Here is a 144,179-nt window from a genome sequence, read left to right as displayed (position 1 = left end):
GGAATTGTTGATGTGCGATTTTTGCTGCACAGAGGAGGGGGAGAATCTTGGCTTCAACAAGATAGTGGTCCGAGTCGATGTTAATACGTCGGAGCGTACGCACGTCTAAAACCTTTTGGATGTGTCTTCCATCAACATGATCGAACTGGTTGGTGGGTTTTCGATCCAAAGACAGACAGATAGCTTGATGAATTTTTCTGTGCTGAAATCGAATACTACAGATAACCATATTTCGGGCCACGGCGAAGTCGATCAGTCTCAGCACATTTGTAGATGTTTCATTGTGTAGGTTGAATTTACCGACCGTTTTGCCAAAAATACATTCTTTGCTCACTCTGTTGTTAAGGCGTGAGTGCAAATCAGTGATATGTTGAATAAATTCACATTGGTGATAATTGTGGCTAGACGTTCATCCACCGGGGTGAATGCCAGTACTCGACGACGAAGTCTTTCTCCCGCTACGAATCCCACCCCGAATTTACGCTCGTTTATATGGTCACTTTAGCAAATGCCACAATGACCTTCTTGCTTCAGTCGGTGACGTCAGTTTTTACTCTAACAAGGTCATCAAACAGCTGGGCAGGGGCACCTTACCAATTAAGTGACTCTTTCCTTACTTGCGTGAACTTTTACATATGGCTCCATCTTCCTGGAACTGTCTTTAATTCGCTAAGCCTTGGAGAATACGAAATTCGAACAAACTATACAAAATGTTTAAATAAATGTTTAATAGTAAAACAAATTGACAGTGAACCACAGTGAAGTTTTAGAATGTTAGCTGCGGATTTCAAGGAACGCAATCTTGTACAAGTGGGTCATGAAAGCGTGCGAAGAGTTCTTTTAAAACACAAATATTATTCAAGTAGTATAAGAAATTTGCTATCGCAAATTATCGTTAAGAAACGACTTTTTTTGCTCTAACTTACATTTTACATTCTCAAAGAATTTAGAGAAAGCCTCTAAGAGTCCTACAAAACAATAAATTTGGAAAGCTGACTGTAACGGTATAGCGTTGTGTCTTTAGCAGAGGTGTTGGTGAAATCAGCATTAATAGAGATAATATGAATAAGAAAGTATATTTAAAAACTTTACGTAACAAGAGTGCAAAAAATTAAGCTTGTGGATCCAAAAAATCCCAATAATTTGAGTTTCAAAATATATAAAGACAATGATCCCAAGCACATGTCTTACTAATGCAGGACATGGCTGCTATATAATTGCTCAAAAGTGTAAGATACTCCTGCGCAAAGCCCAGACATCAACCCCGTAGAAAATTTATGGACATTGGCTAAATGAGCTTCTGACCCCCTCACACTATAACACTGCCACACCACACACATCATACCCACCTCCTCTTCATCACTTACCACATCTTCATACACATCATTTCTTAACATTCCACGTCAATACCACCACGTCACTAATACAACCAACATGAGGACACCATGCCAAATTAACAAATGAGACCGACGGACGGAACACAGCCCCTTTGTTCTCCATTCGTGCGCATACACGGACGAAACGTTAAACAGCCGCCTTTCCAGCTTGAACCTTTTTCGCTTTTCTTTTCATATTTTGTCAAATTCGTCACCGAATTGAAGGGTGAGTAGCAGAAGTTTTATATATTTTTACGGACATATTTGAAAACAAGAAAAAACGATAACATCGGTTGCACCGAAGCCAATACATTTCTTTTATTAACTACTTATGTGTTCAGTTTGTATGGAAGCTATTTGCTATAGTAATCCGATGTGAATAATTTTTTCGGAGATTATGTTATTACCTAAAGCAGTAACTCATGTAAAATTTCGTATATATATTTCTGGGCTAATAATGAAAATAGGCATATTTATCAACGAAAATGCTTCTTTTTTTTTCGTTGGATTGGGCTCGTCTTGGAAGACCCACACGGTCGATTGCTGTTTTGTTTCGGGCTCATACGCATAGATCCATGATTCGTCACCTATGATGTCTTATAATAAAAGCTCTCGCCGCCAGAGGCAGCGATGCCAGACATTCTTCGACCAACCTTGAACGCACTGTGAATTGCCGCTCTGCTATCTGAGTGAATGGTCACTTCTCTGAAGGTAGACACTCTTTTGAGCAGCATGTCTGCTGCTACCTTGATGGCTGCAACCTCAGCCTGGAAAACGCTGCAATAGTCGGGAAGTCTGAAGCTGGATTTTATGGAGAGCTCCCGACAGTAGACAGTTCAGGATTGCATTAAGTGCGATAGTTGGGGTGGACCTTAATGCAGCGCACTTGCTGATGAGCGCAGCTCGTTGAACGCTCTCAAGTTTCTTTGCAAGTGTGGTCTTCTGCAAAGCCCTCCACCACATGAAGACTCCATAGAACATTATGGGCTTGACTATGGTGTCATAGAGCCAGAGTACCACCGTCGGTGAGAGCCCCCACCTCTTGCCAATAGCTCCTCTACAGCAATATAAGGCAATCGATGCCTTTTTGGCTCTCTCCTCGATATTCGGCTTCCATGAAAGCTTCTTATCCAGGATGAGCTCTAAATACTTCACTGTATCCGCCGGTTGCAAGCGGATACCTCCCAATAGGGGTAACGGCGCCTCCAGGATCTTGTATCTTCTACTAAATAAAACCATTTCTGTTTTATTTGGATTGATGGCAAGTCCACTTTCGACCAGATATTCCCGGTGTCGCACTCTAGTTTTGCTGTAACTACGTCAGCGTTGCTGAAATTAGGTAAAAGGAATACCGTTAGTTCGTTTCTGACCAGCATACAGGCTCCCTTTTGCGGCCTTTGCGTGATGGAGGTTAATCTGGAGGAATCTCATCCTTCAGACTATCCTCTAGAAGCGCCAGTTCAGTGCTTAGGTCATGGTCGACCCTCACTTCCTCAAACAATTGTTCGAGGTTGAAAACGGAGTCGCTGATCGACGATCCGCCTCCAGTGCTCGCCACGTCCGAGAGGTTTGGGTCGTTTTCCCTGGTCGCTTGACCATCGCTAACCCCTTCTCCCCAGCTTGAGCGCCATCAGCCCTGGCCTCCGTTGGGAGCACCTTCAGTACCACCATTTCGAACCCATAGCTGATGGCTCCCTTGGTTTTGCTGAGAGGACCGATGGACTCCGCGTTAAGCATTATCAGCGCTTGCCGATATGGTTCATCGGTTCTCTCCAGCCTTATTACCCTCCAGTCATGCGCGGGGAGTGTGGGGTTGCAGTACCTGAGGATTTCCTCTATCTCCTTCGCGGTAGACGGTTCGGCCGGCAGCCAGACGCGAGCCCTAGGGCGAAGAGGAAGATCCTCTTTGTCCACGGCCTCCAGTCTGGCCCCCTTCCAAACCTCCCCCACCAGAGAGACTGCCTTCTTGTATAAGATGGCCGATCTTTCATCGGAGCATCGAGTCAGCTTGTGCAGCCCATGGTGCCAACCGCCACTAACGCATTTTGGGGGTGTCCCAGGGTTTTCCTTGACAACCCTGAGGAAGCGGTCGAGCACGTCAAGTATTCTTGCACCAGCACCTTTAGTAATCTCGCTGAAGGTTGGCGCCGCCCCGTTCTCGGTTTTTTTTTGCCAAGGGAGGTTTCTCCCTCGTGCGACCTTTGCCGCTTAACCGCTGGTTCATGTCTGTTTGCTTCGAGTCGTGACCCATCGGTCTCGCTCTCCCTTAGCACCTTCTTGGCCCACTCCAGCGTGTTAACATGCTGCTCAGATACCTGACCTTTTCTACTTGGCGACGATTTCCTCGTCCCGGGAGCAGCAGCCCCCCCTGGGAAAGAGCTGGGTGTCGATTTCGACGCCCCTTCACCTCCTTTCGTCACCTTCTCGTCCGTGTTTGTTGGTGTTGTGTCCATGCTATAAGGGTCCTCACTCAGAGCCGCTTTCCGACCCCCGGAGAGGTAGTTGCCTTTAATGATCCGAAGGTTGTCTCAGTGATGAGGCCAAGGCGAGAGTTGACGTACGCCCTTATGAGGCAATACATTCAGAGCTGACCAGCGTAAAGAAGAGTCCTCTCAACTTACACCTACCACGCCAACTTAATGACGACGAGGGGGGACGTACTCTGAGGCCTGCCAAGGTTTTAACGGGACGGAGGCAGTTTCGACATTAGCCCGACAGCCATTTCTGATGGGTGTCACCCCATCATACTCAGGTGCCTGAATGCCGCCACCACCAGCCCAGGGTTCTTACAGATCCAGATAAGTTTCCTATTCTAAAAACCAGTTCGATGCCAGAAAAAGTCGTCAAGGGAGTTGTAAGGCCGTGAAGGCCGCAGGCCATTTGGCGTTACCCAGGATGCACCAGCGTGGAGGCGACCTGCACTACATATATACTACATAAAATTAAATAATTATATCTTTATTGTTTACAAAATGTGATAGAGCTTTTCTTAGGTCGTCGTGTTCATAAATTTCTTGTGGGTAGTCTGTTTCTTCTTGGCTTTCTAAACTAGAATTTTCGTTTAAGTTAAATTGTGGCAACATGTTGTTAAGGATACAACGTGCCAAAATCCATCTACAACAATTTTTATAATTAGTTTCGTTCGTTAATCTGAACCGTAGTTCTTTTAAACTGCAAAATTTTTCTTTTAATTTCCCAAAACAATTTTCTACACGTACTCTATATTTAGAGAAATATTGATTGAATGTATCTCTCATTTCTTTTGACTGCTCAGTACTGTTTTGTCGAAAAGGTGTAATAAGATGTTGGCTTAGCGGATATGCCGAATCGCCATCAATCCATTCCCAATGACAAAAATAATTTTCTGGGTTCTTAGCTGTTGCAGATTCGAAAAAAATTTAGCATCATGTACGCTTCCTCGGTATCCTATTGTCGCTTGTCTAATTCTTAGTGAATAGTCACATACTACTTGCATTTTTATGACATATTGTTTTTTGCGAGAGAAGTATCTCTCCACGTGATCCCAGACAAAAAAGTGCTATCTTTAGTTGAAGATCGATTGGTAATTGTGGAACACAATTTTTGTTTTGGAAAACAGGGTCTTGCTTGATTAAGGATAATATATAGTTGAACTCAAAGATTTCTATGCGCAAATTTTGTCGCATGCGGCCACTATCAAATCGGGGAAGTACATTATTGACCCATTGCGAATATTTTAGTATACCCAAATGGGTACTTCTTCGATTAGCTATAATAAGCGCTGCATCAATGGCAAAATTTATTAGGAGATCGTCACCCTCTTCGTCACTGCCTTTAACAAAGTTGTAAAAAATAACTTCGGTAGGTAATTTTTTGTAATAAGTATGTATATATACATACTAGAATCATTAGCGATTATGTCCAGTATACATTTGTAGCTGAGTGCGATCAATATATATTGCTTTCCATTTAAATGAGACATTTTTATTCAAGAATTAAAAATTAATTCGCTATAAAACTAACTTTGTGCGTTCACAGTTTAAATGTCAAATATCGGGCAAAGTTGCCACTTATGAAATTTCTCATAAACTGTGAATACAATAACTGAAATATAAAAATTTAGTTAAAATTGAATTAATAGTTCGGAAGATGTGTGATGTTAATTATTGATTTATCTTACTTTTAATGGTTTAAACAAAAAACGCAAAAGCTTTTGAAAGAATTTGTCATGTGCAAATTTTAGTGAAATACCCTTAATGTGCATTAAACCTATTAAGGGGCATTAATTATTTTTAAAAATTTTCAAGCCTCAGGTGCCACTTATTATTACGTAATTGCATTGTGTCAAATTTTGTACCTTAATTTGCGGCTTAGTTATGGTCATTTATAGGTTTTCGGTTAACGGCGCCTTGTGAGCGTGGAAGTGGTCCAATGAAATCAACGAGCGTGTACGTTTCATAACGATATCGGAATTTTTACTCAAGTTATATATAGCTTGCACAGACGGATAAACCTAAATCTATCTCGATTATTTTAGATGTACAAAGGATCATAAATCGTCAGCAGAGCTTTCCTCTCGAAAACTCGTAACATCGGCTCATAAGATGTTGTCATCGTCCATGTCTCTACTTCATATAGCAGGACGGGAATAATGAGTGACTTATAGAATTTGGTTTTTATTCGTCGAGAGGACTCTACTTTTCAATTGGCCACTCAGTCAGCATTGTATTAGGCTGACATTGTTGTTCCTGTCAATATTGATTCCAAGATAGACGAAATTATTTACGACTTCGAAATTATGACTGTCAACAGTGACGTGAGAGCCAAGTCGCGAGTGCGAAGACTGTTTGTTTGATGACAGGAGATATTTCGTCACTACCATACCCATTTGCTTCACTTCCTTATCCAATCTGGAGTAAGCAGAACTAATGGCGCGGATGTTGAGACCAATGATATCAATATCATCAGCATACGCGAGCAGCTGTACACTTTTATATAAGAAGGTACATTCTCTATTTAGTTCTGCAGCTCAAATTATTTTCTCTAAGAGTAGATTGAAGAAGTCGGACGATAGGGAGTGCCTTGTCTTAAACCTCATTTGATATCGAATGGCTCGGACAGGCCATTCCTGATCCTAACGGAGCTTTTGGTATTGCTCAACATCAGTTTTCACTACCGTATAAGTTTTGCTCGGATACCAAATTCATATGTTGCGGTATTTTCCTTTTCGTGCTGTCAAAAGCAGGTGGTGTGTGTCGTTTCTCTTTTTAAGTCATTTCGAATGGTGAATATCTGGTCAGTTGTTAATTTTCCAGGTCAAAGCCACACTGATAAGTTCCGATCAGTTGGTTGTCGATGGGCTTTTATAATTCACACAACACGCTCGATATAACTTATAAGCGATGTTGAGGAGGCTTATCCCACGGTTGTTGGCGCAGATTGTGGAGTCGTCCTTTTTGTGGATTGGGTTCGTCCAAACATATTTAATAAAAAATCTGATGCATGCTTCTTTGTTTTTCAGTTCCTAACCGGCGTATTTGAATACCTCGGCTGGCAATCTATTGGCCCCCGACGCTTTATTGTTCTTCAGACGAGTAATTGCCAATGGTTTCGTTTGCAGATGTACGTAAGGGGTTTTAAATACCGTCTCCCAATTTCCATATACCGAGTTGCTAATGAGTGCTCTCAGAGAGCTGCACCCCTGCTCAAGTAGAAAATTGTTTGGTTGTCTGTTGTGAATGCAACTTTTCGACGTCGAACCATCCTTGGAATTGTTGATGTGCGATTTTTGCTGCACAGAGGAGGGGGAGAATCTTGGCTTCAACAAGATAGTGGTCCGAGTCGATGTTAATACGTCGGAGCGTACGCACGTCTAAAACCTTTTGGATGTGTCTTCCATCAACATGATCGAACTGGTTGGTGGGTTTTCGATCCAAAGACAGACAGATAGCTTGATGAATTTTTCTGTGCTGAAATCGAATACTACAGATAACCATATTTCGGGCCACGGCGAAGTCGATCAGCCTCAGCACATTTGTAGATGTTTCATTGTGTAGGTTGAATTTACCGACCGTTTTGCCAAAAATACATTCTTTGCTCACTCTGTTGTTAAGGCGTGAGTGCAAATCAGTGATATGTTGAATAAATTCACATTGGTGATAATTGTGGCTAGACGTTCATCCACCGGGGTGAATGCCAGTACTCGACGACGAAGTCTTTCTCCCGCTACGAATCCCACCCCGAATTTACGCTCGTTTATATGGTCACTTTAGCAAATGCCACAATGACCTTCTTGCTTCAGTCGGTGACGTCAGTTTTTACTCTAACAAGGTCATCAAACAGCTGGGCAGGGGCACCTTACCAATTAAGTGACTCTTTCCTTACTTGCGTGAACTTTTACATATGGCTCCATCTTCCTGGAACTGTCTTTAATTCGCTAAGCCTTGGAGAATACGAAATTCGAACAAACTATACAAAATGTTTAAATAAATGTTTAATAGTAAAACAAATTGACAGTGAACCACAGTGAAGTTTTAGAATGTTAGCTGCGGATTTCAAGGAACGCAATCTTGTACAAGTGGGTCATGAAAGCGTGCGAAGAGTTCTTTTAAAACACAAATATTATTCAAGTAGTGTAAGAAATTTGCTATCGCAAATTATCGTTAAGAAACGACTTTTTTTGCTCTAACTTACATTTTACATTCTCAAAGAATTTAGAGAAAGCCTCTAAGAGTCCTACAAAACAATAAATTTGGAAAGCTGACTGTAACGGTATAGCGTTGTGTCTTTAGCAGAGGTGTTGGTGAAATCAGCATTAATAGAGATAATATGAATAAGAAAGTATATTTAAAAACTTTACGTAACAAGAGTGCAAAAAATTAAGCTTGCGGATCCAAAAAATCCCAATAATTTGAGTTTCAAAATATATAAAGACAATGATCCCAAGCACATGTCTTACTAATGCAGGACATGGCTGCTATATAATTGCTCAAAAGTGTAAGATACTCCTGCACAAGCCCAGACATCAACCCCGTAGAAAATTTATGGACATTGGCTAAATGAGCTTCTGACCCCCTCACACTATAACACTGCCACACCACACACATCATACCCACCTCCTCTTCATCACTTACCACATCTTCATACACATCATTTCTTAACATTCCACGTCAATACCACCACGTCACTAATACAACCAACATGAGGACACCATGCCAAATTAACAAATGAGACCGACGGACGGAACACAGCCCCTTTGTTCTCCATACGTGCGCATACACGGACGAAACGTTAAACAGCCGCCTTTCCAGCTTGAACCTTTTTCGCTTTTCTTTTCATATTTTGTCAAATTCGTCACCGAATTGAAGGGTGAGTAGCAGAAGTTTTATATATTTTTACGGACATATTTGAAAACAAGAAAAAACGATAACATCGGTTGCACCGAAGCCAATACATTTCTTTTATTAACTACTTATGTGTTCAGTTTGTATGGAAGCTATTTGCTATAGTAATCCGATGTGAATAATTTTTTCGGAGATTATGTTATTACCTTAAGCAGTAACTCATGTAAAATTTCGTATATATATTTCTGGCCTAATAATGAAAATAGGCATATTTATCAACGAAAATGCTTCTTTTTTTTGATTCGTCACCTATGACGATCTTATAAACGTCTTTTGAAGCGTAGTGATCGTATTTTTTCAGCATTTCTTTACACCAATCCACACGAGCCTTTTTTTGAGCAATTGTCAAATTGGCCGGGATCCAAAGAGAACAAACTTTTTTTACGGCCAGGTGTTCATGCAATATCGAATGTATGCTGGTGAAGGTATGTTACATGACGGTCTTGCATTATCAGTTCACGTACGGCATCGATGCTTTCTGGCACAACGGCTGTTTTTGGACGACCTTCACGCAATTCGTCTTTGAGCGAGCGTCGCCCACGATTGAATTCGTTGTAACAGTTTTTCACAATGCTATAGGATGGTGCTTCATAGCCATACAAAGATTTTAGTTCATCGATGCACTCTTGTCCACGTCGAAAGTTGTGAAAAATGATCGCACGAAAATGTTCACGAGTTAATTCCATTTTTTGGCCGAGATGAATTTTTTAATTCCCTGTAAATAAAACAATTCACGATTAAATGACAAAATGTTCTGAGTGATGTTATGCTAAAAAATCTCAAACTTTCCAATGGAAATGTCAGATTGTACCTGGCAACACTTAGTGTTGCCTAGTCCAGAAATATATATATCAGCCTATGTACCACGTCAAATGCAAACGTATTCCATACAAGCCCTTGATTCTGATCGTTCGGTTTGTATCGCAGCTACATATATACTATAGTGAGCCGATCTGAACAATTTCTTCCGATGTTACATCATTTCTGAACAATAACTTATACCAAATTTCGTGAAGATATGTCGTCAAATGGGGAAGTTTTTCATGCAAGCATTAGGAGTCCGTTCTTTCAGTTCGTATGGCTGCTATATGCTATAGCTAACCGATCTGAATAATTTCTTCGGAGATTATATTGTTGCCTTAGAATAATCTATACCAAATTTCGTTAATACATCTTGCCAAATGCAAAAGTTTTCCATACCAGCACTAGATTCCGATCGTTTTGTATAGCAGCTATATATTATAGTAAGCCGATCTGAATAATTTCTTCGTGTATTACTTTATTATCTTAGAAAATAACCTGTGCCAACTTTTGTGAAGATAACTTGTTTTCGAACGTTCAGTGTGAACCTTTTTTATATAAACCTTTATTGTTCCTACCACCATCGTGTCAAAATTTTTGTTTTTAATATTTAAAAAAAATTCAGGAATTTAAAAAAAAAGCGTAAAAAATTATTTTTATTTTCAGGCAGTCGCCATTTTTTTCGTGTTCCCTGAGGTAGGGACTATAACAGCATCCTTACTGATTACGAATTTCTTTTGATTTTTTTTCAGACCACCAGGAGAGTCAGGATCAATGTCACCAGGATGCGCCATTTTTTTACACCTGTCTCTCCCCCTCTAATTATTTTAATTTTTAATATTTTATAAATTATATTTTGTAAATTAAAGTTGTATTACATGAATCTCTTAACTTGATTATTTTTATGACGTGAGTGAGTGCAAAGCAGGATGGATTAGCTTACGGGCGAGCTATCGCTATCACGCCAAAGTGGCCCGCAAGCACAAAAGTGGTAGCGCTGGTAGAGAAACGTTGGAAGAGCCTTTTTTCAGACACGATTGATTGGGAGTTTGCTGAAGAAATGGTATTTTTGCCAAATACATACATATATCACACAAAAGAAACATTTAGGCTGTTCACGATAAGGTGATTATCGGGTTATGTGGTTATGCGATTAAGTAAACAACAACAAAATGCGGTATGACAAAATAACCAAAGTTGACCAACCTAGATCCTTGTTTACAGATTATGTGGTTGTGTGCTTATTTCCAGTGTTAGAAAGTCGTTGGAATTTTACTAAATAGCAGCACAAAAAGTAAATAAAACTAAGCGAATGGCATTTCCATTTAGATTTTCTTATTGGAAAATCTGCTATTAACAGCTGTTTTTTGTTTACAATCAGTAATTTAAAACCGAAATAAAAAGCATCCAAAAGCATCAAAAAGTATCAAAAATTATCAGAAGTCATCAAAGTAAGTAAAAATCACAAAGTACAAAATAAATATACACTTTTTGCCAGTTATTTATACTCTAATTTTAGTGTCTACAGAAATACGAAAGCGAGAAAAGGAGGTGAAGAAATGGACGGAAGCCGTAATCAAAACCGTGCTGTCCTATATGCAGGATCACCGAAACGTCGAGGTTAGTTTTCGACACATTAGTTATTTATTTTGATTTAATTACATCTCCTTTAATTTCAGAAACCAACAGCGAAAATCTACCACAGTAAGTTGCTTGAAGTGACAAAAATTGAAGCAACGTGGAACATCTTAAAATGTAAGATTCGCTATTTAAAAAGCCAAATGAAATCGGCAGAACACTGGCTAAATTCCACGGGCGCTGGAGAGAGGAAGGCGATGTGGAGCTGACTGTGATGGGTAGATTTTATATATATTTTAATATCAACTTTGGAATTAAATTGATTTGCTTTATTACAGATAAAGTGCTTAAAAGTTGTCCGCATTACAAACAATTAGCGGACATTTTTGCTACGGAGAGGGAAGCTGAGGTGGTGGTAATGAGCTCCTCTGCAATGGAACTCGACTCTGTAGAAAATGTTGTGGATGATTTGGAAGACCCCGAACCCGAAGTGCAGGAAGAAAATGACATATCTGAATTGGCATCTGGCTTATCTGCGGCCAGCCCGTTTGTAAAAAAAATTAGGGCCAAACACCAAAACACTGCCATTGATAAACTGGCAACATTAGAAGCTGAAAGAATGAGTTTTCGGGAAAAACAGCTTCAATTTGAAATAGAAAAATTCAATTGGATGAAGCAAGTTGAAGCAAACAAACATGAAAATGAAAAGAAGAAGATCGAAAACGATTTCCAACTCAAAAAAATGGAGTTGGAGCAGAATGAGAGAATAAGAAAATTATAAATTGAAATGAAGTATAAAAATTATAATATAAATAACCAATAAACAAATAAATAATTTTCTTACTTGTTATTAAAACAAAAAATATGATTTTTTATTGAAAAATTAAATTGTATAGTGCTTGTCTTTTTAGTTCGGGGTAGGTACAACAATAGCATCTCCATCATATTGGCATCCATGGGCTTCGACACTTTGCCTTTCAAAGTGTGAAGAATCGCGCCCTTCCAAGAGTATGTTGTGCAGCACACAGCAGACTAGTACCCATTTATTAAAAAATGTTTGACTCTCTCGGTCTTTTATTTTTATCCGCATTTGTTTCAAACTACAAAACTTTTCTTTTAGAATCCCGAAACAATTTTCGACTCTAACACGATACTGGCTGTGTACTTTGTTGAATTTAGCTTGTCTTTCAGAGCCTGATAAAGAAGAATTGCTTCGGTATGGTGTTATTAAATGTTTTGTCAACTTATACGCAGAATCACCTCCAGTCCACTCTTCTCCACTAAATAAGCTAGTTGTGTTTCTTCCAATATGAGATTTCCTAAACACTTTAGAATCGTGGTAGCTTCCGGGATTGCCCACTTCTGCATGTAATATGCGTAACTTATGGTCACATACGACTTCCAATTTGATAGAGTATATTCGTTGCCGAGAAAAATACACCTCATGATTTTTATTTGGCTTTTCGGCCAGTTTAATCTCGCTAACGTCAATGTAACCAATGCAATATGGTAATTCGAAGAATGTTTGGGAAACAAGTTCCCGGCGCTCTGCCAGTCCAGGCCAATGAATGAATTGAGGTAGTTTATTCAAAATTGCCGAAAAAACTCTTTTGGTGAGATAGCGATTTTACGTACAGAAGCACTTTCACCCGATGAACCTAATCGGAGCAATACGATTGCGAGTTGCAAATCTAAAGGTATTTGTAAACTTGAATTAGTAAAGTTCATATCATTAGAAAATATTACTAGGAGATGAGTGAATTTTCATTTGCTGACGCGCAGCATTTGTAAAAATCTTCCATCGTCAAAGCAAAACAGAACATTTTCTCGCCAATGAATAGATTTTGGAACATGTAGTTCATCTCCCCGTCTACTACAGATGCATAAAGTTATATCCTCTAGCAGTTCATCTAGTACTTCATTCATTGCATTATGACACTGTTCAGGGCGCAAGATGTCTGCAAATTTTATACAAAGACTTTTTTGAACCATTAAAATTCGGATTATTTAATAAGCTCATATTTTCAATAAAGTCCATTTCCTGAATAGCAGAACTTATTTTAAATTCGATTATTTTGCTTTTTAAACTTTGTTTAGGCATTTTATAAGTTGGAATTTCACTGAACTAAAATTGTAAACAATAAACAGCCGTTTGTGTAAAAATAAGCAAATAACCATACAACGTAGGGTGCTCACGGAGCATAGAGGTTATTTTTAATCTAATAATCACATAACCCGATAACCACCTTACCGTGAACAGTAGGGTGGGTCGATTCCGGACTTTTTCGATTCGGTATTTCTAATAGTGCGGAAAAGTTGCCTTAGTACTTCCTGATTCCAATGCAACTTTTTGTTTTGAGATCGGATTGCATCTTCAACCCGAACCTCGGCCTTGAAATTTCGGAAATTCGCCTAAAATCGTGAAATTATCTACCTAGCACCTGAAATACGCATCTCATGGCAAAATGTATAAAACAAAAGTTATTTGTCACGTCATTTGCTACCGAAATGGTATATGTGATCATGGCCGTAGGACGAACCGTTCCCGAGATACGAGCGAAAAGGCGGCGCGCCACAGCGCAAGGTGAAAATCGGCTTGCGGCCGCACTTCTTGACGTTGATTTCGCCGAGTGCTATCACTCACATTCATTCACCTACGCCAAAGGACACGTTCGGATAGGTCTCCACACAAATATTTTTTCATCGAGTTCCTTCACTCTTGTCGGTGATTTCGCCAGGTGCTATCACTTATATTCTCTCAACAAAACACAGAACTCAAAATGTCTGTATCTAAATTTAAATTTAGACAGAAATGTCCTGTGTTTGGCATATATCCGTACAATCTCTCTGAGTCCCAGTTACCTACTTACCAGGATGTTCTTTTGTGTTATCAGTTTGAAAGATTTGGTATAGGGCGACTCCGAGGCGACAACTATGAATCTAGGAGTAAAGAGGTTACAGAAATAGTTGCAAAAAAGGTTGAAAATACTTTCAAAAAGTCATCTATTCCGATAGTTTCACACACCAGAGTTGTACAAATGCTCACCACATACCATAAGAAATTTCTGACTTGGTTGAGCTCTAAAAGAGACGACTTTGTCTCTTCTGCCGGAAAATTATTTGACATCGCTGCTTGTAAATGCATTTATTTTTCTTCTTGCACTTGTCCAAAGGAAAGGAAAGTTCCTATCAATGAACAACCATTTCTCTTGGACCAGAGAACCACAAGAATTGGTCGCATTGGAAGTGTTGATCTACCTGAAACAAAAAAGATTACAAAGAAAAATGAACGTAAAGAAAAGCTTTCAAAACGTCATTCAACATCAACACTTACCAGAAAAGTATCAGCTAGAACACGTGACCATTCAGATCAGCCAGACTCTCATACAGACGACAACAATGTAGGCGCGTCGCACATTGATTCTTCGAAAAACGATGGTGATGATGAATTTTCTCTTCCATCCTCTAAAACCAAACAAAACACACTAGTATTACAACACACTGCTTTAGCTGCCCAAAGATTTGGAGTAAGTGATAGAGCAGCGGCCTTGATTGTTTCATCGGCTTTTCTGGATGCCAAAAAAGCAGGTTTGATAACAGAGGATCAGGCTAGCTTTGTCACTGACAAATGCAAGATTAGTCGGGCAAAAAAAAGTGTTGGTGTTAAGCTCCAGAACACCGAAAGTATTGACTCCGTATATGGGCTGTATTTTGACGGCCGCAAAGACAATACACTTACACAAGTCAGCGAAGGTGAAAAGTACTACCGCGACACTGTCAAAGAGGAACATATTTCTCTTATAGCGGAACCTGGTTGTCATTACTTTGGCCACGTCACTTCTCCTTCCGGGTCAGCTGAGGATGAGACGCAAGCTATATGGCAACATTTACAAGACAATTCAGTTGATGTGGAACATCTAGAAGTTGTCGGTGCTGATGGCACCAACACGAACACAGGTTGGAAAGGTGGAATCATTCGGAAACTAGAAGAAAGAATAGGTAGGCCATTACAGTGGGTTATTTGTCTTCTACATTTCAACGAACTTCCATTCCGTGCTCTTTTCGAACACACAGATGGTGTCTCAAAGAGTCCAAATACATTCTCTGGCGACATAGGTAAACTGCTCCCTTATTGTGAGAAGTTGCCTGTTGTCAAATTTGAAAGTTTTCCATCCTGCCAATTACCCTCTGAGGTTATTAATCCGACCCAACTTAGCACAGACCAAGCTTATCTCTATAAAATATCAGAAGCTGTTATTTCCGGTCAATGTTCCTCAGATTTAGCGTCGATGCATCCAGGTAACATGTGCAAATCTCGCTGGCTCACCTGTGCGAATAGAATTCTGAGATTATACATTTCTACTGACAAACCAACAAAGGAAATAAAGATTTTGGTCAAGTACATACTTACAGTTTACTCACCTTTGTGGTTCTCAATAAGATTCAACAGTTCAATCAAAGATGGCTCGCGCCATCTCTATGCTGCAATTCAAAGGTCGAGATACTTACCCGCTAAACTGCGCAAGGTTGTCGATTCATCCATTCAACAGAATGCTTTCTTTGCTCTTCCAGAAAACATTCTCCTTAGTATGATGACTGACGAACGGATAGAAGTCAGAAAGTTGGCCCTTGACCGTCTTCTGGCAGCCAGAGAAGCAGAGTCTGACACCATAAATGGAAGAGTTAGATGTAATAAAGTGCCAAAGCTGAATTTCAAAGCTAATACTTATTACGATATGATTAACTGGAAGACTATTATCTTGACTGTTCCACCAGTTCTTTGTTCAGTTTCTAACGAAGAACTCATAAAAGGGCTGTCGGGAGACACTGCAGAGGTATGGAAATTTAGTGAATTCCCCTTTCACACCGTGGCAGTCGAGAGAATCGTCAAACTGGTGACAGAGGCATCTTCTAAAGTTATTGGGCCCCAATCTCGTGATCTTTTTATACGCTCTACACTGAAATCTAGGCAACAAGTGCCAAAGTTTAGTACAAAATCTGATTTTATCAATAAATTTGACACAGATTCAGACTAAAACAAGCCTGACATATGGTTGGTTGGTTGGGTTGGGCTTGGGAGGAACCCGAAGAGCAGCTACCTCCACGCGGTGGGTTCTGGGTGACCAATACAGGTTAGCTGAGAGCTGCAACAATTTTGACCTTGCGCTGTGGCGCGCCGCCTTTTCGCTCGTATCTCGGGAACGGTTCGTCCTACGGCCATGATCACATATACCATTTCGGTAGCAAATGACGTGACAAATAACTTTTATTTTATACATTTTGCCATGAGATGCGTATTTCAGGTGCTAGGTAGACAATTTCACGATTTTAGGCGAATTTCCGAAATTTCAAGGCCGAGGTTCGGGTTGAAGATGCAATCCGATCTCAAAATAAAAAGTTGCATTGGAATCAGGAAGTACTAAGGCAACTTTTCCGCACTATTAGAAATACCGAATCGAAAAAATTCCGGAATCGACCCACCCTAGTGAACAGCCTAATTATTTTAAAATTGCATGAATTTTTGTTGTGCTTTCGGAGAACTTTCACAAGTCCAACATTTGAAGGATTGATTCATCTTCCCCCATAAATAGAGCGAATGTGGAGGTGTTAAGTGTTCCGGAATATGATTTTGATGTGCATGTAAGTGGATGTATATAATGTGCATGTTTTATTTTTTGTTTGTGTATTTTGCAGAATCCAACACCCACCACAAGTGGTCGGACGTTTAGCGGAAGCCAAAATGACGAGGCATGGAATCGATTCAACAACATTTTAAAGAAGCAAGAAGATTTGGCAGCAGCAAAAAACAACTCACCATATGCACAAGTCCTTGTTGGTTTTGACTGGTTGTTGAATAAGCTTCCACAGCCAGTTGGTGATGATATGTGTATAGAATTTTACAGTATGCTGTTACAGAAAGTTAATGAACTTAAACCAAAAAATTAAAACAAATATCTTTTTATACTCACTTATCTTCTGATTAGTTATGAAATAAATAAACACGAAATCTGAAGACATTAAAATTCTTTTTATAAAAAACATATATACGTGGTATACATTAAATAAATAGTAATTATTGTTTTCATAAATAAACATAAATATTGAAAAATTTGCTGCATTATTTTGCAACGGAACAGAACCAGCGTAAAAAGGCTTTAGAATACGTTTACACATTCGAAATGCGTCGTCTTCTACAATGAAGTATGTAAAATTCAGCCTTTGTGTTCTTGCTTCTTAGTTTAAGTAAATCTTCATATTAAGTGGATATGTATTAAACGTCTTTTTCAGGAAGATTTGTGGAATATACAAAGCTGATAAAGCTGTTTGCGTTGATCGACAAGGTATATTTGCATTTAAGCGCGTTGCAGTCGATTAGAGCAATAGATCAAATAGTGAACTGAACAATCTTGCTCAGAAGTTAGACATAATATCTCATGTACAAGGTGGGCCAAAAGAAACCAAGGGGTGTAAAAGTTTAATAACTTTTTCGTTAATTAATTTTTTTTTTTAATTTTTTTTTTCAGATTATATAGACAACAATTGGAGAATTTATAGTAGAGAGGTACACAACTGAACAGAGAACCAGAACAATAGAATTTTATTATTTAAACCAGAGATCAATTATTTTAACGCATATCGTCGACATTTTAACGTCAGAATTTCGCGCTCTGAAGCAATGATTCGTTGCTTAGTTGATCACCAACATCACCAACATGGCAGCGTAACAGATTTGCTTCGAACCGATAGACCACGTTTAAGTCGCACTGCGGAAAATATTGAACGAGTACAGCAAAGTGTTAACGAAGCACCAGAAACATCTGCCAGAAGGCGTTCTACTCAGCTAAAAATATCTCGTACGTCACTACGGCGCATTTTAAAACAAGATTTACAGTTATACCCATATAAGGTGCAAATGGTGCAAGAATTAAAACCCGCAGATCATCGGCAACGTCTAAATTTTGCACTTAAATTTCAAGAGTTGGCCAGAAATGAAATCAACTTTATTAAAAATTTGATTATGAGTGATGAAGCTCATTTTCATTTGATTGGCTTTGTTAATAAGCAGAACTGTAGGTTCTGGGTTCTCAAAATCCTAGAGCCATTCATCAATGCCAATTACACCCCATCAGGTGTATAGTATGGTGTGGGATCACATCTGAAAATGTCACTTCTTCGAGAATGAAGATGGAAGTGCTGCAACCGTAAATGGAGAGCGGTATCGGTTTATGATAGAACATTTTTTACGTCCTGCTCTTGAAAACAGACCTGGTATGTGGCTTCAGCAGGACGGAGCTACTGCCCATACTGCCCGAGACACAATGGCACTTTTAAGTCAAATTTTTGGAGGGCGAATGATTTCCAGAAATTCGGAAATTATTTGGCAAGCGCGATCGCCAGATTTGACAGCACCCGACTATTTCCTTTGGGGTTACTTGAAGGAGCGAGTGTATGAACAAGCCAGAGACAATCCTTGAACTCAGAGACAATCCTTGAACTCAAGGCAAACATTGGTGCAGAAATTCGAATGCTACAGCCACAAGTTTTGAAAGATGTTATGGAAAATGCTCTAAAAGGAGCCCATCAGTGCGAAGCTGAAAACGGCGGAAATTTAAGAGACATAATTTTTCATACTTAGTGTAAAAAAATTTCCCTTTTGTATATTATATAATCTGAAAGCAAAATTAAAATATTAATTATTAAACGAAAAAGTTATTAAACTTTTACACCCCTTGGTTTCTTTTGGCCCACCCTATATAATGGGAAGAAACCTTTCTATTAAATTACATTCACCGTGAAAATCAATGATTTCATTTTAAAAACAGCAGTGTCAGACACTCGAAAACGTGGAGCAAAACAAAAAACAGGAAATAAAACAATTTTTTGCCGTTAATGCCGTACTGGGAGATTGTGTATTTTACAAATACGTTGAGCGTATCTAAGCATACACTTGGACAGACAGCACACGTAGAGAAAACACATATCAAGTAAATAAATACAATTATCAAGTAAGTAAATATGAAAATAAGAAAATAGGAGCAGAAAATGTAAACTGGGTTTAAAATAAAAATTCTAAACTTAGCATTGACACCTTCCTTGGTCCAACTTCGCCATATACTGCCAAACTTTTTCAAAACTGTAAACTGCTTTATTTTAAATGGAGGCCGACCTTTCATATAACATACCTGAGTAGTTTGTATATTCCATAGTTTAAACCCGCACTACCACACCTACGAGGAAGCTCGAAGTTTCCCTAGCGCTCTCGTTAGTTGCTTATTGAAGAGGGCAAATTTCCTTTCTTGCGACCTTTAGTTCTTAACTGATGGTTGAGTATCCATTTAGCCCACTTAAGTGAACTCGAAATATGATTGAAATTTTCTTAAACCAACTTAAAATCAGAGTCGAATGTATTTTTTTTAAATATAATGGAGTGTTAAAAAAGTCTAGCGGTATTTTCGCTAGTTGGCGCTGAAAGCGCGTAGTTCTAGTTTTATTCGTCGCATCGGGTCACGCTATACTTTTTTGGAAAGCTCATTTCACGCGCTAACACGTGATTGATTGTCGTTTCTTTTAAGTCGTTCGTGAGTTATAGCGTAGCAAACATGGAGCAAAATAAAGAGAAAATACGGCATATTTTACAGTACTACTACGATAAAGGCAAAAATGCATCTCAAGCCGCCAATAAAATTTGTGCAGTTTATGGATCCGACACAGTTTCCATTTCCACCGCACAATGATGGTTTCAACGTTTTCGTTCTGGTGTAGAGGTGGTCGAAGATGCGCCACGCTCCGGAAGGCCTGCCGTCGAAAATTGCGATAAAATCGCTGAATTGGTCGAAAGAGACCGGCATAGTAGCAGCCGTAGCATCGGTCAAGAGCTGGGCATGAATCATCAAACCGTTATAAACCATTTGAAGAAGCTTGGAGTCGCTAAGAAGCTCGATGTATGGGTGCCACACGAATTGACGCAAAAAACATCAAGTATGGTACTTTATTGCCATCAATAATGCCGTCGGTCAGAAATTGGCAGCTGTCGTTAAGTATGCTGAGTCTCCTACGCTTCCGTAATCACCAACATCCACGTATGTGAATTTATAATTGGCATCATATGTGGCTATCACCACAATAGAATGGAATCCCTATAATGAAAGCATATTAATAAAAATTATTAACTGTATACCCGAGCGTACGAGGATATTATAATCTATATGTACAGTGTATATTGTACACGTATTCACTTACTTTGTAATTATAAAATGCTTCCAGATTTTGGTGGGGCTTTGATGGATACTAACCAAGATCACCTGAAAATTAAATAATGATAATTAATCATGATATTTTTAAATACATTTAAATATACATAATGGGAAACTTACTAATTGTTTTGCTCAAATATCTTTTACGTTTGATTACTTTTTACACTCCTCTTCTGCTACTTTTTAACATTCACGCTGCGATATGAAATGTCAAAATTTCTTGCTAACTATTTCACACAAAAGAAATAATATCAATAATTTCTTCAGCACTTACTTTACAGCTGGAACCTAACCTTAAAACAGAAAATAATAAATAAGGTTATACACGTGGTGTATTGAGGTTATATACATATGTATATATAATCCGTGATCAGTATAAAATAAAAAATTATATTTATTGTTAGGAAAAACATTGAAATATTACTTTATACTTAAAGCAGGATTAAAAACTATTTACACTTACCATTTATTGCATCAGTCACATTAACACTTACATATATGTATTTGAGCATCTGTTTTGATTGTTCAATAATTGTTTTTTACGTGCACGAAACTCGCGACTACGTTCTGTTGAACTTTTTCCTAGATTTTTTTTTTCATTTTCATTTTTTTGCGTCGATATTGACGACACATTTCGGCATTAGTTTTCGGCATCTTATAAAATTTATTATTTAGCACAAGATATAAAAATACTCACAAACACACACTTAAATAATAACACACCACGCTGACATCTTACTAAAAAGCTGTAATACACAGCCGCATACGTAGTTTTCACATACTATACACTAACCAGAGAAAACTTAAAGCATAGAGAAGGTGCAGGTTCGACAGCGAACATTTGTTAGATTTATAGTGAGGAATTCACCTCACAACGCTTTGAAATGTTAACGTTTTTAACAGTTCTCCACATACTCAACAGAGAAAATGAAGAGAAATAAATATATATGTGACCTGGTCTACGGAAAGGGGGCTTAGGTGTCGAAAAATCAATTTTCACTTTTTAGTTGATTCGGATGGAAGATGAGATGCTTTTTCACGTGATAGAATCCAAACAGTCATAACTTGTTTGAAAGTTCCCTAAAAATGTAGAGAAAGAAGAGTAAAAATACGAAAAAATATAATTTTTTTGTAATGAGCAAAATACATTGAATTATAAGCTATAAAGACATGATTATACACTAGAAAAACGTATTATGGGCCAAAAATAATAATGCTTAGTACTTTTTGTATTTATGGATGTGTACTCGGTTTATTTTCCAGACCGTGTTGGCGCACTGTTACACCCTGTGCGGCAAAATGACGTACTAAATGTTCGTAACGCTTCTTCCCACACGCATGTACAAAAAGGGAAAAATTTACGACAAACAGGTACTCTGTAGAAGGTAAATGTAATTTTATGCCTTATAACTTCTGTATCCTGTCTCTGTCCATATTTCTTCCGCCCAGCAATCTTTGCGTATACACTTTCTAGCTTTTCGTTACTCATAATTACAGGTTCGATGTGACTTAGTATCACTAAATCAAGTTCATTTTTCGACATCTCTAAACCATTGTTCCGCGTACTCTCGATCATTTCCCGTGGTATCAGTGTATGACATTTATTATTACAACAATCTTTTGACAGAAATTTTGTTACCAGCTCCTCCTCCTTTACTTCAACAGCAGACAGGTCAATCTTAACAAAAGTTTGTTCGGTATCATCGTCTGCCTGAGATACACATAATTCGTCTTCATCATAATCGCTCTCTTCATTGTTTTCATCATCCTTTTCATGGAAATATTGTTCGTATACGGCACTGAACACCTCATCAACACTCATGTTTCATTTCATGCGAAATGCGAAGACGATAATCAACAGAAACACTTACACAAATGTGATAACAGAACATCCGGAAAGAGAGACGAATGAAAACAAGACAACAGCAGCTGCGCGGTATTAGAGTAAACGTCATTTCTTCAGTGTTACTTTTTTAAATGTTCCACACTAGCAACTTACACGATGAACTATAATAATATTCCGACCAAAAACAACACTTACTGGACGTCCTTGAAGCCTCTGGAAAGGAGAACAATTAATGAGATAACGAGAAACTGACAAAACGAGTTGTTTATTTTTTAACAGCTGTTTCCCAGAAAACTAGTTTTCGCACGTTAGCTCCTTTTTCGTAGACCAGGTCACATATATTTTCGGCGTATGATGACATGGCATGTATGCCCAAGCAGAGAATATGAAGAGACATACATAAATACATGTATGCATGCTCCTTATGATACTCCCAACAACAGTATTGTGATATTTTCAAGCTTCAATTTTTGCTTTAAACAAGGAAATATCATAATCTTATTATCTGCTCATATAAATGTACATATGTATACGCATGAGCGCATTCAGAAATTCAAAATTTGATTTAAATTGAAATGAACTATCACTACAACAAACAATCCTAAACAAACAAGTATCAACAACAACATTGAGTTTGAATACCACAACAACCTCATCTTAAAACAAAACAAATGTATCTAAGCAAACAATATATATGTAAACAAACCTAAACAAAAATATAATCTGTATCTAAACAAACTATCAACTAGTAATAAGTAAACATACTAGTTAGTATAAATAGAAGTAAAAACAATGTAATAAGTTAGTCTTAAGATTTACTTGAATAAAGGAAGAAGTAGCAGCTTATAACTATTCACTGGGGGCAGTGAACGCATAGCACCAGGAGAAGGCGAACCCGATTCCCCAATCGATGACGATGGAGCAGACGTTCCATTACCCGGCCATGAAGAAGGTCGAATAGCAATTGCCCGCCTGAAGAACAACAAAGCGGCAGAGGCCGACGGATTGCCGGCCGAGCTATTCAAACACGGCGGCGAAGAGCTGATAAGGTGCATGCATCAGCTTCTTTGCAAAATATGGTCAGACGAAAGTATGCCCAACGATTGGAATTTAAGAGTGCTATGCCCAATCCATAAAAAAGGAGACCCTACAATCTGCGCCAACTACCGTGGGATTAGCCTCCTCAACATCGCATATAAGGTTCTGTCGAGCGTATTGTGTGAAAGGTTAAAGCCCACCGTCAACAATCTGATTGGACCTTATCAGTGTGGCTTTACACCTGGTAAATCAACAACCGACCAGATATTTACCATGCGCCAAATCTTGGAAAAGACCCGTGAAAGGAGAATCGACACTCACCACCTATTCGTCGATTTCAAAGCTGCTTTCGACAGCACGAAAAGGAGCTGCCTGTATGCCGCGATGTCTGAATTTGGTATCTCCGCAAAGCTAATACGGCTGTATAAGCTGATGTTGAGCAACAAGAAAGGCTCCGTCAGAATCGGGAAGGACCTCTCCGAGCCGTTCGATACCAAACGAGGTTTCAGACAAGGCGATTCCCTATCGTGCGACTTTTTCAACCTGCTTCTGGAGAAAATAGTTCGAGCTGCAGAGCTCAACAGTGAAGGTACCATCTTCTATAAGAGTGTACAACTGCTGGCGTATGCCGATGATATTGATATCATCGGTCTCAACACCCACGCCGTTAGTTCTGCTTTCTCCAGACTGGACAAGGAAGCAAAACAAATGGGTCTGGCAGTGAACGAGGGCAAGACGAAATATCTCCTGTCATCAAACAAACAGTCGTCGCACTCGCGACTTGGCACTCACGCCACTGTTGACAGTCATAACTTTGAAGTTGTAGATAATTTCGTCTATCTTGGAACCAGCGTAAACACCACCAACAATGTCAGCCTAGAAATCCAACGCAGGATAACTCTTGCCAACAGGTGCTACTTCGGACTAAGTAGGCAATGGAGAAGCAAAGTCCTCTCTTGACAAACGAAAACCAAACTTAATAAGTCACTCATAATGCCCGTCCTACTATATGGTGTAGAGGCTTGGACGATGTCAGCAACGGATGAGTCGACGTTGCGAGTTTTCGAGAGAAAAGTTCTGCGAAAGATTTATGGTCCTTTGTGCGTTGGCCACGGCGAATATCGCATTCGATCGAACGATGAGCTGTACGAGATATACGACGACATTGACATAGTTCAGCGAATTAAAAGACAGCGGCTACGCTGGCTAGGTCATGTTGTCCGGATGGATGAAAACACTCCAGCTCTGAAAGTATTCGACGCAGTACCCGCCGCGGGAAGCAGAGGAAGAGGAAGACCTCCACTCCGGTGGAAGGACCAAGTGGAGAAGGACCTGGCTTCGCTTGGAATATCCAATTAGCGCCACTTAGCGAAAAGAAGAAACGACTGGCGCGCGGTTGTTAACTCGGCTATAATCGCGTAAGCGGTGTGTACTCCAATTAAGAAGAAGAAGAAGCAGCTTAAGCTTGTTTTTAATTCAACCTTATTTCATAAAATTCGCGCATTGGTTTACATGTTCATTTACATTCATATATACTTATATGTACATATATTTGCATACATTGCCGAACAAATAATGCACAAGCATACAAACATACATATGTGTACACATATGAATATGTCACTTACAAAAAATTGATCTTCACAAGTCAATATGGCAGCCAAATTGGCGAAGAACAAGTGTAGTAAATTTTACAACAAAAACAGGCGCAAATTCCACAAGCGCAGGCGCTTCATTCATAAAAACAGAGGCCGTAACATCTCCCTGAGCATGCCTTTGCCAGAAAGCGTCTTTTCGCGACGATGACAATTGCTAAAAATCATAAATTGAACATCTTTCTGATGTTTGTTCTACGAACGAAGTGAGAAAAGTGGCAATAAAGCTGTTACCGATTTACAATATTTGTCAATTCTAAAGGTTGGTACGCAGCGCTCAAGTAATTGCTCAAGGAAAAAATACGGTATTTCTCAAGTAATTTTGACAGCTGGTTACGCATTGTGAATGATCCACATTAGAAGAGCAAGAGAAAATAAACAAAGAAAATAAACAAAGAGAGTAAACTTAGGAGTGTAAGCACATAAATATTTGTATTGCGATCTAAGGAATATGGATGAAGATTGGTAAGTTTTATATCAAATTTCAAAATGAACTATATTTCATAATAATGATTTTAATTAATTGTAGGATAAATTTAATGAATACGTTGAATTGTGGTGCCATGATGAATGCCATGGAGATGGATGCTGAATTCGAAAAAAGGAGCATAAGAAGGCGAGATATTGGGTGAGTCCATACCTTAAGGAACGAAACGACAAGGGAAGATTCATGTCCGATTTCGAAGCCTTGCGCAACTCACCAAATTTATTCGTTGAAAACTTTCGCATGCCACCTCTAGTTTTTGATGAACTTTGGGAGATGGTGCAGCCGCACCTACTTCCGAAACGCAACAGCAGGCCAAAAGATTTTATTCCAATTAAAGCCAAATTGGCAGTGGTACTGGAATATGTTTTAAACATTTTTGCCAAAGTGTCTTTTATAACCGTGTTATGTTTTTTTGAAAATTATTCTTACAGATACCTAGCTTCGGGGGATTTGCAACGCCACTTAGCTTCTTGCTATCGCATCAGCAAACAACATTTTGGACAGATCGCAAACGACGTTTGTGAAGCATTATGTGCCGTACTGAAAAATGAAGTGCCCGATTGGACGGAACAAAATTTGCTAGAAATAGCTAATGGTTTTGAAAAGCAATGGAATTTTCCCAATTGTGTTGGCACCATTGACGGAAAACATATTAATATAAAAGCACCTCCAAAAAGTGGAAGTATATTTACATACAAAGTAAGATCACATTATATGCTTCGGTTGTACTAAAAAGTAATACAAATTTTAAACTTTTTGAAGTTATACTTCTTATACGACGACGGAAAAGGTTGCGATAGATTCTGGTTGCGCAACCTTCCATATAAAAGTAACGCAAAGTTGCGCAACCTCGCTCCATCCATATGAATGTAACGCAACCTTGTCTGCGAAGATGTGCGAGCAGTAAGCGAAGCGGTGACAATCGGCGATCGTTTGTTCGTTTCTTTCGGCACAGCTCGGCCGACACAACAACACAACACAATGTCCCGTGCTTATGCTGTTGTTGTTTTTGTAGAACAATGTTTCAATTTTTGGTTGGTGACATATTCACATGTGTGCGCATATGTCTGTTTGTATGCTTGTGCATTATTGAAGTTATAGTTCTTTTTCTTTCGTTTGCCTTTCTGCGAATTCTCAACTATTTTGTGTGACTTTTAATTGAAATACTCTGCGTTGGCCTTTCAGAATCACACAGAATCATTTCTGTGGTTTTTGAAATTGACCCACGAGGACGAGGTATATCGTTTTATCTGGGAGCGTGAGATTTAAGAAAATCGCTCGCTTACAAGGGATAAAATGACTTCTGAGTGGCGATTTTAATGAATAAATTCACAGAATCATTTCTGTGCTTTTGGAAATTTATACTAATAAATATTTTTTTCTTACTAATAGAAAATAAATTTATCACAGCAGTATACATAAACATATACATAATAGTGCTGTGATAAATTTAATTTCTATTAGTAAGCAAAAAATTAAAAATAAATTTATTAAGACTATACTTCTCAGGGCATCACAGCAATGTTATGTATATGTATATACATATTATGCATATGTATTGCTGTGATAAATTTATTGCGAAAGCAAATGTTCTACAAAGTATGTATATTTCTATACTTAAACAAAATTATTAGAACCATCGTATGTTTCTTGCATTCATAACCACATCATACTTAAGTCAGCGCAACCTAATTGTCAATGGTGGTGTTGGTGGTAAGCGCTTGGAAGGTCAAGATGCTAACGCAGGTCCTAGGTTCGAATCCCGACAGAATAAATTTTTAATTTTTTGCTTTTAACATCGTATACTATAAAAATAAATATTTTTCTTTATTTTAATTTCTATTAGTAAGAAAAATATTTATTTGTATAGTATACGATGTTAAAAGGCATACATCTTCTATCCTATCTTGTGTATCTGCACATGCTCATATGAGTGTATGTATACGCATGTGCGCGCATTGACTTGCATGTTCATACATTCATATATACTTATATGTACATATATTTGCATACATTGCCGAACAAATAAATCACAAGCATACAAACATACATATGCGTACACATATGAATATGTCACCAACAAAAAATTGATCTTCACAAGTCAATCCGGCAGCCAAATTGGCGAAAAACAAAAGAGAGATGTTACGCTGCATATTCTCTTCCGCAACGAAGAGACGGAACTACTTTCTGAGTCAAAATTCATTCATTTAGACTTTGCTTTATTCTTCATTTTATGTGCATAATCTATATATATAAAAGAAAGTTGTGTTAGTTACACCATTTATAACTCAAGAACGGCTGAACCGATTTGGCTGAAAATTGGTGGGGAGGTAGCTTAGAGCCAGAGTAAGGACATAGGATACCTTTTATCTCTTTATGTTAGAATCCAATACAACTCATAAATACAAAAATTATATTTTAAATCATTAGCATTTGTTCAAAATTCATGTTTGTAAGAATCAATTGAATATATGCGTACAATTTTAAGCAGATTCGTCCTCAAAACTGATACAATTGCTAAGTATTAGGAATAGAAGGAAAGAACTGCAACCAAATATGCAGTGTAATAGATTATAACTGGCTCAATAAACAGGCGCTGAGTACGTGCATCTCCAGCGTGCATTTTCCAGCCGCCCTTTTCGTCTTTCCACGCCTGAGAACCGCTTCATCATGTGCAGTATACTGGACTGACTGTCGATTGGACTCCAGTGGGAAATGATGGAGCTATGTTTCTATCACCGACGCAAAAATTCGGCTTTATTCCGATTAGAGAGCACTTAAACACTTCTCAGAATCAGATGTTCGTTGTTTTGGTTGTTTTTGTTGGAGGCACCTACTTTACTCATTTCGCCTGCTTTCAGCATAGCAAATATCTTTTCAACGGTGGATTTCCCTATCTATATCTCATTAACTAATAATTATAATCCAACTAATAGAAATCATATAGATGGTAGTAGTAGTAGTATTATCTATGTATCAGCCACAGTGAAGCGTGGACGGGTACTCTAGTAAATTTATAAAATGTGAATTTAAGTTTTCTAGTTTTCTTTCATACAAAATGATATGCATTTCTGAATATCACTAGGAAGTATAACTTCATCCGCGCGTAGGGACTCCACGCACCTTTTTTTAATTTATAGGGGTTTAATTCAATTGTGTTGCTGGCTACATGTGATGCGAACTATAAATTTACTTATTTGGATATAGGCGCTTATGGAAGCGAAGGCGACTCTCATATTATGAGAAATTCTAAGTTTGGGACCAGAATTCTGAACGACACCCGTCCATTTCCTCCTGACAGAGTAATTAATCAAAAAATTTGCCGCATTTCATTGTGGGAGACGACGCCTTTCCTTTGTGTAAGCGCTTAATTAAACCTTAAAGCGCCACACAACTCTCGGTAGACCAAAGGATTTTTAACTACAGGATAAGTAGAGCTAGGCGCTGCATTGAAAATGCTTTCGGCATTTTAACTGCAAGATGGCTTTGCGTTAGAAAAATTTTATATTGCAAGCCCGAACGAGCGCAAGTTATTGTTTCGGCATGTTGCCTATTGCTTAATTTCCTTACTAATAAGTGTCGCCGAACGCATACTTCGAATGCGTTTTCTGGTTTTGAAGATAGCACTGGAAATTGGATAGCAGGAGAATGGGAAGTGTTGCTACAACAAGAACACACTCGAAATGAATCCATCGTAACCACTTACCGCGGAAGAACTTCAGATTACGGCAAATATATTCGGAAAATATTAACAGACTATGTTAATTCTCCTAATATATCTGTTCCTTGGAAAAACAATGCAACTTTTGTTTAAATTTGAATTACATTATTATTCTTATATAAATAAAAAAACATCAAGACTACAGGGTTTTAGTTTTCATTTCATTACAAAGTTTTTATTATTAATATAAATAGTTATTTTCTTTTTAGTACAAAATTTTTGTTATTAATATAAATGGTTACAAAAAAATGTTATTCATCGTTGCTTCTGTTTTTATTTTTATGCTTTTCAACCTTTTTCAGTAGCATTAGATTTATGGAAAGACACATGTCGTCGCCAACAGATCGAGGCAGTTGATTTAACAACCAATCAAAACTAGAAAGAGCTTGTGCGTAAGGGGAGCTGCGTGTGGTATTTGAGCGACTTTCCAACATATCCTCTTGCTTCTTGAGTATGTTATCAAAACGACTCCACGCTTGATTTTTGCTGGGAGACGTTAATCGCCGTCTTCGTTTCGTGGGTGTTGGGTTCTGGAATATAAAACAACACAATTGTAAAAAAAAAATAATCTCAATAAAAATATAAATATCTTTAAAATATAAAACAAATTACAAATAAATAAAATTCCTATAATTAGGTCTATATTCAAAATTTCTCCATATACAAGTATAATATGTATATGTATTAGGGCGGGTCGATTTAAAAATCGCTCATTGCTCTGTGAAAATCGTATTCTAGGGATCAAAATAAGAAACTTTGCCGAAGGAACCATACCTCTAAAACGAATTTTGATGTCCCCCAATTTGGGTAAGGGCAAATTTTGAAAAATCCCACTTTGACCCATTTAGAGTGCTCCAATCGAGTCCAAATGTATGACCGACCCCCACTAACTTTAGACGGCCGATCCACCCATGCCAGTGGCACACCCCCTGGGAGGTTCCCCATACAATCATTTTAAAAAATCACCATTTTTGGCCTTTACATGAAAAAATCAGCTAAATGGCTATGTTTTTTCTTTATTTTTATTTATTTATCTCTAATAATATCTATTTTTTCTCTTAAGAAATTAATTTAGTCAGAACATATGTAAATGAAAAAATTAATTTAAGTGAGTTATAGAAAAGAAACTAAAAAGAATTATTGTTAGAAGTCTTTTTTACTTTCAAGTCTGGGCAATTTCGCACGGCTCTCTAATGTCGTCACCATAACAGCCTCTACATTTTCCGGTATAACCCGTTTGGAAACGCTAGCTAGCAATTAAACATGTCGTTCCGTTCCTTGTATGTGTGATGGAATTTTTGGATCATTAAACGGTGGATCATCTTGATTTAAATAATCTTTCAATGTATCGTACGGAATGCTTCGCGTGAATGGTGGTTCAAATACGATATTTATGTCATTCAAATTGATCATTTCCGTATAACTTGTGCAATTAAAGTTTATATCTGGTTTTTATAAACTCTAAGTTCCATTGGCTCGTCAACATCGGTTCGATAGCGTAGAATTTTCTTGATGGCACAGTCGCGCTTTTCTTTCCTGTCATCAAACAACATTGATAACAAGATATTTTCCGAATGCGCATAATATGAATTATCTTTAATTACTTGATTGACAATTTTGCGTAAACGAGGTTCTAGAAATCGTGACCAACCAATGAATTTGAAAAATAAAGCACTGCCGTACACGACAGAGCTGTAATACTTGATATTGAAGTACATTGGCACATAACATTTAATTATAAATTCAACCAGAATTCTTAAATTTGCATCTGGATTTTCCGTTGTCACATATAATCGCAATAATCTAGCGGCCTTGGTGAGCCACCGAGAATGTACAATTTTCCCACCGGAACCACGCCGCTAGAAATTGCATGGGCCATGTCGTATAAGTACTTCGAATCGGTGGAAAATTCTTTTTTTCTGGAGCAGGGGGCATATTTTGCAACTCAATTTTCTGGAAGCCGTCCACCACCTAAAAATATATAATAATAAAATAATTAAAAATGGTTGACAATTATAATAACTGAGTGATAGCAATAACTTACCGGAAGAGTTTCACAAGTTTCGATTTGACGGCTCAGTTTTCCGGTTGCCGATCTTGGTCCAGTGCTGGTTGATTTATCCAAAGCTTCAAACAAATGCCGAAACGGAAGTTCGTTGAAGTGTAGAAGGCAAACAAACCAATGCAATGGTCTTTTTAACAGCAATTCGAATCGTCGTATAATTCCACCGTGTGGGCCAGTGTTTGTTGGCTCACCGTCAGTGCATATTCCAATTAATGTATCCAGTGATATATTTTTATCGTTGAAAAAACCATTTAATTTGGTTGTTTTGTATTCAGCGGTTTCATGTTCCAGTCTTACGTAACCAATCAATTCAGAATTGGGTTCTCTCAAAATAACAAGATGAGGTTCTTTTACCATCCTAGTATGATACTTCTCATCAATTTTATCTATCGTTAAAGTATCATCTTTTCTGCCATCGAATGAAAACGCTAACAAATTGGTATCATCTAACCGTTTGCGAAGCACTTCTTGTCTGCATTTCTCTTTTTCTCTGCGAACTTTCGATTTATCCGTGATGAGAGGTTTCCCATGCTTATCTTTAATTTTAAAATCTTGCAATAGAGCGGTTCCCAATGCTGATGCTACTCTGTCAGGCACACCAAATCTGTCACATACCAAGGTAAAGTTAAAACAATCGTATATCTCTGTGTATTGTGAACTTGTGCTTCTATCCATATCTTCTTGAACCGGTGGCGTTGCGTATGTTGAATCATCGGGATCTTGGTATGTTGGCATTGATAACATAGACGTTGCTCCTTGCTCTTCAGTTTCCATCATAAATGCATTCATTGCTAGTCTCCTCTGATTATGTTGATCGTGCATGAACTCTTTGAGGCGTTCGGGAACCCAGCCGCATGCACATGGAGCTGCCTTCAAATCGCATTTCCATGTTCCAATGTAAAAAATTGTTTCCAGAGATTTTACATACTCTGTAAATTGTTGGGTGTTGTTTCTTCTCTTGATTTGCTCTTGATATTTGTCAAGCAATTTATTCAATTTATTACATACACTTTTTCCAGCATTATTTCCATACCAAGTTTTTCCCAAATTCCAATCAACTTATCTTGTACTTGAATAGTGAATGATTTATGGGAAAACTTTTTTTGTTCTGTTTTAGCACGTTCGCTTAAGTAAAAATAATTTCTCAAGACATCCAGATGGGTTGGTAAATTAAGATCAGTCAAATCAGTAGACACACCAAAAACAGTAACATCATGCTTGGGTATATGACTCATTGGGTTTTCGATAGTTGTTGATGTAGTTGCTTCATCTTGCGGTGTAGAAGATGGTGGATTCATTGTAAATTTTTTGATTTGGAATGGTCACTTCACTTATTATTTTTTTTGAAATACCATAGTGGTTATTGGTTTAGTTCTCCTCACTTTCAGAGGTAATAAGAATGAAATGGTAATTTCAATTCTATTTCTAAATTTTCCCCTACCCAAAAGTTCGACCCAAGTTGGGGGACATTAGAATTCGTTTCAGAGGTATGGTTCCTTCGCAAAGTTTCTTATTTTGATCCCTAGAATATGATTTTCATAGAGCAATGGGCGATTTTTTTTGCCTCCCCACAGATCGACCCGGCCTAATATACATACATACCTAAACATATATTGACGTGAAAGAAAAAGGGATAGAGGGATTCGTGATAGCGTCTATGATCGCATCACTTGAACATTAAGGTGCATTTTTTTCTAATAATTGGCAAAAAAACAAACGTGTATATACATACATACGTCATACTTATATATATCGACATTAAAAAAAGGGGACCAAACGATTTGCGGTAGCGTTTATAGTATATCTTGTACATTAAACATTAAGGTGCGATTTTTTAATAATTTGCAAAAGCAAAAAATTACAATTCGGTCAGTGTATTTTCACACAGTTTTCAACTTCTCGTTTGCAAAAAACATTGTGCTCATTACGAATATTATCGGTTAGGCTTTCGTATAATTGGAAATCGATATTTTTATTTCGTTTTCGTAATCGATTCCTATTGTATTTGTTGCCAACCTTTATCGTTCTTTTTCGAAATTTTAATTTCAACAAACAAAAATGAGCAAGCCAAAGCCAACTATCGCCAACCTCTCTCCAAGTAAGAAGTTGATCGACTTAAAATCATTAAAGCGTCAAAGGACGGTGGCGAAAAGTAGCATTTTGCGTATAAAGACGGGCCTTCTGGAAAAAACGATGTCATTAGATCTAATTGAGTTGGAATGTCGTCTCGACATATTAAACTCACACAGTGAAAAGTTGATGAAGTGCCAATCTAAAATTGAAGAGATTGATGAAGACGACATGGCCCGAGGGGAGTTAGAGGACATAATTGTAGAAACAAAATCTATAATTAAAACAATTTTAGCAAAAAGTAGAACGTCTATTGCGGACACATCTTTCGTAACATCTCATCTCTAGGCTCCCAAAAATGAATTTGCCGAAATTCAAGGGAGAGTATTCCAAATTTAAAAATTTTATGAGTTTGTTTGAGAGTCTGGTTCACAATGATCCAAATATCCCAGATATAGAAAAATTTAACCATCTGGTTAATTGTCTATCTGGAGAGGCTCTGGGTACGGTAAAAGCGTTTCAAATGTCGGATGAAAATTATCCGAAGGCGTTGGCAAGCCTAAAAAAAGTTTACGATAATAGATGTTTGATTTTTTTTAATACAATTTCGAAACTTTTTTAGTTGCCAACTATCCAAAAGCCATCGGCACCCTCATTGCGAGCGATGATCGATGAAGTGTCGGCTGTGTATGACTCATTGCTATCGCTGGGCGATGAGAAACAAATTACAAATGCAATTATCATACACATGGTCATGTCAAAAGTAGACTCTGCCACCCGATCAAAGTGGGAAGAACAGCTGGATTACGACAAGCTACCATTATGGAAGGACTGTGAAGCCACCCTGAATAAAAGATTTCAGCAGTTATCAGCAGAAGGAGCCTCATGCTCGAGAACGAAGCCCGGAACTGCAATCAGCACGAGTCACATGAATGGAACCAAATCGGACAGGACCAAATCGTCGTTAGTAGCTGCAAATACAAAGCAGTCTCTTTGCCAGCAGTGTAAATCAAATCAACAGAGATTTGAGTATGTCAAATCGGTACCCTTATGCATAAATTGTTTGCGTAAGGGACATACGGTTTCCAAGTGCAGAGCGGATCGCTGTCGTGTATGCAATCGATCCCATCAAACGTTACTTCACCAGTATCCCGTTTCCTTTGCTGCTGAATCTCATCCGCAACCAACAACAACTACACATGCAATGCATACATCGAGTACGCCGGATCGGGTAATGTTGGCAACAGCAGTTATCCTGGTGAGGACCAGCTGTGGAGAGTACCTACCTGCAAGAGCCTTACTGGACTCAGGATCACAAGTCAATTTTATGACAGAGGATTTGGCCCAAAAGCTGCGGATTCGTCGCCAAAACAGGACCTTAAATATTATAGGAATTGGAAATTCCAGTATGAAAGTCGGGGCCAAATTAAGCGCGTTTATTAAGTCCAGGTTAATAATTATGAATTTTCGGCGGAATTCTGGATTATGCGATGCATTTCGGCTAATCATCCAGACCATACCATTAATGTTAATGGTTGGAAAATTCCGCGCAATATTGAATTGGCGGATCCAGAATTCCACACATCCCAAAAGATTGACATCTTATTGGGTGCAGAAACCTTTTTCGATCTGTTAGCGGTTGGCCAAATTAAAATTGGCCCTAATCAACGCTACAGAAAACTCTTTTGGGATAGATTGTGTCTGGCAAATATGTCAGCAATCTCAGTTCTCCTCCCGAAGCAACTAACATTATGCCAAACTGAAGACGACTTAACGTCCATAGATTCAGTAGTCAAAAAATTCTGGGCTCTGGAGGAACTTCCTTCAGAAACAAATGGCAACAAGTTCACACCAGAACAAAAGGAGTGTGAACATTTTTTCATTAACACAACTGAAGCATTGCCTTCAGGAAGGCTTCAAGTCAGAATGCCCTTTAAATCTGACCGTAAATTATTCGGTCACTCCTATGAAACCGCAGTTCGGCGGTTTCAGGCCCTGGAGAGGAAAACATTGAAAAATCCAGAACTTCGTAGAATGTATCTGGACTTCATGAATGAATATAAAGCACTGGGTCACATGAGCCCAACAAACAATAAGATCCGAGTGAGCCACACTACTTCATTCCGCATCAATGCGTATTAAGGCCCGAGAGCACAACAACCAAATTACGTTGTCTTTGATGCTTCGAGTCGATCTTCAACTCAAATAGCATTGAAGGAACTTTTGATGGTAGGTCCAACCATCCAAGAAGAGTTATACTCCACGCTCCTTCGTTTTCGCTTACATAAGTATGCACTGAAAGCGGACATTACTAAAATGTATCGCCAAATAATTATGCATGAAGAAGACAGAAATTGTCATCTTATTGTGTGGAGAGAGCATCCTTCAGAGCAAATACAAATTTTTCGTCTTAACACCGTAACTTACTGCACTGCGCCTGCTCCATTTCTCGCAACACGGTGTTTGCAAATGCTCAGCGATGCCAATACAATCAAATATCCACTCGGTTCATTGGCCATTAAAAGAGACTTTTATGTCGATGACTTATTGACAGGATCTGAAAATTTTGAGTCTCTAGATCTTATAAGAAGAAGATCGGCAGGATTCACCTTAACGAAATGGTTTTCGAACCACTCTAAATTTGTCGACAGTAATTGCACTGAAAAGACGTTAAGCTTCAATGACAAAAATTCTACTAAAACGTTGGGAATCCATTGGTTGCCGAAAAAGGATTTGTTTCGATTTGTCCTAGATGACAATTTTAATGATTTGCGAGCCACTAAACGACACATATTATCAGTTTCTGCTCGCCTTTTCGATCCTCTTGGATTATTAGCCCCACTAGTTAGCAAGGCAAAAATCCTATTGCAAGAGCTTTGGATTCAGAAACTAGATAGGGATGAGCCGATTCCATTGCGCCTCGGCACTAGCTGGCAGAATTTCAAAGCCAACCTAATGCAGCTTTCAACAATTAGCATTCCTCGTTATGTGAACGTAGAGTCGAGTGCCATCTGCCAAATACATGGCTTCTCCGACGCTTCAGTAAGAGCGTACGGATGCTGCATATATATACGAAGCCAAACTGCTAGTGGTATTAAATGTATGCTGCTTACTGCAAAGTCTAGAGTGGCTCCGCTGAAGACCAAATCTCTTCCGCGTCTTGAGCTCTCGGCAGCACATCTTCTTTCAAAATTATGGTCAAGAGTTGCGCCTATGTTGAATCGACATTTCGAAAAAATTACATTTTGGACAGACTCTGAAATTGTTTTACATTGGATAAAAACACATCATTCCTCATTACAAACCTTCGTCGCAAATAGAGTGTCCAAAATTCAAGAGTTTACTGACAAAGTGCATTGGCGGCATGTGCCAACAAAACAAAATCCTGCGGTAAAGTGTCTCAGGGTTGTAACGTAGACGAATTAAATAATTCGATATGATTTGGCGGTCCACAGTTCCTCCTAGAAGACCCTGTATTATGACCAATTAACACCCACTTCCAGCTCACGCCAGAAGACGAAGCATTAGAGAAGAAGAAAAATGCATTTACATTAATTTCGACCACTGAGAAAAATCCAATATTGGACCTCATTGAAAATTTCTCTTCTCACAGAAAATTGCTTCGTGTTGTCGCATATTTACTACGATGGATCCGACGACCAAAAATGCCTACGGAGGGTAGGGATCTGACATCTAACGAATTACACTTAAGTTTTTTGAAAATTGTTCAAGTTATTCAACATTCGGAATTTGCGAATGAAATCCAAAAACTGACTAAGGACACCACGCTACCGGCAAACTTGCAAAAACTAAATCCGTTCATGCATGAGTACTCGGATATGTCGCTGTCATTCAAATTAATCCGAGTAGGAGGTCGCCTTTTAAATGCACCTCTCCCATACGATGCCAAATTTCCACTATTGCTACACAAAAATTCGCACTTCGTTACGACTTACTTACGGTTCCTGCACTTTCGAAGTCACCATGCTGGAGCAAAAGCGCTGGTTGCGCTTCTTCGAGAACCCATATGGCTGATTACTGCAAGAGAAGCAAGCAGTAGAACCGTAAGAAACTGCACACACTGCTTTCATTACAAGCCGAAGCTGCAAACCCAAATAATGGGAAACTTGCCATCAGAAAGACTTCGAGCGCTACGACCCTTCCTTATATGTGGCGTAGATTTTTGTGGTCCAATATACACAACATTGAAAATACGTGGTCGACCCCCGTGAAAACTTATATTGCAGTTTTTGTGTGCTTTACTTTGAAAGCAGTACACTTAGAATTAGTTTCTGACTTATCGACTAATACATTTATTATCGCCCTAAAAAGGTTCATTGGTCGCCGAGGGATTCCGCAGAAAATATACAGCGACAACGCAACCAATTTGGTCGGCGCCGACCGCAAGCTGCGCGAGCTGAAAGAGGCATTTCTGGCTCAGTCAACGGAAATGAAGGGATTCGCCGCAGAAGAGCGATTCAGCTTCATCTTTATACCACCTAGGGCGCCGCACTTCGGCGGATTATGGGAGGCCGCGGTGAAATCCGCCAAACACCTGGTAGTTCGCGCACTAGGCAACGCTCTTCTCACCGCAGAAGAGCTGTCAACAGTACTAGCCGAAGTAGAAGCCAACTCGCGTCCATAGCACCATTGAGCTGGATGGAGAAGCTCTAACGCCAGCACACCTGCTGATCGGTTGCTCTCTACGAGCACTGCCACCAGCACAAATGCCAGCGGACATAATTCGTTGCTGTGAGAGATGGCAACTTGTTTGCTGTCTCTGGCAACAGGCGACCTCGTCCTCGTACACGAAGACAACACACCACCGCAGCAGTGGGTACTAGGACGAGTCGCCGCAACCGTAGAAGGGCAAGACGGCAAGGTGCGAGTGGCAGACGTGGCAACGAAAGCAGGCACAATCAAGCGGCCCATTCATAAGCTCGCCCTGCTACCAATCAACGTTGAAGGATCATGATCCTGTCGAGGCGGCCGGTGTTGCGCCAAGTGACACCCTTTAAACATAAATACTATTTATTCATAATACTAAACTAATGTATATGAACTAATTTTAAATTAAATATTTGAATTAAAATGTTAAAGTTTATTTTATATAAAGTACTCACCCTAATAATACTGTTTTATATACTCACCATAATTTTCTACCATAATGTAATGTAATGAATTCTACTTACGCGTCCCGTTAGGTTAGCCGTTAGGTTAAGGTTTAGGCTAAGTCATAAAATTCCTGCAATAAAGAATTAAATTGTGTAAGAAGAACATTCGCGAGCGGTCATAATTCTATTCAATCGGCACAGGCAATTTATTTAGTTCACGCATTCCCAAATAATTAACTTGTCTCAAAAAAGTTTGAGATTTTTCAAATGTAAACAAAAAACATTGTTGAAGTTCTATTTATTCTTATATTTATTGAATAGTCAAGAAATAATAGATACTTATTATGCTAAATAAAAATACAAAACTAAATCATCTTGAGTCCATGGACTTTTGACCCACTCCTTTATATCATTTATTACTGGTAAATCAGGCACTTCATTTTCGTTCTGAATTTGGATGACAGGAACATCTTTCGTACCAACATCGTCTTCTTCCATCCATAAAGCATCGTCATCATTCAATAAACAGAGAATCTCTCGGGCACGTCCAGCCGCAATTCTTTGAGAACGATTTTTCGCGATAGGTAACAGCTTTGGTTTTTTATGTAATGTTTGTGTTGATTGGTGGCTTAATATGAAGAAAAATATAGGCCAAATATGCTACACCATCCTTTAAATAAGTATGACTTGACACTAGGGCAATAACTATAATGGAACTTGTTTCAGATGGGATGATGCTTGGAGATTTAATAATATCTGTAGTAATAATGGAGCAAACTTAGCGTTGTTGTCATCACTCTCAGTGACTCCATAACCTTCTGATGTATATTTAATTAACACAGGTGGTGGTAAAAATCCTTCTTTTAACAATTTCCAAACACTACAACGTCTTACACCGCAACATGCAATAGTTTCACATTTAACTACAGTAGATTCCGGTTATAACGACTTTCATGGGACCGACGATTTTACGTCGTTATATCCGGAGGACGCAATAACCAGAAGGAGCAAAAAAATTTTTTTTTGTTTATTTTATGGTTGCCATGTTCGTAATAGGCTTTTAAAATAAAACAAATTAATTTTGAAATCAAAACAAAAAATTTAATTCAATAACCTTGGTTTTTCAAAATAGGTCGTATACATATAACGGATATTCATAAACTTAATATAACTAGATTAATCAGTAATTTTTGATTGTTTTGCAGTCGTTTTTGACATGTAAAAACAGTCGCGCACCGCATTATTTAAACGAGAGATGCTGTGCGTTAAACTCTCGTCATTAAAATTCGAATGGAAAAATCTGTTTAGTAGTTCTGCAGCTTTCAGTGCCTCCAAAACGCTAGGTGCTGACTCATCTTCATTTTGATCTTTCACGTTGTCGTCGCTATCCTGTCCATCATCTAATATGTTTTCAACAATTCTGTCTTCGGAAGGTTCCTCACAAGTCGCCACACCATTGTCAATAAGAACATATTCATCCAGTTCTTCCTTTGAAATCGGTAGCTGATTTTTTAGAGCTCTTGCCTAAACCGATACAGGAATGTCATCTTCGATTTCAATATCATTTGAGCATGAGTTGCTGGAACCATCTAAATTTTCTTCTGCAAGCCCAGAATGCTTAAAACAATTCGCAATTGTCAATGGTGAAAGTTGTTGCCATGCATCATTTATCATTAAAATGGCATCAAGATTGGTTATTTTCGGGTAATTTTTATCTTTGTTTTCATCCATTTTGCTGATTATTTTAAGTACAAGATTTTTCCGAAAAGTTTATTTAATCTCTCGAATTACGAGTATACCTTGATCCATTGGTTGTAATACAGATGTTGTATTTGGTGGAAGGAAAACTAATGTGATATTCGTTAGGTCACTAATTTGAGGGTGGGCTGGACAATTATCAACTAATAGCAATATCTTCTTTGTCTGCTTTTTAAGCTCAGTATCCCAATCCAGTACCCAATTAATAAAAATTGTAGATGTCATCCATGCCCGGCGATTACTATAGTAGTCAACAGGCAAATACTGAACATTTTTAAAGCATCTGGGTCGCTTTGATTTTCCAATAACCAATAAATGCTTTTTAATACTACCGCTCATATTGGCTGCAACAAGCACAGTTATCCTTTCCTTGGACAGCTTCCCTCCAGTGCATTTTTCGCCTATAAATTAAAATTTCAATAAACAGATTTCTTCAAAATAATTTTCCTTCTCACTTTTAAGTTTTAATGTTTTGTCTGGAGTTAATTTGTAGAATAGTCCAGTTTCGTCGGCATTAAAAATTTCCTCATCAGTGAAATCTTTTCGTAGTATAGGCCAAACCTTTGTAAGTCACTTGCTAACATCGATTTTGTGTACAGACAAAGATTCTCCACTGACTGTACCGCCGACAATATTATGCCTGACCTTAAAACGGCATATCCAACTGACGGTACAATTAAAATTTTCAATTTTAAATCGCTTAGCGTAAAAATCAGCTTTTTCTTGAAGCAGTGGACCACTTAATGGGATTCCTCGACTGCGTTGCAATATGAACCACTGTAACAATGCTTTGTCCACTTGATCTTGAGTTGAAGCTCTGACACGTTTCGGCTTTAAGATATTACTATTAAATAATGTTTTAATTTTTTCTTTATTTTTTTTGATTGTGGCAATTGTTGTGTGGCCCACGCAGAATTCTTTTGCCAGAGAAACGTTGCGATCACCGGCTTCCAGGCGCCGTATAATTTGCATTTTTTCTTCAACAGAGAAGCACTTTCGTTTTTGAGACATTTTGCGGGTGTAATGCACAAGTGTCGAGCTTAAACTGAATAACTTCCTTATTGCGCATTTTGCATTCAAAAAAATGGAAACTTGTAAAAAAGCAGAAACAACTAGAAATATAACGGGACATTCTATCGAATAGGCTATGTGGTCTGCACACGCACGCTGTAAACATTTGTGTGACGTCAGCATTGCACTTCGACTATCTCTCTCTAGCAGCAGCGTTGCTAAGGCGACGGCTAAAACTGACAGAGAGTAGTGAGAGTGTAATGGAAGCCATACACGCACCAATTAGTTGGTTGATTGAGTTGGGCTAGAAATTGCCCTTGTCGCTACAAACGACACAACTTTTAATACAATTTTGAGGCCAACTTCATTTTGAATATTCACTTCGTAGCTTAAACATGAGTTCGAAAGTTGTTGCTGTACTTATTATATATGATGTGCTCTCTTCGACTGCCGAAATAAAATGGCGAAATCGTTTGAAATCGCACGACCAACCCAAACACGATCCAACTAACACAACCAAATTTTTTTTTTTATTGAAACGTAACAAGGATGTGGTTTTACATTTCATTCAAATTGCAACTAGTGACTAACTTAAACTAACAAGCAATATTTTTCATAATTTATAAGGTACAACATAAAAGCTCTATTAAAAACTTTATTCAAAAACTAAACTTTGTGTTAAAAACTAAATATTATAATATCTGTTATTTGTTACTTGCTTAAAAGGTCACGAAACGTTGTCCGTTTCAGTCTGCGCCTGCTATTTCGAGTTTCTCCCAGTTGTCGGGCTTCAGCGTTTATGTGATTTTGTAACCTTGTAGCATGTTTCGATGCCGTTTCGTGAATGACTTCCCGAACCATTTTTATGCGGAGATCTCGATGTAGATCTGAATTGCGTATGTACCACGGGGCATTTACAATTTTTCGCAGGACTTTGTTTTGGAATCTTTGCACCGCTTCGATGTATAACGGTGCAGCGCATCCCCATAGTTGGATACCGTATGTCCAAATGGGCTTTAACGTTTGGTTGTAGACTAGGATTTTATTTGAGGTAGTTAATGGTGATTTCCTGCCGATTAACCAGTTTATTTTGTTATATTTTAGTTTTAGTTCCGCAACTTTCCTTTGTATATGCTCCCTCTACTTTAATTTTGCATCCAACGTCAAACCAAGATATTTCGCTGAGGTGGAGTACGGTATTACCTCATTACCAATATGTAGGGGGATATACGTAGCACTTTTGTTAGTGAAGTTTATATGTACAGACTTCAACTCGTTTAGAGTAATGTTCCATTTCTGTGTCCATTCTACAATCTCGTTGATTGAAGACTGCATTCTGTTCGACGACTCGGATTGATTTTTGCCGGTAGTAATTATGCAGGTATCGTCTGCAAATGTGGCGATTGTGCAGTTTGGCGGCGTAGGCATATCGCTGGTAAATAGAATGTATAGAAGGGGTCCCAAGACACTTCCTTGGGGTACACCCGTTTTTATTGGCTGTAACGTAGTATACGATTGTCCCTGTTTGATTCGGAAGTAGCGGTTGCTCAGGTAGGAGGCAAGTAGCTCAGTTAGTTGCTGTGGAAAAAGACGTCTTAATTTATAAAGTAAGCCCTGATGCCATACTCTATCGAACGCCTGCGATACATCAAGAAAAACAGCTGTGCAATTTTCTTTTTTTTCCATCGCATTTTCTATTACATCTGTTACTCGATGAACTTGATCGATTGTGGAATGTTGCGATCTAAATCCAAATTGATGAGTTGGTATAAGGCCATTCTCTTCAATTATGTTCTGAAGTCTTCCTACAATTACGGCCTCAAGTATTTTGGACAAAATAGGCAACAGTGAGATTGGACGATATGACGAGGCCTCTTGGGCGCTTTTTCCGGGTTTTTGTACCATAATGATTTCAGATACCTTCCATGACAATGGGACGTATCTGAGATCTAAGCAAGTGTTTATTATCGATGTAAGTTTTTTTAATGCTTTTCGCGTTAGATTTTTTATTACATCAGCAGTCAACAAGTCGAAGCCGGGAGCTTTTTTTGGCCTAAATCTAGTTTTAATGATATTTTCCACTTCTTTAATTGATGCTCGTTGGATTTCTCCTACGTATTGTGATCGTACCAGCTGCGGTAAAGTTCCATGGGTCACAGAGGGACTAAAAGTTTTCGTTAGTTTCTCTGAAAAAACTTCCGCTTTTTCTTCGTCAGTTTTGGCCCAGGATCCGTTTGGCTTTCTGAGGGGTGTATTAGACAATATTGGTTTTCTTGCATTTTTTACTGCTTTCCAAAGGGAATAATCGGAACTTTTATTTGGCGTTAATTTCTCAATATAATTAGAAATATTTTGATTCGCGAGTAGCTTTAACAACCAAATTGACAAAATATCATAAAAAATTTGATGTTCATCCAATCAGTTGGTACAACTCATACAACTGCCCCATATACGTAACAATCAGTTGTACAATTCGATGAAATTGGTACAATAATTGGTGCGTGTATGCCTTTCATAAGAGCCTTGTGTCGCTGCTACGCACACAAGCAAGGGTGCCGATCACTGATAAATACATACATTTCTAATTACGTCGTTTGATGCTTAAATATGTTGACATTATTTCGCTGAATTTCTTTTTTTTTTCGTCGCTATATCCCGTTGAATTCTGTAAAATTTCGTCGGTATAAGCGGTTAAGCTTAGTACGCAGCTCTCAAGAAACGTAAAAACTTCATATAAAAAAACGCTTAAGAAACGGTCCAGAAACGTTCCTGCGATAAACTTACTTGTGCTAGTACGCAGCTGTCAAGAAATCTAGTACTAATTTTTAATACTTTTTTTCAATAAAATGTGAATATGGCAAACCTGGTTTTGCGAAGAAACATCAAATCAACAATTGTTTCTTGAAGGAAATTCGAAGTAATTGTCAAATTCATCCTAAATTAGTTGAAATCATTATTATAAAGTATATCCCATTTTGAAATGTTGTATAAAACCAACCAATCATCAACAACATTCCTTAAATCTCAATGAAAATATTTGTGTTACCATACACATACATACATACATACATACGCACAAAGTTTGTTTACTTTGTTTATTCTCTCTTGCTCTTCTAATGTGGATCATTCACAATGCGTAACCAGCTGTCAAAATTACTTGAGAAATAATGTATTTTTGTTCTTGAGCAATTACTTGAGAGCTGCGTACCAACATTTAGACGCTAAAAGCGGAGACGTACTAAGCGGAGGCCCTTTCATATAAGTTTGTATTGGGACCAACCAAGACATCGAGTTTTCGTCGCAATAACCGGACGGACACTATAAGCGGAGTCGTTATAACCGGATTCTACTGTATTTGTAAAAAATATTCTGACTCACGTACATGATTAGCTTACCAAGTAGCATTATTTTTCAACATCATATGTAGTCTGTTCAATATCCAGTCCAGTAAAAGTTGATGCAACACATTCAGCAACGACTGGAAAATTATCAATGACTAACTTGCTCCAAATGGCAGCCAACACATTGCCCGCACTTTCGAAGTTTCGTTTTTCTAGATCTAAGTCAGTAGTTCGATTACTTGAATCAAGATGTGACCCAAAATCATCATAAATGTAAAATTACACCAGTAAGTTCGCGACTGAGAGGTGCCATACGTCGTTCAACTCTGTTAAATGCACTCCTTCCTGGGATATTTGTAGCTATATAAATTGCATCTAAATTAAAATATTTAAAATGTTGTAAAGCTGAAACTATACTACGGGGGACAATTTTGTAACTTTGATTAAAATTATAATATTGTATAAAATAAAATAAAGTACGATTCGCAGAAGAGCCCCAATGTTTACAAATTTATTGTAATGAACCCTGGACACGACGAGTATACCTCAGCAAGTTATATATACATTAGGGTGCCCGTTATTTACCAAATTGATTATTGAAGTTATACTTCTTATACGACGCCGGAAAAGGTTGCGATAGATTCTGGTTGCGCAACCTTCCATATAAAAGTGACGCAAAGTTGCGCAACTCGCTCCTTCCATATGAATGTAACGCAACCTTGTCTGCGAAGATGTGCGAGCAGTAAGCGAAGCGGTGACAATCGGCGATCGTTTGTTCGTTTCTTTCGGCACAGCTCGGTCGACACAACAACACAACACAATGTCCCATGCTTATGCTGTTGTTGTTTTTGTAGAACAATGTTTCAATTTTTGGTTGGTGACATATTCACATGTGTGCGCATATGTCTGTTTGTATGCTTGTGCATTATTGAAGTTATAGTTCTTTTTCTTTCGTTTGCCTTTCTGCGAATTCTCAACTATTTTGTGTGACTTTTAATTGAAATACTCTGCGTTGGCCTTTCAGAATCACACAGAATCATTTCTGTGGTTTTTGAAATTGACCCACGAGGACGAGGAATATCGTTTTATCTGGGAGCGTGAGATTTAAGAAAATCGCTCGCTTACAAGGGATAAAATGACTTCTGAGTGGCGATTTTAATGAATAAATTCACAGAATCATTTCTGTGCTTTTGGAAATCTATACTAATAAATATTTTTTTCTTACTAATAGAAAATAAATTTATCACAGCAATATACATAAACATATACACAATAGTGCTGTGATAAATTTAATTTCTATTAGTAAGCAAAAAATTAAAAATAAATTTATTAAGACTATACTTCTCAGGGCATCACAGCAATGTTATGTATATGTATATACATATTATGCATATGTATTGCTGTGATAAATTTATTGCGAAAGCAAATGTTCTACAAAGTATGTATATTTCTATACTTAAACAAAATTATTAGAACCATCGTATGTTTCTTGCATTCATAACCACATCATACTTAAGTCAGCGCAACCTAATTGTCAATGGTGGTGTTGGTGGTAAGCGCTTGGAAGGTCAAGATGCTAACGCAGGTCCTAGGTTCGAATCCCGACAGAATAAATTTTTAATTTTTTGCTTTTAACATCGTATACTATAAAAATAAATATTTTTCTTTATTTTAATTTCTATTAGTAAGAAAAATATTTATTTGTATAGTATACGATGTTAAAAGGCATACATCTTCTATCCTATCTTGTGTATCTGCACATGCTCATATGAGTGTATGTATACGCATGTGCGCGCATTGACTTGCATGTTCATACATTCATATATACTTATATGTACATATATTTGCATACATTGCCGAACAAATAAATCACAAGCATACAAACATACATATGCGTACACATATGAATATGTCACCAACAAAAAATTGATCTTCACAAGTCAATCCGGCAGCCAAATTGGCGAAAAACAAAAGAGAGATGTTACGCTGCATATTCTCTTCCGCAACGAAGAGACGGAACTACTTTCTGAGTCAAAATTCATTCATTTAGACTTTGCTTTATTCTTCATTTTATGTGCATAATCTATATATATAAAAGAAAGTTGTGTTAGTTACACCATTTCTAACTCAAGAACGGCTGAACCGATTTGGCTGAAAATTGGTGGGGAGGTAGCTTAGAGCCAGAGTAAGGACATAGGATACCTTTTATCTCTTAATGTTAGAATCCAATACAACTCATAAATACAAAAATTATATTTTAAATCATTAGCATTTGTTCAAAATTCATGTTTGTAAGAATCAATTGAATATATGCGTACAATTTTAAGCAGATTCGTCCTCAAAACTGATACAATTGCTAAGTATTAGGAATAGAAGGAAAGAACTGCAACCAAATATGCAGTGTAATAGATTATAACTGGTTCAATAAACAGGCGCTGAGTACGTGCATCTCCAGCGTGCATTTTCCAGCCGCCCTTTTCGTCTTTCCACGCCTGAGAACCGCTTCATCATGTGCAGTATACTGGACTGACTGTCGATTGGACTCCAGTGGGAAATGATGGAGCTATGTTTCTATCACCGACGCAAAAATTCGGCTTTATTCCGATTAGAGAGCACTTAAACACTTCTCAGAATCAGATGTTCGTTGTTTTGGTTGTTTTTGTTGGAGGCACCTACTTTACTCATTTCGCCTGCTTTCAGCATAGCAAATATCTTTTCAACGGTGGATTTCCCTATCTATATCTCATTAACTAATAATTATAATCCAACTAATAGAAATCATATAGATGGTAGTAGTAGTAGTATTATCTATGTATCAGCCACAGTGAAGCGTGGACGGGTACTCTAGTAAATTTATAAAATGTGAATTTAAGTTTTCTAGTTTTCTTTCATACAAAATGATATGCATTTCTGAATATCACTAAGAAGTATAACTTCATCCGCGCGTAGGGACTCCACGCACCTTTTTTTTTTGACGAGACGCCCCCTAAACTTTAAGTTTTCCATCTAAAAAAAAAATATCAGACCATAAAAAGCCCTTAATTTTCATAATAAACCTTGCCCCAAACACGATACATTTCCCCTTGAAATTACACGGGATTTTGCCACTTTTTACAAATATTTTTTTTTCTCTGGAACTTCCTCGTTTGTAGGAATAAGAAAGTCATATTCTTATACAGAATTGAATGTTCTACAAAAAATGTCTGGACAATTTTTCGATATACCCACCCCTTTAAAAGTTATTCAAGCTTAAACTTCTGGGTAATTTCTGGAATTTTCGAACTTTTACGGCAAATTGATTTTTTTTTGTAAAATTCAATTGTCTTGTTCGACTTCAAAATGATGAAATGTAATAATATTGTTGTAATGTATTAAGTTTTCAGGGTATTATGATAGTATCGCATATACATATATAGTATACATATTGTTACGAATTTACTGCTTGCTAGTTTACTTTGTTAGGTTCGTATCTCTGGATTGACAAATAAAATCAACACTGTTTAATTTATTTCAACAACTCTTTATTTCACAACTCGTCTACACTATATATATATTACTCTTGGTACTGATTGATTACGTTGGCGCTGCCACGGCTTATATAGCCACGCACTTCTCACTGAAAATTAGCAGAACATGCTATACGGCGCCAGACGCAAGCAGACAGCCGCGGCGCCAGACTCAGCAATTGTTTAAGTAGACAAGCAGACAGTGCGGCGCTAGGTGTCTATTGTTTTGACGAGCAGACAGCCGCGGCGCCAGATGTCTACAACAAGACAAATGCTATTCCATATACCTACAGCTATTGTTCATAATAAGGGATTCATATAGCAATACAAATACAACTTAATACTACTTTTGTAACACTGCCCTCCACTAAAGCCTAATCGTCCCGATTAGGCACAAATCCTCTTGAACCAAATGGGGCGAGCCTCTCCAAATGTACTACTTTCATTTTACATCGTGCTTTTCCATTTCTTTGTATGCGGTAACCACGTCATTAAGTCGTTTCATCACCATATAGGGTCCTTCCCAGGCTGTCTGCAGTTTCGGGACAAGCCTTTCTTTCGAAGTGGATTGTATAACAGGACCAGATCACCTTCTTCAAAACCCTTTGAATTTGCCGCTTGATCGAACCGGTCCTTCATCTTATTGCTCATCAGATGCGTATGCTGTCTTACCATTAGATGCAATTCATTCATTTCTTCCTTTAAGGCAGAACAATAATCTCCATCATTTCTTACAGCTGTAGGATTCATTCCAAACTTAAGATCGGCAGGGAGTCGCAGATCAGATCTGAAAATAATCTTTGCTGGCGTGTAACCAGTTGTCTCGTGCTTCGCTGAACGATACGCCAGCAGGAACATCTGGATGCACTTGTCCCAATTCCGTTGATCTTTATCAACGATTTTCCGCAGATGTTCTTCGAGCGTTCGGTTGAATCTCTCCACCATTCCATCTGATTGTGGATGTAACGCTGTTGTCCGTGTCTTGTGGATGCCCAGTAATGTACAGACTTCTTGGAAAATGGAAGATTCGAAATTCCTGCCTTGATCTGAGTGTAATTCGACGGGCACTCCGAACCTTGTTATCCAATTTTCTACAAACGCTTCGGCTACTGTCCTCGCTTCTTGGTTTGGTAAGGCATATACTTCTGGCCATTTACTGAAATAGTCCATGACAACCAGTAGATATTTGTTTCCAGCCGTACTGGTTGGGAACGGACCTGCAACATCCATTGCGACTCGTTCAAATGGTGATCCCACGTTGTACTGTTGTAGCCTACTGCGACTTTTGGCTTTAGGACCTTTAGCTGCCATGCACTCTACGCAATTACTTATCCATTCTGCTATGGAATCTCGACAACCGATCCAGTAGAACCGTTGTTTAATCTTCTCTATAGTTTTTGTAATTCCAAGGTGCCCTCCACTAGGTCCATTGTGATATTCTTTCAATACTTTCGGGATCATGGACTTCGGTACTATGATCAGCAGACGAGACTGTTTGCCATCTTCGCTTTCCCAGATACGATGAAGGTATCCATTAACGAGGTTTATGCTGTTCCATTGGGCCCAATATGCTTTTGCCGTTGGACTCTCGTTACTTATTTGTTCCTTTGGCGGTCGTACCCCATTTTCTTTGGCTATTATCAGCTTTGCAAGATCAGGGTCCTCCAGCTGATTGATTCTGATGCGGTGAGGAGTCCAATCATCTTCAGGTTCTATATTCAGTAATCCCACGTCGATTATACCTTCTTTTCCCTCTGATTTGGAGCAATGTTTAGATTCCAGTGGACAATGGCGACGTGATAATGCATCCGCATTTTTGTGGTGAATCCCCTTTCGGTGTTCTGTTTCGAAGTCGTAATTCTGTAATCTTTCGATCCATCGTGCAATTTGGCCTTCCGGATTCTTAAACTGTAATAACCATTTTAATGCTGCATGATCAGTCCTCAGCAAGAATCGTTGTCCATACAAATACTTGTGGAAATGTTTTACACATTCCACCACAGCTAGTAGTTCTTTTCGCGTCACACAGTAGTTTTTCTCTGGTTTCCCGAGCACTCTGCTGTAATACTCTTTCTTGTCCGTCGATGAGCTGAGACAGGACACCTCCAATTCCATAAGTGCTCGCATCTGTATCCAGGATGAATTTCTTTCCAGGTATTGGATAAGCTAACATCGGCGCCGTACAAAGTAGTTCTTTAAGCTGCTCAAACGCTTTTTCTTGTTCCAACTGCCATACAAACGGGCGATTCTTCTTTGTTAAATCATGTAAACTTCTAGCCACGTTCGCAAATCCAGGTACAAAACGGCGGTAATACGTGCATAAGCCGAGGAAGCTGCGGAGTTCATGTATGTTGGTGGGTTGAGGCCAATCTTTAACTGCTTTTATTTTTCCCTCCTCGGTGTGAATTCCCTCAGTTGACACTTTATGTCCGAGATATGTGACCTGCTTCTTCCATAATGAACACTTTTTGGGATTCAAGCGTAATCCGGCTGATGCTATTCGCTGAAAGACTTCCTCTAGATTTTTCAAATGATCATCAAAACTTTTTCCCATGATGATAATGTCATCAAGATACACCAAACATGTCTTCCAGTTGAGTCCTTTTAACACATGTTCCATCAGTCGCTCGAACGTTGCAGGCGCATTACATAACCCAAATGGCATCACAGAGAATTCCCATAACCCGTCGCCCATACTGAAAGCGGTCTTTTCACGGTCACGTTCATCAATCTCGACTTGCCAATATCCACTTTGTAGATCTAATGTGGAAAACCATTTCGCTCCAGACAAGGTGTCTAATGTATCGTCGATTCTTGGTAGAGGATAACTGTCTTTCTTTGTGACATCATTCAACTTCCTATAATCTACGCAGAAACGGGTGCTACCATCTTTCTTTTTAACTAAGACGATAGGTGAGCTCCATGGACTTATTGAAGGTTCGATTACACCGTTTTTGTGCATGTCTTCAATAATTTTGTTAGCATCCTCACGTTTTGCTAGTGGAACCCTACGCGGAGCTTGTCGGATTGGTTTAGCGTCTCCAGTATTTATGCGATGTTTGACAATGCCGATTCTTCCTGTGTTTCCTTCGTTTGCAAATATGGATGCGTATTTTTCTAATAGTTTTTCTGCTTTTAATTTTTCATTTCCATGCAGTTCGTTCAGCAAATTATTTAGGAGTGTAGGACTTATCTGCTGTGGCACAATAGTAGGCTTCTGTTGTGACCGTTCGCATCGTGCTATTGCACTTATATTCTGGCACTGTCCAATTACTGCTCCTTTCTTCAGACTTATAGGCGTGTTGAATTCATTCACTACTCTGACCGGAATGGTGGCGTCTTCTCTAGTTTTCACAAGCGTTCTTCCTACCAATATGGGTGTATCTATTTTTGTTGGTTCCACAATCCACAACTCTTCAGTCCCACCTCCTCCATTCACTTTAGCCCATAAAATCGCCTCAGATTTTGGTGGAATACTCTGATTATCATCAACAATCACCTTCTTATTTTCAACGTTGGTCACATATCCGGTGTTTATAGGCATCTCCATGTTCTGGCAAAACAGCATTTGGTTGTTTAAATCCAAAGTAACCCCGTGATCAATCATGAAATCTACTCCCATTATAATTTCATCCGTGATTTCTGCTACGATGAAGGTGTGATTAACTTCCAGGGTACCAATCATCACTTCGCAAAACACTTTTCCCGCGACAGCTGCTTCCTCCCCGGTGGCCGTTCGAAGCTTGCAACCGACTAATGGTTCAACCGTTCCTCTTACCATATCCGGTCCGATAATTGAATGTGTGGCACCAGTTTCCAAAGTAAGCGTTGACAGTCGTCCATTTACGATGCCGTTGATAGTAAGATTGTTGTCATGGCGACCTATTTGTGATATCGAGATGGCGGGGCAAATAGTTGTGGGAACCAGCTCACGCCCCTTTGAACGGTTCCGTTTTAGTTTAACGACTTGTGAGATGTGGATGCTCCGTCCTCGTTATCTGTTGGTTGTTTCCGTTTTGATGGATTTACTTTTATATTGCAATTTCGGGCAAAGTGACCCGCTTTTCCACAGTTGAAACATCTTCCTGTTATATTTACTCGCGGTGCAGCAATTGTCTTCAGAGTCTTCAATAATTCTTCCATCAGCGCCGGTTGTTCCATTTCAACCCTTTGTACTTTGTGTGCTGGTTTACTTAGTAGGGAAGCTATTTCCTGTGTGAGGGCGTGCGAAACCGTTTCAGCAAACGTTCTTTTTGGCAATGCATATGTGGCGCGTTTGGTGTCCACATCACGAATTCCATTTATGAAGCTTTGAATTTTTACCCTCTCAATGTAATCCACAAGTGCATCTGCATTTGCCAAATGAGCCAGTCGTTCTATTTCAGTTGCGAACTCTTGCAATGACTCGTTCATTTTCTGACCCCTATTTTGCAGTTCGATCTGGTATATTTGTTTCCGGTGCTCACTACCATATCGTCTTTCTATCGCACTCATCAGTGCCTCATAGTTGTCCCGTTCACAGTCTGGAATAGTCTGAAGGATTTCTGCCGCAGGTCCTTTCAATGATACAAACAAGGACGCTACTTTGTCCGCTGCATTCCAGTTATTGGCCATTGTTGTCTTTTCAAACTGAAGTTTAAAAATTTGAAATGGAATACTTCCATCGAATGTGGGTGCCTTCAATCTTGGATTATTTGTTGATGGTGCAGGGCCATGTAGTTGCAGTTCTCGCATCCGATTACTCAAATGAAGAACTTCTGATTTCAATTGTTACGAATTTACTGCTTGCTAGTTTACTTTGTTAGGTTCGTATCTCTGGATTGACAAATAAAATCAACACTGTTTAATTTAATTCAACAACTCTTTATTTCACAACTCGTCTACACTATAGCAGTTTACTCTTAGCACTGATTGATTACGTTGGCGCTGCCTCGGCTTATATAGCCACGCACTTCTCACTGATGCCGACGTGCGCCAGACGCAAGCAGACAGCCGCGGCGCCAGACTCAGCAATTGATTAAGTAGACAAGCAGACAGTGCGGCGCCAGGTGTCTATTGTTTCGACGAGCAGACAGCCGCGGCGCCAGATGTCTACAACAAGACAAATGCTATTCCATATACCTACAGCTATTGTTCATAATAAGGGATGCATATAGCAATACAAATACAACTTAATACTACTTTTGTAACAATATATTCAAACAGACACGATTCTGATTACTTAGGCGGTCGGGTAAAAAACACGTATGTATTTCGGTATATAATAATATAATAAGTAATCAATGGGGTAGGGGAGCTTCACCAGAGGCAAAAATAACGTTGCTAACAATTAATTTTTTTTCAATATTCCCAATTATAAATTCAAAATTTATATCAATAACACGTAGTATTTCTCATTTTCACTTTGTATATTTAAATATACACTCTAAACATTAAAATACACATTTCACTTTTATTTTGTTATTTTATAGTTAAAGTAATTAATTTAAAAATCACTTAGAACACTGATCGTTGAAAAAGTTAGAGTGTGATTATGAGGAAAACCAGCGTTGACACATCTTAAACAACAAATATAAAGGATTGTTTAACCCCTTGACGTATTTCCATGATTCTGACTCGTGGTACAATTTTTGTGCCTAACATGATTATCACGAGTCTGGCTCGTGGTACAATTTCTGTGCCTAACATGTCACAAGTCTGACTCGTGGTGCGTAGAAGTGTACATTTGATGAAAAGAGAATTGAAATTTTCCCGTTATTTTCAGCTAATAATATAAACAAAAAACTTTGTTGCAGTTGAGCGCATTATCTACTGTGTAATTTTCCATGTTTTTTGTTACGCATTGAAATTAAATCGTAGCATTTTGTTTTTTGTAAATTTGTAAAACAAGCGTGCGACAGTTCGTAAGCATCAAAACTGGTTTGTTTAGTGTATGTTGTGTGCGAACAGTTGGAAGCGAATTTCGTTGCGTTAATTGATACGTCAAGGGGTTAACGTCTATAAAAAATTTATTTCCAACATTTTTCTTCGGCCGTGCTCTAAAAAATAATATCACGTCGAGCCAATATCCGAAGTGACTGAAGCACTTTCGCGTAGTGCTTAGTTCTGTGTTGGCGGCTTCCGACCGCGCTCTAATCATTGAAGTACCTTTGCGTAGTACTCCTTAAAAAAAATCGATTTAATACCCGGGGTAACCTTAGTATTTTATTATTTTATTACGTAATATTATTATACAATATTACTATATGTTTATTAAATAAAAAGAAAATATTCATACGCATAGATATATTATTTATACTCCTTTTAATTTGAAATATAATTGATAGGCACACTTGTTTTTATTAGAACTAAGATTGCTAAATAAAAAAAAGAGGAATTATTGTGAAAAAGAGAAATTTCAGCGAATTGCTCAAATTTGCTTATTGTTACCACATAAATGATGGTCAGTGTAAAAAGTTATTTTTAAAATAGAGATTTCTTACTTATAAAACCTGCAAAAAGTGTAAATTGTGAATTTGTTTAAATGTTTACAGAGATAATTTAATTTAAGCGTTTTTTGGGAATTTTTTAACTTTAAAGTCGATATTTTTTAATCAGGGGGACTTCCTCTCTCCAACGGTACCTACAGAACGCGGCAAATAAATCGGAATTGTACCTACAAACATAAGAAATACTCCTTTTTAAAAACTAACACTTTTCGCACATTAACTACAAATATTGTTTTGAAAATAATTTAATTAGAATGTTATCAGCTTTGCGTGTTGTCATAAAAAATACACAAAATACATGTAAACGTATAAAAATATAAGCAAAATGCCGACATAGTATTTATGGTACTCCGTAATAACAATATATATTTCTGAGCATAATTTTCATTGAATACTAAACTCGGTTCACGGGCCACTGTTAAACTGTCTCCTTCTAAGGCTTAGAATCTAAGCTAACTGTGGTGAAACACGCTCATCGCATATTGAAAATGACACGGAACTCTCGCATTGGCTCTCATTTTTCTCTCAAACCCGTTCCCTGATTATTTGACAGCGATAGAGATCAGAGAATTTTAATTAGTGTTTAATTTAGTGTTTTGTTAAATTTATCAAAAATGCCAAAAATAAAGAAGTGTGTGGTCAGAATATATATCTAATATATATGTATGTAAATATTATTTCTGGTGGCGCCATCTATATATCGACTGGTACGTTAGAATTTGCTATTTTAATCGATTGTCTAGTGAGAATTTCATCACATTTCATCAATTGGAAGTGAAGTCATTGCGTTTTAAGTGTCAGTATGTTTGAGTTATCGGTGCAAAAATGAGCTTCGATTAAAGAGCCAACATTACATTTTGTTTTAAAATTGGTAAAACTTCTACCGAAACGTGTCAATTGATGAAACAAGTTTAGTTATCCCGTAGGAAAGTCATCATTAACGAGGTTTTTTGACCAAAAATCACATTTTAACCATTATGCACCCCCGTATTCACCTGATGTGGCACCTTGCGACTTCTTCCTTCTCGGAAAAATGCATTTGTTCATGGCTTGCACCGGCATACTGGCGGCCATATCGGCCAACGAGCTGAAACACTCGTTCGAAATGCTTTTGGATCGTGCAAAAAGCTGTATTGAACCAGAAGGAGACTATTTTGGATGAAATAAATTGATTTTACCGAAAAAACCATTTGTTCTTTTTTTTAAGTCCTGTTTACTTTGGAACGCACCTTGTATAGTAGTGTGAAAATTGCAAAATACTCAAAAGTTGTTTATAAAATACACAATCAAATATTTTTCAGCAGTGGCATAATTGGCAAATGTTATAAAAAATGAGAATTTTGACAGCTCCCTCTCTCGAATCAAAAAGTTTCGTATCATTTTATCCATGTGATATCCGTTCTCTGCCTCTAATATACAATATTCATAAACTCTATCCATTAATATATGTATTCATGAACGCATTACAACCACTTTTTCTTTGCATGAGTTTTGTTTTGCATGCATTGCATTGGAAATAGAAGATTCCGATGAAGTAAGTAAATTATATTAAAATTTTATTATGTAATTTATTAAATTTAAATTGTTATTTCGTATTATTTATTTATGTAATTAGTGGGATTATTCATAAAACTTTGGCAGTTTTCGTAAACTCTATATGCAAAGCATTTTTTAAATCATATACCGATGCAATGCAACGAATTCATGCAATACGACCCTGCTTTGACAAAATATAAAATGCTTTTATTTGACGTTTATGAATGGTCCCGTAAATTGTTCTTATAATAATATAAATTACTGATAATGAATAAAATGAAAATGAAATAACAATTAAACTTTATAAAAAAAAAAATAGATTTTAACATAAATTATGTACCACACTTGAAGACAGCAGTTTCCTCACACACCACATATCCATTAGAATCAGCAGAATACACCACACACACAGACCAATACTCGCAGTTACTAACTCACCACCGTCCAACGAGCAAAAACCTTCGTCCTGGAAGCGGACGTTCTCTTTCGACCGCGAATTGTGATCAGTAAACATCGGCGGACGTTCTTTTCTCGTATCTTCGGCGCACAGCTCAACCATCTTCCCACATTTGTCGATTTTGCGAGCAATCCACAATCCTTTTTTATAATTTCATAAATATATCTGTACAACCTCCACTGGTGTCCGACCAATTTCATACATTTATATACATTAAAAGTAAAAGAAAACATTGCGTTCTAAACGTTTTCTTCCCGGAGTGGGTGCGAAAAGTAAGAGGTAAAGTGTATACACAGTAATGCACGCCAAATAAAACCCATGCAAATTTGTACAGCTAATGCGCATGAAATATGGCTGTCATGCATTCATGAATTTAATATTTTCCCCAAATTAACGCAATAGCGCTTACGAATACAATGGAAAGCGTTGCATACTTAGGCAAAACAGGACAGTAATGCATGCGTCGCATGGCATGGGATTATGTTTAATTTTTGAGGGCCCTTCAATAGTTCTATCATTTATAATACCGAACTTATTACAGTGTCAAGGAACATCTGTAACAAGTTTTATCAAGATATCTTCATTTCTTGTTAAGTTACAGCCTGAACGGACAGTCGGACAAATTTCAACTAATCTAGTCATTCTTATTATTTATATACTATGTATAATACTGTGATCAAATTGAGGTGAATTTTTAATTTATACTTAGCGTGTTTTTAGAATCACTAAATTTTTTTTCTGTAAGTTGGTAGTACCAACCTTTTCACGTCAAAATATTTATTAGTATTTGAGATACGCGTCGTTTTGTGAGGCTCTAAAAGTGAATTCTTCGATTTTTACTGTCTGAATTTATTGAACAAAGAAGTGCGATAATGCATCATCTCATACTCGATTGGATTAAGGATATAAAAGCTATATCGAAGAAGGCTCTGATGGTCAACAAGACGGAGGATTTATCCAAGACGACTGGAAAATTCGTTGGCATAAGTGTATTACAGCGGGAGGTGTGATGCAAACAACCATTAGGTGAACAAAACTACTTTGTACAAACATGTGGTGAGACTATCAAAATTTATTGTTTACGCTTCAAACGAACGATTTTAACTGAAAAAGACCCATAAGGGTGGTAGCTTTCCAACGCATGTTTGGAATATTTGAACAATAATCCAGTATGGGGACACCTCTTTGCAAATTTCACAAATTTAGTTACTCAATATTATAATACAAAATGCTGTTTTTTTTATAAAATTTCGGTTTTCTGGTTTATTCTAACAATGGAGCGTTATGGCTTAAACAGTATACATAAATTTTAAACGCTATTGTAGAGACTTTGATGCCCCCTTATTAGTCTTTATTACATATTATAACATGTACATACATATGTACGTATCTGCTTTTGTTTTTATAAACAAACATGTATGTACATATTATATCTGAGTATGTGAATACATATATATTTATGAGTTAACGTACATGTAGATGTCAGCAACGTAGTCCATGATATACATATGTATACTATATGGAATAACAATATACAACGGTAGCCTAATATTCGATAAAATCTCTAGGTGATGGTGTTTCCAAAAATAATTTAGCACTGAGAGTGCATATTGTGACTGAATTTTCGCAGTAAAAACATTCTGTAAAAATATTCAAATTCATGTACATTAAATATTGCTGAAATCAGAAGAAGTCGAACGGGCGCTAAGTGAACACATACGACACCGAGACGAAACGAATGAAACTGGGAATATAATAAGTTTAGTGCAAACAATAATACATCTTGTAAAAATATTCAAATATTAAGTAAATTTCTACCGAACAAAAATGGTTTACGAAAGCGGATTTACTACCCGTAGGACCTATACTAGCAGGCCTATCATTAGCTCATATGCTGTATCGGTAAGTTTTCTCCAATTATTAATACAGTTATACATAAATTGTGAAGTTATATACTGTCTATATTCCTTAACTGCTTCCAATTCTTGAGTTAAAATGTAGTAAGGTCGTTTAAAATACATATGTATGTATGTATGTGTATTCAAATATTTGTGCTAATCCATTCAAAAGTTATTTAAATAAAGCATGGGAACGTATGCAAAGCTACACAACACGAATATTAATGATTACCATGTTTCTCACTAATTAAAATATAGTAAATCCGCGATTTTGCAAATATTTGGAAGCACATTTTTATTTCGAATATAAAACTTTAATTATAGATCCCTTTATAACAAGTATGAGTATTACCAAAAGATCCACTAATAAAAAGACTTTAATTGTAGGCCATTCAAAAAAGTATAAATATGACTATTATATATATATTGAAACCAAATGTATTCATTTGATTTAATTTTCAATGATGAAAAACAAAAGGAGAATTGAAACAAGTTTGAAGAAAGTTACATTTCGCTAGTTTCGTAAATCCCAGGGTTACTAATACCAAAAATATTGTGAATTAATATAAAAGGTGATTTATGAATATCGCATCAATAAATTATATTTCATTATCCATGTACTTATGTTTGATTTCGGTTTATTGTAAGAAAGAACATCACAAACTTAAAACAAGATTTCTGAATTAGGACATCATTACATTCGAAAGCTTTCCGAACGAATTTTTTAATCAGATACTCGTATTCACATACTTCCACACGACAACACATAGTATATGTATAGCATTTCATACATTGTACATTCTGAAAATTATAGTATAATAACGTTTTGACTTTAAATGTAATAAATATATTGAAATAATTCTTATTATATATTATACAAACATGACAATCGAGAAATTTTCTCAAACATCTGATCAACACTCTATTATTGCATTGTAGTATATTATATATCAACATACACATATGAACTAATATACATATGTATATTGTAAAGGCTGATTTTATGTATAAACAATTCGGTAAGTTTTTATCTGTATTAGTATTACTAAACCAATTATATTATATGACCACACATTTACACTTATGTTAGTATGTAAGTATATAATAATTATATATACTATGTTCGTTTAGGGGTTACATAAACTTTTTTACATGAAGTAAAATAACCTGTTACTAAGCTATATGTACATACAAAGACCTATGTATTAGTAAGTATTCTTTAGCGTAAGTCACTAGAAAAAAGCAAGAACAATGCAATCGTTTAAATTTTCATATCTGCAAAAGTGTTTTGCTGGATGCAGAGTTCCTATCGATTATTAAAAATAGATGCGCGCGCATATAAATTTACAATTTAAAAATATCTTACAAATTCCATAGAAATATAAACAAACAGCTTCACTGTTTCTTACTCATATGGCGTAAATTTTCAACAAGACTATTTATACTTACTCACTCATGCCAATATATGTACGTAGGTTTGTTTTGTTTAGCTTTAAGGAAATGGAAGATCATTTATACACACATGTTTTTGTATTATCAAAATAATTAGGCAATTCACAAGCTTTGTTGTATGTCTTATGTCATATTTTAATATTCTTAAAAAATACGACACTTGTGAGCACCCTTAACTGTTGTATGTCATATTTTGTCATATTTGTACACTTAATCAGTTGATTGCATATTGCATACTTTTGGGCGCACCACTTTTCATCCTACCGTCAGCTGCGTGTCTTCGATGAAACGACTACAAAAGCTTGGAGCCGTTGGTTTCTTTTAAAAACAAATTATTTGACTTTGTTTTGTTTTTTTTTAATTTTTAAATAAAATCATTTGTAACCACATAAACTTCAAAATATTTTCATATTTCACTTATATTCAACTTAATTTACCTGAATATCGTGGTTTCCTTCCATATTAATAACGAAATTTAATAAGTTTATTAATTTCAAACACTTAAACGCCAATAATAGAAAGTAAACAAATACAGCTGATAGTATAGCGAACTCAAGAAACATACCACGCAGTGTTGTATCAGTCATATTTTAATTTTGCATGTGAAACAACAACAGTGTTGTTATGACAGTCATAAAAAATATGACAATATGACGATATGACACGCTACGGCACCTTGTGAATACCCTAAATATGTTAGTATGTAGTTATACCGTGCGATTCTGTAACTTGAGACAGTCTCAAGTCTCTAAATTTGAGATTTTAAGTTAGAGACAATTTTTGAGACTTGAGACGATATTGCTATTCTGTAAGTGACAGTCACAAAATCTATTACATTTCATTATTCAGTGATGTTTTTACACTTGAATGAAAATAAATATGTCGATAACAAATATTAAATTTCCTATAACATAGTCAAAAAACATAATTATCAATAAAAATAAAAATATATGTTGACTTTGTTTCATAATATTTACGAAATTTAAGTAAAATTGATTTATTTTTCATCTTTTCGTGTTTGAGTTGCTTACAAAATATAAAGAAACGACAATCGATTAATATTTATGATGATCTCTATTCAGTATATTCAAAATGGCAGACAAGAGCTCGTTTTAGTTTTGTGACCTGCTAACTACCAGGTCTCAATTTTTTGAGACTAACGCTAGAGACTGTTTAGTGAATAGTAACTAGTCTCAAATTGAGACTTTGCCTCAAAATGTCTCAAATAGAGACTAGAGACTGGTTACAGAATCCCGCTAATAGTGTAACCACAACGAAAGGCCAGCCAGATACAATTTACCACCCGAGACAAATGTCAAGTTCTGCGACCCTTGTAAGGAAAAACGTTATTTTAATAAATATACACACTCGACATACATACATATATGTATATTCTTACTAAGGTTTTCAACTACAGTAAGTTGAATTGATGTTGAAGCAATACAACTTCAGATCAGTCCTCTTTTACGAACGTTTTACGAACTTCAATTATTTTCTCTCGAAGTTTTATTGATTTTATATGAAGATTTGATAGATATGTAATTAAACAGCAGAAAATTTTAAAACGAAAACAAAAACAACTCAATTCAATTATTGCTCACTCAAAGGTGAATTATTGTTATTTTATTCATATTTTGATAACAAAAGCTTTCGTGATCGGTGAAATGCAAATGAAGAAGATTTTTAAATATTATGAACATATTTGAACGTAGTGGATAAAACACAAATGACTGAAGAGCAGCAAAACGTTTCGAAGACTTAATTTTACTCAAAAGTATATTCCTGGGAATTGTATATTGTACCATTTCTTTATGTTCGAAATACTTTTATTAATATTACATTTGCTGTCTCCAAATTGTAGCTTGCATCGTGTACCTTCGGGATATTTCTACAGAAATAACTCAATGAACTTTTCATCTTTATACAAAGTAACTATGTATATATATAACGCCTTCAGATAAACCAAACTCTTTTTTAGAATTAAGAAGTCGAAATTTCATTGATTTTGTCAATCTTAAAAATGAAAATTTTACCGATAATTCATCGTCTGAAATTTTTTTTTTATGATAAATAAAAACAATTCAATTCACTTATTACTCAAGTAAAGGTAAATAGTTATTAAAATGGACGTTAGTTTTGATTTATATTTCCATGACAAAAATGTTGGGTTTGGGTTGGCACAACCTACGATATTTTAGGTTGTTATGAAGATTTTAAATATTATGATCATATTTGTCCATAGTGGATAAAACTTCGGTATTTTTGTCCATAAGCTCAAAACAAATTTCCATATTTCTAAATATTTGTACAAATTCATATTTCTAAATATTTGTACAAATTAACTGTTGAAAAAATTTGTAAATGACAAGTTTATTACATTTTTCATTGACAAATTTTTGTATGAGTCAGTTTCAAAATTAAACCTCTAGTACAATCCCTTGGATTCTTAGATTTTCGCCATTATTCGTAAATAATATTTTCACTGTGGCATATTGGTTATCAATATTGTGCTCACTCAAAACAGTATTATCCACTTTAGACCACACATTTGCGGCGACACACTCTTTCAATTGCACTTTAATCTGATGAATATAACTGACTTTACCAGAACTTTATTCAATTAAATATATATATCATTTCGAGGTCACATTTCATTCGGAATGTTTATCGTCATTCGAAAGAACTTGCTTTGCTATTTTTTGTCGAAGATTATAGTTTTTCAAATGTTGCCCGCGGCTACGTCCCAGATGGTTCATTCGTTGAGTTAAATTTTCGATGAGTCGTTCGAATATTTCGACTGGTAACTGGCAAATGACACGCATGATGTTTAACTACCAGGCCTGAATCACTGTGACAAACCACACCAAACCATTTTTTTTTTCTGGATCAATTGGCGGCTCTTGAATCTCTTCAGATTGCGCTTCATCCCAAATGAGGCAATTTTGCTTGTTTATATACGCATTGAGCCAAAAATGGGCCTCATTGCTGAACAAAATTTGATTCGAAAACGTCGGATAATCATCAGTCCGATTTGCCGCAAACGACGTCGAGCCGACTCTTCAAGGTCGAAAAAAGTAACCTACCCTGATCACGTATTATTTATAATTTTGTAGCATGTTGCTACATAGTGCAATAGTTTGGTTCACTTCTGCTTGCATCATCGAAAACTAATCGAGATAAGTATGTATGGAGTTATATGTATATACATATATATAAATGATCACTATGACATAACGAGTTGAATACTGACTGTCCGTCCTCCGTCCGTCTGTATGTCCGTCCGCGCATGCGATAACCTGAGTAAAAATTGAGGTATTTTAATGAATCTTGGTACACGCGTTCCTTTGCAAATGAGGACGAGTACGTAGATGGACATAATCGGACACGGGGACGCCTACAAAATGACATTAATCGAAAACGTATAAAACGCCATAACTGAGCAATAAGCTAAGATACAAAACTGTCATTTGGTACAGAGAATTGGTGTAGCCAGAAACATCTGTTGACAAGAGGTTTAAAAAATATGGGCTTGGCTCTGCCCGTCTAAGTGGTTGTACGTATTATGTATGCCATGTAAGCACTTTAACCGACACTGTAAAATTGAAATCGGGGATAACACTAAACGTGTTAAAAGTGTCATAAATCAACAAAAAATACGCTGGAGATAGTAATATTTGCATTTGAAACTACAAGAGTACTTTATTGGAGCCGGGATCAAAAATGGACATGGCATAATGTCTTCAACTGCCCCCAAAATCGTTTCCACGGTGCAGTTGTTTGTGTTTGCTGAATAGCCAGAAGACGCACGGAGCTAAATCAGGTGAATATGGTGAATGCGGCACGATATTCATAGAAAATTTGGAGAAAAAGTCGCGAAAAATGAAAGCAGTATGCAAAAGTACATTAACGTGGTGTAAAAACCAAGAGTTGTCGACTCTTATTCCAGCTTCTTTTACGAATAGCCTCGCACAAACTACACATACAATTATTATATATGTACATAAAAATTTTTTATATGCTATATTTAATGTTAAATATACATATCTTGATATGGATAGAAAAAAAACACAAAATGTATTCATTTTAAAACAAATAAACGCGTCGTAATTTAATAGAAATAGGTGTATGTAAACTTCTTTGGTCCACTGTACATTATTATTCAAATAGAGTGCGCTACACTTTGATAATCGAAGAAAACTGTCAACATAACTATCTGCTTTGACATGGTTTTTCGGCTTCGGCTTACCTTTCGGCTTTCAATCTATACGGACGTGTCTTGATGCTTTCCGTAAAAACTTTGTAAAAAATAAAAAATAAACAAACATTGAAAAAAGTGTATTAAGTGCAAGCGTTAGGCAATAACGCCGAAAGTGTTAATCAAAACATAGAAACACCAAATATTAAACATTTTGCAAACAATAAACATAAGAAAATAAAAAATAAGTGCGAAATAAACAATAAAAGAAACAAAAACACGAGTGCTCTGCAGTCCCACGAACAAGGCATACTTTAGCTTTGTCGAGGCTGCGAATTCAGCTCCTACCAACAAACAAGGCAACGCTGAGAAGGATGAGTCATCGCAGCGACCAATTGAGCAGCATCATAAGCAGAGCTTACAAACAGTAATGGAAGGCATACACGCAACAATTAGTTGGTTGATTGAGTTGGGCTTGAAATTGCCCTTATCGCTACATAAGACACAACTTTTAACACAATTTTGAGGCCAACTTCATTTTGAATATTCACTTCATTGCTTAAACATGAGTTCGGAAGTTGTTGCTTTACTTATTATAAATGACGCGCTCTCTTTGACAGCCGAAATAAAATGGCGAAATCGTTTGAAATCGCACGACCAACCCAAACACGATCCAACTAACACAACCAACTTGACAAAAAATCAAAAAATTAAGCTGCAGAGAACGGCATTCAACAACTGCCAGCTACAAACGTAACCACACCAACAAGTAAGCAGGTACCAGAAAGCGCGGAGGCAGGGAAGAAAAACATAATGTCAGGTGAGAATGTACCAATAAAAAAGGCTCGTCTGTACAAACTGGAATTGACCACTACGATTATATAAAAAGGAAATTAAGACCTTCAAAGTCAGTGGCCAATCTTAAAAAATCATTCAAGGCGGCACATCAATTAAGAATAAATCTTAAGTGTTAAATGGCAACAGATTTGCCTTACTAAGCAATGGTTCAGACGACGATGCGAACGGTACCACCACAGTTGTGAATGCCAAACCACCACCAATATATATTCATTATATTACTAGAATCATAAAAGAGCTAAATCTGAAAAAGGCATAAGGACACGATAATATTACTCCAAAATGCTAATTGAGTTTCTAATTGCTTTTTAATGCAATTCTTGGTTTCAGATACTATCCAATTTCGTGGAAAAGTCGCAGATCATCATGATAGATAATCTGGGAAAGACCTAACATAACCATCTTTCTATAGACGGCTTATTGGTCTTACCCTGAATTTTTAAAATATTTGAAAAAGTGTTACTATCAAAGGAAACTCCTTTCCTCCTCGAAAATAATATAACACCAACGCAACTTGCACTGTAGAGCAAGTAAATTGAATTATTAACGAAATCAGGAAAGCTTTCGAGCCCAGAGAGTACTGTTGAGCTCTTATTCGATAAGGTCTGGCATGAAGGCCTCTTATGGAAAATCAACAACGTTTTACCTTACGAATTGCATAAAACTTTGTAGTCATATTTAAGAAACAATAAATTTACAGTTAAAGTAGCAGATTTCATATCAGAAGAACGAGTAATAAAGGCTGGTGTACCTCAGAGTAGTGTGATAGTCCCAACTCTGTACATAATATATACAGCAGACATTCCAACTCCAATTCCGAAAGCTCCGTGAATCGGGAAGGACCTCTCCAAGCCGTTCGATACCAATCGAGGTTTTAGACACTGCGATTCCCTATCGTGCGACCTCTTCAATCTGCTTCTGGAGAAAATAGTTCGAGCTGCAGAACTAAATAGAGAAGCTACCATCTTCTATAAGAGTGTTCAGCTGCTGTCGTATGCCGATGATATCGTCGGCCTCAACACCCGCGCCGTTAGTTCTGCTTTCTCCAGACTGGACAAGGAAGCAAAACAAATGGGTCTGGCAGTGAACGAGGGCAAGACGAAATATCTCCTGTCATCAAACAAACAGTCGTCGCACTCGCGACTTGGCACTCACGTCATTGTTGACAGTCATAACTTTGAAGTTTTAGATAATCTCGTCTATCTTGGAACCAGCGTAAACACCACCAACAATGTCAGCCTAGAAATCCAACGTAGGATAACTCTTGCCAACAGGTCGATAAGCAAAAATCAAACTCTATAAGTCACTCATAATTCCCGTCCTGCTATATGGTGCAGAGGCCTGGACGATGACAACAACTGATGAGTCGACGTTGAGAGTTTTCGAGAGAAAAGTTCTGCGAAAGATTTATGGTCCTTTGCGCGTTGGCCACGGCGAATATCGCATTCGATAAAACAATGAGCCATACGAGATATACGACGACATTGACATAGTTCAGCGAACTAAAAGACAGCGGTTACGCTGGCTAGGTAATGTTGTCCGGATGTACGAAAACACTCCAGCTCTAAAAGTATTTGACGCAGTACCCGCCGCGGGAAGCATAGGAAGGGGAAGACCTCCTCTTCGCTGGAAAGACCAAGTGGAGAAGGACCTGGATTCGCTTGAAATATCCAATTGGCGCAACGTAGCGAAAAGAAGAAACGACTGGCGCGCGGTTGTTAACTCGGCTATAATCGCGTAAGCGGTGCCTACGACAATTAAGAAGAAGAAGACATTCCAACCGTTATTAACGTATTTCGCGGATGACATAGCTCTAGTAAGCATATAACTTGCATGAAGTTAAGAGCAGCAAATTTAAATTGTCTTTTATACAAAAATTCTAAACTTAGTCTAGACAACAAAGTCCTGTTTTACAATGCAATAATTAAACCGGTTTGGATGTATGGCATTCAACTGTGGGGTACGACCTGTGCAACCAACATTTTTATAATACAAAAGTTCCAATCTAACATGCTAAGAACAATCACGGGTGCACCATTGGACATGCGTAATGAAAACGTTCATAAATATCTTAATATTCCTATGGTAAAGAAGGAGATAGAGGACACCAAAATGAGACATATTTCTAAACTGCGCCAACATCCAAACCCATGCCTTGGTAAATTCCTGCAATCAAACACGTTTAAAAAGAAGTGATTTAGCAGCCTACTAAAGAGCAACTTTCTTCCAAAAAAACCTCAACCACTTTCTTGAGCTTGTTAATTTTAAATAGATTTAGGATTTGAATGCTTATTGTTTGGCTTTATCAAGCACATCCAATGAATGTAGGAATATTGAAAAAAAAAATTTAGTGAAATTTTTTTCGCAGAAACACCTTTTGTACTTGAGAAGGAGAAAATAGGTCCAAACGGCAAAATCTGCTGAAAATTCCTTCAATTATCGATATTTATAAATTATAATTTATTTTAATGTGTGGGCCTCCTGTATTTTACCCGAAAATATCGGTTAACCTAAGACATTAGTACATTAATGAAATTCAAAGAACATATTTTTCTGAAGTGACTGTTTGTGCCAAAAAAAGATGAAATCCAGACACACTTTCTCCTAGCTTTTATATCGGACATAGAAATAACTTTCCGGTTGATTTTAAACCATTTAATTACTTAGGATGATATGTAATATAATTATTTAAAGATTTTAGGTGAGCATAGGCTTAGAATAATAACCCAATATTGTTCGCGTTACTTTTAGCCAATATACGCAATATGTTGAATTTTGTCCCTTTGTATTTAATATAAATCAAAAGAAAGCATCTCATTTATTTTATTTATTTTAATTAGTATTGTATTATAAATATTGATATGCATATTCCCACTGTACTAACCAGAAATTATACGAATAATATCTCAATCATAATCATAATTTCGTCGACTCAGGCTTTGGTCGGATGTGTGGAATATTCGGCCTTTCTTTACATGTTTAATATACAGTTTTACCAAAATTTAATAATATTTTCATACCTTTGGGCCTTAGAGATTACGAAAATTCTATTTTTAAAACCAAAACACATTAATATTACAAATGATCTTCTCGAAAATAGACCAATATTTCTGGTGTAAACTCAGCTAAAGGCACTTGTGTCCTGATATACCGAATATTGAAAATGTTCGTGAATTTGGTAGCCCACCCATTGTTAATTTTTTTGTTCATGAATATAATTACAAATTTGAATTTATTAAAGCTAAATATTTATATGTTTTAAGGGAGATGTATGCTAGTGGCTAGTTTGACTTCGGACTTTATGAGAGTACAATTTTTCCTCCATTGGTGGTAAAAATATCTCTGATTTGGCAAATCGCTAGGTCAGAAAAATTTACGTTAAGAATAGCATTGAGCGATGATAGAATGAGACATTGAAGATTTTATGTATGTCTCTACTCTTTTGTTTTATTTAGCCAGCGTGAAGGATGGCTGTTGTTTCTGCCGAAAAAATTAAAGCGAAAGATGGTAGTATGACAGACAATTTACGACATTGTTGTGTTTTGTACTGTCAGTGTATTCCCAAAAAGTGTTGTAAGTTAACGTTGGAATGAGTGTTTTCTTTTCTATATTCGAGCAAGTATACAATAACACAAGATTGATTAAAAGTCCAGGTTGGAGCGCGAATGTGGGGCATCGGCCTATTGCACAGGGTTGTCCAACTAGTAATGGGACTGATTTTCTTCCGGCTGGATTCGATAGAGGGCATTCCTAGCTAATGAACGAGCGGCTTGTCAATTGTCTCCGAGCACCTTGGGAGTCAGGACAAAAATTTTCGCGCAACGTGTTTCTGTGAGTGGTTCAAGCCGAAAATGCAGCGTTCGCTAGAGCAAAGGTTGAGCGAGTGGAAGTGTGCCAAAAAAATTTGAACATGTGTGAAAGTGACCCCCAATTTTTGAATATCGTAATCATAGGTGACGAGTCATGGATCTTTGAAAATGATCTCGAGATAAAGAGGCAAACTTCCGAGTGGCACACGCCGGTGTCTTCTTGCCCAAAAAAGGGAAGAATTCGCAAATCCAAAGTGAAAACGATGCTCATTGTCTTTTTTGACATCGAAGACATCAAATTTGTTTCTCTTGCACAAACCGTCCTCAAGATACTCAAACGAAGGGTCAATCGGTCCGCCTAGACACAGCAGACGATTAGAAGTTGCACCACGACAACGCCACGACTCACACCGCCTTTCTTGTGAACTGCTAACTAACCAAGGCCGGCATACCAACTCCGCAGCCGCTCTACCGGACTTTTTTGTTTCCGTCCTGCCAACTGCGTGCACCTCGGATTTCAAGGCTATTCCGGAGGATGCCTTAAGTGACGCCTTCAATGCTTGAATATCGCATTGTCAGCACTGCATCGACCCAGAAGGGGTCTATTTTGAAAGTTTTAAATGAATTGTAACAATTGGTTCAATACATTTTTTTAAATCACTCCAATTACTTTCCGGACAAACCCTCTAAGTGGTTAATGAATTTTTGTTCGTTTATTAGGCGACTTAACCGATCATAATGATATAAGGAAAGTGTTACGGATAATGGAGATCCTTGTGGAATACCGATTACAGTGGCCATGAGTCGCTTAGGATTTCGTTAATCTCAATTTTTTTAATTCAGAAGATAATATTCTAATTGATTATTATGGAACCGAGTTTTCATTTTAGGTAAGATGGCGAAGTGGTTTTTACGTCAATAGATACCACCATAGTCTCTTGACTATAATTTTTATGCTCTTACAACCTGTTTCTAATATAGTTAGTTTTGTTCGCCTTAGGGTTGTACGTATCACCTAAAACTATTGGTTATATATATAGGGATATAAATATATATATACATATATATATATAACAGATAATAAGAAAAGTTAAAATCCGGGTGACTGACTGTCTGTCCGCCCGTCTGCCCATGCAAGCTGTGACATGAGTATAAATTGAGATGTCTTATTGAAACTTGGTATGCGGGTTCCTTAGTACAAAAAAAAATTAGAAGTTCGTGGATGGGCGTAAGCGGACCACTGTCACGCTTACAAATCGCCATTAACCGAAAGCCTATAAAGCACCATAATTAAGCACCTTTAATTGACGAAAGGGATCGCAGTAGCAACTAGCATCTGTGGGCAAAACCACACTTAAGATACAACAACCAGATTTACCCAGCCCAAATATTATAAAATCCTCTGCGGACAGTCTGAAAACAGATAAAATGGGATGATAACCCCGCCCACTCCCCATACGCCAAAGACGTTAAAATACCTACGGGATGGTATGAGAAGCATTTTTAGGAGGCGGAGTAAAAATTGGACGACTCGGTATGTGGAAATATTTTTACATTCCCAAATACGAGTACACAGTCACACAGCGAAATTGGTCGAAAATTGGATTACAACCACGCTTACTTTTCATATAATACAGTTTTAAATTCTATTTGATTCTTTCACTTTCTGGTGTAAAAGTCAAGAATTAATATAACGGGATAATAATGTGCACTTATAATTCTTTTAAAGTATGCCGCCTTATGACCAAAAATTTCAAATTCCAAACAAAACTGACTTTATACCGCATATGTCGGTCAATATTTAAGTTATTTCAATGGAAATTACTGAAAGTGTTTTACTCATAACAGTGCATCTTTGTGCCTAAACAAAATTGGGCGAAAACTTGACCTACACCCATATAACTAATATATTTTTAGTACGTGGCATGATAATAGTTAATAGTTAAAATCGGGTCGATACTACCCCTACTGCTATTTACTACGAGTACATCTGTATAATGATTTTCGTTTTTCTAACAAACCTTATGCCGACTATCATATACTGAGCATGAGTTATATAGAGTATTTCACCCCTATCCTGTGCACTTGGCAAATTAATAAAATATTGAAAATTAATTCGAATATTTATCAAGCATGAACTATTTTGGTATTCTGAGATATCTATATATATAAAAGAAAGTTGTTGTTAGTTACATCATTTATAACTCAAGAACGGCTTAACCGATTTGGCTGAAAATTGGTGGAGAGGTAGCTTAGAACCAGGCTAAGGACATAGGATACCTTTTAGCTCTTTATGTCAAAGTTTAATACAACTCATAAATACAAAAATTATATTTCAAATAAGCATTTGTTCAAAATTCATGTTTGTAGGCATATTTGAATATTTCATTTCTTCAAAAAAACAAAGCAAAAACAATAAAAAAAACCTCACATCTATATATATAAAAGAAAGTTGTTGTTATTTACATCATTTATAACTCAAGAACGGCTTAACCGATTTGGCTGAAAATTGGTGGAGAGGTAGCTTAGCTTCTAAAAAATAATGCAATTGCTAAGTATTTGGAACAGAAGAAATGAACTGCAACCAAATACGCAGTGAAGTAGATTATAACTGGCTCAGTAATCAGTCGTTGATTCCCAAAAGACTTATGTTATAACTTTTCCAGCCGACTTTTTTGTTTTTCCACGCCTGAGAACCGGTTCATCATGTGCAGTCCACTAGAATGACTGTCGACTGGACTCCAGTGGGAAATGATGGAGCTATGTTTCTATTACCCACTTTATTCCGATTAGAGGGCACTTAAACACTTCTCAGAATCAGTTATTCGTTGTTTTTATTGGATTATGAACTTGCGAGCCGCCTACTTTGTTTATTTCGCCTGTTTCCAGCTTAGCAAATGTCTTTTCAGCGGTGGATTTCCCTGAGCCCTAATTCAACAGTATTTTCCCCAAAAAAACAATGCTTTATTGACACACGAAATGTTTTATGATCCATTTTTTGTAAATTAACACAAGTTGCTTCACAAAAATGCTATATCTCATTAACTAATAGTTATAATCCAACTAATAGAAATCATATACATATACATACATATGTAGATGGTAGGAGTAGTATTATCTATGTATCAGCCACAGTGAAGCGTGGACGGGTCCTCTAGTTTTTTATAAAAGTAATAGCTTCAGTTCGCAAAGCTTTTCCCCACACGTGTGGGGATAGAAACAGCTGATTTCTATTCAAATTATATTGATAGTAATATGCGTGCAGTCAATTACTCCAAAGGTGATGAAATAATTGAGGAATGCACCGCGACCTTAGGTCTATTGTGCTATTAAGGTAGTAACTTTTCTGATTATCGTGTGGGGCTAGTTCGTCAATTAGGCGACGGCAAATTTCACGAGTTAATCGAAAATTTTGCGCAAAGGTATCCTCGATCAAAGAAAATGGATTGCTATCGTCGCACAAACATTTTAAATGCCGCGCGATTGCTGTTCTCATAATTTTCATCTTCGTTTAACAATAATAACAAAAGTAAACTATCTTCCATTTTCACAACAAGATGCGCAATCAGATATTTAAGTCATAACGAGCACTGTCAAGAGCATTCGACAACTTAGAAATAAAATAAAATAAAAAGTCAAGTATTGCACAGAATTGGGGTGCATGTATGTATATATAAAAGTGCTGGAATTTCGATCCTCTGGTTGACAGTTTACCCCTTAAGATATTTCCCTGGCTTTGATTCCTGCAAGTTGCAAGAGTATAAAATGTTCGGTTGCAGCCTTTCCCTACTTGTTTCCATTACTTTTGGGAGACTAGATATTATTGATATTTGGCGATAGCCCTCGGTAGGTTTATTGGATCTTGGGATGGAGATAATGAGACTTATTTTCCAATGTTGAGGATTTGTGCTCTTTTTAAATATTACATTATATAGTTGGCATAGTTTTTCTTCACTAATGGATATTGTCTAGGCTTGGTGTTTTGCCTTTCAAAGTGGGTTGGCAGGCATTCAGTTGAAGTGTTGAAAACGGTAGTTCAATTTACTTTGCTTCTTTGTTATATTATAATTTGTACAGACTGGATTAATGAAACGACTTTTGTTGTTTACGAATTCATTTGCTAAAATTCCTATTTTTGAGTATTTCGACCAAGTTTTGGTTAATATTTTAATAATTTCTTCAGGTGATGAAACGGCGATATTATGGGAATTTTTGATTACCTGAACATTTTTTAGAGAAAAATGATCATAAAGTATATTTAACTCGCTACAGAGAGTTTCAGATGTAGTTTGATAATTAATGCCTTTGGCAAATTTGAATGCGTTGCGTTTGGAAATTTTATCTTCTCTTTTAAATATTGCATTAGTTTTTTGTACTACAAGATGTGTTCTTTTATGGGCTGTCGCTTGGCAATTTGCCAAAAATTAGCTTTTTAAAGTCTAAGCTGTGTTAGTTGTTCGTTCCACCAATAAGTAGAGCGTCGGTGATAATTGGATTTGGTGAGCGGTATAGGCGATCATTTTATTTTTCTTGGTATTGTTGCTGTTGCAGATTGGTTGCTATTTTCTGGGTTATAGGTTAAAGAGTTTAATCGCCTCTCCAATGATTATTGGTAGGACGGCCAATCAGCTTATTTAATGTTATACCTGAATTGCTAGTTTATATTCTGTCTCCAATTGTGTCTAAATGGTGATATATAAATGCAGAGCTGATCGCTAACTTGTAGTTCACCGAAAGCTTTCCAAGTGATCAGATTGTTAAGAGGAATTCAAATGCTTAAAACAGTGTGTTTGTGTGGAACGAGTTAAAAATGTGTCGGGGATTTATCATTAAGTACAATAAGATTGTTATTTTTTACAAAATCGGTAATGATTTTGTTAAAGTGTAATGAGCACCATAATGATGGAGATTTTAATTACTAAAAATATTTAATAAGTCAATTTCGTTTGTATTTTCTGTTGGCGATATATGTATAAGAGTTATTATATTTTGTGAAGACTCATATGTTCCTGTGAATTATGAATTAATGGAGGCCTTTTAGCAGTTGAGGCCCATTTAGCCCTTTTAGCAGTTGAGTTAGATTCTATATCTTAATGAGTTTTTTAAAGAGCTATTTTGTAAAACTGGTTTTCATTTACTAGCAAACGTCATTGTAATTGATGTAGTAATCATTAAGGTTCCGCTGTAGAATCTTAAGTACCGTACCATATATGTTGTAGCTGAGAGAGGAATCGCGGCTAAGGCAGTATAATTAATAGTGTTGATTTGGTTGGGAGAAAGATCAGCGAGTAGGAATTTGTCGCTGTCGAGACCGGTGTTGGTTTTTGTTTTCTGTTCGTTGGGTATTCCGTTTTTATTATTTGTTGCTTCCTCAAGATTTTCAGTTGGTGATGGGTATCCTTTATGTTTGTTGACAAGTTTATCGCATTTTAATTTAGGAATTTAATATGAATTATACCATCGGCAGTACCAACTTCTTCAGATCGTGCCCAGAAACTCGTGTATCGTTTTACCCGAGCTATCGCCAGGACGGATGAACAGACAGACGTCCCGGATACCTTTCCGTAATCCTAATAATTTAGATTCACTACGTGAGATGATTTTGAACAGGAAAACTTTGTCCGTGTGTTACACTTTAAACTTAAAAAATATTATATATAGAGCACTTAGCTTAATTGGAATACTGTCAATAATGAAAATAACGCGTTTCATCTATTGAAGTTTGAAATGATATACATACATACATATATAAGATATGAATTTATTCTGGAAAGTAACGGTGTTGACCGATTTAAAAAAGTAAATTTCAATGATTATCCGCGATATATGTATATGCTTTAAAGTTTATATTTTACTATGTATACATATATTAATGTAAAGAAATTTATGAGAATGTATGCGGTAGAAAGTTGAATTTATTTTATATTTATAATTATTATACCGTTATATATACATATATACATAATCAAGTATACATATACAGTATGTGTATTCTGAAAAACAGTTTATTTGTTTAATTATTTATGCATCTTTACAGGAGTAAACTTTTTGATTTTAATGCCAACTTGATTTCCATTTCATAACTTGTCAAGATACGACCGATTTATTAGTTTTATAGTCTGCTAAAACCCATGGAAAATAATATAAACATAACATAATTAAGTTTCCTCATTTTATGGTACGTTTCGATTTTAAAGCATTGGTGAAGATAATAAGCTTCATTGTATATAGTACATTTTGTGGTTGTTCCAATCCTCTCATTACTTTTATTATTTTTTTATACTACATACAAAACAAAACATTTATTTTGACTTTGAAATTCATTGTGTGGGCTTTGCAGAGCAAAACGCCAATTGACTGGGAGAAATGCCCTTATGTTCCACGACCCTCGCTTGTTTCGGACCCCATTACGGCTTTTGGGACTTATCGCTCCGATCGAGCACAGCGAAAAAGCTCCATACTTGACCCGATTAATCGTGCTGCCATTAAGCCAAATTATCGCATATTACATGAGCCTATTAAGCCTTACGTGCCGGCCAGAGATCAAAATAGAGAACGTATTTTAAATATGGTCCGTCAACACATTGACACCGTCGAAGCTGGAGGAAATACAGCAGCTCGGACATCCCGTGACAGTCTAGATACAGTGTTGCCACGATTACATCGTGCCGTATCGGAAAGCTTGCCTATAAAGCGAGAGATTTCCCGAAATGAGCGATCTGGTGCTACAGTTACGAAATATTACTATTAAAATGAAATAATATATTATATTAGTTTTGTGAATAATTTGGTATCTACTTAATTAACTTTTTGACATTTTAAAAGTACAATCAAAGAATATATACGAATTTATAAGTCCTTAGAGGCTTGCAAAAATATGCCGTTGTTTTTAATTAAATACCAATGCTTCCACTTTCGTAAAAAAAAAAATTCAACCAAATGTTAGTTTAAACGATTTTAATATAAAGACAAGGTACTAAAAATATAAAATAACTTTAGCAACTAAGACAGCAACACATATAAAGAAGTATGTATAGTTTTGGCTTATTTAGAAAATCAAACATGTTTCAATTTTCTTTTTTTAACCTCAGATATGAACTTAGTTAAAACAGTTAGTATCTATGATAAAAATGATTTAGATCAAATTTATTTCAGTAAAATATTGAATACATTTAAATAATAGTTTCCATATGCATTGATACTACATATATTTGTATACGTCTTTAACTAATATGTACGTAAGTGAAAATAGTTTTAAAAGAAATAGTAGATTTAATCTGTTTGAATTTGCCACCCACATTCGCAGACTCCACGTTTGGACTTATGCACTGAAAGGCCAGGTACTCATCGTCAGAGAGCTTCTAATGACTATTCATACTCTTACAAGTCGAACGTTGAAAAGAACTCATACGACTCTAATAATCCCTATGCAAGACCTGAACGCTCTACGTACTCATCCACTGTTGAGTCATCATCTCGTTTTGGTCCAGGAGGATCCTACAATTACAGCACCGAAAGGACCAGCACCACAGGAGCTGGACCAGGTGGCTACAGCTATTCATCAACAACTTCTGGTAATCTTCCTGGTGGCACCAGATACCGACATTTTTCATATCATGTCTAAATGGGATTCGGTTTTTGAAACATTAAGTATTGATAAATATTCAATTTACCCCAGCACTTTAATTTCTAATATACTACATATACAACCTAACTCAGTAATAAATTTGTTTAAAACACACTGACCTCAGATATATTTCAATGGAATTTTATAAAATACAATAAAAAAATTGCATGAGTGTGCCTATTTTTATACTATTAATGTATGTATAGTATATACTTCATTGGTACACTTTTACTTACTTAGCCGAATTACTTATAAAATCTCAAAATATCAGTTATATTTAAAAATGAAACTGAGTTTATTAACATCACCAAAAACTTAAAAATAACATTTTTAATGTAAACATAACCCTAACTCCAATATAAAATTTTATTAAATATACCGCATATATATGTACTTGTGATATCTTCTAAACAAAAATAAAATCAACCATATAATATTAACAAAAAATGTTCATTTTCTTTAATTTTAAGTTGGATATTAAAATGATAAGAACAATATAAAAGTTAGGAGGACGTTAATGCGATATTCATGAATCTGTGAGTTTACAAGTATAAATTGCGAATACCAACTACATAATGTGTAAAATAATGACCTATAATAGTTGGCCCTTTATTCAAATTATTGGCATAAAAGTAAACTGAATTAATTCATAAACTGCATATGATAACACAAATTTGACAAAACTACTCAACAAATCTGAAGAAAAAATTTGCGACAGATGTGCTAAGAGGACTAAGGACACCTCATGATTACGCATTTGAATTCAAATATTTTCCATCATGTACAGCTATTTTTGTCATTTTAATGATTTGATCCCTGCGTACATCCCTTGACTACTTAGAACATAAGTAATCTTACGATCCAAAATTAACAAGACAGAGCCTCTAACATCATAGCCACAAAATGGCTGTAAACTAGTAACTAAAAACTAGTGCAAGAAAGGGCTAAGTTCGGGGGCATTTTATACTCTTTCAACTTGCACGAATCAAAGCCAGGGAAATACCTTAAGATGTAAAACGTCAGCAGTTTTTTAAAGACATATACCATATATAACTCATACACTAACCGACAAATTCGGCATAAGATTTGTTAGAAAAACGAAAATCATTACACGCAGTATATGCACAGTATGTGGGGTAGTATCGACCCGATTTCACCTATTAACTATTCTTATGCCACATACTAAAAACATTTTCCTGGGTTTCATAGACATATAGAGCAAAGTCAGTTGGATGTTCGAAAATCCTGGAAATAGTTAAATGGGGACTAGGTCAAGTTTTCGCTCAACTGTATCTATGTAAGATACAAAAATATAATTTTATGAGTAAAACATGTTATGTAATTTTCAGTGAGATAACTCAAATATTGGCCGATCTATACACCGTAAGGTCATCTGAAAGTTCGAAATTCTTTATATCAGGTATATGGGGATTCAGGGAAGTATTGATTCGATTCAACCCATTTTTGTCACACAGAAATACCAATGTCAGGAAAGCATTTTCTCTGAATTTCAATTGTTGATCCCATACATTGACCTAATCGAACCGTCAAATATCAACTATAGATACTGGGGTCCACGTAATCGGTACCTAACGGCTTGAACAGTTTTGTTTGGATTAAGACAGTTTTTGATTATAAGGTGGCATACTTTAAACGAATTATTATTGCTAATTTTATCACGTTACGTTAATTACTTCTTGATTTGTGTACTGGAAAGAAAAGAATCAAATGGGATTTAAAATTGTGTCATGTGGGAAGTAGGCGTGGTTGTAGACCGGGTTCCTCCATTTTTACACATAGGAATGTGATTTCATCAAAAAGTGGGCGTGTTTAGCTATTATTTTATTGCGCTTTTAGTAGTTTTACTGTACAGTACTGTTATATGGGGAGTGAGCGAGGTTATTTTCCGATTTAATCGATTTTCACATTGTCGGTAGGGATTTTCATAGTATTTGTGCTTTAAAAATTTGATTTCTATGGCTTTAGTGGTTTAGGGAACATGTACGTTACACTAATTAGAAGGCGGGGTCAGGTGTAGAGCTCCCACTCCCGGGCTCCCGGGCTCCCGAAATCCCGGGATCCCGGACTTAAAACTCCTCCCGGGATTTAAAATTAATTTCCCGGGATATTCGGGATTTTTGTCCTTTTTTTTTAAACACAGTTAATTATTATTTTTTCATAAACAAAGTTGTATTTACAATAGATGAACATTGCCAAAAAACAATTAGTAAGAATTTAGTACTTTACAACACTGTTTGATCAAAGTTACAGCACTGGTTTGATCAGCTGTTAATTGGCAAGCTGTAGCATGTGCCAAGCATACGATCAACCGCACTGCATTTTACAAACTTACACTCGTGCTTATTGTAGAAATTGTCAAAAAGTACAATACTAATGATGTTGAGAATCGCGATATCGATTTAAAAATAATCGAAAATGAAAAGGAAAAAACGTTGAAGGAAAGGTTGCAAGAAACTGTCAAAGAATCTCGCGTTTTAAAAAGAGATGTCTCATTATCAGTAGAGGAAGCGATACCAAAGGAAATAAATTTACTTCTTGGGGGTGGCGGGCTTGGCAGCAATCTGGAGGTTGCTTGTAATTTTTTAAAGACAATACCACCAACTAGTGTCGAATGCGAGCGTTGTTTTTCAGTGTCTGGCCGCATTTGCACTAAAATCAGATCTAGTTTAAACGATGAAACAATGGATGCGATTGTATTTTTAAGATACCATTTAAAATTAGTTCCTACAGAAATCGATCTGTGATTTTTATTATTTGTTTTTTGACAAAATAATATATATATAATACCAATTATATATTTTTTTCAATTTGAATTATATATTTTTTTCAATTTATAAGAAATAATAATTATTATTAAATAATAATTTTTTTATTATAAAGAACCCAAGAACATGGGCATACTTAATTGAATCTATGTAACTGATTGGAAATAAAAAATTAATTTAATTTTTTTAAATTTATAAGCAATAATTAACAATTTTTATTTTCTCCCGTTTTCCCGGGAATCCCGGGAAATGAAATTTCGATATCCCGAAATCCCGGGAATTCGAAAACACTCCGGGAGTGGGAGCTCTAGTCAGGTGCCTTGCGATCATCTGTGCCAAATTGCAGTTTTATATCATAATTTAGTGTTTAGTTATGGCACTTTACATGTTTTCGGCTAATAGCGATGTGATGGGGTGGCAGTGGTCCGATTACTCCCATCTAAGAATTTGTAATTTTGTTTTGTACTATGGAACCCGCATACCAAGTTTTATCAAGATATTTGAATTTTTATTGAAGTTTCAGCTTGCACGGACGGGCAGGCAGACAGTCACCCGGATATACACTTTTCTCGTCCTCGTGATCATTCATATATTCATATATAACTCTATATTTATCTCGACAAGTTTTAGAAGATACATACAACCATTAGGTAAACAAAAGTATTGTACTCTGTAACAACTGGTTGCAGGGATATAAAACAATGCAAAATGTCCCATTCAGACAAGGTGTTAAAGAGTAGATTTCGTTATTACAGAAAACAGTTTCGGTGGTCAAATTAAGCCCAGTGAAAACTACTAAATATAATGTGTTGCATATACAAGTACAATAAAATAGAACATGATTTCCCCAGGGCGGAGGTACGCACATCGTTCAATTTTCACCTGATTTAAACTCTTTTTTTTATCCTGGTCATTTACTTATAAATGTATAATGTGTATGTCTCTATATCTATCATATATATATGCCGATTTGTTTTGTAGATAATAAAAAATAAGGAAGAACTAAAGACGCGGGTGTAACCGAACATTTTATATTCTCGCAATTTGGCAAATGGCAGGGAAATACTCACATGATATAATATTGAAATTCTCATATATTTCTTATAAATTTTCTCGTATGAATTATGTGTAGACTATGGAATAGTTTGAACCGATTTTACCAAGTTTTGGGATTACAAGTTACCAAATTTTAATAATAAATCTTACAGATTGATTTGCATAAGGTTAAGAGGATCCGTAGCTATAGAGAATACAATTTTTTGAAATACATATTTATTGCCTATGAAACAGATACTAATATGTATAATCGTAGTATTGACGCGATAGGGGCACGCTTTCATCACAAAATTAAATTAAATTGAGATTATGTAAAAAAGGTGTAAATAATAATATTGTTCAGTTTGTTAACGGTGAGCTTTAATCTTTCACACAATACGCTCGATAGAACCTTAAACGCGATGTTGAGGAGGCTTATCTCACGGTAGTTGGCGCAGATTGTGGGGTCTCCTTTTTTATGGATTGGGCATAGCGCACTAAAATTCCAATCGTTGGGCATACTTCCGTTCGACCATATTTTACAAAGAAGCATGCTCCTTTTCAGTTCTTCGACGTCGTGTTTGAATAGCTGGGCCGGCAATCCATCGGCCCCCGCCGCTTTGTTGTTCTTCAGGCGGGTAATTGCTATTCGAACTTCTTCTTGGTCGGGCAATGGAATCGTCTGCTCCATTGTCATCGATTGGGAAATCGGGTTCGCCTTCTCCTGGCGTTGTGCGTTCACTGCCATTCAGCAGGCTGGAGAAGTGTTCGCTCCATAATTTAAGTATGCTCTGGGCATCGGTGACTAGATCAGCTTTGAGGGTTCTACAAGAGTATGCTCCGGTCTTGAAACCTACTGTAAGCCGCCGCATTTTTTCGTAGAATTTTCGAGCATTACCACTGTCGGCCAGCTTATCAAGCTCTTCGTACTCACGCATTTCGGCCTCTTTCGTTTTCTGTCTACAAATGCGTCTCGCTTCCCTCTTCAACTCTCAGTATCTATCCCATCCCGATCGTAACGTTGCGAGGTGGGCAGCCTGTTTTCTCTCCGCTGCGACACGGCACACCCGTCGTACCAGCTGTTCTTTTGCACTTTCCGAAAACCTATGGTTTTGGTTGTAGCTGTACGTAAGGAGTTTGAAATGCCGTCCCACAGTTCCCTTATACCGAGTTGTTGATGAGTGCTCTCCGAGCAGAAAGCCGAGCAGAAAATCTTTCGGTTGTCTGTTGTAATTGCAACTTCTCGACGTCGAACCTTCCTTGTGTTTGTTATCGTGCGTTTTTTGCAGCACAGAGGCGGGTGCGAATCTTGGCTGCAACAAGATAGTGGTACGCGTCGATGTTAGGACCTCGGAACGCACGTACATCTAAAACACTGGAGACGTGTCTTCCGTCTATCACAATATGATCGATTTGTTCAATCCGGAAACAGCCAGGTAGCTTGATGAATCTTCTTATGCTGGAATCTAGTACTACAGATAACCATATTTCGGTAAATACGTAGTTTTTAGTAAGCACTTTGAAACGGCGTTGTACTGTCAGCCACTTGCCTGTCCACGCTATCTGGCAAAGCGGTTGTACAGAAAATTTTTTAACCTCCAATTGTTCTCCAATCAACAATTAAAGTATGCACAAATTGATTTTAGTCGAGGTTTTTTTGGTAAAAATTAAAAAAATAGTACGACCTTTTAATTTTAATTTCGCGAGAATACCCATTCGTCAAGTTTTTTTCTGGGTTGGAAATTATTCAACAAAGAATTTCCATTGAATTTCGTGTGTGGAATAAAATTTTTGGTACCTGAGGATGGACGATAAAAAGTCAGAGATCTTACTGGCATCGTTGGAATATCGGAAGGATCAGTGAATTCAACGTGAAGCACGGTTGGTTCCAATTTCACGAAATTTTTTCGGAAAAGAGAGTCGCGTGAAACAATGTTTTCCGACAATGGCAGTGAGTCCTGAATCTGTGCTTACGGCCGAATATGGTAGCAAAGGTGAGCAGAAACTGCAAAAATCAAAGCAGGTCAATAATCATGGTTATATTGTCAGTTTCGCACTCCGAATACTTTTGGACTGGAAGTTATTCGTAAAAGGAGAACGGAATTATGGGTCGACAACTTTTTGGTTTTTGCACCATGTTACTGTGCCGTCGCATACTGCATTGATTTTTCGTGAGTTTTCAACCAATATCGTATTCTCTTGATTTAGCTCCGTATTACTTTTGGCTATTTAGCAAACTCAAATAACGGTTTGGTGGAAACCGTTGGGTTGGAAAAAACGTTTGCACAAGTGAATTGGGAACAAGGGGACTACTTTGAGGAATATTGATATGAATTTTAAAATAATATTAATACATCGCAGAACAAGAGAGTTTTAAAGGTGATATGTAGTCTCTTATAATAGCAACCCGAGATCTCAAACGTAAGCGTTGACTATGAGTTCGCTGTATGGTCATGTTGTAAAAGAAAGTGAAACATATTTGTAGTATGTTGTGGTTCGATCCACAGCTTTCACTATTTACAACTTTGCCAAATAAATTATTCCCATAGAATTCGTAGTTTTGTCGACAATCGAGATACACCGTCACCCGTAAATTATTTTTCGTTTCCTTTCTTTTGTTTTATGTTCCTTTTTTTAAATTTTTTTTGTTTTTCATCATTATAAGACTTGTACATATGTGCACTCCTATATTGGCTGGGCAATTACTCACAAAAGTGCATGCAATTCGTAAGTAACAGCACATCCGATATAAGGAAAACCTTATTTCTGTTGATACTTACATTCAATGAATGTATCAAAAATGGGCTCACAAAAGTGCATGGAATTCGTAAGTAACTGCACAGCCGATGTAAGGAAAACGTTATTTCTTTTGATACTTACATTCAATGAATGTATCAAAAATGTGCTCACAAAAGTGCATGGACTTCGTAAGTAACTGCACATTCAATATAAGGAAAACGTTATTTCTCTTGATACTTACATTCAATCCTTAGTTTCCGGATACTATCCAATTTCATAGAAAAATCGCAGATTATCTTAATAGATAAACCGGGGAAAGGCTTAACACAGTGGTCTTCATACAGACCAATAAGTCTTCCACCCCGTCTTTTTAAAATATTTGAAAAAGTATTACTATCAAAGATGTCTCCTTTCCTCCACAAAAATAATACAATAAAAACGCACCAATTCGGATTTCGTGCAAACACAGCGCGATGGAGCAAGTAAATAGAATTACTAACGAAGTAAGAAAAGTATTTGAGCACAGGCAGTACAGTTTGGTACGAAGGCCTTTATATAAAATATTCTACCTTTAGAATTGTATAAAACATTGGAGTCTTATTTAAATAGATAATTTATGGTGAAAGTAAGAGATTGCATATCTGATGAACGACAGATAAGGCCTGGTGTACCACAAGATATGACCTAGCCAGCATACCCGCTGTATTTTAATTAGCTGAACTATGTCAATGTCGTCGTATATCTCATACAGTTCGTCGTTCCATCGAATTCAACGTGATCAACGCGCAAAGCACCATACATCTTTCGCAGAACTTTTCTCTCGAAAACTCGTAATGTCAGATGTTCGCAGCGGCATACTCTTGTAGAATATGATGCCTTCTCTGTTAAGTTCTGCAGCTCTAATTATTTTCTCCAAAAGTAGGTTGTAGAAGTCACACGAAAGGGAGTGGCCTTGTCTGAAATCTCGATTGGTCTCGAGTGGCTCGGAGAGGTCCTTCTCGATCGTGACGGAGCGTTTGGTGTTGCTCAACGTCAGTTTACACAGTCGTAATAGTTTTGAGGGAACACCAAATCCATATATCGCCACAAAAAGGCAGCTCCTTTTCGTGCTGTCGAAAGCAGCTCTGAAATCGACGAAGAGGTGATGTGTATCGATTCTCTTCTTACAGGTCTTTTCCAAGACTTGGCGCATGGTAAATATCTGGTCGGTTGTGGATTTTCCTGGTCTAAAGCCACACTGATAAGGTCCAATCAGTTTGTTAACGGTATCCCACGGCATTTGGCGCAGATTTTGGGCCCCTTTTTGTGGGTTTAGCAGAGCACACTCAAATTCCGATCGTTGGGTATGCTTCCGTCCGAACATATTCTACAAAGAGAATGTTGCATGCTCCTTATCAGTTCTTCGTTGCCGCGTCGGCCACTAACACATCGGCCCCTGCCGCTTTTTTGTTCTTCAGACGCGTAATTGCTATTCGAACTTTTTCATGGACGGGCAATGAAACGTCTGCTCTATTGTCATCGATTGGGGAAACAGGTTCGCCTTCACTTTGCGCTATGCTTTCACTGCCATTCAGCAGGCTGGAGAAGTGTTCCTTTTATAATTTAGTGAGGTCTTGTCATCTACTACTAGATTGCCTTTGGGAGTTTTGCAAGGGCATGCTCCGGTCTTGAAACGTTCTGTTAGTCGCCGCATCTTTTCGTAGAATTTTCGGGCAATACCTCTGTCGGCCAGCTTGTCAAGTTCTTTCTACTAACGCCTTTCGGCCTCTCTCTTTTTTGTCTGCAAATGCGTCTCGTTTCCCTCTTCAGCTCTTGGTATCTCTCCCATCCCGCAAGTGTTGTGTTCGATTGTGACGTTTCGAGGTAGGCGGTCTGCTTTCTCTCCGCAGCAACACGGCACTTCTCATTGTAAAGCTATTTTTTTGCATTTACCAAAAACCAATGGTTTCGTTTGCAGCTGTTCGTAAGAAGCTTGAAATGTCGTCCCACAGTTTCCTTATACCGAGTTGTAGTCTCAGAGAGTGTTAATACAAGTCGGGTGATAATCGGTTCACTGTCTGTTGTGATTGCAGCTTCTAGTCAAGTCTAGTCAAGTGCGAATCCTGGAGGCAACAAGAAAATGGTTCGAATCGATGCTAGTAAAAAACAATAGAGACGTATCTTCTATCTATCATAACATGATCGATCTGTTTGATGGCTTTTCGATCCGGAGGCAGCCAGGTAGCTCGTGGAGACTGAATTTACCTATATGGTATGACACAACGTGATTGGTAGCAGTGGAAATATACGACTGCAACGCCATCTATTACATTTATTACGATCTGTACATTAAACTTTTTAAAAAGTTTTGAACTGCAGATGCCGCTTTATACTTGATGTTCTGTATCAGTTTAAAGTTTTTTGTCTTAATCTATAGATTATTCATAACACTGTATAACCATTTGCAATAGCAATATCTTCAGGGAGCCAAGAAACCAATGTACTATGTTTCATCAAGATATCTTAATTTGAACTTATTTAATAACTTACATAGACGGTTGGATAGACAGTTACTTGTAAGTGGATCCGACTTGTCATCCGTTTCCTTCATATATGTATAATACTATATTTTTCTTAATTAGTTAGGTGTTACCACTAATCATTAGGTGAATAAAAATACAATACTCTATTGCAATATGTTGTATGTTATTTCAACTAATCTATTTAGCTAAATATATAACAATTTAAATGCACATACATAATTCAATAAAAATTCTCAAATAAATTTAATTTATATTTTATATTTCAGTATCCGTTTGAACATAAGGTTTCACGTGTAAGTACTCTTATCCAATTACAAACAGGTTATAGGAAAGATTAAAATAGTATGTTTTTATTGTAAATCAAAGAATTTGTAAAATTTAATTAGATTTCGATATTACAAAATAATTAAATTTTATGATATTTGTTATTTTTTTAAATTCTTATTAGATCATGAAACGTTGTTTATTTTAGTCTGCGCCTGCTATTTCTAGTCTTTCCTAGTTGCCGGGCTTCATGATTTTGTAACCTTTTTGCATGTTTCGATGCCGTCCGCGAATGACTTCCCGAGCCATTTTTAACGGGTGATTTTTTTGAGGTTAGGATTTTCATGCATTAGTATTTGACAGATCACGTGGGATTTCAGACATGGTGTCAAAGAGAAAGATGCTCAGTATGCTTTGACATTTCATCATGAATAGACTTACTAACGAGCAACGCTTGCAAATCATTGAATTTTATTACCAAAATCAGTGTTCGGTTCGAAATGTGTTTTATCGACAAATTTTGTTCAGCGATGAGGCTCATTTCTGGTTGAATGGCTACGTAAATAAGCAAAATTGCCGCATTTGGGGTGAAGAGCAACCAGAAGCCGTTCAAGAACTGCCCATGCATCCCGAAAAATGCACTGTTTGGTGTGGTTTGTACGCTGGTGGAATCATTGGACCGTATTTTTTCAAAGATGCTGTTGGACGCAACGTTACGGTGAATGGCGATCGCTATCGTTCGATGCTAACAAACTTTTTGTTGCCAAAAATGGAAGAACTGAACTTGGTTGACATGTGGTTTCAACAAGATGGCGCTACATGCCACACAGCTCGCGATTCTATGGCCATTTTGAGGGAAAACTTCGGACAACAATTCATCTCAAGAAATGGACCCGTAAGTTGGCCACCAAGATCATGCGATTTAACGCCTTTAGACTATTTTTTGTGGGGCTACGTCAAGTCTAAAGTCTACAGAAATAAGCCAGCAACTATTCCAGCTTTGGAAGACAACATTTCCGAAGAAATTCGGGCTATTCCGGCCGAAATGCTCGAAAAAGTTGCCCAAAATTGGACTTTCCGAATGGACCACCTAAGACGCAGCCGCGGTCAACATTTAAATGAAATTATCTTCAAAAAGTAAATGTCATGAACCAATCTAACGTTTCAAATAAAGAACCGATGAGATTTTGCAAATTTTATGCGTTTTTTTTTTTAAAAAAAGTTATCAAGCTCTTAAAAAATCACCCTTTACATGAAGATCAGGATGTAGATCCGAATTGCGTATGTATAACGAAGTATTTTCAATTTTTCGCAGAACTTTATTTTGGAATCCTTACACCGCTTCGATGTATAACGGTGCAGCGCATCCTCATAGTTGAATTTCATATGTCCAAATAGGTTTCAACGTTTGATTGTAGACTATGATTTTATTTGAAGTTGTTAAGGGTGATTACTTGCCGATTAACCAGTGCTTTCACTGCCATATTTGAAGTTGTTAAGGGTGATTACTTGCCGATTAACCAGTTTATTTTGTTGTATTTTAGTTTTAGTTCTGAAACTTTGTTTCGTATATGCTCTTTCCAATTCAACTTTACATCCGGCGTCATACCAAGATATTACGCCGAAGTGGAGTACGGGATTACTTCATTCCCAATATGTAAGGGGATATTCGTACCACTTTTGTTAGCGGAATTTACATGAGTAGACAAGTCGTTTCAAGTAATTTGCTGTTTCTGTGTCCAATCTACAATTTGATTTAGTGAAGATTGCTTTCTGAGCGTCGACTCAACTTAATTTTTACGGGTCGTGCCATTGTGCCATACTTTATCAAACGCCTGGGATACGTCATTAAAAACAGATGTGCAGTTCTACTTTTTCCATCGCATCTTCGTTTATGCTCGTTATTCTTTGAGATCTAAAGCCGAATTGATGAATTGGTATAAGTCCCTTTTCTTCAATTATGTTCTGAAGTCTTCTTATGATTACAGCTTCAAGTAGTTTGGGCAAAATAGGCAACGGGGATATTGGACGATATAACGAGGCCTAATGAGCTGTTGCTCTGTTTTTGTACCATATTGATTTCAGATAGCTTCCCTGATGATGGGACGTATCTGAGATTTAGTAAGTAAGCTTTGCTTTTGTTTTTCGCGTTAGATTTTTTAGTACATCAGCAGTCAACAAGTCGAAGCCGGGAGCCTTTCTTGGTTTAAAATTAGTTTTAATCATATTTTCCACTTCTTTATTTGTTCCTGTTGCACTTTTTCTTCGCAGCTTTTGGCCCAGGAACCGTTTGGCTTTCTGAGGAGTGTATTCGACAATATTGGTTTCCTAATATTTATACCTTGAACAGGGTATATTAAGTTTGTCACAAAGTTTGTATCACCCAGAAGGAAGCGACGGAGACCCTATAAAGTATATACTCGTATATAAATGATCAGTGTGTTGAGCTGAGTCGATTTAGCCATGTCCGTATGTCTGTCCGCCTGTCTGTATATTTACGAACTAGTCCCTCAGTTTTTAAGATATCGTTTTAAAATTTTGCAAACGTCATTTTCTCTTCAAGAAGCTGCTCATTTGTCGGAACTGCCGATATCGGACCACTATAACATATAGCTGCCATACAAACTGAACGATCGGAATCAAATTCTTGTATGGAAAACTTTTGCATTTGACAATGTATCTTCACAAAAGTTGGCACAGATTATTTTCAAGGCAACAATGTAATATCCGAAGAAATTGTTCAGATCGGCTTACTATAGCATCGGAAAAAATTTTATGGAAAACTTTTGCATTTGTCAAGATATATTCGCAAAATTCGGTATAGAATATTTTCTAAGGCAACAATTTAATCTCCGAAAAAAATTTTCAGATCGGATTACTATAGCATATAGTTTCCATATAAACTGAACACATAGTTACTAAAAGATATGCACCTGTGAAGGGTATATTAGCTTAGGTGTAGCCGAAATTAATGTTTTTTCTTGTTTTAATAGATTTCCAAAGAAAATAATCTGTATTTTTGTTTGGCTTTATTTTTGCAATATAATTAAAAACGTTGTGATTTGTAAATAACTTTATTTTGGTGCTTAGAAGCTTAGTTAAATTGCTTAATTCTGTTTTATATTGAGGAAATTGCGTAATGTGTAATTTTTTAGGTAGATTTCTCTTTTTCTTTATGAAATCTAAATCATTGGATGGATAATTAGTATAATAGTTTTTTGTTTAGAAACAGGAGTACTTTTCCAAGCCGATTTTTGAATAGTTTTCGTAAATGAATGAACTTCATCTTCTAAAATATCTTGAGTTGTCATATTTACTTTAGCATCAACATTTTTGTCAAGCATAACTTTGAAATACTCGCAATCCGTACGTCTATTTGGTATGTCGATATCTTTTAGATTACCATATAGGCTTAGATGTGCCGGCGAATGGTCCGAATTTAAGTCCAATCCATTTTCCATTGTAATGAAGGTCTTATTTGTCGAGTGATGATCAGGTCAGGTAATTTTTTTGTGTCGGAAGGCCAGTAAGTCGGCTTTCCATCAGACATGAAGTTTTAAAAAATTTTTGCGTTAAAATCACTACCCATGATGAATTTTTAGTATAACTTCTGTGTAAAAGTCCATTTTGATGTTTTTGTTAGGTGGGCTATATATTTTGGTAATACTTATTTTTCCGAAACTAGATTCAACCGACATGGTCGTGGTTTGGAATTCTGGGACATTTTTATTAATTTCTTCGTAGTAGGGAATATTATCTCTGATAATCCGATGGTTCCACCAAAACGGCTTCTAGTTTTTGCGACGTGATGAGAATAGTGTCGGTATTCGGCGTAAGACGATTGTCTCATGTCTCTAATAGTGACTATAGTAATTTAGTGATTCTGTTAGTCAGGAGTCTCATTTTGGTATTCTGGCAGTTACAGTATAGTAGTATACTGTAAAGTAGTATACTCTATTTGCCAGAATACCAAAATGAGACTCCTGACTAACAGAATCACTAAATTACTATAGTCACTATTAGAGACATGAGACAATCGTCTCACGCAGAATACCGATATAGAAGTCAGGTCTCAACCTCGTCTAACCATTATATATGTATATTATAAAAAGTATAACACAGGTTCACAAAAAAATCGATGATAGGTTCCTTTGACCAAACATGGTGTATCATATGTATATTAATATGGCCGTAAAAAATTCTAAAAAATTTTTGAATTTTCAAAAAAATTTTTAATTTTTATAAAATTTTGTATCAAGGGATTTTCGAGGTTACTGATTTCCAAATAAAAGGTAAATTTTCAAAATACAATATATAACTATATAATATAATATAAAACTTTGTACCGAGGGGTTTTTAGGGTCGCTGATCACTTATTTAAAGTCTAAAGCTATTGTTAGTTCAGGACTTCCTTTATTTTACAATTACCCGCATTCATCTACATATATACCCAGGAACAACGACGTGGACGTAGCAGGCTGTTTCCATTGGGGTGCTTATTTATAGTGAGTGCCCTTGCCTCTCACTATTCTTAAAGGGGGATTGACTAGGTCCTTCGTGGAGGATTGACCAACAAAAAGGCTGATTCGCTTGTATTAGTTTATTTAATAGTAGCGAGTTTTTTTAGTTTCAAATGATCTTCGTAGCGCTTTTCTTTTATGTGGATTTGAAGTCTCTCTTTTTAGTGACCAACAGTAGTCTGCTAACATATGGTCATTCCATACCCCCTGATATCTCTTTTCCATCTCTTGTAAATCCTGTAAATCCTGGTGGAACCTCTCACCCTGCTCTTCATTAAAGTCACCCAAATTTTCAGGAAAATATTCGACGTGTGAATGAAGAAAGTGCAGTTTTAAATTCATTAGGCATCCCAATTTTTCATAATTCTTTAACATTTTCTTGACAATCACCCCTATCATGCATTTCGATTACGTTCCCGCTCTACGCTCCGCCGGAGTCGAAATTAGGTATCATGCGCTGCAATTGGATTGAAAGATGAAGAGGAAGAGCTATAACTCTTTCGAAATCAGCTGTTTGCCTTGAAATATGTGAAACCGGAACATAACAAAGCAAAAATACACAAATTACTGCTGTTTAAAGAAAATAAATAAAAGTAAAATTTTTATATTGTTATTATTTTTATTAAACGTAAGTATGGAATCTTTATCCGCGGCGATATTACTGGTTGAGGACGAGACCAGCGCATCTCAGAATGTTGGGGTGAGAATTGAAAGAAGAAGATTACGAGATATGTGCGATCCCTTCCAGATGAATGATGGGCTGTAAGTAATTGCACGTTAAAGTAGACAATTTTCTTACAATTTGTTTACTTATTTAGATTCAAAAAAAACTTTCGTCTGAATAAGGACGCATTAAAGTATGTCCTAGATACGTTTGCAGAAGAAACGACGGCAAGTAAATTTGATGCTACCTCTTTCCAAAAAGCCTGCACATCTCCTTTAGGACGCTGGTAGAAACAGGGGCTATATCTAGCTTACTCTCCATCATATCTGCCAATTTTCCATATTACTCTGGTGTTGTTGTTTTTGACCTGAAAGCATATCAAAAAAACATCATTAGAGCGCAAAAACTAGAAATATCGTGTGTTTTACAACTTTTAAATACAAGTTTTATTTAAAATTTTTGGAAAATTCAAAAAAAAAATCACGCAAATAATAAAATTTTCGCAACAAAATAAAAACACAAAAAGTTCTCCGCCAACAAAATTGCAACTTAGCAGAACGGAGCTACGATCGAAATGCATGATAGGCACAATTGTAAATTTCGAAGTTGAACTGAACGGGAACGGAACGCATGATACCAAAGTTGCTAAATGGAGAAAATTTCAATCGAAGTCGAAATGCATGATAGGGGTGAATATTTGCGTAATTAGGATCCTTTGTATTCCCCAAAAATTTTTGTGTTACTTCTCTGAAACTTTGTCAGCCTTCTTTTTCCACCGTAGTCATTCTTTTTCCAAATTCAGTATCCTTCAAAAGCTCTCTTATCTGTGAACCATTCAAAACACCTTCCTTTATTTTTGCTTCTGACAATTTGGGAAACTTTTGGAAGAGGTACTTATAAGCTTTGCTTTGCCCATTTCTCATTGCTTTAATAAATTGTTTTGGATTTTTTATTTTGTATTTTAAAAATCTGACTTTAAATAAGTGATCAGCGACCCTAAAAACCCTTCTGCACAAAGTTTTATGAAAATTCAAGAATTTTTTTTCTGACCGCCATTTTATATTTTGAAAATTTGTCTTTAATTTCGTAATCAGGGACCCCTCAAAACCCCTCTATCCCAACATTAAGCTAAATCCGTTAATATTTTTAAATTTTTTTCTGTCAAGTAAAATCCGACATGTATTTGGAGGTTAGGAAAAAATTCTGACATGATGGAGCAAAACGGACTTCAGATTCGGTTTCAGCGGCCCAAAATACGTATATCACACTATGTTTGGTCAAAGGAACCTTTCATAGATTTTTTTTTGTGGACCTGTGTAATTGATATTCCTGGTTATCCTAATGAAATTAAGTTGATAAGTGACGTATAATGTATAAATGAATTTATTTTAGTACCTAGAAAGAACGCAATCAGTTTTTATCACAAAGCGAAATATGTATTTCATACGTTGTTAATTCTGACATAAGAGGTTGTAATTACCATATTTTACCAAATTATAAGACCTCCTTTAGTTGGTATAATTTTTGTTTAAGAACTTGTCGTGGTCTCTTTCGGGATGGGTGTGACGTAAAATATATATATGAAGTTAATTTGCTATCTAGAAAGAACGGAATCAGGTTTGTTTTATCACAAAACGAAGTGCATATGTATTTCACACGTTGTTAACTCAGATATGTTGCATTAGTAATTACAATATTGTTACCAATATCTTAGCCCGTCTTTAGCTGTTGTATATTTTATTTCTGAAATTATCGTGGTCTCTTAGTGTTGGGAAAACTATTTCTATATCCTCTTATAACAATAAATTTTAACTCTCGCAACTTTCAAAGATTTCTTCTTATTCTTTACGGGCGTAGACCCGCCTACGCGGTTATAGCCAAGTTAACAACAGCGCGCAACGGAGTGATGATCTTCCTCTGCTTCCCCGGAGGATATTGCGTTAAATACTTCCACGCTGGAGCGTTTCCATCCCTACGGACGACACGACCTAGCCAGGTTAGATGCTGTCTTTTAATTCGCTGAACCATGTCAATGTAGTCGTATATCTCAAACAGCTCATCGTTCATCGAATGCAATATTCGTCGTTGCCAATGCGCAAAGGAAAACCGTTCCGTCCACTCATCAGATATTGTCGTCTTATGATTACCACATAGCAGGACGCGAATAACAAGTGACTTATTGAGTTTGGTTTTTGTTAGTTGAGAGAGGACTTTCTCAAATGCCTACTCAGCCTGAAGTAGCACCTGCTGGTAAGAGTTATTATGCTTTGGACTTCGAGGCTGACATTGTTTTTGCTGTTTATATTGGTTCCAAATAGCTGCCCGAGCCAATTCGCCTTGCCCTCGTTCACTGCATTTCAAGTATTTTAACCATTGGAAATACTTTAAGATGTTGGCAAAATTGAAAGTTAAACAAGACACCCTTCAGAAATGAAACATAATGACTTGATTTTGATCGTTCAGTTTGTATGGCAGCAATAGTTATAGTCACTCGATATGAGCAATTTCTTCGGAGATTGCACCGTTGCATTAAAAAATAATCCTTGTTGAATTCATGGAATATATCTTATCAAATTAAAAAATTAAAAATTTTATCATACAAGCACTTGTTCCAATATTTCATGTTTATGCTATAGGAGTCCGATACCAACCAATACCAATTCTTGAAAATAAAGATTCCACCCATCTGCAATAGCAACGTTCTTATGGAGCCATGTGACACACATTTAATTTAATCAAGATGCATCAATTTTGAGTTTTCGATTGTACAGACGAAGAGGCTCGTCTCGTCCTTTTGATTACTTATAATACTGTGATCAAATTGAAAGTTTTTAGTTTATACTTCGCGTGTTTTTCGAATTGGTAATTTTTTTCTGTAGTACTGTTATTGATATCTGTGTTAAATCTCACGTCAAAATAATTATTAGTATTGGAGATATGTGTCGTTTTGTGAGGCTCTAAAAGTGAATTCTTCTATTTCTACTGTGTCTGAAATTATTGAACAAAGAAGTGCGATAACGCACCATCTCATACTGCATTGGTTATTCATATGAGGACACCGTTTTGAAACAATTGAGGATATAAAAGCTGAATCGATGAAGGCTCTGATGGCTATCACGACGGAGGATTTTCCCAAGTGCTATGATGACTGCAAAATTCGTTGGCATAAATGTATTGCAGCGGAAGGGATTACTTTGAAGGAGATGAAATGGACAAAATTCACATTTTAATTTGATCACAGTAGTGTGTACGTATTATATGTGACACAAATAATCATTGAAAGAAAAGTATAATAAATATTTTAAAATAATAAATCTATAACTATTTACTGTATTTCATCAGTGACCACCTACTTTTAATGGGTTAATGGATTATATCTACCATAGAAATTAGATTCAGTAATTTTGTATTTAAACAACGCAGTATTGATAAAATTTTTTGATTTCTTATGGCTTATTATTTAGTTTCAGTGACAATTACTTTTAATAAATACTTAGAGGAAAGTCTTATTATAACTGTGTATATCAACAACTTATTATATATGTATAAATAATAAACTCACATATAATTTATCATACACAATTGTTAAAAAAATCAAATACTTTAATATTTTAAGTTATCTACATTAACCAAAACTTTTCAATATTGTATAGGTGTATAAAACGACCTATCCAATATACTCGTCGTACACAATTCCAAAACGGGTATACACTGGAGCACGTATTTATACTTCACCTGTTCGAGTTGTAACTTCCCCTGCTCGCGTAGTGACACGCGTTATACACTCACCATCTCCCATACGTGTTGTTCGCACAACTACACGGGTTATTTCCTCACCGGAACGTACAATGTCATACACCTACAAAACACCAAAGATATATAACTCATCATATTTACCAGCAACCACTTATAGCTCGTATTTACCCTCTACTTATGTATACTCCACTCCATCCTACTACTACTCGCCCATATCTCGTGTGTTCACCCGCTCCCTGAGCCCTCCAATCAGGATAACAAGTTCTCCAGTGCGTTCTACAACATCCTATTTGAAGAGAACATTACCAGGATATGGCGCTCGTGCTCTTACCAATTACCTCAACACTGAACCTTTTGCTGTGAGTGTTCAACTTTTAAAATATTGCCTATTTTAACAGTATTATTGTTTAAAAGAGGTGAATACAGATTAAACCACGAACTGGTTATATCCGTTTTACCTGAAAAAATAACCACTCTTATATGACTAATATGTTGGTAGACATTTGCAACCCAATTGTTACAAATTTTTAATAAAATTCTAATTAACACGCGGCATGTCCAAATATGAATCTATATGTACTACAATATATTAAAAAATTGATTCGCAGGCTTTTCAGGATGAAACGAACCGTATTCGCCACAGAGCGCAGTCGTTGATTCGTGATATCCACTCTCCAGTACTTCGCAGATCTCGTAGTTGCACTCCATTTCCTGTAACTGGGTAAGTGTGGTATAGTTCAAAAACGTTTGTTCTAACAGTATTTGTATTTTATCTTAGATATACTTACGAGCCAACATCTAAGCTTGCTCTTGATGCGTATGTCGAAAGAATAACCAATCCTGTACGTCATGTAGCCAAGGAAGTTCATAGAATCTCTCACTATCCTGAGCCAGCTAAAAAATATGTTGGTATGTACATATAACATATGCTTAGGTTGATATAAGTAGCCTGTGCAAATTACTTTAAATTTAATATTTTCGTGGTCTTAATCGCGAACCAATGCTTTCTGTGAATTTACTTTTGTTAATACTCGTATTATCGAGTAATTTTCATATTGGCTGCCTGCGCCAAGTATTGGAGAGCAGTGAATCGAACAAAGCAAACGGGCAATACTTGCATAGCAACTATTCGCGAACATGTCTTCTGACGCATGCTCATTTGAGTTGTAATTCATTCTTTTTAGGAAAAATTTTTGTTGTCATGTTAAAATACATATTAGGAACCCCTTAGTTTTGTTTTCTATAAACAATTATAATTGATTATAAACCATTAAAAATGGTAAAATTGGTCTAAATATAAAAACTAAAACTTAGTAGCATTGAAGGTATCCTATACGAATTCATCTCGATAACTTTTTGAGAATACAGCTGTATTTGTAATCAAAAGCAAAGTACTTGATGTCTAGCTTAATAAAAGACGTTCAAAATCAAAACACACAGACACAGTGTGTGACAGATCTGGTAGAAAGTTACAGTAGAAGAAATGTTTAAGCAGCATAGGAAACTACTCACCGACGTGTACTAAGATAGAAATCGTCGACGGTACACAGTGCCCTAACTTTAGAAGAATATCGAACAAGATAAAATGAGTTTTTACTCCACTTTGTATATTTATTTGTTTCATATACATTCATAGATTGGAAACTATTGTGAAAAAACGGTTTTTGTATATTCATTGCAACAAACTGTTGCCATACATAAGGGTTAAAATTCAATTAAAAACATTGTCAATAAGAATATAAAGCAATAAATATGAATTGTGGGGCAAAACGGACTTCGGATTCGAGCTTTCCCCAAAAATATATCGCTCATTTGCTGCAAGACCGGCATAAGTCAAAAAAATCGATTCGCCAGAAAACGCGTTTAAAGTTTTCAACTTACTACAACCTTACACGGTGACTCCAACCTTACACCTCTTCTCAAGCGGAGCATATAAGAGGTATTCATATGAATTTTTCACTCAACATGAAGTATGATATAACGAACAATTCTGCAGCATTAACTCCAAAATCACGTTTTTTGAATTATGCCGGTCTTGCAGCAAATGAGCGATATATGTAATAACTCACGTTTGGTGAAAGAACCCCTCAATGACTTTTTTTGACTTGTGGTATCACATATTCTCAGAAATTATGATGTCGGCAAATTCTCAGAAATCAGTAGAGGCGACCAGTAAAAGAGATTGATAACAGGCAAACTATGCTCATAAAAGTAATTTTATTGAAATAGTTATATGTAACATACGTTTTCGACATTATGTTTATTTATATGTATCCTACATTTTTAAAACAAAACTGCCATTATAAATATTTATTGTCTCATGTTTCTGATTTTTGTAATGCAAAGTAGAAACAAAGATTTAAAATAAATAAATTGCTGGAAGTCCTCAAGATACTCAAACGAAGGGTCAATCTGATACGCCAAGACATCGCAGCCGATTGAAATTTGCACCACGACAACGCCCCGTCTCACAACGCCATTCTTGTGAACAGCTGCCTAACAAAGGTCGGCATCCCAACGCTTCCGCAACCGCCCAACAGTCCAGATGTGACCTCTCCTTCCCCCCAGACTTTGTTTTGTTTCTTTGCCTGAAAGGCCCATAAAAGGCAAGCATTTTGAGACGACAGAGAGGATCAAGCAGCATGCTCTCACCTCTCAAGGCTATTCCGGAGAATGCCTTTCGTGACGCCTTCAATGCTTGGCATTGTAACGATTGACTAGTACTTTTTTTTAATCGACTTAGTCCTATAATTTTCGGACAAACCCTGTATGTAGAGAAAGTCTGTCTGTCTTTCCGTCCACCCGTGCAACATAATACCTTGAGTAAACATTTAAAGCCTTAATGAAATTTAATGAAGTTTGGTATTACAGTTAGACGAAATCAAAACACTGCCTTTTTCGCTTTGCAATACACAAATCAAGCACCGTTCGTTTTTCAGCCCCTAAAATTATTTCTGTGCCTCAGAGTTTTGCAAATTGTTCGGTTACACCGAAACTTATCATTTACAAACAATTTTTAATTGAATTTTTCTTCAATTCTCGCGTATATTTACACATGCAAATGAAATAACTGTTATCTCATAAAAATTATAAAACAAACCGAGATATCGACAGAGCATGCCCAACACATTCGCAAAATGGTAAAGTTGTCGTTGGGCATAACGTCATTGAATATTAGGATAGAGCTACCAGTATCTACTTTACTCGTATATTAAATAAAAGGATAAAACTTTCTAATTTACCAGCTGACATGATTATTTTGAAAAGCATATTCTCACATTTGATACTCTATAAATATCTTCAAAATATATTCGCTTTATTACCCAATATTATCACTAAGATACTCTACTCATATTTAAATATAAAGGCAAAAGTCATCTCGCTTCAGTGAGGATTTGCGGTGATAAAGCATATAATATTAGAAGGCCAATGTACGATTCGGACAAGGTCCGTACTGATATAAATCTTCTATCATGGTATTTAAGAAATCCTCTTGGAAAAGGTGACGAAAAAAGTAAGGAGAATTATTCCGAGAAAGCAGGTAAGTACGCCAGCAGAAATATAATTTAGACATCATCAATGTGCACACCCTCTACTAATATAACACTACACCATCGGTTTGGAAGTTTTACGAAAATTAGTCATGGTCACAATTGCTATTTCTTCTCACAAAAGACGTTTTGAATTTCATTATATTAATTTACTTTAGCATGTATAAATAAACTTAGTGCAAACATTATCCTTGCAATATCGTGATTTGCTGGTATCGCAATTTCGTATTGAATTTTCTCATTTATACTCTTGCTACATGTCGTTACAGAGTTTCATTCACCTAACGGTTGTATGTATTATCTAAAACTAATCGAGATATATATAGGGTTACAAATATATAAATCATCAGGATCATGAAGCAAGTTGAAACCTGGGTGAATGTATGTCTGTCCGTCCGTCCGCGCAAGCTGCAACATGAGTAAAAATTGAGATATCTCAATGAAATCTTTGGCAAAAAGAAACTAAGAAACTGAAACACGGACATAGTTTCTTTTTGCCAAAGATTTCATTGAGATATCTCAATTTTTACTCATGTTTGATGGGCGTAATCGGCAAACTGCCTGCCTTCTAATTAGTTTAATGTACATATCTTTTAAACTGCTGAAGCTACGACAACCAACATATCCGAAATATATCTGTAAGTGTATCCTTTCCTGATAATATTATGCCTGTGTGTTACAAAAGGGGTGAACAGGGTCAATAATTCTCTTAGTCCCTATGTATACCTATTGTAAAGATTTTTAACTTTCTGCTAATATGTGAGTGAGTGCTTTTTTAAAACGGTGAATCTTTGTGCTTAAATGTAATGAATAACTAACAAGCCTTACGTAACGGAAGGTACTATACTTACCTGAGTTTAATCCTTGCAAGTTGCAAGGGTATGAAATTTTCGGTCGTACACGAACTTAGCTCCGCCTTATTTGTTGTATCTTATAATATTTCATATTAACAGTTGAGCACCTTCGTACAGAATTACATTCATCATCTGATTTTAAAATTCGTTGTTTATTATTATTACTTATTTGTACTAAAAACATTAAATAAAGAGTAGAAAATTATCTAAACGATAGATGCACTTACATATGTAAAGGGTGATTTTTTAAGAGCTTGATAACTTAAAAAAAAAAAAAAACGCATAAAATTTGCAAAATCTCATCGGTTCTTTATTTGAAACGTTAGATTGGTTCATGACATTTACTTTTTGAAGATAATTTCATTTAAATGTTGACCGCGGCTGCGTCTTAGGTGGTCCATTCGGAAAGTCCAATTTTGGGCAACTTTTTCGAGCATTTCGGCCGGAATAGCCCGAATTTCTTCGGAAATGTTGTCTTCCAAAGCTGGAATAGTTGCTGGCTTATTTCTGTAGACTTTAGACTTGACGTAGCCCCACAAAAAATAGTCTAAAGGCGTTAAATCGCATGATCTTGGTGGCCAACTTACGGGTCCATTTCTTGAGATGAATTGTTGTCCGAAGTTTTCCCTCAAAATGGCCATAGAATCGCGAGCTGTGTGGCATGTAGCGCCATCTTGTTGAAACCACATGTCAACCAAGTTCAGTTCTTCCATTTTTGGCAACAAAAAGTTTGTTAGCATCGAACGATAGCGATCGCCATTCACCGTAACGTTGCGTCCAACAGCATCTTTGAAAAAATACGGTCCAATGATTCCACCAGCGTACAAACCACACCAAACAGTGCATTTTTCGGGATGCATGGGCAGTTCTTGAACGGCTTCTGGTTGCTCTTCACCCCAAATGCGGCAATTTTGCTTATTTACGTAGCCATTCAACCAGAAATGAGCCTCATCGCTGAACAAAATTTGTCGATAAACACATTTCGAACCGAACACTGATTTTGGTAATAAAATTCAATGATTTGCAAGCGTTGCTCGTTAGTAAGTCTATTCATGATGAAATGTCAAAGCATACTGAGCATCTTTCTCTTTGACACCATGTCTGAAATCCCACGTGATCTGTCAAATACTAATGCATGAAAATCCTAACCTCAAAAAAATCACCCGTTATATTGAGAGGCGACCAACAATATAAAATGTGTTTACGTGATAGTTAACACCCTGACACAAGGACTTAAGTAATTTCAAATTATACCAGTTTTGTAAATTTTCAAGCTAAGGGGAAAACTGCCTTTCTTCTTCTTCTTCTTTACTGGCGTTGATAGCCCCGTCGCAGGCTGCTTCCGGTGTATGGATTTTGATCATAGGGTGGCTGAGTGTAGGGTTTTATCAGATGTCTGTCGGAGGTCCGGTCGGGAAGGCCACAGAGCTGCCAGTTGTGTCAATGCACCACATTGCCGCAACTGCGATTTCAAGGGTAGACCAGCTGAACATCTTATGATGTCAGCTGTCTACCCGATTTACTGTGGCATTGTTGAGCCAGACATTGATGGGGGGGGGGGATCGTTCAGTTAAACTGCCAGGGGTCATATGCCGTTATGTGTGAGTTGGGGGGTTGTATGACTGAGGGTGCGTGTAGTATTGCCTTACTTCAGGAGCCCCACGCCACTAATGGTCTGGTTAGGGGTCTTCCTGGAGGTTTCAGGGTCTTTTCGGACCTTGGGGTTAATGCTGCAATAGTTGTGAATAATCCAAGCTATGATTGTGTAGTTTTGGATTCTTCACAGTTGGATTTTTATGTAGCTATAGAGGGGGTGTTCGGTAGAATGGTTGTGGCTAGTTTGAACTGCAAATTTAGCGAGCCTCTAGAGCCCTACCTGGGATATATGGATATGCTTCTACTTCTTGTAGGTGGAAGTTCATTTATCCTGGGGTTGGATGCGAATGCCTCGTCCTCGATGTGGTTCAGTAAGGTATCCCGGCATTCGTCTGGATATCGGAGCCACAGTCGAGGTGAGGCATTAAGTGTATGGGTGGTGGCTAATGGCCTCCACGTTGTGGATGAGCCCAGTGAGTGGTATACTTTTGATAGGTAGGTATGAGTGTTGTAGGGTTAGGAAAACTAAACGGTGGACGCGTGAGTTAACCTTGAAGAGGAGGACTGTCATGCGATTGAGGTGAAAGTTTCAACGCGCCCGACGGTCCAATTCTGATAGTCTGTCCCAGCTTAGGTACCATCGGCCACCGATGCTTTTTTGTTCTTCAGACGGGTAATTAATCACAAATATTTATTTTGTCGCCTTCAAAGTAGTCCCTAGATGTAGCACACTAAAGCCAACGATTTCTCCGGGTTTTGAAACACTTTTCATAAGCACTTTTTAGAAAGGCCTTCACCTCCTTAATCGAATTTTGTTGTATTTCTTCGAACGACTGAAAACGGGTTCCATTCAGATGATTGTTAACTTGCTTGCATGTCAAACTAATAAACCATGTCTCATCGGAAGTTATTATGCTCTACATGAATTAGGGAAAGGAATCCGCACTTTGTCGTGATGAGTTGAGCAAGAATGCGTTTCATACCCAAAATATCCACCAAAATCATTGAAATGTACTCACGAGAGGTGTCGAGCTCTCTTGCCATCTCTCTAGCACTTGCTTGACCATTTTCAAGCACCATATCCAATACTTTTTAATATTTTCTTCAGTATGAAGAGGTCGAAGGTCGTCCAGAACGAGACATAACTTCAACGAATTCTCGACCATCTTTGAAGGCTTTGTTTCCCTCGTAGGCTTGTGGCTTTGAATCACCGTAAGCCTTTCCAAACATTTTCAAGGGAACGAATACGGAGTTTGGTTAAAAACACAAAATTAAAGACAAATTCTTTGTTCGATATTTTCATTTATTGTAAAAATCGCAACGCAATACTGAGATGTACCGATTAAGCAGTTTCTGTAAACAAACTGGTTGAGAGATCGCGGTTATATTTGGCGTAGTAATTAAAGACCATTCTACAAATTTAATTATAGTTTCCGGATGCTTTTTTTCAGAATTTAGGTATACAACTTGGTATTTCACAAGTTTACTTTTAAGAGTTGCAAACAACGGCTAGGAGAAAAAAATTGTAATATATTACACGGTTTTTTTTTAATATTATTTTATTTATTGAATCTGCTTTATTTTTAAGCCTAACAATAAATTTTAAAATCTTAAATCTATTTAAAAACTAGACAGGCTCAAGCAAGTGATTAATCTGTTTTGGTGATACGTTGCTTTTTAATACGCAGGCATGTCTCTTCTTTTAAGGCGTGTTTGATCGCAGGAATGTACCAAAGCATTAGCTAAAGGATTTGGGTGATCTCGGAGTTTAGATATACATATATTTAATTCTGCTATCTTCTAATTCTTTTTTTACACAGGAATACCAAGGTCTTTATGGATATTTTCGTTACGCATGTACCACGGTGAACACGTAATTGTTCTAAGCATTTTCGATTGGAACTTTTGTAATATAACAATATTAGTTTCTCAGGTCGTACCCCACAGTTGAATGCCACACATCCAAATCGGCTTAATGGTCACATTATATAGAAGCACTGCATTGTCTAGGCTAAGCTTAGAGTTTTTATTTAAAAGCCAATTTAAATTTGTAGCTCTAATCTTCATACATGTTATTTTACTAGAGATGTGTTTTCTCCACGAAAACCTTCTATCTAAGTGAATACCAAGATATGTTACTTCGTTCACTTGGGGTACTAAAATAGTGTTTATTTTTACTGTCGGGCACATTTTGGTCTAAGCGAAAATGTAATATGCTTACACTTCTGTTCATTCACATTTATTCGCCAGTTCGCTAACCATTCTTCGACAGAACTTAAATGCTCCGCTAATATTCTTGATGCTAAAATGGGGCATTTGTTGCGGCTCTCTATAGCTGTGTCATCCGCAAAAGTTGAAGTTAATACATTGTTAGCAGTTGCAGAGTTGGGCCTAAAACGCTGGGCTGTCGTACACCAGCCCTTATCTGTCTTTTATCCGATATGAAATCTCCTACTTTCACCATAAATTGTCTATTATTTAAATAAGACTCCAATGTTTTTTACAATTCTGAAGGTAGAATTTGTTTAATCTTATATAAAAGGCCTTCGAGCCACACCTTATCAAACGCCTGAGCTACATCTAGAAATATTGCTGAACAGTACTCCCTGTGCTCAAATGCTTTCCTTATCTCGTTAGTAATTCTATTTACTTGCTCAATTGTGCCATGTTTCGCACGAAATCCGAATTGATGCATTGGTATTGTGTTATTTTCGTGGAGGAAAGGAGACATCTTTAATGGTAGTACTTTTTCAAATACTTTTGAAAGACAGGGTAGAAGACTGATTGGTCTGTATGAAGACGGCTGTGTTAAGTCTTTCCCAGGTTTATCTATCAAGATAATCTGCGACTTTTTCCATGAAATTTGATAATATCCGAGAGAGAGAGCACCTCTACAGCAATAATTGGTAACTCAATTAGTATTTTTGGGGAAATATTATCATGTCCCGGCGACTTTTTTGGATCAAGTTCTTTGATGATTCCAATAATTTCAGAAGGTGAAATCTTAAAAGACTCGAGCGACTCATTAGCTGTATTGGGTAAGATTGACAGCTTAAAGTTGTTCTTTGGCAAATTGGGTTGAAATACCTTTTCTAGGTGATTTGCAAAGCAATTAGCTTTTCCTCGTCACTTCCACCCAAGTCTCATATGTATAGGCATGTTGGAGTCAGTTGGTGGCTTCATGGACGTTTGGGCTTATTGTTGTAGCTTGTAATTGCGCTGTGGCATAAGATTTTAATGCGCGCTGATTTAACCGTTTTCTAAACAACCGAACAAATGGTTTTTCGGCAAAATCAATTTATTTTATTCAAAATAGTCTTCGTCTGCTTCAATACAGCTCTTTGCACGGTCCAAAAGCAACGAGTGTTTTAGTTCTCTTGGCGGTATAGCCGGCAGTATGTGGGTGGAAGCCTTTTGAATGACCGCTATGTCTGCATAACGCTTTCTTTTCATTAGCAAATTCATTTTTCCGAAAAGTACGGGGAGTGGTTAATGGTTAAACTGTGATATTTGGTCAAATAATCGGTCGCAAGCGTCGATCGATGAGACGGCGCATTATCTTGCAACAAACGCCAACTTTCATCCGGTGCCTTCCATTCAGCACTCTGGCGTTTCCTTTCGGGATTATATTGGAAACACCACGTTTCGTCGCCAGTCACAATATTGTAAAGGAAGTTTTTGTTCTTTTTGACCTCTTTAATGATGTCCTTCGAATGCTGGATTCTGAGCAATTTTCAGTCAGTCAGTGCGCAACGTCGGTCAATATGTGCGCAACAAACCGTGCACACACCTTTCGTAAGCTCAAATCTTCGGTCAAAATGCGATAAATCCATATTTTGGAGATGTTCAATTCCATTTCCAGGAATTTCAATGATGATTTCGGCTGATTTTTGATGAATTCACGCATAGTTTCGATGGAATTTCCGGTGGTTACGGATTTTGATTGGCCTACATGTTAATCGTCATTTCTGTCCACCACTATGAAAACGTTGAGACCACTCGTGCACTCTGCTACGGAATAGGCAATCATAGTCGTAAACTTGGTTTATCAATTGAAATGTTTCGGTAAAGTTTTACCAATTTTAAAACAAAATTTAATGTTGACTCTTTATTCGAAGCTCATTTTCGCACCGATAACACAAACATACTGACACTTAAAACGCAATAACTTCACATATGTCATGAAATTCATACTGGACAATCGATAAAGATAGCAGATTCTAGCGCATTAGTCGACATGTAGATAGCGCCATCAGGGGGCGCTTGATTCAAAAAGTTTACTTTATTTACTTTGGGACGCACCTTATATAAAGGGTGATTTTTTAAGAGCTTGATAACTTTTTTTAAAAAAAAAACGCATAAAATTTGCAAAATCTCATCGGTTCTTTATTTGAAACGTTAGATTGGTTCATGACATTTACTTTTTGAAGATAATTTCATTTAAATGTTGACCGCGGCTGCGTCTTAGGTGGTCCATTCGGAAAGTCCAATTTTGGGCAACTTTTTCGAGCATTTCGGCCGGAATAGCCCGAATTTCTTCGGAAATGTTGTCTTCCAAAGCTGGAATAGTTGCTGGCTTATTTCTGTAGACTTTAGACTTGACGTAGCCCCACAAAAAATAGTCTAAAGGCGTTAAATCGCATGATCTTGGTGGCCAACTTACGGGTCCATTTCTTGAGATGAATTGTTGTCCGAAGTTTTCCCTCAAAATGGCCATAGAATCGCGAGCTGTGTGGCATGTAGCGCCATCTTGTTGAAACCACATGTCAACCAAGTTCAGTTCTTCCATTTTTGGCAACAAAAAGTTTGTTAGCATCGAACGATAGCGATCGCCATTCACCGTAACGTTGCGTCCAACAGCATCTTTGAAAAAATACGGTCCAATGATTCCACCAGCGTACAAACCACACCAAACAGTGCATTTTTCGGGATGCATGGGCAGTTCTTGAACGGCTTCTGGTTGCTCTTCACCCCAAATGCGGCAATTTTGCTTATTTACGTAGCCATTCAACCAGAAATGAGCCTCATCGCTGAACAAAATTTGTCGATAAAAAAGCGGATTTTCTGCCAACTTTTCTAGGGCCCATTCACTGAAAATTCGACGTTGTGGCAGATCGTTCGGCTTCAGTTCTTGCACGAGCTGTATTTTATACGGTTTTACACCAAGATCTTTGCGTAAAATCTTCCATGTGGTCGAATAACACAAACCCAATTGCTGCGAACGGCGACGAATCGACATTTCACGGTCTTCAGCCACACTCTCAGAAACAGACGCAATATTCTCTTCTGTACGCACTGTACGCATTCGTGTGGTTGGTTTAATGTCCAATAAAGTAAACTGAGTGCGAAACTTGGTCACAATCGCATTAATTGTTTGCTCACTTGGTCGATTATGTAGACCATAAATCGGACGTAAAGCGCGAAACACATTTCGAACCGAACACTGATTTTGGTAATAAAATTCAATGATTTGCAAGCGTTGCTCGTTAGTAAGTCTATTCATGATGAAATGTCAAAGCATACTGAGCATCTTTCTCTTTGACACCATGTCTGAAATCCCACGTGATCTGTCAAATACTAATGCATGAAAATCCTAACCTCAAAAAAATCACCCGTTACATACTACATATATATATTATCCACATCACCCGCAGCTTACAACCTGTTATATTTGAAATTGATATTTTAAGCTACTCAACCATACAAGTGTCTACAAGTATTTCAATTTGTATTTGCTGTTAATAATAATTAAGTGTTTTTGTAGTGCTCTTCCAGAAATAAATGTTATTTGCAATTACTGTGATGCTGCTATATTTCAATTTCAGTAACGGACATTGACTTAGTTTTCTCTTTTAAATATTAAAAAATTATTTCCTTAATTAAGCTTTATGAGTTGAAATAGTGTGTAGGTAAGGAAGAACCTTATGTTGTATTTTCTATGCGTCTTACCAGTACTATGTGCAAGTTCTATTTATTGAAAAAAAAATCAACAAAGTCATGGTCACTTTTAAGAAATTTTAATCTATTACATATTTTGAAACCTAATTATTTTTGTAATTTTTCCTTGCAATGATAGTTTTAAGAGTATTATTTGATTTTATTCAACCTTTTTTAGTTTTCAAAAATCGTATCATTGACTAAATGATGCTACATCTGTGACTAACTAAATACATACATACTACTGTTATATTTTAGGGGAGTTTACTAACGTTATTTTGTTTTTTATGATTGATTGATTCTTTACAGTTGATGCTGTTGAAGTTGATGCCTAAATGATTTATGCCTGCTTTTGATATGGATTTGTAATTTAAGTACAACGTATATCTGATTCGTATATTCTTTATAAAAGCTTGTTTCTCAAACTATTCGTAACCAATATCGGTGCTAACAAAAATTTTAACCGGCCAAAAACTTGCCATTTATGACTAGAGAAAATAAAAGTCACATATATAATGATGTCATTTAAATATCCAAACTTCACTATTATAGTAAAGGATTTTCGAATATTTTTTAACAGGTTAATTTGTTGAAATGAAGATAAAAACTATTTATTTTGTACTATTCGTATAATATTTTGTTTGAGTTTATATAACAAAAAATTACAATAACTAAAATATGGTGATTGTTTTTATATGGATACATAAATAAAAGTATTTACACGTGTATACTTATATGAATTTTATATGTTCAACTAAATTTTTTAATATATATACGTTAAACTGGTTATTTATAGGGAGCCAAAAATAACGGTAAAATCGCGTATATGGTAAATATTCCACGGGTTATTGTGAACAACTTTGCATAAGAGAATATGGATTCTAAAATTGTTTTGAACCAGGGATTTTTTAACTGAAGTTTAATTTTTTCATGGATGCATTTCGAATTTCTATTAATCATTTGTCGGAATCGGCCGAATCGGGCAACTATAGGATGATTCATTTCGAGGTTTCCAAAAATTTTTAAAGAAAAAACACAGAAAATTCGAATTTAATGGTGAATGTTTATTATCATTCGAAAGAACATTCTTTGACATTCATTTATTGAAGATTATCTCTTTCAAATGTTGGCCGCGGCTACGTCTCAGATAGTCTATCCGTTGAATCCAATTTTTCTTATCAGTCGAATGCTGGGTCTGGAAACGACTCACGCGTGATCTGCCTATTGAAAAAGTATCCCTACTTGGATCACCCGTTATGCCATATATCTCCATATGCATTGTCTAGTGCTAGTTTTCACCCGATTTCATTCGTTCTAAACACAAATTTAAGAAAAACATGCTCTCCCAATTTTATAAACATAACTCTGATATTGTCTGATGTGTACGGTCTACATAGAGACTAGGGAAGTTAATAACCCGGTTCAACAATATTACTATTAGGAAAAGATTCTCTCTGAATTTCGGTTAATAGTCAACTATAAGCACTGGGTTAAAATATATTGATATTGAGCAAAAAGTTGTCGTGCAAAAAAAAACCTTTTCTGGTTTCACCTTAGCGTACCTGGAACCTAGAAACCATTAAAAATATATAAAAGACTCGAAGTAAACTCTTTCTTCACAAAAAAATTGATAAATTGCTATTACCATTTCGCATTCCGATATTTAGCCCCACCATGAAAAAATTTAATGGGAAAAAACTGTAAATCAATACTAGCTGGACGTATGTATGTTCTTTCCAAGTGCATCCAATTGCAATTAAATATTTCATCCAAAGTGACACATTTCATAAGCCAGGTAAACGTCGCAATTAACACAAAAGATGACCTAACGGTGATTTTCCAGTTAAGTAATATATTGATGAGAATGAAATATTTTGAATAGGTAGATAAGTGTATTACGATTTTACATACTGAAAAAAATGATTGTGAAATTTTTGAGTTGTGACTTTTATAGTAGGTGTGTGTTAAAGCTATATATTAGGATAGGCCAATTAAAATACGTAAGTTTTTTATATGACTTGACATACTGGAAACAAAATTATTGTAAATATGTTTGAGTTATAACTTTGGTAGTTAGTGTGTGCTACAGCTATATATTAGGATAGGCCATTAAAACACGTAAGTTTTTTCTTAGATACCGTGAAAATATAGTTAAAAATAACAAAATTTCGGTAAAATTGGAGCTCTTAATACTAATGTTAACAGTCAATGTTCCCAATTACCGTATTATTTTTATACTCTCGCAACAAAGTTGCTAAGGAGAGTATTATAGTTTTGTACACATAACGGTTGCTTGTAAGTCCTAAAACTAAAAGAGTCAGATATAGGGTTATATATACCAAAGTGATTAGGGTGACGAGTAGAGTTGAAATCCGGATGTCTGTCCGTCTGTCCGTCCGTCCGTGCAAGCTGTAACTTGAGTAAAAATTGAGATATCATCATGAAACTTGGTACACGTATTTCTTGGCTCCATAAGAAGGTTAAGTTCGAAGATGGAAAAAATCGGCCCACTGCGTTAACCGACTAACAAAAAACGTCAGAAACACAAAATTTTACGGAAGAAATGGCAGAAGGAAGCTGCACCCAGGCTTTTTTTAAAAATTGAAAATGGGCGTGGCGTCGCCCACTTATGAACCAAAAACCTTATCTCAGGAACTACTAATCTAATTAATTTTACAGCAAAGTAAAAAATATGTACATAAATGACGGATAATAAAATCTCGATTATCACTTTATCATGCGAGAGTATAAAATGTTCGGTGACACCCGAACTTAGCCCTTCCTTACTTGTTATGATATTATTTCATATCTTAAAATATTAGATGAACCTACTCGGAAACGTATTAGCTAATTATTTATATAAGCATTTGAAATGATAGTGAGTTCTCGTACCGTAGACCATCAAAATCTTTATAAATACTTTACTAATTCAAAAATATATACATACAAATACTTATACGTTTTACATAAAGTAACTTATTTGGGATTTTTTGTGGAAACTTCAATGTAAATTCTACATATTTATTTATGCTAACCTTTTACAAAACTGCTTCTTTCACTAATTTGCTTATGTGCTCACAAAATAAAATAAAATGTAATATTGAAGATGATATAACATGAAAATAACAAAAAGCATTGAAACAATCCCTGAACGGTAAGTGTTTATTATAATTAAAATGTTAAGTGTATATGATAATTGTATCGGAATAGTAATTCAAATAAGACATAAATTATGTACAAATCAATATATCTTGGTTTACTTATATAACAATTTCCACAATATGGATGTTTAATATTTGTTTATAGATCCTGACTTAGACCCGTATCGTCCGTCTCGTAAATTTTCTACACCTCCATCATTAGATGACCCCGTTGGAGAAGAAACCAAAGAAAAACAACGTCTTCGACATGAACGCCTAATGACTGTCAGTGAGGAGGTTTTAGACGAAATTCAGTTAGAAAAAAAGAAAGCTCTTATTACGGATGAGTTAAGGGAACGAGAACAAAAGTAAGAAAAATATTTTTTCATATTATTACATATACTATAACTACAAGTTGTTATAAAACAACTTGCCAACAGTTTTGATCGTTGCTTCAATTATTAAACACTAATTATGTACACTGTGATAGCTTTTTTCAAAAAAAAAAAAAAAAAGACAAGACCAAATTCGACGGTTTCCCCCTATTTCGGGTCCTACGAATCGAACTGCATCATTACTTTTTTGAGTTACAATCATGGTTTCATACAAAAATATTTGTTGAAGTTTTTCATCAAAGTGGCCCATTGTAAGAGAAAGGCACATTTTTCTTCGGTCTCTAACTTTTTTAATGTTGACTTTTTTGGTAAACTTTCTTTGGCAAAGCTTCTCAGAATAAGTCCGTCTTTAAGTTCTTAGATGACTGTAAACCCCAAAATCAATGTTTTTTGTGTCCTCACGTTTCGTCAATATTTTAATTTACCCTTTGATACTATACATTAAGTGACATCTTGTAATAGTAAGACAACGTTCTGAGCAAACTAACCATTAGAAAAAAACTTAATAAAATTTGTATTTTTAAAAAAAGCTACACTAACTATGTTTGTGTGCTATTTTATTTTTTTGTATGTTATAAGTGTTATCAATAAGTATTATAAATTTGTTCACAATATTTAAATTAAATTTAATAAGACTCATCTATCAATGTCCAACACAAATCAGCAAGCAACGAGTCAAGCTTTTTGTCGCTGTACCAATGGTTAAAGGGGGCGGCGACTTGGTGAAATCTTTCTCCATGCTCATCGGATTCAGTCGGAACTTGGTGCTCAAAATGGTCCTTGTGATGGTGAAGGAAATGAATTTTTAAGGACATATTCACACCTGTTTCTTCAAAGGCGTCTACCATGTCATACACATATTTTTTTCAATCTTCAGACCGGTGCACTCTTAAGCAATGGTTTATAACGGTCATAACGGAGTTCCAGGCAATTTTTTCATTTGGCCTTAGAAGTTCTCCGAATTTTGCGTTCTTCATAAGTTTTCTTATATCGGGGCCATTGAGAAAACCTGAAAGTAATGTATCAACATAACATCCGTTCTATTAAAAGATTTAAAATACCTTCTTTTATTTTCGCAACACTTAGTCTTGGAAATATTTCTGTCAAACATTTAAAAGCTTCGGCATCTCGATTTATTGCTTTTATGAAATTTTTGACAATTCCCAATTTTATGTGCAGTGGTGGTAGCAAAATGTTATTAGCTGGTATCAGCGAAATATGGATAACGTTTGCCACATTTAAATGAAATTCTGTGCGAAGCTTCCAATCACGCATTCTATATTGGTTTCCGCGGAACCTTGTGTCCCAATGACAAATGAAGCACATATTTTTTGTGTATCCTGTCTGCAAACCAGTAAGCAAGGCGATATCCGCACATATCTTCCATTGATGCTGCTGATACTGAACTCTGTCCAAATTAATTTCATTGCTTCGTATGTTTCCTTTGCGTTGGAGCTTATGGCGATTGGAACCAGTTTTTTGTGTTATCCACATACATCAATACTGCTTTTAAACTATTTTTCGACGAGTCAATAAACAAGCGCCATTGCTCTGGTTTGTACTCACAGTTCATGTATTGTATAAGACCAGGAATATTTTTACAATACGAAAAAGTATTGTCGCTATTAACCTCAAAGAAATCTAAAAGCTCCTCCTGTCTTTTGCGGTATCCATACACCTTCACATCTTTAGACAATTAGGCTGTTCACGATAAGGTGGTTATCGGGTTATGTGATTATGTGATTAAGTAAACAACAACAAAATGCGTTATGACAAAATAACCAACGTTGACCAACCTAGGCCCTTGTTTACAGATTATGTGGTTGTTTGCTTATTTTCAGTGTTAGAAAGTCGTTGGAATTTTGCTAAATGGCAGCACAAAAAATAAATAAAACTAAGCGAATGGCATTTCCATTTAGATTTTCTTATTGGGAAATCTGCTATTAACAGCTGTTTTTTGTTTACAATCAGCAAATTATGCAAGATGTCTGCAAATTTTATACAAAACATATTTTGAACCCTTAAAATTCGGATTATTTAATAAGCACATACCTTCAATAAAGTCCATTTCCTGAATAGCAGAACTTATTTTAAATTCGATTATTTTGCTTTTTAAACTTTGTTTAGGTATTTTATAAGTTGGAATTTCATTTAGTTCAATGAAATGTAAGCAATGAACAGCTGTTTGTGTAAAAATAAGCAAATAACCATACAACATAGGATGCTCACGGAGCATAGAGGTTATTTTTAATCTAATAATCACATAACCCGATAACCACCTTACCGTGAACAGCCTAAATATATTTACCGATCGAAGATGATGTGCTAGGCAAATCGCTTGTCTTTGCGATAATTTCAGCTGTCGTACCATCGTATTCAAACGGACTTGGGAAATCTCCAAGTGACGACATGGGCTTTCAACTTCGGTTGGGTTATACATTGTGAGTAGATCTGTAGGCTCGGTGGAAAATGTTGGCGAAATATATCTGTCAGTTGGACTTGGACATCTTGGTATCTGAACATTTTCTGAGTGAGATACTGATAGCTGTGCAGATTGAACACTTTTGTAAACTGTGTTTTTTTTGTTAAGTCTTGCAAATTTGTTCTTGCACGCGTAGCAGTTACCAGTATGATGCCCTTGTGGATCTATCCAAATCATTGGGATGCCGAACCCCATTTTTAGGCACAGTCTTTTTGACCAGTTATGCAGGTTGTTGTTGCATTGCGTGCAAATGGTATTTGGCACCCAATCTACGTCTCTTATAACGGGCAAATCGAAATATTCCTCGTAGATGCCGGCAGTTCCCGAAGATATTTTGCGTCTACTCCGAGGGCTTGTAAATTTTCCACATACGTAGCAGAACAACGATAGGCCAATTGGAAACTTATTCATTTTAATTTATTTTCATAATATACAAGGCACTAAAACAATGTTCTTTCCGCGAAGTCAAAGTCAAATTAACTACTGCAATCTATGCTTAAATTTTGACTCTTAGGCAAGCATTTAACGTTACTTCCAAACGTTACTTGTTGTTATTTATTATCAGTGCAGTGGTTAAAAGCTTGACTCGTTGCTTGCTGATTTGTGTTGGACATTGATAGATGAGTCTTGTTAAATTTAATTTAAATATTGTGTACAAATTTATGATACTTATTGATAACACTTATAAGATACAAAAAAAAAAAAAATAAAACAGCACACAAACATAGTTGTGTAGCCTTTTTAAAAAATACAAATTTTATTACGTTTTTTTCTAATGGTTAGTTTGCTCAGAACGTTGTCTTTGCTTAAGTTTCTTACTATTACAAGATGTCACTTAATGTATAGTATCAAAGGGTATATTAAAATATTGACGAAACGTGAGGGAAAAAACATTAAAAAAATGGATTAAATTTCAGTTTTTTCGACATATTGGCTATAAGGACACAAAAAACATTGATTTTGGGGTTTACAGTCATCTAAGAACTTAAAGACGGACTTATTCTGAGAAGCTTTGCCACAGAAAGTTTACCAAAAAAGTCAACATTAAAAAAGGTAGAGATCGAAGAAAAATGTGCCTTTCTCTTACAATGGGCCACTTTGATGAAAAACTTCAACAAAAATTTTTGTATGAAACCATAATTGTAACTCAAAAAAGTAATGATGCAGTTCGATTCGTAGGACCCGAAATAGGGGGAAACCGTCGAATTTGGTCTTGTCTTTTTTTTTTGACTATCACAGTGTTATTTGCATATGTATATATATACAAGTACATAGGTAACATTTTACATTTTTGTACAAACTTTATAAAACGATATATTACAAATAGTTTAGGGGTTATAATTTCGAACATTGAATTTTGCAGAACTCTAGGAGAGAGTATTAACAAAAAGTCTAAGGAAGATACTAAGAAAAAAGAAGATGCTCTTAAAGCCGAGGAAGCTCGATTATCTGAAGAAACGCGATTATCTAAAGAAGCACGTTTAGCTGAAGAAGCACGATTAGTTGAAGAAGCACGATTGGTAGAAGAAGCACGATTAGCTGAAGAAGCACGATTAGCTGAAGAAGCACGATTAGCTGAAGATGCACGATTAGCTGAAGAAGTACGATTAGCTGAAGAAGCACGATTAGTTGAAGAAGCACGATTAGTAGAAGAAGCACGATTAGCTGAAGAAGCACGATTAGCTGAAGAAGCACGATTAGCTGAAGATGCACGATTAGCTGAAGAAACACGTTTAGCTGAAGAAACGCGTTTGAAGAAAGCTGAAGAAGATAGGTTAGCTGAAGAAGCATTGCTAGCAGAAGAAGTGGCTCGAAAAGCCGAGGAAGTTCGCTTAGAAGAAGAAAAACGACATCGTGAGGAAGAAATGGTACGTCTAGCAGAAATCGAAAAGCAAGCCGACGAGGAACAGGAGAGAGAGTTGGCTCGTCAGGCAGCAGAACTAGCTGAAATAGCGCGCCAAGAAGCAGATCTTGCGGCACAAGAATTGCATGTCATGCAACAAACTGATAAAATTAATTCGCAAGACTTAAGTGATACGACCAAAGTTGGAGTTGAACCCATTATTGAACAGCCTCTGACTCCTGTCGAAGAATATCGCGGAGAACCTATTATTGAATTGTCGACTCGGATTAATGAACTTTCTGATACTGAAGCCACTTCCGAAGTCGAGGAAGATGATGTTGAAGATGTGTGAAATGGCTCAAACAATACAAATTTACAAAAAGAAATATAAAATTTTAATGAAACTGTGTTCAATATAATAATTCTGCTGAATTTTTTTAACCTACCTTTTACTATACATTTCTCTCTTTTTGTACTACATACTAAACTACTTCCTTAAAAAAATTGCCTTTGTTTTCAAATTAACTGAAAGACATTTTTAAATTGAATAAAATAAAAGTATATAAAATTACAGTGCAAATATTCTTATACATATTTTAAATTCGAATGTGCAGACTCTCAAGGCCATAAACAATCTTAGATGCGAGTAGGCTAAATTTCGATGATTTTTTTTGGGTAACACTTACATAAGTATTAGTAGAGCTATATTCTTTTTTCTACGAAATGTTTTTGTGCATAATTGGAGAGTTTTTCTATTACACTCCTATTACGTATTTATAATAATTCGATAATAGTTGCCGCTCACGTTCGTATTGATGGTCGTTAAAACTTTTACAACATTTTGCTACAGAGTGTAATATTGTTGTTCGTTTCATCTAAAAACAATTGAGATAGATATAGGGCTATACGTATAACTATAAATGATTAGGCTGATGAGACAAGTTAAAATCCGAGTGACTGTCTGTCGGTCCGTCTGACCGTTCATCTGTTTGTGCAAGCGATAACTTCAGCAAAAATTGAGATATTGTACCGAAACTTGGCAAACGGTTTACTTGCATACAATTTTTTTGTTCAATATTTATTAATTTATTGCATCTGCTTAGTAAAGCCTAACAATAAGTATTCAAATCATAAATCTATTTAAAACTAAACAAGCTCAAGAATGTGGTTGAGCTTTTTTGGTAGAACGTTGCGCTCTAGTAGGCTGGGAGGTAACTTCTTTTTAAACGTGTTTGATTGCAGGAATTTACCAAGGCATTAGTCAATGGGTTGAGATGTTCGCGAAGTTTAAAAATATATCTTATTCTGCTGTTCTCTATCTCAAGATCTTTATGGATATTTACATTACGCATGTACCATGGTGCACCCGTAATAGTCCTAAGCATTTTAGATTTGAACCTTTGTATTATATCAATGTTGGTTGTACAGGTCGTACCCCACAGTTGAATGCCATACATCCAAATTGGTTTATTTATTGCATTGTAGAACAGGACTTTGTTGTTTAGATTAAGTTTAGAATTTTTGTTCAAAAGAAAATTTAAATTTGCTGCTCTTAATTTCATGCAAGTTATTTTACTCGCTATATGTTTTCGCCACGTCAGCCTTCGATTCAGATGAATCCCAAGATATGTTACTTCATTCGCTTGAGGTACTAAAACATTGTTTATTTTAACTGTCCGACACGTTTCTGAGGATGTAACATGTTTGCATTATTTTGCGATACAGTTTCCATTTCCACCGCACAACGGTGGTTTCAACGTTTTCGTTCAGGTGTAGAGGTGGTCGAAGATGCGCCACGCTCCGGAAGGCCTGTCGTCGAAAATTGCGATAAAACCGCCGAATTGGTCGAAAGAGACCGGCATAGTAGCAGCCGTAGCATCGGTCAAGAACTGGGCATGAGTCATGAAAAATTCATTTCAATTTCAATAAAAAAAGAATTCAATAAAAATACCGCAAGACTTTTTTTCAACCCAATATATAGGATGCATTTTATTTTTTTTTTAAGTTGATCAGAATTCGAACAATAGTTCTTCTTTTTATTTGACAAAAATTTAACAATTTCCATAAAACTATTTTAAGTGTAGGACTGAATTCTTGCTTCATCTATATTGCCTTTTTTCAAAGGTACTATATGAAAATTGTTAGTACCTACAATTTCAATTAATTTAGTTACAAGAGTAATACATGACCTACACTGAACCCAACTGATAACAGCTAGCATACATATACATACATCCGCATAGCAGCGATAAGCATAACGTCACTCGTTCACGCAAACAATGCATGACTAAAGTTACACTATCCAAAGTACGACACGCTACTCTAGCATAACTATTAAAGAGCAGAGTGCATGCAGTACTTGTTCGCATTTTGAATATATCTAAAGGCATAGCCGGTAATAATATTGTAAAATATTAAATCTTCAATAAAGAAACCCAGGAGGGATCCTGGTGACATATATTTTTAAATAATATCTAAATAATATTATTAATTGGATTCATATAAAAATCCTTAAAAGTGATAAATATATAAAAGGATTCAGGAAATAAAATCCTACAAAGTATTTAAAGGTCCAAATTAAAAACTCAATTAAAAGAACTTGATAAATCATAAAGGATTCAGAAATAAAATCCAAAGCATTTAAAAATTCTAGTGAAACAATTGAGAAAATAGAAACAAAATGGCGCAAGCTGATATTACCGCGTTACAATCCATTGTAATGGATCTCCAGCGAAGATTTGCTGAAGCACAAATAGGTTCCTCTCCAGTGGAGGAGGTCAGAGACGAAATTTGCGTATATACAAATCCAAAGGAATTAGATTTAAATCTATTAAAAGCTGCATTAACAACCTTCAGTGGGGACTACTACGAGTATCGCAATTGGAGAAAGGCAGCCACTGCACTGATGAACAATATAAGACAGTTCCGAGGACAGAACATATATACCGAAGCATTGATCTTAGAGGCAAAATACCAGGAAAAGCTGCACAAATTTAGATAAACAACAACACGAAGCTGAATTTTGAAGAAATCATAGATAGACTTGACGACTCGTATGCTGATCAATGACCACTCTACGTTCTAGAGGAGGACATGATGAGGATTAGACAAGCGGAGAAGCCGTTACATATATACTTTGATCATCTGAATCAAGCTTTAAACGTGGTACTCTCAAAAATAGAGATGACCCACAAGAACGAGAACGTGATCGACGCACTTTCAAAGGAAGTTCAATTAAAAGCAGTACGAACGTTCATAGCAGGATTGAGAAGTGCGGCAACAAAAAATGCACTTTACTCGAGATTTTGCACCAAACTAATGGAAGCATATGGGATAGCTCGCACAATGCAGCATGACTCTCACTATCATCAGTTGGAATATGTTCCAAGAATGGCAAACATGCAGTACCCACAAGGCATGCAGAGGCAGTTTCAACAGCAACGTCTCCTGAATCAAGAGCCGCCACCTGAACCAATGGATGTCGATTCATCTGGCCGTTTCCGTAGACAAACATTCCATCAATCACAGAGAAATCAACAGATGCAGCAACAGCAGCAGCCCCAACCACAAAACCCATTTAGACAAGCAATACAGAGTTTTGGTCAACAATTCAAAAGGACAAGAGATGAAGCATCAAACGCGTACCAGAGAAAGGCACAACGCATAAACCAAATAGGCGACCAAGAAGACAATGGATGACTCTATAACGAAGTATCCTCTAGCGTAAGTTATACTAATAAACAGAAGCATTTTTTATAAGATACCACGGTCTTCCAACATTAAGACGTGTAGTACCCAATGGAAGATACGTGTATATATTGTATTATTGGCTCTGGTGCAACAAGTAGTTATGTTAGTAAAAGTTATCCTTTTGCAGATAGGATCAAGTTAGAAAAACTTATTACATTTAATACTCTTTATGGGACTTCAACAGTTACACACAAATGAGAGATTAACCTTATAGGGTTTGATTTAGAATTTTTTGAGACAGAAGATTTAAAGGAATTTGATATAATTTTAGGAGAAGACTCCTTGAGGAAAATGAAAGCATTTTTGTTACTAGCCTTATATTATAGGAAGTTTGTTAAGAATTTTGCACATATATGCAAACCTTTAACCAGTGACGGATTAAGTATTTTGCCGCCCTAGGCCCTGTCTGATTAGCCGCCCTTTTTAAAGGATAAAATTTTATTTCTTTGAGTCCGTTCATATTATTAAGATATAATATTTATTTCATAAAAGTATAATTGTTAAACAATACAAATAAATATTAACAACATAAATAACAGTCAGTTTTCTTAAACTATAATGTATAACTTAATTTTTAAATATCTTCTTTCTGGCTTTCGTCTGAGCAAAGTCATCAATTATGTCGTTGTAATCAATTTCTTGAACTAGTTGGGCTTCAATTGACAGTAGTGCTAAAGCATTGAGTTTAATTAATTACAATTCTTGTTTTAAATTAAATAATATTCGGTTAAACGAAATAATTATAAGAGCATCTTAACAAAAGAATAAATAAATATAAAACAGTAAAAGTAGCTCCATTTTTATTAAAATTCATATAATTTATTACTAATTAAAAACTTAATTTAAATAATTATACTATATACATATATATTACCATGAAAAGAGTTTCAATTTGTACTCTAAGCTAATTTTTTAAATTCATCACAAAAGCTTTCAAATAAATAAAATTAAAATTTTAATTATATTAAATTAAAATATTCCATAAGTAGTTGAAACTTCTGGTTGTTAAAGATGTTTTATATGAAATTTTTGTTTTGCATATATATCATCTACTACTTCAAACATCTGCCATACTTCCATTCCTTCCTGCCATTATTAAAATTCTCCAATTCGTTCTAAATGTTCTCTAAATGACAGCCCTCTTATTGCGAGAGATTTAATTATCACAATTACTCGATGCAAAACTTTTTTCCAGTATAAAGTTTCTTCATAGAGCTGCTCCATTAAACGTTGATCAACACGGCCTTGAATGAAGTGACTAATGTTAGTTTTGTGAAAATCAGAATTTTCATGAGCTTCAATGTGCGCTTTTGAGTTTTTCCAATCTTTAAACCCTTCACCAGTAAAAGCGTTTACTTCGCCACTCCTACCAAATAGTAAACACAGAGCACAAAATACTGATCCTTTACTTTCTGAATAAATTAACCACTCACGATGTTGAATTTCTCCGTTCTTTAAATTACGTTGAAATAAGCTTTTAGAACAAAACCTCGTTTTATCATAATAAAAATTTCGTGAATTTTTAAAATCCGTTACATTATTTTGTGGTAAACCGTTTATAGTTATAAAATCTCGTGTCACCACTTAATTGAAACATATCAGTTGTTGTTTGACTTTCTTCCGCATCTTCTGATGAAAGAAAAGTTGACGACGTTTTGTTGGTATTTGTATCTTGCAATAAAGGAAGATTCGATTGTATTTCTTTGGTATCTTGTGCTGAAGTGTCATTCATTAATTCATTCAATAAATTAATAAACAAATAAACCCTTTTTGCCTTTTAAAGAACTGTGTCAATTGTATAAGCTCTTATTGCTCCTTATGACTATGTGTGCTATTTGCGTGACCACGGCTGTATATATCGGCATAAATATATACTAGAATTTTAATAACATTTTACAATAATTAGGAGTTATTGCTTTAAGCTATAAAAGTTCGTTAATATTCGTCAATATAATTCACAATATTGCGAAAATGAAACATCAATGTTATTAAATTTTTATTTTCTTCAAATTGTTTCCATTTTTCAAAATATTGGCTATAAAATGAATATATTCATTTATTTGATTCTATAGAAATCATTTTTAAGAATAAAATTATTTTTATATAGAAACAAAAAGATGAATTTTAAGTGAATACTTATATCAATTCATATATGAAACACCGGATTCATTGAAAATAAAATAAGAAAACATTGTGTAATTTTAGAAGCGGCTCACTTGCAAGATTAACTTTACTAAAGATACAAGAAGTTAACAGAGCTTTGAAAATTCTTCAGGAAAAGCTTATCAATATTCAATTATTTCTGTTATAAAACATTTTTTATCAGTATTGCACTCACAAATAAAAAAGCGAATCAGAAAATTAATTACATTCTATTTCATAGAAATTTATTTGTAAATAAATCCTTAAAATGTATTGTCGTTACATTATATCAGATTTAAAATTTTGACATTCTGAAAAATTTGCCGCCCCCCAAATTGTGCTGCCCTAGGCCCGGGCCTCGCGGGCCTAGGCGGTAATCCATCACTGCCTTTAACTATTTATCTAAAAGGAGAAAATTGTAGCGTATCAAAAAATAAAAGTACGAATATAAAAAGTAAACTAGATAAAAAAGCATTAAAAGCTATAGAAAAAATTAAAAATAAATTAAAAGAAAAAATTGAATTATATTATATTATATTAATATTATATATATTCGATCTTACAACAGACGCAAGTAATTACGCGATAGGAGAAGTTTTAAATTAAGAATTTATCTTTTTGGAATAGCAGACTTGACAATTTATACAGACCATCAGTCATTAATATTTTCTATTTCGGAAAAGAATCCAAATACAAAGTTAAAAGGATGGAAGAATTTAATAGAATAGTACGGCGCAAAACTTAAGTCGCAGAGCGTCGCAGACGCACTTTCTTGACAGACTAGCACCGTCCCGGCATCGCACACGGTAGACAATTATTTATTTTTGGAAATTTGGATATAAAACACTTTAATTCCCAAATATTTTTATTTGTATTAAAAAAATCCCACAGTTATATTTGTATGTAAGTCTATTTATGTTCAATTTCTTTGATGGTTTAAGTAGCGGGCACTTTTGAAAAATTAAAAAATATAAATAATAATAATCAAAAAATTAAAATAACAGTAATAAATAATGAATTCAGTCGTTTTACATATATTTTTGCCACTGCACGTGCTCAATTCTGCTAAATAGCAGCGACAACGTCGAATTCGTTACTTTAATTCTATCGGCTCTGCTAGCCGCCAAATCGAACATCATACAGAATTCAATTTGCACCTTCTCTATATTTTACATTCTCTGGCCCGGCGCGCTTTTCAGAATGCATCGCAAACAACGGCCACGGCGCTATGGCGGTTTTGTTTACTTTTTGATTTTTTTAATTCGTAATATCTTTTGAATGCAAAGTCCAATTAAAAAACTGTTTTATAGGTAGTTAAAAAGGTCTTGACCATAAAATAATTTATTTGGATAAGGATTAATATAAACACATAAATAGCATGGTTTGAATTTGGTTAGCATTTTCATTAATGTTTAAAATGAAAAAAGTTGTTGTAGTGACATAACTACAATAGTTGGACATATGCTACCGCGGAGTTTTTTGTAGACATTATGATGTTCTTCAATATTGTTGTACATTATTTTGTTCTATCGCTAATAGTTTCGGCAGCGCATTCGACGAAAGACATTTTAAGACTCATTTTTCTACTCCTTCGGTTACATTGTTTAAATTTTATCAAGAATCCCTAATTTTTTTCAAAATGAAATGTAGCCTATGTCAAATTGGAAGAATGTAGCATTCTATTGGTGAAAGAATTTTTTAAATCTTGCTATTCCGATGATCTGGTGTGAGCCGACAAACTATGCTACCGATTGCTATTTTTGTATGACAAACGTATGTGGATTTTCGAAAATAAATAAGCACAAAATTCAATATCCCGACATATCTTCACGACCCGTTCCTCATGGCGAAAATTTACCAATTCCCGTTTCACCATTGCCACAAGACTTAGATACAGAACTTGGACATTGTGCTGTTGATGATGCTATAGAAGAGAATATTATATCCCGTAAAAGAAGCAAAGAGTCTCCTGTGTATCAGATTTCCGAAGATGAAGAAGAAAAGAAAAAAACACATTTGATAGAGCAGCCTGAACTTAATGATTTAGTGCGTGACCTTAACTTATCTAAACAACATGCAGAACTTTTAGCGTCAAGGTTACAGTAGTGGAATTTACTGGCCAAAGGTACAAAGGTCACCGCGTTTAGATACCGTAATGAAGAGTTTGCCTCTTTCTTTACATTACGAGATACTGTAACTGTTTTGTACTGATCCTGCAAGTGTTATTGAGAAGTTAGGCTATCAACATAATCCAGAAGAGTGGCGTTTATTCATAGACTCATCTAAGAAAAGTTTAAAACACGGTTTGCTACATAATGGCAACACTAAATCTTCAATTCCACTTTCCCACGCTGTTGATATGAAGGAAACTTATGAAAGTATGTCATTGATTTTGAATTGCACAAACTACAACACATAAAAGTGGCAGATATGTGGTGATCTTAAGGTCATAGGACTACTTCTTGGGCTTCAAGGGGGATTTACTAAATATTGCTGTTTTTTGTGCCTTTGGGATAGTAGAGCAACAGAAAAACATTACAAAATAAAAGATTGGCCGCAAAGAGGTGATTTCGTGCTGGGTGAAGCTAACATCAAGAATATACCTCTAGTTGACCCTCGTAAGGTTTTGCTGCCCCCTTTACACATAAAACTCGGATTGATGAAAAACTTTGTTAAAGCTTTAGATAAGAATAGCGAAGCTTTCAAATACCTCAAAGAAGTTTTCCCGAAGTTAAGTGACGCCAAGCTAAAAGAAGGAATTTTCATTGGACCCCAAATCCGAAAAATGAAGGACAAGCAGTTTGAAGAGAAACTAAACCCCGTTCAACGTAAAGCCTGGATATCATTTAGAAGCACTGTAACGGATTTTTCAGGAAACAAAAAATCTGACACGTATGAGGAACTAATCGACGAGTTGCTGGAAAACTACCAAAGAATGGGTTGCAAAATGTCAATAAAAATTCATTTTTTACATTCACATTTGAGTTTTTTTCCACAAAGTTTGATTTCCGTCAGTGATGAACAGGGAGAGAGGTTCCACCAAGATATTTTAACAATGGAACAGAGATATCAAGGCCGCTGGGATCCTGCAATGATGGGGGATTATTGTTGGTTCCTAATGAGAGAAAGAGAATACAAGAAAAAATTGCCATTTGCAAAAAGGAAATCTACAAAACAGGTTCAATAGTTATATGTAATTATTACACGATATAATAAACGTCTTACATAAAGTAAAAACTTTTTTTATTTTTAAATTTTATCAGTATATTAGTCAACAGGGCATTTTTCAAATATTTCTTCAAAGAGACTTTTTTTTGATGTAACTGGAAAACTATACGTGATGTTTTTTTTTACCTTCTATGTAATTCAAACTTAGGAACCTTCAAAGATAACGATGCACGCATAGCCAAGACAGTTGCATTTTTTCGCTTTTTATTTGTAGACTTGTGTAATTATAAAGAAATTCTAGAAACTTGTTATTGGTCTACATTGAAAAAAGACACAGAGACAGTAGTAAAGAATTGTGTAAACTGCACGGAGAATAAATATGAGAGGAATTAAACAATTATTAAGTAAAAGCCCAGTACCAAATACTCCAGGCACATCAGTACAAATGGACATATTTTATATAAATGGCAAAAGTTATCTCTTTCGTACAGATAGATTTACTAAATACGCATATTTTCGTAAATTGAGAAGTAAACTACATTTTCATGAAATAATAGAAGAAGTGCTATCACAAATTTTTCCGAACTGTACCTCATGACCGATAACGAAAGCATATTCGTCGACATAGGCACGACCGGACTATTAAATAAACTACAAATTAAACATAAAAAGACAGCAAATAATCATTCAACTTTTAACGCGCAAGTTAAAAAACCGATTCGTATGTTTTTATCGTTTTATTTTCGTTTCGTTTATTTAACGTTTTCTCTTGCACTTTAAGCAATTTTTCGCGTATTTCTTTCAGTTCTTCGTTTGCACAGTTTTGAAAAACATCAATTGGCTTGGCATTGGTTGTGGAGTGAATGCCGTTGTTGTACTTATGTGTTGCTAATAATATGAGGTCTATAGTCTCGCACAACTGCTGTTGCTGTTTGATGCAACGGGCTATTTCCATTAACGTTGAATGGAATCTTTCAACCTGCCCATTACTTTCACTGTGTAACGTCGGGATGAAAAATTGTTCGATTGAAAAACTATCTCTGAGGAAACTTTTTATTGTCATGGAATGAAAAGCTTTTCGTTACCTGAAATAATTGTTTTAGTGTTTTTAAATATCGGTAATATTTCGAGCAGTGCTTCTTTAATGTCTATCGTGGATCGTGAGGAGATAGGTTTAACAACCGCGTATTTGGAAAATTTGTCGATACATGTTAAGAAGTGCTGCTTATCAGTAAAAAAAAATGTCGACGTGTAAAATCTCACCTGGTATGGAAGGGATAGAGGTTTTGCCGATTTCGAGGTTGGACGGTTTACGCTGATATTTATTTTCTAAACAAATTTTGCAATTCGAAATTATGGATTTTAACAATTTTTTTTATATTCGGGAAAAAATAATCGCTTATTATTTGTTTGAAATTTTCTTGTAGGCAGCGAATTCCGTACTGCAATCTTATAAAATGTTCGACATCGAACCTGCACCTTCTCTATGTTTTAAGTTCTCTGCCTTAACTACCTAATAATAAAAATGTAACTAAGTACTATCTATCTCCTAACTAAATTTCATCAAAATCCGTTCAGCCGTTTAGGCATGATAGAGCAAAACTCCCAGCAAAAACCATAAAAAAATCACTAACTCAATTCAGTTTTCTGCCTACTTCCTACCCTCTAAGAACGATGGCGTGATTATTTATAGCCTATGACCATTTCTAGGTTATCATCTATCACCAAACAAAATTTCATCAAAATCCGTTCAGCCGTTTTGGAGTGAAAGAGTAACAGACAGACAGAGTTACTTTCGCATTTATCTATACTAATATTATAAAGCTGAAGAGCTTGTTTGTTAGAACGCGTTAATCTCCGAAACTACTGGTTCGAATTGAATAGCCCATTTATCGAGGAAGGCTATAGGCTATATAGCATCACGCTGCGATCAATAGGAGCGAAGAAACAGTGGTAAATGTGTAAAAACCGGGGGAAATTATTTATCTTTGAAGGCTTCCGTTCCTTGCGCTGCGAAAGCGGTTCAAGATACACAAAAGTTATGTAAGAAAGAATTATTTCTCTTTTAGTGATCTAAAAGACCGTTTTTGTGACAACTAATTTGTTCTGCTTACTGATTCAAACTGATTTTTTGGTTCCGGTAGGATGATTGGAAATGATTGAACAGAAAAACACGATCGAGTCCAATGATGCACGAAAACTCTGATCGAACCAATAAGATCGAGAATTGCCTTGCGGATATGTATGTGCATATTTGTGTGTTTTAACGGAAACAAGTTGCGGTGCATAAAATTAACTAAAACATTACTGCATATATTTCTTCATTTTTAACGCTTAAAACTAAAAGTCAATTAATGCTTAAAATTAATAAACAAAGGAAATGCTTAAAATACAGGGTGGCTAATGAAAGCCGCTACCAAAAAAAAAATTAAATAACTTTTTTTCTATTTAATGAATCTGGTTAATTTTTTTTATTTTGCAGATTAACTTTTACATTTAACAAAAATGGATAACTGGGGCACTGAAACAAGAATTTGGATTGTCCGCCGCTAACACGCACTGGAGTCCGTAGTTTCGGTTCAAAGAGAGTATAGGCGCACGTTTGGCGGCAATCCTCCGAGCAGATGAACCATAATGAGACTTGTAAACAATTTTGCCGAGCATGGGACAGTCAACAGAAGACCTTACCATCGTAACCCTTCAGTTCGAACGGAGGAAAAAATCGCTGCTGCCATACAAAACAATCCACGTGTTTCGACAAGAAGCTTATCTGCTCAAATGGGTGTAAGCAGACAGTCATTACAGTCAATTATGCACAAAGATTTTGACTTATTCCCATATAAAATTCAAATGGCCAACAAACTGAACGCTGCAGACTTGTCGGTTCGCTTGGAATTTTGCCAGAAGATGCTTCAAATGGTGGAAGAGGATGGAAACATGTTGAACTGTCTTTTCATGTCTGACGAGGCCCATTTAGATTTAAACGGCAACATAAACAAACAAAATTGTCGAACATGGAGTGCTTCCAACCCACAGATACTCCATGAGACGGAGTTGCGTCCACTTCGTGTCACAGTGTGGTGTGCAGTTTCATCACGCTGCATTGTCGGGCCCTACTTCTTCGAAGAAAACGGTCCGGTGTGAGACCGTTACTTGAGCATGTTGAGAGAGTTTTTATATCCAGAATTACGCCGAATGAGAATTTCTTTCAACTCTGTGTGGTTTCAGAAAGATGGTGCAGCTCCTCACATAGCCCAACCTGTTATGACAGAATTGCGATAAGGAAATATTTAAACTGAAAACCATACGTACATACATATGTAAGTTAAGATAGCAAGTGTAGCCCCATCTGCAATTTCCTTGACTGCAGTGAGCGGCTCGATATTTCACCGGATAATGAGAATCACACAGCGCATGCGCTCTCACAACAACAGGAAATAATTGTTGCCTCGCTCACTAATCCAATTCAACCCGCAATGCGTCAATCGGTATATTTGTAAAATGCTTGGTTGGTTGATCGTGAGATTGGAAGGAAAGATCAGAATCTCACAACAGCAACGATGCCTTGATTCGATGGAGTATCAATACATCGCGCTCTAACCGCAATGCGGCGCTTAAGAAGTAAGGAAATAATTGTTGCCTCGCTCACTAATCCAGTTCAACCCGCAATGCGTCAATCGGTATATTTGTAAAATGCTTGGTTGGTTGATCGTGAGATTGGAAGGAAAGATTAAAATAAATTTGACTTGTGAACAATTAAGTCGTGGGTTCTCTATTATTAACTGGCGCCCAACGTGGGGCACGTCGCTTAGCAATCACCTTAATTCGGCAAGCAGAATTGCCATAAAGGCAGAAGTGGACGGGACTCCAAAAAATTACAGGACATCAGCATCCGTGACATCGAGGGAACATTCGCAGCATCTATCCAAGGATAAATTTAAGTTACATCAAAGTAAATTTGTAAGTAAAAAATTAAAATTGATAATGTGTGACTTACAAGCTGTGCTTAAAATTAAATTTTGAAAACAAAAAGTTTATATTAATATTGGAAGTTTATATTGAACTGTGTGAACTTGCGTTCGGAAAATTACACGATCTCGTTTTTATAAGTTAATCGGGTTTCACTAATTTAACTAAAATAACTAGAATACTGGTGATCAGGATAACGTTTTCACATCTGAAATTGCTTTATAATTAAGAAAAAAACTAAAGTTCAAGTTTCAGGTATCAAATTATTCCCAGGGGTCCGAACACGAAAACACCTTGTTCACTGTGAAGTTATATTAATTAAAACTAAATTGCATTTTTTCATGGTGAACAGTTTAAAGTTATCTTAACTAAAACTATTTTTCAAATCACAAAATTAGTTAAGGTCATAGTTTTGCCTTTTTAATAGAATTTCCGGGTGAACTTCGCTCACCATTCCCGATTAATTATTTCAAGAATTTTCGTAAGTGAAGCTAACCTAGTTAAAAAAAGTGCGATTAAAAAGTTTATATAAAATATAAAATGGCGGTTTCAATGGATCAAGTGCTACAGGCAATAAGATCCGTTAATGAAGAAACTAGGTTAGAACTAGCAGAACAAATTAACAACCTTACTTCAGTTTTGAGACGGCTCGAGCCACCAAGTATCGAACCATACTTACCGGTTTCGATTAACCCAGCAATAGAATCGGGAAATTTCAGTCTTGACTTAATAAAATCTTTGCCTGAATTTAACGGTGAAAATTCCTCCTACCCAGCTTGGCGTTCCGCGGCAAATTTTGCAATTAACTATTACCCCGAAGGTTCGGAACGGTCTTATGTGGCAATGGGTATTTTTGGAAACAAAATTATTGGGTCAGCTAACACGACTTTATCGTCATTTAACACTCTCTTAAATTTCAAGGCAATAATTGCTAGGCTCGATCAAACTTACGCAGATAAAAGACCAATTCATGTCTTGGAAAACGAATTAAGTATTCTAAGGCAAGGGAATTTACCGATTTCAGAATACTACGATATGGTAGATAGGCACTTAACACTTATCATAAATAAGCAAATGATGACACACAGCGGGAACGACGAGGTCATTATGGCTCTCAACGAGCGTGCAAGGGAGAATGCACTACGCATTTTTATTTCGGGTCTTCGTCGCCCCCTTTACGATATTTTGTTTTCTTCAGGTCCGAAAGACTTGCCTTCTGCATTAGCTGCTGTCCAGGAGCTCGAGACGAATCAAAAGCGTTACGATTTTGCGCAAACATTTGCTATGGGCAACTTAGTAAGACCAGCAAAGCCCCGGTACACATTTTCCCAGCCCTATCGTAAGACTCTCCCACCGAATATAAATAATAGACCAACTGCGATGGACGTCGGTCCCGGTTCTTCCGTTTACCGAAATCAACCAGCGCGTAGGAAAACCTGTCATTCCATAACCCAAACAACTACCAATCTCAGCCTAACGTTATGTTGCCACAGCAGCCACACATACAACCTCACCAAGTAGTATTTAAATGCTCTCGGGACCAGTCAGGTTCTTTTCAAAAATCACATCCCAAGGTTCAAAAAGTAAACTATATGCCAGAAGAAGTAAGTTCAGATTTTGACGAACCCGATATTTGCGATGACCATTACAGTCTTCATTCGCATATTGATAGTTGCCACCGCGACAACTCAAGTAAAACACGCGCCTCCATCGATCGTTTAGAAAGTGAAATTAATCATTTAAACTAGAATCGCTCCTACCATTCGTCATTAAAAAAAAAACAACGAGTGGTCGGGAGCTGAAATTACTAATCGATACAGGGACTTCGAAAAATTTTATCAAAAATCTCCCATTCCTTAACGGAATTAAGGTAATGGGAAACCCATTTACATTAAAATCAATAAATGGGGACAATCTTATAAAAAAAATGTTTGATTAGTATCTTTAATCATACCTCGACGTTTTATCTGCTTGCGAATATAACCACATTCGATGGTATAATCGGCTAAGATTTCCTTAAAGAGATTAATGCGAAAATCGATATCGATGCTGGATACTTACGTCATCGCAGTGGGGAAACCAAACTTCAGCATCTCCGTCGCAATCAAATTAATTCAATCACAATAGAAGCAGATTTTGTCCCGGTCACTATTAAAGCAAAGTTTCATGAAATGATTGATAAAAATTCAAATGCATTTGTACACCCAGATAGAGCCCTACCATATAATACGAACGTAGAAGCAACAATTCGCACCATCACCGATGACGCAATATTTTCGAAAAGCTACCCCTATCCAATTTCAGAAGCGGAGTTTATCAACACAGAAATCGAATCTCTTTTGAAAGATGGCATAATTCGAAAGTCGTGTTCTCCTTATAACTCACCGGTCCATGTCGTGACTAAAAAGGGTCTAGACGAAAACGGAAGGCAAAAGCTGCTTATGGTCATAGACTTCAGAAAAATTAACGAAAAAACTATCCCGGATCGCTACCCCATTCCCGACATATCTGTCATTCTGGCAAATCTAGGCAAGTCATTATACTTTACCACTTTAGATCTAAAAGCGGGTTTTCACCAAATTAATTTGCGAAATAAAGATAGACTAAAAACGGCTTTTAATAACAACAACGGCAAATATGAGTTCTGCCGCTTGCCGTTCGGCTTAAGAAATGCGCCAAGTATTATCCAGCGCGCTATCGATGACATTCTCCGCGACGAGATAGGAAAAACTTGTCACGTCTACATCGATGACATCATCATCTTTTCGCCCGACGAAGAATCGAATTTAAATCATATAAACCACATTTTAATGAAACTAGAGACAGCAGGTATGCGAGTTTCACCAGAGAAATCCAAATTTTTTCAGACAGAGGTTGAGTTTTTGGGATTTTTGGTTTCTCGAAATGGTATTAGAACATGCCCTAAGAAAATTAATAATATTATTAACTATAAAATGCCAGCAACTCTACGCGCTCTACGGTCTTTTCTAGGCCTTGCAGGATACTATCGTAGATTTGTTAGGGACTATGCTGCTGTAGTTAGGCCATTAACTAAATATCTGCAAGGCGAAAATGGGCACGTCGCACCTAGTAAGTCAAAAAACGTTCGCATAATACTCGATTCGAATGCAAAGCACGCTTTCAAAAAAATTAAAACTATTCTGGCAATCGAAGACGTTCTTTTACTGTACCCAGATTTTAATAGGCCTTTTGAGTTGACTACTGATGCTTCATCGAATGCGTTAGGAGCTGTATTGTCTCAGAATAATAGCCCTATTACGATGATCTCGCGTACGCTTTCCAAAACTGAGCGAAACTACGCTACAAATGAACGCGAATTGTTTGCTATAGTATGGGCGCTGAAGACCCTTCGGCATTATCTTTATGGTGTTAAGAATATTCACATTTTCACAGATCACCAGCCCCTTATATTCGATATTTCAGAAAAAAATCCGAATTCAAAAATGAAGAGATAGAGTGCATTCATCGAGGAATTCGCGCCTACATTTCATTATAAGCCAGGGAAGGAGAATAAGGTAGCTGATGCTCTGTCCAGACAGTTTATTAATAACTTAAGTGAATCAATAGAAACAGCGCATAGCGAAGAGTCTTCCACCAACTTCATAGGAACAATAAAGTATCCCGTAAACCAATTTAAGAACCCACTAATATTAACAAAGGGTCCGTCGTTAAACAAAAGTACAACAATTGTATTCCAAAAATACGTTCGTCATAAAATTTGTTATGATAAGCCCGAAAATCTAATACAATGTCTAAAAAGTGTAATAAATCCAAATACCATCAACGCAATTCACTGTGATCTGACAATCCTAGGGGAATTACAAAACCGTCTAGTTTCTGCCTTTCCTGGTATAAAATTTCGACATACCCAAATATTCGTAATTGACTAAATCAAGAAAACTGATCAACTTGAAACGCTCATTACAGAGCATAACCGAGCACATCGCTGCCTACAAGAAAATTTCAAACAAATAATAAGCGATTATTTTTTCCCGAATATAAAAAAATTGTTAAAATCCATAATTTCGAATTGCAAAATTTGTTTAGAAAATAAATATCAGCGTAAACCGTCCAACCTCGAAATCGGCAAAACCTCTATCCCTTCCATACCAGGTGAGATTTTACACGTTGACATTTTTTTTTACTGATAAGCAGCACTTCTTAACATGTATCGACAAATTTTCCAAATACGCGGTTGTTAAACCTATCTCCTCACGATCCACGATAGACATTAAAGAAGCACTGCTCGAAATATTACCGATATTTAAAATCACTAAAACAATTATTTCAGGTAACGAAAAAGCTTTTCATTCCATGACAATAAAAAGTTTCCTCAGAGATAGTTTTTCAATCGAACAATTTTTCATCCCGACGTTACACAGTGAAAGTAATGGGCAGGTTGAAAGATTCCATTCAACGTTAATGGAAATAGCCCGTTGCATCAAACAGCAACAGCAGTTGTGCGAGACTATAGACCTCATATTATTAGCAACACATAAGTACAACAACGGCATTCACTCCACAACCAATGCCAAGCCAATTGATGTTTTTCAAAACTGTGCAAACGAAGAACTGAAAGAAATACGCGAAAAATTGCTTAAAGTGCAAAAGAAAACGTGAAATAAACGAAACGAAAATAAAACGATAAAAACATACGAATCAGGGGAGAGGGTGTTTTTGAAAAGGAACAAACGGCTTGAGAATAAATTTGATAAAATCTATGTAGAAAAAGTAGTGGAAAGAGTGTCTGTCTTTGTCTGTTTTACGACAAAGGCAGTGCACCTCGAGCTGTGTACGAATCTGACAAAGAAGGCTTTTCTCGCGGCATTCGCTCGCTTCGTCGGACGACGCGGCTCCCCATAAAAACTGATGAGCGATAATGGTAAGACCTTCATGGGAGCCCAAAGAGCCACTGAAAAGGAGTTTGTGGATTTTATCAAACAAGTCTCATCAGAGATTGTACAAAGGTATGCTCCCCAAGGTATTAACTGGCAACTTATCCCCCCAAGCGCTCCTCATATGGGTGGTTTATGGGAATCAGCAGTAAAAAGCTTTAAATCTCATTTCAAAAAAGTAGCTGGAAACTACAAATTTAATTATGAACAGTTCACCACACTGTTAGTGCGAATTGAAGCCGTTCTCAATTCACGGCCACTCACAACCCTCTCGCAAGATCCCTCTGACTTCACAGCCCTAACACCAGGGCATTTTCTCAAAGGAGCACCCATTCTGGCCACACCTGAGCCAGGCGTGGGGTCGCTTTCCTTATTAAATCAATGGGAGAGAATCAAAATTCTCCATCACGATTTCAGCCGCCGATGGAAGGAAGAATATATAAAGGACCTTCACAAAAGGTACAGGTGGAAGAGTCCAGAAAAGGCGCCGAAGCTTGGAGATTGTGTCATCATCCATGATGACTATCTACCCCCCACCGAATGGCGGCTTTGCCGCATAGAAAAATTACACTACGGTTCCGACGGTCATGTACGAGTCGTTGATCTGCGCACTCAACGCGGTATATTAACAAGACCGCTCGTGAAAATATGTTTTCTACCACACATTGACGAAACCGCAAATAACGAAAAAACCGCTGATACTACCGTAACGCCAATACCGTAACGCCATTTAAAACCATATTACTTCTCCCACACAGATTACAATGGATGTGGATATGCCAGCAGTGCCAACGCCAACGGTGAGGTCAGCCATAACCGTGCCACGTCCTGGGGCAACTCCAGCGCCTCGAACTCCAGCGGCAACCGCCACTGCTACCGCTCATCGTAGTAGCACGCGACCATTACCACCGTCCTCAGCACCCGTAGCAGAACCTCAGCGTAGCCGATGTCCCCTATGACGGCGCCCACACCGGCTACAACATTGTAGCATCTTCGGCAGCATGCAGCCCATGCAACGGCAGAAGGTTGCTCAAGCTCACGGGCACTGCCTGAATTGCTTAGCAACGGTACACACCACCCAGGAGTGTACATCCGTAACCCTATGCCAACTGTGCAATAGGCCGCACCATACCATGCTGCATCGCACCCCAAAACGGCCCGTCGCGCGGCAGCTTGCCACGAACCGATCGCAGCAGCCAAGTTGGCATCGAAGGATAGTTGCCCCTCCATCGTCCAGAACAAGGCGAAATGAAGCATCCCCGCGGCGCCAGCAGCATCGTTCATCATACCGCCGCTCCACTGGCCTTAGCAGCGTTGTTGCCACGCTGCAGCAATTACAGCGTCTGCTAGGCTAATATTCGCCTAGGGGGGGCGGGATGGCTAGATGAGTTAGCTTTTCCCTCTGAACGCCCGACACTTAACAACCACACGACAACACACCACGCTAACGCGATCCACATGTGAAGACACCACCCATCCAGAAATCCCACATGAAGACACCACACACTACTACACATGAATATATATCACACCTACGAACATCACACCACAACTCTACACTACCCAACAATCAAAACCGACCGTTCGAGAGGACGACCTTCCCTTCTTTATATCGATCTCGCAACGAGCAAACGTCCGTCGCCGTATCCACGTTATTTTTTCCATTTTTATATATTCCGCATCCTCCGAATATTAAAATAAAACGAAGTTGGTTTAAGTTCGACTGTGACTTTACATTGTAACCATAAGATTTTATTAATTACTAGAGGACCCGTCCACGCTTCACTGTGGCTGATACATAGATAATACTACTCCTACCATCTACATATGTATGTATATGTATATGATTTCTATTAGTTGGATTATAACTATTAGTTAATGAGATATAGCATTTTTGTGAAGCAACTTGTGTTAGTTTACAAAAAATGGATCATAAAACATTTCGTGTGTCAATAAAGCATTGTTTTTTTGGGGAAAATACTGTCGAATTAGGGCTCAGGGAAATCCACCGCTGAAAAGACATTTGCTAAGCTGGAAACAGGCGAAATAAACAAAGTAGGCGGCTCGCAAGTTCATAATCCAATAAAAACAACGAATAACTGATTCTGAGAAGTGTTTAAGTGCCCTCTAATCGGAATAAAGTGGGTAATAGAAACATAGCTCCATCATTTCCCACTGGAGTCCAATCGACAGTCATTCTAGTGGACTGCACATGATGAACCGGTTCTCAGGCGTGGAAAAACAAAAAAGTCGGCTGGAAAAGTTATAACATCAGTCTTTTGGGAATCAACGACTGATTACTGAGCCAGTTATAATCTACTTCACTGCGTATTTGGTTGCAGTTCATTTCTTCTGTTCCAAATACTTAGCAATTGCATTATTTTTTAGAAGCTAAGCTACCTCTCCACCAATTTTCAGCCAAATCGGTTAAGCCGTTCTTGAGTTATAAATGATGTAACTAACAACAACTTTCTTTTATATATATAGATGTGAGGTTTTTTGTATTGTTTTTGCTTTGTTTTTTTTTTTGAAGAAATGAAATATTCAAATATGCCTACAAACATGAATTTTGAACAAATGCTTATTTGAAATATAATTTTTGTATTTATGAGTTGTATTAAACTTTGACATAAAGAGCTAAAAGGTATCCTATGTCCTTAGCCTGGTTCTAAGCTACCTCTCCACCAATTTTCAGCCAAATCGGTTAAGCCGTTCTTGAGTTATAAATGATGTAACTAACAACAACTTTCTTTTATATGTATAGATGTGAGGTTTTTTTTATTGTTTTTGCTTTGTTTTTTTTTTTTTGAAGAAATGAAATATTCAAATATGCCTACAAACATGAATTTTGAACAAATGCTTATTTGAAATATAATTTTTGTATTTATGAGTTGTATTAAACTTTGACATAAAGAGCTAAAAGGTATCCTATGTCCTTAACCTGGTTCTAAGCTACCTCTCCACCAATTTTCAGCCAAATCGGTTAAGCCGTTCTTGAGTTATAAATAATGTAACTAACAACAACTTTCTTTTATATATATAGATGTGAGGTTTTTTTATTGTTTTTGCTTTGTTTTTTTTTTTTTGAAGAAATGAAATATTCAAATATGCCTACAAACATGAATTTTGAACAAATGCTTATTTGAAATATAATTTTTGTATTTATGAGTTGTATTAAACTTTGACATAAAGAGCTAAAAGGTATCCTATGTCCTTAGCCTGGTTCTAAGCTACCTCTCCACCAATTTTCAGCCAAATCGGTTAAGCCGTTCTTGAGTTATAAATGATGTAACTAACAACAACTTTCTTTTATATATATATGTAGATGTGAGGTTTTTTTTATTGTTTTTGCTTTGTTTTTTTTTTTTTTGAAGAAATGAAATATTCAAATATGCCTACAAACATGAATTTTGAACAAATGCTTATTTGAAATATAATTTTTGTATTTATGAGTTGTATTAAACTTTGACATAAAGAGCTAAAAGGTATCCTATGTCCTTAGCCTGGTTCTAAGCTACCTCTCCACCAATTTTCAGCCAAATCGGTTAAGCCGTTCTTGAGTTATAAATGATGTAACTAACAACAACTTTCTTTTATATATATAGATTTCGCCGGTGAATTTTCTAGTGTCGAGTGCCGAGGTAAGTGGTGACAAAACAAATGTGTTAAAGAAACACAATAAATACATTCAATTTTCTACGAAAAGTTTTTGTTTTTGTACTCGTATAATTTCGAAGTTCTTTAGCCGCTTAAATACTAAAATATACGATTGAACATCGGCTACTTAACGCAAGCAACTTTGTTGTAGTCGTCATTTTGTGTATAGTACTATATACATATCACCTATTAGCATTAAACATTGTCATAGTATGCAAAAATGCTAAAATCAAAATTCAGATTCCGTACACTAATTTGTGAATTTTAGAGCTTCAATAAAGGTAATATCTTAAAAAACTATGCATACCTTACTTTTTAAATATTTCTTTATGTTTGATTTTACGATTCCAAAATGGTTTTTGTCCGCACTTCCAACATTCTCCTTACATATCTACATGTCACATTGCGAAAATGGGCGAAATTGGACTGAAACCACGCCTACAAATTCCGTTTTATTGAATTCTATTCAATTCCGTTTGATTCTTTCACTTTCCAGTACCCAAAAAAAATAAGCAATTAATATAACAGAATAAAAATGTGCACTATTCTTAGTTGTTTAAAGCGGATCAAAACTGTTCAAGCCCCTAGGTACCGAATATGCAGGCCCCGGTACCAATAGTTGTCTTTTGACAGAAAATATCGGTCAATGTGTGAAATAAATAATATAATTGAGTTCAGAGAAAATAATTTCCTGATAATTTTACGTCTGTGTATTAAAAATTATTTTCTTTACTTTAACAAATCTTTTCCGATTGTGATCCTCGAGTTCACGTTTTTGCACCTTAAGGTACTTCCCTAATACTGCTTCTGGCAAGTTACAAGACTATGAAATGTTTGGTTACACCCGAGCATAGCTCGTCTTTACTTTTTACTCATGAGTTTGTGTTTATATTTAACACATTTCCACTTATTTATGTTTTAAGCGACTATGGGCGAGGAGTCATAAGTTGCTAGTGACCAAAAGTATGGGTAAAATCAAAGACGTGGTGGAGCATACTCCAGAAAGAAGTCAGCGTCATTATTGCTTCGGACGAGAACACAGGGGGAAACATGTTTTGGCATCAAAAGCTTCTTTAATCTCTGAATACAGGATTCTTAATGACCAGTACTTTTCTGATCATAGGTAAATTAACTTTAACTTCGGAAGAGCAGTTACGGGTAGGGAGCCCAATAAAAACTTTTTAAACACGAATTGGAACCTTTACATAAATAAGCATTCATCAGCTCATCCGATTGCGCCAGGTCGAAGCACAATGCTATCTGCCAGCGCGGTCGATGAATGCGTCGAGGTCTTCAGTTTTGTATGCAAGTTTGTCCGTGAAAGCTCGTGTCAGAGGACACTCAGAAAAGAAAGAGGAAACCTCCATGGGGTACACCAGGGTCGTCGGAAATAAAGATCTTCGAGTAGAAGATAGCAGCGCACAAGAAGATAGATGGCACGCTAGAGTAGTTCACATCAGAATATCGTTAAAAGCTCTCATGCCACTTAGAAGGACTCTATTGAAAACGTTGGAGATCTAAGTCCATAGCTAGGTTCATACCTAGACATTATCAATCGAATTCCAAGAAATGGGCTATTATGTGCTCAGTATTTCCTGAGGTTACTCTACCATCATTAGGGGTTGTTTAATTCAACATGTAGAATGAGACGATGGAAGTACTGGCAGCTTATCTCTGATAGGAAGCTCTCCAAACATCAAAGAGAGAGTAGAGAAGGCATCAAACGCCTTATACTGTTGTAGAAGAGCCATTGAAAAAAGATGCAGCCTCTTATAAAAGGTGCTCGAAAAACTCACTGAACCAAAACAGCTGAAGCGTGTTCAATAAACGGCATCTATGGTGCACTAAGGACAACCCCGACAATGGCGCTCAATGTCATTGCACCTGTAGACATAACAGGAGAGTGCTTGACAGCGAAAGCTACTATTAGACTCAGGGAAGCTGGGTATGTGCGGCGACAAAGGCAGGAACTCTCGGAAAGCCTCTAATACTTCGATTGTATTCCCAACAATCTAGATCACTACATCACAGGACCTTCTTAGCTCACACACCGATGGATCAATTAGAAATATATAGTATCAAGACGGAAAGGTCAAATCCGATAACCTGGCTAGGGAGGGGATCTTCCTTTTCTCAAATCTCCAATATCATCTGATTAGAAGCGAGTCGATTTACCGATGTCTTCTCCCGTTCTGGAACTGCACCTTTGGATCTCCAATGAACTTTAACAAGCACTTGTCATATATCATGTGCAACTGCTAGATCCTTACGGCCCACCGTAAAGAGCAAGACCGTCTTCGAACTACTTGCTCTTAGCAAAGCTAATCTCACCGCAATTGTTGGTTTTCTGACTGGACATTGTACAAGCCTTCCTTGCTGCCCTATCCGAGTTTATTTGTAACACAAAGACGAATATTTGCCCAAGGGATATTTTCGATTACGGATCAACCCACGACCTAACCTAACCTAACCCGGGAATAAATTAACCAATACTCGTTTAATTGGACAATTCATTCATTTACAGGAAGTCCGCTTAATAGTACAACCGAAATATTTAAAAAAATTATAGTCATGATATTTAAATAATATTTTTAACTTTAAACGCATAAAATATAAAGAGCAAAAAGAAAACAGGGTACTTATATACTTATTAGGCCGGGCCGATTTGTGGGGAGGCAAAAAAATCGCCCATTGCTCTATGAAAATCTCTATTCTAGGGATCAAAATAAGAAACTTTGCCGAAGGAACCATACCTCTGAAACGAATTCTGATGTCCCCCAATTTGGGTCGAACTTTTGGGTAGGGGAAAATTTAGAAATAGAATTGAAATTACTATTTCATTCTTATTACCTCTGAAAGTGAGGAGAACTAAACCAATAACCACTATGGTATTTCAAAAAAAAATAATAAGTGAAGTGACCATTCCAAATCAAAAAATTTACAATGAATCCACCATCTTCTACACCGCAAGATGAAGCAACTACATCAACAACTATCGAAAACCCAATGAGTCATATACCCAAGCATGATGTTACTGTTTTTGGTGTGTCTACTGATGTGACTGATCTTAATTTACCAACCCATCTGGATATCTTGAGATATTATTTTTACTTAAGCGAACGTGCTAAAACAGAACAAAAAAAGTTTTCCCATAAATCATTAACTATTCAAGTACAAGATAAGTTGATTGGAATTTGGGAAAAACTTGGTATGGAAATAATGCTGAAAAAAAGTGTATGTAATAAATTGAATAAATTGCTTGACAAATATCAAGAGAATGTCATCAATGCCAACATACCAAGATCCCGATGATTCAACATACGCACCGACACCGGTTCAAGAAGATATGGATAGAAGCTAGCGTTTCCAAACGGGTTATACCGGAAAATGTAGAGGCTGTTATGGCGACGACATTAGAGAGCCGTGCGAAATTGCCCAGACTTGAAAGTAAAAAAGACTTCAAACAATAATTTTTTTTAGTTTCTTTTCTATAACTCACTTAAGTTAATTTTTCATTTACATATGTCTTGACTAAATAAATTTCTTAAGAGAAAAAATAGATATTATTATAAATAAATAAATAAAAATAAAGAAAAAACATAGCCATTTAGCTGATTTTTTCATGTAAAGGCCAAAAATGGTGATTTTTTTAAATGATTGTATGGGGAACCCCGCAGGGGAGTTCCAGGGGGTGTGCCACTGGCAAGGGTGGATCGGCCGTCCAAAGTTAGTGGGGGTCGGTCATACTTTTGTACTCGATTGGAACACTCTAAATGGGTCAAAGTGGGATTTTTCAAAATTTGCCCTTACCCAAATTGGGGGACATCAAAATTCGTTTTAGAGGTATGGTTCCCTCGGCAAAGTTTCTTATTGTGATCCCTAGAATACGATTTTCACAGAACAATGAGCGATTTTTAAATCGACCCGCCCTAATACTTAACTTCCGATTAAAAAATCGGAACATCTTTTGTTCTTCTAACTTGTTTTTTGACTAACGATATATGCACATGATTGTATATATATTTGAAATCTAATAATTATAATTATAATTATATAAAGAAACCGAATGGTTTTCAATCAAATTTGGTTTTTAGTAACTTATGTTTATAACGCTGGTTAAAAAATCTCCATCGTTTCTAAGCATCAAATTAAAATTTGGAATACGAGCTTACTTCAAAAAGATCAATTGCCTGTATTGCGGACGATACGCAATTAAAAAAACTCTAATAAATCATAACGAATTTTCCTTCTTTACTGGTATAGATACCGCCTAATCGGTTATAGCCATGATAACAACAGCGCGCCAGTCGTTTCTTCTATTTTCAATGTGGCGCCAATGGGGGATTCCAAGCGAAGCCAGGTCCTTCTCCACTTGGTCCTTCCAACGAGTGGAAGTTCCAAGTGGAAGTTTTGCTCTTCCTTTGCTTTCCTCGGTGGGTAATGCGTCGAACGTCGACTTATCAGTTGATGTCATCGTCCAAGTTTTTACACCATAAAACAGGACGGGAATTATGAGCGACATATAGAGTTTGGCTTTTGTTCGTCGAGAAAGAACTTTACTTTTCAATTACCTACTCAGTCCGAAGTAGCACCTGTTGGCAATAGTTATCCTGCGTTGGATTTCCAGGCTGACGTTGTTGGTGATGTTTATGCTGGTTCCCAAGTATACGAAACTATCTACAACTTCAAAGTTATGACTGTCAACAGTGACATGAGAGCCAAGTCGCGAGTGCGACGACTGTTTGTTTGATGATAGAAGATATTTCGTCTTGCCCCCATTCACTGCCAGACCCATTTGCTGTGCTTCCTTGTCCAGTCTGGAGAAAGTAGAATTAACGGTGCGGGTGTTGAGGCCGATGATATCAATATCAGCAGCAGAATGAAGAAGTCGCACGATAGGGAGTCGCCTTGCCTGAAACCTCAACCGTATTAGTTTTGCATAAAGGTAGCCGTAGTTCACGGCATGAAGGCAGCTCGTTTTCGTACTGTCGAAAGCAGCTTTGAAATCAACGAAGAGGATGTGTGTGTCGATTCTCTTTGAATGGTGAATATCTGGTCATTTGTTCTTTTTCCAGGTCTAAAGCCACACTGATAAGAAGCAATCAGTTTGTTGACGGTGGACTTTAATCTTTCATACAATACACTCGATAGAAACTTATATGCGATGTTGAGGAGGCTTATATCACGGCATTTGGCGCTTGTGAGGTCTCCCTTTTTGTGGATGGCAGAACACACTTAAATTCCAATCATGGGAATGCTTTCGTCCGACCATATTTTAGAAAGAAGCTGATGCATGCTCCTTATCAGTTCTTCGCCGCCGTGTTTAAATAGCTCTACCGGCAATCCGTCGGCCCCCGCAGCTTTGTTGTTCTTCAGGCGGGTAATTGCTATTCTAATTTCTTCATGATCGGGCAATAGAACGTCTGCCCCATCGTCATCGATTGGGGATTTGGATTCACCTTCTCCTGGCGTTATGCGTTCACCGCTATTCAGCAGGCTGGAGAAGTCTTCCCTCCCTAATTTTTATAATGCTCTGGGCATCGGTCACTAGATCAACTATTGGGGTTCCTGTATTAGACTGATGTCGATGCCCCACTCGTTTATGAAGGTTGTCAGATTCGCTTTAGCACACTTCAAGTGCTGCACGTTAATCTGTACACATCACAGGTTCTTGTACATCTCGCGTTCTCCTTGGCCGCTGACTGGCCTCTTCCGTGTCGTCTTCGTCATCCGCTTTGTCGCCTTGGCAGATTTTTAGCCTGGCCTTGCGAATGCCGTAGCAGATTTTGCATTCAGTCTTCTTAAAATGGCAAATGACCACTAGAATTGGTCTGCTTGCTTTATTGGGTTTTTCCTCCTTCATTAGCTGCCACTCTTCTATACCAGGTATAGTTTTGTTCTGCATCTCACGAGTTTTTCACCCGGCTCATAGCTCGGAATATCCTTGGCGGGTATAAGCCTCAATTGTCAAGTACAAAGCTTAGCACCATACTCGATAATCTGACGTCGATCTCCACCCATCGTTCGTGTATTGTACTGGGAAGGAAGAATTATCGTCTATGATGGCCACTTGTAGGCTATCTCTAGCTACATCGCAGAAATGCCTTGTGCTATGTTTCCCTTCACTCCGCCTATGCTTTTTGGGTAGAATTCCTTGCAGTTCTGTGATTGAGCGATTCCTTTTTAGCGAATTGCTCGGGTTTTTGCTCTAATCCTGAGGTTCAGATTTCTTCCTCTTCAGGAAGCTTTTGTATTTCTCCACTATCATTTTGAGGCGATTTATTTCTTCTTCATCAACAGGGGTGCCCAGTATAGAGACCGCCCTCTGGTACCAGTTTTTCCTCAGCTGATTCTGGAATTTGTTGTGTTTTTTGGGATTGGTGCTCATTGCAGCTTTGGAGATGGAGACTTTCGCTATTGTCGCTATTGTCGTCAAATTGGTCGTTGTTGTTGAATTAGTTTTGTCCATATTTGGTCCCACGAGTAAGCCGGAAAGCGTTTGTCACTCGTTCGCAGAGCCAGTATGCGTAGAGAAGGCATTAGATACCTCCGACCTCGCCTGGGCATCGCAATCATTACGGACCGTTCGCTGACCATTCAGCCATCGGAACGGGTACCTCAACACCTTGGCTTAGAGTGGTGTTATTGCGGGTATCCTCATACTTCCACATTAGGAGATGTACGTAAAACCTAGGGTTTATTCATCCATATCATCATTGTGAGAATTATAAGGTGTCCCTCTTAGTTCGTAAGAGTGAGTGTGTTTTCTTTTGGGATGCGCACTCTACTGTTACTTAAGCCCCTTCGCCACGATGACCAATTTTAAAGGAGATTAGGTTATACTTGTAATATTGTACATTTTATTGTAGGCTGGTGCCACAGTAAAAGGAGGGTAATAAAGTTTGCAGTTCCGGGAATTCGGAGGGAACCAGATGATAAGCTTTTAAATATCTCAAGAACTCTTTTGCAAGGTTTAAAAGGCGAAAATAAAAGCAAAAATCTTTGCAGGTCCGCAAATAAAAGGACTTTTATTGATGTGTTTCCAACCATGTAAAATCTACTACTACTAGAAAACTAACATTCCACTCATTCTAATCTGTATATACTCTATTTTACTACTGGTCAAAATATATTTCGTACAAGTGTTACGTGGAATTTTTTGCTTAATTGGTTAAAAATATTTGTTATTGAAAAATTATACTTTTAATATCTCCCGTTAACTGAACAAACAACTTTCGTAAAAATATGCTGACATACTCATTTGAAAACATATCGCTCATTTGCTGCAAGACCGACATAAGTCAAAATAATCGATTCGCCAGAAAACGCGTTCAAAGTTTTCAACTTACTACAACCTTACACCTCTTCTCAAGCGGAGCATATAAGAGGTATTCATATGAATTTTTCACTCATGAAGTATGATATAACGAACAATTCTGCAGCATTAACTCAAAAATCACGTTTTTTGATTTATGCTGGTCTTGCAGCAAATGAGCGATATGTGCATTGTGACAAAAAAGCACGCCCCAGGTAAATGATATTTCAAAAGAAATTATATTGCTGAGTTGGTAGAACGATCCTTAATTACAGTTTTTTACGGACGCTGCTTAAGTCGTTAGCGCGTTGCGACTTTTACAATGGATAAAAATATAGAACAAAGAATTTGTCTAAAATTGTTTATGTCTAACCAAATTTTGTGTGCAGAATCGTTGCGAATATTGGAAAAGGCTTACAATGATTTTAAAACTCAAACCTACGAGTGGTACAAAGTCTTTAAAGACGGTCGAGAGATCGTTGAAGACATACCTCGTTCTGGGCGACCTCTTCAAATAATGAAAACATTAAAAAAGTGATGGATATGGTGCTTAAAAATCATCAGGCAAGTTTTAAGAAGATGGAAAGAGAGCTTAACATCGATTTTATCCATTTTAGGCGCATAAACTGTTATAACTAAAAACGCTCTCTCATTTTCATAGAAATAACTCACATTTGCACGATAAATGTTTGCGGTTTAAGATCACCAAGAAGTTCGAAAATCGTTGTATTGCGTATATAGGAGCTAGTGGAAGTATTGACCCGATTCATTGTAAAAATGAATACAATATTGTTGATTCTCTGAACAAATTGTGGTCTTGAATTGATCGAAATGACGAGATAAATTAGTAGAAAG

At 36.6% G+C, this 144,179-nt stretch overlaps 2 protein-coding genes and 3 pseudogenes across 8 annotated transcripts; 3 read left to right on the top strand and 2 right to left on the bottom strand.

Annotated features, from left to right (window-relative positions):
- Nucleotides 1-2,787: 2,787 nt before the first annotated feature.
- Nucleotides 2,788-3,829, bottom strand: LOC125776119 (uncharacterized; annotated as a pseudogene).
- A 22,770-nt stretch (nucleotides 3,830-26,599) lies between these two features.
- Nucleotides 26,600-26,729, top strand: LOC125776886 (small nucleolar RNA U3; annotated as a pseudogene).
- A 3,104-nt stretch (nucleotides 26,730-29,833) lies between these two features.
- Nucleotides 29,834-32,154, bottom strand: LOC125776462 (uncharacterized; the record flags this gene model as incomplete). The annotated part of the gene is made up of 2 exons (XM_049448417.1): nucleotides 29,834-31,109; nucleotides 31,183-32,154. Coding segments are annotated over 2 exons (1,140 nt in total), but the record flags the coding sequence as incomplete, so codon positions are not given.
- A 13,364-nt stretch (nucleotides 32,155-45,518) lies between these two features.
- On the top strand, nucleotides 45,519-45,648 carry LOC125776890 (small nucleolar RNA U3; annotated as a pseudogene).
- Nucleotides 45,649-58,055: 12,407 nt separating this feature from the next.
- Nucleotides 58,056-114,987, top strand: LOC105226290 (protein anoxia up-regulated). 7 transcript variants are annotated; one of them, XM_049448408.1, is made up of 8 exons: nucleotides 58,070-58,386; nucleotides 85,672-85,698; nucleotides 94,507-94,968; nucleotides 95,218-95,330; nucleotides 95,388-95,518; nucleotides 97,977-98,150; nucleotides 109,854-110,055; nucleotides 113,928-114,987. In XM_049448408.1, exons 1-8 carry the CDS (start codon nucleotides 58,312-58,314, stop codon nucleotides 114,757-114,759), a joined length of 2,016 nt encoding a protein of 671 aa, XP_049304365.1. In that variant the 5' UTR covers nucleotides 58,070-58,311; the 3' UTR covers nucleotides 114,760-114,987. The 7 variants fall into 7 exon arrangements, with proteins under 7 accessions (XP_049304372.1, XP_049304365.1, XP_049304367.1 ...); XM_049448411.1 differs by having other exon boundaries at nucleotides 58,078-58,386; nucleotides 113,897-114,058; XM_049448410.1 differs by lacking the exon at nucleotides 94,507-94,968 and having other exon boundaries at nucleotides 58,073-58,386.
- Nucleotides 114,988-144,179: the final 29,192 nt, after the last annotated feature.

This window comes from Bactrocera dorsalis, chromosome 2, assembly GCF_023373825.1.
Source record: "Bactrocera dorsalis isolate Fly_Bdor chromosome 2, ASM2337382v1, whole genome shotgun sequence".
NCBI classification, from domain to species: domain Eukaryota; kingdom Metazoa; phylum Arthropoda; class Insecta; order Diptera; family Tephritidae; genus Bactrocera; species Bactrocera dorsalis.
Note: the sequence above shows the minus strand (reverse complement) of the source record. Positions and strands in the feature narration are given on the sequence as shown.

Bases quoted from the DNA above. Each gene is read 5' to 3' on its own strand.
- LOC105226290 (XM_049448408.1), top strand. From the start codon at position 58,312: ATGGTTTACGAAAGCGGATTTACTACCCGTAGGACCTATACTAGCAGG. The intron at 58,387-85,671 runs GTAAGTTTTCTC...TTTATATTTCAG, and splicing joins TTAGCTCATATGCTGTATCG to TATCCGTTTGAACATAAGGT. The intron at 95,331-95,387 runs GTAAGTGTGGTA...ATTTTATCTTAG, and splicing joins ACTCCATTTCCTGTAACTGG to ATATACTTACGAGCCAACAT.